Source organism: Coregonus lavaretus (assembly GCF_964263955.1).
Source record: "Coregonus lavaretus genome assembly, chromosome: 19".
NCBI lineage: Eukaryota > Metazoa > Chordata > Actinopteri > Salmoniformes > Salmonidae > Coregonus > Coregonus lavaretus.
The window spans coordinates 15839642-15979885 of record NC_140006.1 but is presented as its reverse complement, the minus strand read 5'-3'; the positions used below and the strand labels follow the sequence as shown (position 1 = coordinate 15979885).

At 44.4% G+C, this 140244-nt stretch overlaps 2 protein-coding genes, 1 long non-coding RNA gene and 1 pseudogene across 5 annotated transcripts; 1 reads left to right on the top strand and 3 right to left on the bottom strand.

The window, feature by feature from the left end:
• Positions 1-21709: 21709 nt before the first annotated feature.
• LOC311146170 (phospholipid phosphatase 3-like) lies at positions 21710-47512 on the bottom strand. The gene is made up of 6 exons (XM_084182662.1): positions 47037-47512; positions 30007-30164; positions 24344-24624; positions 24039-24096; positions 23706-23882; positions 21710-23457 (listed from the first exon to the last, which is right to left on the bottom strand). The coding sequence occupies exons 1-6, from the start codon at positions 47176-47178 to the stop codon at positions 23329-23331; spliced, it is 945 nt and encodes a 314-aa protein (XP_084038788.1). The 5' UTR covers positions 47179-47512; the 3' UTR covers positions 21710-23328.
• On the top strand, positions 39324-88138 carry LOC311146175. 2 transcript variants are annotated; one of them, XR_014614655.1, is made up of 3 exons: positions 39324-39411; positions 39951-40010; positions 87945-88138. It is a non-coding gene; the product is annotated as an uncharacterized lncRNA (long non-coding RNA). The 2 variants fall into 2 exon arrangements; XR_014614656.1 differs by lacking the exon at positions 87945-88138 and adding an exon at positions 40765-42527.
• Positions 88139-88381: 243 nt separating this feature from the next.
• c8b (complement component 8, beta polypeptide) lies at positions 88382-97877 on the bottom strand. Its single transcript, XM_084182653.1, has 12 exons — positions 97693-97877; positions 96809-96956; positions 96260-96413; positions 95815-95956; positions 95587-95719; positions 93522-93719; positions 93023-93263; positions 92733-92861; positions 92451-92614; positions 88932-89085; positions 88715-88783; positions 88382-88579 (listed from the first exon to the last, which is right to left on the bottom strand). The coding sequence occupies exons 1-12, from the start codon at positions 97773-97775 to the stop codon at positions 88425-88427; spliced, it is 1770 nt and encodes a 589-aa protein (XP_084038779.1). The 5' UTR covers positions 97776-97877; the 3' UTR covers positions 88382-88424.
• A 3055-nt stretch (positions 97878-100932) lies between these two features.
• LOC311146165 (disabled homolog 1-like) lies at positions 100933-133828 on the bottom strand (annotated as a pseudogene). Its single transcript has 12 exons — positions 133738-133828; positions 119477-119616; positions 114550-114648; positions 111592-111723; positions 111163-111282; positions 108723-108761; positions 107456-107521; positions 106108-106176; positions 103486-103607; positions 102327-103158; positions 101859-101974; positions 100933-101025 (listed from the first exon to the last, which is right to left on the bottom strand). The product of its transcript is annotated as a disabled homolog 1-like (transcript).
• Between the last annotated feature and the right edge of the window lie 6416 nt (positions 133829-140244).

The window sequence follows — 140244 nt, the reverse complement described above, 5'->3', positions numbered from 1 at the left end:
TTCTCTACAGAGAACCTGAATCCCCACATTAATGCCCACCGCTCTACCTCATCAATTGCTTCCTGTACCTTCCTGACTATGTATGGCACATTTCTTCCCCTCTTCCAGAAGGCACCATCATCTGCAAATAACGACCTCCCTATATCCGGCTGTACCTGAGAGTAAACATCATCGATCATGATTGAGAACAACAGAGGACTAATCACGCTCCACTGCGGTGTACCATTATCCACCAAGTAGCTGCCTGATAAAGACTTCCCCACCCTCACCTGGATAGACCTTCCAAACAGGAAATCCTTTATCCAGTTGTACATTCTTCCTCCTACCCCCATAATATCAAGCTTGATTAACAACCCCTCCTTCCACATCATATCATACGCCTTCTCCACATCAAAAAAGAGAGCTACAACAGTCTCCTTGTTCACCTGAGCCTTCCTGACCTCTGCTTCTAAGCAGAGCACTGGATCCATAGTTATCCTGCCCTATCTCCATTTTGAAGTAGTCCATTTTCATCTTCACGATTGGCTGAACCATCCTGATGACCTGGTTGGACATGACTCCAACAGGGTCACCAGGAGGAATCAGCCAATGAAGTTGGAAGGCCCACCCAGTTGACTACATGAAAATGGTGGAAGCGCTCAATGATAGTCTGGGTACCAGTGTAGTGTATTAAGATTATGTCTTTGTTAAATGTTTTTCATGAAGAAATGGAATGTTGTTTATGTTAGTATCAAAAGGGAATGTTTTGTGTAACGCGACATACAACAGACAGGAAGTGTGTTGCAGACAGGGGATTGGACCGTAGAGGGAGCCACCCACATCTTGGGAATTTATATATACTAGGGGAAAACGAAGGAGAGGGCAGAACGAGCAGCCATTCTGAGGCGTCACTCTCCGGGTGTCATGTCACCTGTCACTCATGCTGAAGCTTGTGATCTGAATAAACCTTATGATCAACGTTCAGTATGAGCAGACTCCTTTTGTTCATCAGCAATAATTGCCACCACTCACTCGATACGACACCAGTCTTTTTGCTAACATCCTACTCCTGTCATTTGCCAAATACCAGTCTTTTTAGCTAACATCCCACTCCTGTCATTTGCCGAAGAGAATGGCCTTCATGCAATCTCAACGTTCAATATGCAGCTGGATTTACGGTGCAGTTGCTGATTGGTAGCTGGAAATAACATTCATATTTTCCATGACAGCGTTATGGAACATAGAGTGTAAACCAAATTTGTCGCAGTATAGAATTATAATTTTAAGAACGATAACAAACAATACCGTTACGTTACCTGCTGCTGTCATTCCCTTGTGAGAAGGCAGTGTCAATGCACGATCATGTTGTTCAAAGATGCAAGAGAGGAATCCATAACGAGAGAGAGAAATACTGATATGGAAAATATTAGCCTCCAACATTCAATCGAGCTACGATTGCTTCAGTTGCATCCCATTAATGAGAGGAAAGAAACGCAAAACTGCCATTCCTCGCGCGTATGCTGATCATCATCAAATTTGTTACATTTTGTTATGCTCATTTCAGTTATATTATTTGTCCTTCCCCTCTTATTAAGAGATGGAGTCCAAACAGGCTACTTTAGGAAACGTTATATGTAGCATATCAAATGAATTGACATATTTTTTGGGGGGAACTCAGTCGTCACCTCAACCAACAGTGTGCGACTGCATGCGGAACACCTGCCCTCGCCATCATTAACAGAACTGCGGGAAAACAGTGCCCGACAGGCAGGGGCGAAGGACACTACCGGTGTGTACTAGCTATTGTACACCTCTTAAAATATTTAAATTGAGAAAATGTGAACATAATCATTATTTTAGCGATCTACATTAGACGCCCCTCTTAGTGAAAAGGCCCCCCATCCTGCTGCTGACAGTGCACTTGCACATTTTATATGCGTTTATGGATGAGAAAGTGAATTTCCAAAAACGAGCTCAGTGGGGAATCGGGGATTCCCTGCTTTGCGATCTGTTGCCTATGTCAAAAGCCACTGTCAGCCAGGGTTTCAATAAAGGGTGACTGCACTTCATGATTTGGCCTAGTTTTAGATTTGGTTAATTAACAAATGCTAGCGGCCAGGACTGAATTCAAACGTGAGTTGGTTTCGGGGTGTAGTTTGATGTGGGGTGTCTCGTGTGTGTTCACAGGTGAGTGGCAAAGTTGGTTTGACTTTGGAAAGCCTATCTCTGGGGATAGTTAGGGACGTCAATAAATTATACAATGTAAATGGAACAAAATTGTCAGTCATTCCATTTTGGAGCTATTGACCTTTTAAAATATTGTCTCATATACATTGTGTAATTTACTGATGGTCCCTAACTAGCCCCATAGTGATATCAAATGTCAAACCAAATTGACAATGTGCATTATGATCTGGTCATGTACAGCTGAGCTCCAAATCGATGATTACTTGGGTGCTGAAAGATGTGGGCAGGATTAAAATAAACCCAACCCAAGGCAAACTGTTACGGTACCGTTCATTCCGTGACATACCATTTTTCCTACCATCTCGTAAATCTAAGTTTTGGACGAGACTGACTTTATTGCCAAAATTATCCTATTTACACTTAGGAGTACATTTTGACACTAGAATAAATGTTTCTGACACATATCGATGACACATGGGCCATTTTCTAAACGAGAAGTTGCTTTTTAGGGGCAGTCGCTTTAAACTTTGATGGCAGGGAGATGATAGCAACATATGATTCAGTGCTGTCTAATTTGAGTATAATGAAGCCTGTTTCTTTGTGAAGTTTTCTGTCCTCAGATATGGAAAGCTGTGAAATCTTGTTTGCAGATGAAGAGAGGTCTCAATGAATGTCCCAAGAGACTATGTGTATATCCTATATGCCATGGGTTATACAGTGTATTCTGAAAATATTCCGATGCCTTGACTTTTTCCACATTTTGTTACGTTACAGCCTTATTCTGTAACGTGTGCAAAGCTGTCATCAAGGCAAAGGGTGGCTACTTTGAAGAATATAAAATATTAAATATATTTTGATTTGTTTAACACTTTTTTGGTTACTACATGATTCCATATGTGTTATTTCATAGTTTTGATGTCTTCACTATTATTCTACAATGTAGAAAATAGTAAAAATAAAGCAAAACCCTTGAATGAGTATGTGTGTCCAAACTATTGACTGGTACTGTAAATATTCAGACCTTTGCTATGAGACTCGAAATAGAGCTCAGGTTTATCCTGTTTCCATTGATTATCCTTGAGATGTTTCTACAACTTGATTGGAGTCCACTTGTGGTAAATTCAATTGATTGGACATGATCTGGAAAGGCACACACCTGTCTATATAAGGTCCCACAGTTGACAGTGCATGTCAGAGCAAAAACCAAGCCATGAGGTCGAAGGAATTGTCCGTAGAGCTCCGAGACATAATTGTGTCGAGGCACAGATCTGGGGAAGGGTACCAAGAAATGTCTGCAGCATTGAAGGTCCCCAAGAACACAGTGGACTCCATCATTCTTAAATGGAAGAAGTTTGGAACCACCAAGACTCTTCCCCAATGGTAACTTTGACAGAGCACCAGAGTTCCTCTGTGGAGATGGGAGAACCTTCCAGAAGGACAACCATCTCTGCAGCACTCCACCAATCAGGTCTTTATGGTAGAGTGGCCAAACGGAAGCCACTCCTCAGTAAAAGGCACGTGACAGCTTTGCTTGGAGTTTGCCAAAAGGCACCTAAAGGACTCAGACCATGAGAAACAAGATTCTCTGGTCTGATGAAACCAAGATTGAACTCTTTGGTCTGAATGCCAAGCATTACGTTTGGAGGAAACTTGGCACCAGCCCTACGGTGAACCATGGTGGTGGTAGCATCATGCTGTGGGGATGTTTTTCAGCAGCAGGGACTGGGAGACTTGTCAGGATCGAGGCAAAGATGAACGGAGCAAAGTACAGAGAGATCCTTCATGAAAATCTCCTACAGAGCGCTCAGGACCTCAGACTGGGGCAAAGGTTCACCTTCCAACAGGACAACGACCCTAAGCACACAGCCAAGACAATGCAGGAGTGGCTTCAGGACAAGTCTCTGAATGTCATTGAGTGGCCCAGCCAGAGCCCAGACTTGAACCCGATCGAACATCTCTGGAGAGACCTGAAAACAGCTGTGCAGCAACACTCCCCATCCAACCTGACAGAGCTTGAGAGGATATGCAGAGAAGAATGGGAGAAACTCCCCAAATACAGGTGCGCTATGCTTGTAGCTTCATACTCAAGAAGACTCAAGGCTGTAATCGCTGCCAAAGGTGCTTCAACAAAGTACTGAGTAAAGGGTCTGAAAACTTATGTAAATGTGATATTTCAGTTGTTTTCTTTTTATAAATGTGTAAAAATGTCTAAAAAACTGTTTTTGTTTTGTCATTATGGGGTATTGTGTGTAGATTGATGAGGGAAAAAAACATTTTACAGAATTTTAGAACAAGGCTGTAACGTAACAAAATGTGGAAAAAGTCAAGGGGTCTACGTTGATGCTTCTGTAATGAGTGCAATGGTTTAAGGAGTTTTCAGCTCTCACTCCAGGCCAGTTTCAAGGCAAGTCATTTTGATTTTGCATGTCAATATAACTGTGTGAATTTAGTACTGCTGTACTGTACGTTACAATCAGTGGAATGTGGTATAAATCTGAACTGATTTGGCACAATAAGGCTGTGACTGGATGGTTCCATTGTAACTAATTATAAGCTGTTCCACAACCTAGAAAACCATGACTGGCCCAGGGAGGTATGACATCCAGGACTTCACTGAGCTCCGGGAGAAGAAGCCATGCACTGTAAGACGAGTGTGTGACAGCAGTAAGGTTTAAAGACTCCATGAAGGTACCGCAGCAACCTACCACTAGAGGAAGACACATACTCACATACAAGGCATTGTTTACCTCTGTAAAAGGAGGCATGTGATCATAGGGAATGGTCATCAAATGTTAAGAATTATTTAAATCAATCAACTCTTCAAATATTTACAGTTTTTAGTACCTTTTCATTAGAACATTTGTCAAGTGCTTTACTGTAACCCAGCCTAGACCCCAAAGGAGCGAGCAGTAGCACAGTGGCATGGAAAAATTCCCTAGAAGAAAGAAACCTTGAGAGGAACCAGTTTCCATTTGTGCCACCGGTTAGAAGATTATTGATTATTACAGTAATGCTATTATTGTAATTTCTCATGTGACAGAAGCAGACTACTCCAGGCCCAGGGGCTTATGGGAAGCGTGGCATCCCGTCTGGGCTGCTGGATGAGAGGAGGAGGAAGCCGATAGGCTCCTGTCCCACGATGGATTGAAACGCTTCCCAGAGCTCATAGTGGTCAGTTAGTAGTCCCAAATAACAATACTTATATGATTAGCTACACACAGGGGAGGCATAACATATGAATAAATTAATTAATGTTATTGATCCCTAGAGGGGGACCTGTGGTTGTTTGACTTTGCCCTGGTACTTACGACCTTCACTGAGGTGCTCCTCAGTCGCCACATCAGTAAACGAGGACCCTACGACCTCTTCACTGGCCGACGAGACAAGCCAATCACCTGTGGATATTTTGCTGCCCCGTAGCTGCACCATTAATTAAATTACCCTTACAAAAAAAGATTGCAGTCAGAGTGCATTTTAACTGCAGTACACTGCAGTGTAACTGCAGTTAGATTGCAGTATAACTGCAGTTCAACTGCAGTACACTGCAGTTATTCTGCAATTACTGTGTCCAAAATACCACAGTCGACTGCAGTTACTGCACTTTTACTGCAGTTTCAAAACTGCAATCTTTTTTTGTAAGGGGAGATTTTATGTAAATGAGAATAACCCCTTATAAAAAAAGGTTAAATTAAGAAATATAAATGAGATATTATAAGAACTGTCAGACGATTTGGATAATTTATATTTCATAGTGTCATCATGACCCACTGTGAAGATTGATAATTTATTTATTCCATCATGAAGGTTTACATGATCCTTTTTTGTGCTACATTATGTTCAACCATTTTCTTTCCTTCGTGATAAGCAGTTGAAAAGGAAATTGGATGATACACAATTAGCTATGCACTTTAAGGCATGTTTGATGTGTAATTCAACCTAACACCCTGCTTGCATCTGTGCCTTAAGGACATTCTTTCACATGCTATTTCTGAATAACTGGGTTATTTTGCTTCCATCCTGCCCTAGGAAAAATCTGAATCTGGGTATGTTCGTCAAGCCGGCTAAGGTCTTGTGTGAGGACATTCTGCGGCCAGAGAAAAGACACCACGGCACGATTGGCACCGTGGACCAGTACCCTTCCCTCCCTACCGAACGCATCTACCTGGGTTCCCTGCCCCAATACCCTCGCCCAGAGGTCAGTACTACGGTTTAATAGAGAGAACCGGGTTACTGAGATTTACAGAGATTTCCCGTACCCTGGGATAAATACAGTGCCTTTAGAAAGTATACATACCCATTGACTTATTCCACATTTTGTTGTGTTAAAGCCTGAATTCAAAATGGATGAAATATATTGTTTTTCTCACCCATCTACACACAATACCCCATAATGACAAAGTGAAAACAAGTTTTTAGAGATTTTTGCTAATTTATTGAAAATGAAATATAGAAATATATAATTTACATAAATATTCACACCCCTGAGTCAATACTTTGTAGAAGCACCTTTGGCAACGATTACAGCTTTCAGTCATTTTGGGTATGTCTGTATCAGCTTTGCACATCTGGATTTGGGGATTTTCTCCCATTCTTCCTTGCAGATATTCTCAAGCTCTGTTAAATCTAGTCTTTCCACAGATTTTCAATAGGATTCACATCTGGGGTTTGGCTGGGCCATTTAAGGACTTTCACATTCTTGTTCTGACGCCATTCCAGTGTTGCTTTGGCTGTATGCTTCGGGTCATTGTCCTGTTGGAACATAAATCTTCTCCCCATTTTAAGGTCGTTTGCAGTCTGAAATCGGTTCTCATCAAGGATTTGCCTGTATTTGGCTCCATTCATTGTCACCTCTATCGTTACGTCTCCCAGTCCCTGCCGCTGAAAAGCATCCTCATAGCATGATGCTGCCACCACCATGCTTCACAGTAGGGATAGTGTTACATTGGTGATTTTCTCCAGACTGGGAAACTGGTCACAATTGAAGGAATGATTGATGAAGCTAAATACAGGGAAATTCTTGAGGGAAACCTGTTTCAGTCTTCCAGAGATTTGAGACTGGGACGGAGGTTCACCTTCCAGCAGGATAATGACCCTAAGCATACTGCTAAAGCAACACTCGAGTGGTTTAAGGGGAAACATTTAAATGTCTTGGAATGGCCTAGTCAAAGCCCAGACTTCAATCCAATTGAGAATCTGTGGTATGACTTAAATATTGCTGTACTCAGTATGTAACAGAAATATGGATCTCTCTATCCCTCATAAAAATACTGTTACTTTTGATACCTATTTGTTGACCTGTTGTAAGTTCTTCATGGATTTTACCCCTCTCGACATCATCTGTAACCATTAGACCAATGCTGACACATGTTAAATCCCAATCTTGTTTGATCTTACAGGGAGAGTCTGAAATCCATCAATATTCCCTCATATAGGATGCCCTATTATCGGCCTCCAGGTGATGTTTTGGCCAGTGCAGCTCCACACTCCTCAGGTTGAGAATAAGGAAATATAGTTAGATGAATACTTGCAGTCGTACAGCAACGTGTTGACACAACATTCTTCAAAGATTGAGAGAAAAAGGAGGCTAGTCAGGAGTGGAGTTAGTGGATATAAAAATGAGGTTACTAATGCTACAGGGGGTAGTAAAATATTAGCCTCGCCTTACATGAGGTAGACGGTGTCCATTAAAATATTGCACACAGAAAATGTTATGTGGATTTTCTACGACTCCGGCAGCTGACTTTAACTTTAAGGGAAATCGTTAAGTTAAACAAACAGCAGAAATGCGGTCTAGATGTGGATGTCATTGAAAGGCCACCATTATATGCAGATAAGGTTTTACTACAGCTGTCAGTGCAATTGACTATGATTTATTATTTATGAATCATAAAATGGGTGTGTAGGTTATTTGGGGAGTAACCCTGGTTTTCTGCCAACCCAGTTGAGGCATGAAGCATTGAACTGCTCTGAGAAGTGGATATACAATAAAACCACAACCAGAGAGACTCATACCAGTAGGAAGATTAAGATCAGATCTGGTTGGCCTGGACCGGACTCTCTCTCTCTCTCACACACACACACACACACACACACACACACACACACACACACACACACACACACACACACACACACACACACACACACACACACACACACACACACACACACACACACACACACACACACACACACATGTTTGAATAGATAGAGGAAAAAATATTTCAATCCGTGTCCTGTTGAGTCCAAGATGATGATGTCAAAGCGTGGCGTTTAAGTGTATGTTTTTGCGTGTGGCGAGTCGGGGGTCAGAAAAACATTGTGTTACAAAAGAGGCCACTGGGCCAGGAAGGAAATCCTCCTGGGTCACAGGATTTGTGGAAGGGCCTCAGCTACTGAGGTCCTTTTATAGCACTGAATTAGGCAAGAAAACACTCAACAAACTCAATGGGCAGTTTAAGGAATTTGAGAATTGCTCAAATTCTCCTCAGGGGAAGTTTGGTACACAACTAACTGAGGCAGAATGGGGAAAGAGGGAAAAATAGACGGAAAAGTGGAGAAATTCAGAGGAGGTAATCAGCAATGAAAAACATTGTTTGTACATAGCTCTGCCTCATGGATATTTATTTGGATGACTCAGGCCAGGACCATACAGCTGGTTTCAGTTAGGAGCCTACAGAGAGATTAAGTGATAGTAAAAACTTAATGGATCACGTGTATAGAGAACCTCAATTGAGAGGAGAGGTGAGAATGAAAAAGAAGACATGCACATGTAAATATTTACAGTGGAGCATACCCAAGATATACCCAAGTCCTCCTGAATCTCTAACAAGACATGAGTGCAAGAGCAAAACAATAACCCAAAGATAACCCAAAAATGGTCATGCTATCATCTATTTGCAACAACATCAATGTTAGCCTGCCATCTATTCTAGAGCCTTTGATGATATCTGATGATGTTATGGACAAAGGCATACAACTATAATGACCATGCTCCTTTAAAACAACCATCATTCAGATAGACGACACCATAACAGATTCCTTTTGCGTCAATGTTGTTGGTTAAATAGAAGGACCCCAACCAGAGAGACGGTACTTCTAATCGGCTGCCTGATAGGAAAGCCCTAAGGAGCCCTCCTCCATGTCAGGGCCAGGGGCCACAATAAGGGCCATGCATGCAGATTCTAAGCACATTAACATTCCTGAATAAATAACCCCAGGGAATGTAATTCTGTATGATATATCTCCAGTCCAGTCCAAAGCCCCAGGTTAGGCGCTAGGACCAGGGGTGAATTCAGATTGCAGATAGACATTGCAGGTAGAAATGTAACAAATAGAATCAACTCAAAATGCCCTATTCATCTTCAGACAAGCATATCGGTTCCACACAATGCATTTCTATCTGAATGTTCTGTAACATTGGACTCTCCTGAACAGGCCCCAGGTCTCCCAGCACTGCATGCCACAGCCAGGACCAGGTTTATGGTTTTCTCTCTCTTGCATTTTGGACTCTGTGTCCCTGGATAAAAATCGTTAGCTAATCAGCATGATATAGCAGGACACAGAGGGTAAGAAGATCCCTATTTTCTCTGGGCCGTTAGACAATAGCATTAGCACACCCTTGCAATTTGAGATCTTTGTTTCTTCATTTTCTGATGGAGAAATGTTGTTATAACTCAACTCAGCCATGTTCAGTTTGAGATGCAGAGGGTGCAGAGGAGAGCATTGACAGAATTCTGCTGGATCAGATAGTGATTCTGAATTCTGATAGTACAGATTGGTGCTCCAGCTTAGTTCTCTCTAGATAGGAGGACTTCTCTCTTCTTTCAACGGCCAAATCCCCCCATCTCCCTGTGAATCACACATTCCTGGTGGTGCAAGTCAGTGCCATGGGACCACTCATGTTTCACAGAGGAGCTCCATGATGAATAGATGAAATATGGCCATAGATTATTGGTCTTTCCCCACGGCCCTATAAAGTTTGTGTGTGTGTGTGTGTTTGAGCTTTTTAATATTTGATAATACTCCAGGGGCTCATTGCCTAGGGAACGGTGTTACCGCTTGCTGAATGATGCTGCAGAGAAAAGGGAATGAGGTCAAATACCTCTGGGCGTTAGCCAAGAAAAAGCAATGTTTCAGTTGAGAATGAGAGTGGTACTTGAAACTAAAAGTAATCTAAACACTGGGGATTTTTTCCCTGTCTTTTCCTTTTTCTTCCCATTTGTCTGTCTCATGTCTCTTGTTTCACCCCCCTCTGTGCTCTGGTTTCGGGTTTAGGACATGACGGGCCCAACCAAGGGTCATGGTCTCCAAATGTTTAGGTTCTACCAGTCATCATTACATAGTCGAGGATGTTATTTCAATGTTTCTCAACCTATGGCGCAGACTTTTGTAACATTCAAACCTTGTTGTGTACTGAATTCTACATCTGTTGTTGTTTTACTCTCCCTTTGTTTTCTGCTTCTTTAAAGACATTGTACCCCCACAACATTCTAAAGAAACCCACACAGACATACCGAGCGATGTGTAACTTGAGTCACTGACAACACACACCAGCCTCTCTATCTTAGATGCTGTATGTCGGCTCAACCTGGTCTCAGAGCATTTTGTATTATTCTATACATACAGTGGCATGCGAAAGTATTCACCCCCCCTTGGCATTCTTCCTATTTTGTTGCCTTACAACCTGGAATAAAAATGGATTTTTGGGGGGTTTGTATCATTTGATTTACACAACATGCCTACCACTTTGAAGATGCAAAATACTTTTTATTGTGAATCAAACAAGAAATAAGACAAAAAAACAGAAAACTTGAGCGTGCATAACTATTCACCCCCCCCCCCCCCCCCCCCCCCAAAGTCAATAATTTGTAGAGCCACCTTCTGCAGCAATTACAGCTGCAAGTGTCTTGGGGTATGTTTCTACAAGTATTTCACATCTAGCCACTGGGATTTTTGCCCATTCTTCAAGGCAAAAGCTCAATTTTAGTGTCATCTGACCAGAGTACCTTCTTCCATATGTTTGGGGAGTCTCCCACATGCATTTTGGCAAACACCAAGCGTGTTTGCTTATTTTTTTCTTTAAGCAATGGCTTTTTTCTGGCCACTCTTCCGTAAAGCCCAGCTCTGTGGAGTGTACGGCTTAAAGTGGTCCTATGGACAGATACTCCAATCTCTGCTGTGGAGTTTTGGTGGGCGGCCCTCTCTTGGAAGGTTTGTTGTGGTGCCATATTCTTTCCATTTTTTAATAATGGATTTAATGCTGCTCCGTGGGATGTTCAAAGTTTCTGATATTTTTTTATAACCCAAGCCTGATCTGTACTTCTCCACAACTTTGTCCCTGACCTGTTTGGAGAGCTCCTTGGTCTTCATGGTGCCGCTTGCTTGGTGGTGCCCCTTGCTTAGTGGTGTTGCAGACTCTGGGGCCTTTCAGAACAGGTGTATATATACTGAGATCATGTGACAGATCATGTGACACTTAGATTGCACACAGGTGGACTTTATTTAACTAATTATGTGACTTCTGAAGGTAATTGGTTGCACCAGATCTTATTTAGGGGCTTCATAGCAAAGGGGGTGAATACATATGCACGCACCACTTTTCCATTATTTATTTTTTGAATTTTTTGAAACAAGTTATGTTTTTAATTTCACTTCACCAATTTTGACTATTTTTTTTGTCCATTACATGAAATCCAAATAAAAATCCATTTAAATTACAGGTTGTAATGCAACAAAATAGGAAAAATGCCAAGGGGGATGAAAACTTTTGCAAGGCACTGTAAATCCAAAACACTCCATTCAGTATGATATGTTAGGTTTTGTATGGTATGTATTAATTTGTGGGTGTCCATCAACCATTTCGTATGATGTGTTAAGAATTACAATTCGTATTATATGTTACAAAATTGCAAAACATACAATATGTTACGAATTCTAGCTTGGTGGCTAGGTGGATAATGTTAGCTAGCTGGCTAACGTTAGCTAGGCTAGGGGTTAGGGTTAGGGGTTAGGGTTAAGGTTAGCCTTAAGTTTAGGAGTTAGGTTAAAGGGCTAAGGTTAGGGTTAGGGGAAGGGTTAGCTAACATGGCTAAGTAGTTGCAAAGTAGCTAAAAAGTAGTAAGTAGTTTAAGATGCTAATTAGCTAAAATGCTAAAGTTGTCCATGATGAGATTTGAACTCCCAACATTTGTGTTGCTAGACATTCGCGTTATACGCCCACCCATCCACCCGGACCAACCACCCTACTTTCGTTTTTGCCTTAAGTTGCTAATTATCTGTCTTATGTAACCATACCAAACGTTACATATCATTCTAATTTGATTTTTCACTGATTTACGTTTACTATGTTACGTATAGTCTATGAGACCAGGCTAGTAGGCTATGTATGAGGGATGGATTACTGGGATGGTAAAATAGATAAACCCCTCAGTGAAGTGACCAACGTACGTAGAGGTCCCTTCTGTCAGTGTCTGCGAATGGTGGGCCAGTGTCAGGTGACCATATGGAGAACATCAGAGTTCGCTGTTTGATGAAGTCAATGTTTGTGTTCAGTCAGCAATATATTCTTCTTGGCTTCTTCTCTTGGGGCTTCTTCACACACATATGGAGGTAATTTGGGATTTGGGGTTGGAAGTCGCCTAGAGGGCTGGGGGAGATTTGTGTCTCTGGGAGGGGGAGGGGGGTACTGTGTGAAATAGTTTCAAATGGTTTAGAGCGAAATGTTACAGTATACATAATGAAAGCCTATATAGCTGTTACTGTATATGACTAGACTGCATCCTCCAATGAAGGGAAATGTATAACACTGACCAGCACTTATAGTAATATATCTACTGACATTTATACAGTCATGACTGTATAGAAACCAATGGTGGTCAGGATGGTGACAACCCACCAGGATACATCTGTAGCCAAGCTGTGACATGTGCTTAGTTGGTTTTAGTCACAGTGGTGATAGTGACAGACGAACCATATGGGGCAGATGGGAGGTACAGTGTACATTAAATTGGACCTATGGACAGTTCCCCTCCCAACATCCTCCAAGTACTGTAAACAGTGTAAAGAAAGTTTACCATTACAATCAAACCATCCTGTTCATGGTTATTCTTCTCATTGTACTTTTGGCTGTTTGGCTTTTGACTACTGGCCTGGGTAAACCATGGGCCTGGAGGGTTCAGATTTAAATGTATGGTGTAGAACAGATATGATTGTCTGTCATGTAGCCTTCGGAGTTAATGCCTAAACTTAACCCTAACCTTACAAATTCTGAGTTAATGCCTAAACTTAACCTTAAACACTTAGAAATGTGATGTTTGGAAGAACTTCAAAATGTGATGTATGAGAAAAATGGATGAACGTCTCATTCTGATATGAGACTGTGAGAGCTAGTTGGACTTACAGCTGTGGCCCTCAATCCACAAGTCGTCCTTGATTTAGAGCTTTAGGACAGCTCAAATGGATAAGCATGTTGTGCATGCGAGTGAGTGCATAGATAGAGAGGCAATCTGTGTGTGTTTGTACTGTATGTGTGTGTGCATGTGCGTGCGTAGATCTGTGAGGGACAGTAAAGATTCTAACATAACTATTTGATCCATGACTCTCCTCACCCAAATGTCCAGCGTGTGTTCCAAACCTTTCAAATAAAACATTAACGAGGAACAAATACTCTTGTTAAACAAGAAGGTTATGGAGATGGAAAGAAATGTAAAGTGTGTGTGTGTGTGTGTGCGCACGCGTGTGTGTGTGTGTGTCATGTGCGTGCATGCATGTGTGAGATAAGACACACTGACTATCCTCTCGTAGTCTGGTGATGGTTGGTGTCTCATGGGTGAAGGCCTGTGATTCGTGCCAAGTGAAGGACATGTTTAGTAAAGACCCATGTTGTAATGAGGTCCCTTATCAGCTGTGTGTGTGCGTGTATGCGCACGTGAGCGCACCGTTCCTGAGCGAGTGAGTGTGGGTGTGCCTAATTTCCTATCAACCCTTAATCTGTCAGGGAGAGGAGGGGTGAAAGGATGGAGGGATGGAAGGATGACTTCGCAGGTTGACGTTTATTGGGATGAGCGATTTCCCCTGCAAAGCCAAAAGTTTGTTATGCTCACTATCAGTGGAGATTAATATTACATGTTACTTCTAATGGTTGCCGTATGTTGTTCCACATTCCACATTTATAAGACCTCACAGCAAACACACAGCCAAAATAACAGCTCAAGCGTTGTAAAAAGCAGATCAGAGAATGTAGCAGAGCCCCCTCAGCAAATCTCCTAATTAGTTTGTGTGATAAAAAACAAGCTGCTTCAGTCATATTAATTGATAACATTTGTGCTTTGGTTCAATGTTTACGTTTCAAGAGCAGAGAAAAAGCAAATCTTCAAATGTGACTTAAGGGCGACCACAGCAGTTCCACAGAGCTAACTGCATGTGAAGGGCAACACACAACACAAAAATGCAACCCTACACATGGTAGGGGTTAAATTGCTGTGGGAAAACAAAAACAACAAAGGAAGATTTATGTTTAAAGACCACATCTAAGAGATTTCATTATTAGTATGCAGTACTGGTGATGAAAAAAAAACATGTCTCCAAATGAGAATTCCCAGACCAAATGAGAATTCCCAGAAATGGCATGTCTGTCGTGACAATATATACAGTAGGTCTAAAGAGCACTGTGTATACAACCTCAAAACAAAAATTTCCCAATCATTGCAACACATAAATCTTACAAGAAAACCTTCACCAACAAAATGCTTTTATTTACCCTTAACTGAAACAATAAAAAATTTGGTCAAAAAAAGGAAACCAAACATGATTTCAGAAGCATCTATAAAGGCCTTATGAAGTTAAAGTTTGAACCTCACAAGTTGTAGTTTGCTCAAAGTAGTGCTCGTACAAAACCTTTATCATCTGAGCACAACCAAAGGGTGCAAGAATGCTTTGTCACGATCGTCGAAGGAGGAGGACCAAGGCGCAGCGTGGAATGCAAACATACTTATTTATTAAATGCTTACACGAACAAAACAACAAAATCGATACGTGACGTCCAAAAGTGCAAACACAAACCTACACAGGAACACGGAACAAGATCCCACAACCACTGTGGGAAAACAGCCTGTCTAAATGTGGTTCCCAATCAGAGACAACCAGCAACAGCTGACACTCGTTGCCTCTGATTGAGAACCACTCTGGCCAACACAGAAATACAACAACTAGAATACCCAAAGGAAACTCACACCCTGGCTCAACATACAAGTGTCCCCAGAGCCAGGGCGTGACAGTACCCCCCCCTAAAGGCGCGGACTCCGGCCGCGCCAACCAAACACCACAGGGGAGGGACCGGGTGGGCACTCCGCCTTGGCGGCGGATCCGGCTCCGGGCCTGATCCCCACTCCCTCTCCAACCCCCCAAAGTACCCCTGGTCCGGTCTGGCCCCGCTGACCGGAGCTGGACTGCACACTGGTGGAGCGGATTGCTCTAGCTCCGGCGTGAAGCAGCTGACCGGTGCCGGACCAGGCACCGGTGGAACAGGCACGGGCCGTGCCGGACTGACAACGCACACCACTGGCTTGGTGTGGGGAGCAGGAACGGACCGGACCGGGCTGGCGACGCTCACCATAGGCTTGGTGCGGGGAGCAGGAGCGGGCCGGACCGGGCTGGCGACGCGCACCATTGGCTTGGTGCGGGGAGAAGGAGCAGGCCGGACCGGGCTGGCGACGCGCACCATTGGCCTGGTGCTGGGAGCAGGAACAGGCCGGGCCGGGCTGGCGACGCGCACCATAGGCTTGGTGCGGGGAGCAGGAACAGGCCGGGCCGGGCTGGCGACGCTCACCATAGGCTTGGTGCGGGGAGCAGGAGCGGGCCGGACCGGGCTGGCGACACGCACCATTGGCTTGGTGCGGGGAGCAGGAGCGGGCCGGACCGGGCTGGCGACGCGCACCATTGGCTTGGTGCGGGGAGCAGGAGCGGGCCGGACCGGGCTGACGAAGCGCACCACTGACTTGGTGCGGAGAGCAGGAATGGACCGGACTGGGCTGGCGACGCGCACCACAGGCTCGGTGCAAGGGACAGGAACAGACCGGACCGTACTGGGGACACACACCACTGGCCCTACGCAGGGATCAGGAACGGGCCGGACCGGACTGGTAACACACCCCAGTACCTCTCGCCGTGCCTCTACACCTTCCTTCCCCTTTTTGACCAGTGGCCCCCGTAACCTGGCGGCCTCCTCTGCCAACCCGCTCTATCGCGGTCTCCTGCTGCCCCGTCGTCCACGGCGTGAGCCCCCCCCTAAAAAATTTCTGGGCTTCTCTCCTTCCCGTGGACCAGGTCTCCATATCTCTCGCCAGCCTTTCGCCCTTCTGCTTCCAAGTCAAGCCCCTCTCTTGCTCACACGGCTTGACCCAGTCGAGGAGGCGCTGGATATCCGCTAGAGATTTCCCTGGCGATGGCTCCTGGACCCGCTGCTTGGTCCAGTTCTGGTGGGATCTTCTGTCACGATCGTCGAAGGAGGAGGACCAAGGCGCAGCGTGGAATGCAAACATACTTATTTATTAAATGCTTACACGAACAAAACAACAAAATCGATACGTGACGTCCAAAAGTGCAAACACAAACCTACACAGGAACACGGAACAAGATCCCACAACCACTGTGGGAAAACAGCCTGTCTAAATGTGGTTCCCAATCAGAGACAACCAGCAACAGCTGACACTCGTTGCCTCTGATTGAGAACCACTCTGGCCAACACAGAAATACAACAACTAGAATACCCAAAGGAAACTCACACCCTGGCTCAACATACAAGTGTCCCCAGAGCCAGGGCGTGACATGCTTCACATCACATTTCAGAAGATCTATTAGACTTGGCCACTGTCTTCATCAGACAATGACATTTTTGTCATGGAGAAATAGAGTCCAGACTTACTGTAAATGTCTTCGGAATCTTCCTCTAACTATTATGACTGCTATGGCAGTCCTTCAAAAATATAAGATAAACATATGGCCATGTTGTGCTTCAATAGTGTTTCACCTCTCAGAAGTAAAATGTTTGGTTTGTGAAACTTTCACCAGCGTTGTTTATTCAGACACTGTTAGTGCTCAGGCCTCGCCGTCCTCTGGTGTGCCAATTATCTACTCAGGAAGACGATGGGAGGGTAAATACCGTAACTGGCAAGAGGATAGAAAGCCCAAACCATGTATACACCACACTTCTTTAGGGAGTTCTCTCTTTTATACTGGCTTGCTAGACAATGGAAAAAGTCAGGAAATAGTTGTGACTGAGTCATAACTAGAGTAAGCACGCTTTCCAGCTTATAGCCATAATCACCTATAAGCTCCTTGCTGACAGACTGCCAAATCTACAGTTACAGATATTTTACTCAGACATATATATAAACTCAGCAAAAAAAGAAACGTCCTCTCACTGTCAACTGCGTTTATTTTCAGCAAACTTAACATGTGTAAATATTTGTATGAACATAACAAGATTCAACAACTGAGACATAAACTGAACAAGTTCCACAGACATAAATAGAATAATGTGTCCCTGAACAAAGAGGGGGTCAAAATCAAATGTAACAGTCAGTATCTGGTGGTGGCCACCAGCTGCATTAAGTACTGCAGTCCATCTCCTCCTCATGGACTGCACCAGATTTGCCAGATTTGCCACTCTTCCACCAAGGCACCTGCAAGTTCCCTGACATTTCTGGGGGGAATGGCCCTAGTCCTCACCCTCCGATCCAACAGGTCTCAGACGTGCTCAATGGTATTGAGATCCGGGCTCTTTGCTGGCCATGGCAGAACACTGACATTCCTGTCTTGCAGGAAATCACGCACAGAACGAGCAGTATGGCTGGTGGCATTGTCATGCTGGAGGGTCATGTCAGGATGAGCCTGCAGGAAGGGTACCACATGAGGGAGGAGGATGTCTTCTGTGTAACGCACAGCGTTGAGATTGCCTGCAATGACAACAAGCTCAGTCCGATGATGCTGTGACACACCGCCCCAGACCATGACGGACCCTCCACCTCCAAATCGATCCCGCTCCAGAGTACAGGCCTTGGTGTAACGCTCATTCCTTCGACGATAAATGCAAATCCGACCATCACCCCTGGTGAGCCAAAACCGCGACTTGTCAGTGAAGAGCACTTTTTGCCAGTCCTGTCTGGTCCAGCAACGGTGGGTTTGTGCCCATAGGCGACGTTGTTGCCGGTGATGTCTGGTGAGGACCTGCCTTACAACAGGCCTACAAGCCCTCAGTCCAGCCTCTCTCAGCCTATTGCGGACAGTCTGAGCACTGATGGAGGGATTGTGCGTTCCTGGTGTAACTCAGGCAGTTGTTGTTGCCATTCTGTACCTGTCCTGCAGGTGTGATGTTTGGATGTACCGATCCTGTGCAGGTGTTGTTACACGTGGTCTGCCACTGCGAGGACGATCAGCTGTCTTAAGCGTCTCACAGTACGGACATTGCAATTTATTGCCCTGGCCACATCTGCAGTCCTCATGCCTCCTTGCAGCATGCCTAAGGCACGTTCACGCAGATGAGCAGGGACCCTGGGCATCTTTCTTTTGGTGTTTTTCAGAGTCAAGCTGGTTGAGAGAATGCCAAGAGTGTGCAAAGCTGTCATAAAGGCAAAGGGTGGCTATTTGAAGAATCTCAAATCTAAAATATATTTTGATTTGTTTAACACTTACTTGGTTACTACATGATTCCATATGTGGTATTTCATAGTTTTGATGTCTTCACTATTATTCTACAATGTAGAAAATAGTAAAAATAAAGAAGAACCCTTGAATGAGTAGGTGTGTCCAAACCTTTGACTGGTACTGTATATATTATTTTTTTGTTTTACAGTGCCTTCAGAAAGTATTCACACCCCTTGACTTTTTCCACATTTTGTTGTGTTACAGCCTGAATTTGAAATTAATTAAATTGAGATTATGTGTCACTGGCCAACACACAATAAATACCCCATAATATCAAAGTGGAATTTTTAGAAATTTTACAAATGAATAAAAAATGGAAAGCTGAAATGTCTTGAGTCAATACGTATTCAACCCCTTTGTTATGGCAAGCCTAAATAAGTTCAGAGGTAAAAATGTGTTTAACATGTCACATAAAACAGTGTATTCCGACCCCTTGACTTTTTCCACATTTTGTTACATTACAGCCTTATTTTAAAATGGATTAAATGAATGTTTGTGTCCTCCATCATTCTTAAATGGAAGAAGTTTGGAACCACCAAGACTCTTCCTAGAGCTAGGCGCCAGGCCAAACTGAGCAATCAGGGGAGAAGGGCCTTTGTCAGGGAGGTGACCAAGAACCCGATGGTCACTCTGACAGAGCTCCAGAGTTCCTCTGTGGAGATGGGAGAACCTTCCAGAAGGACAACCATCTCTGCAGCACTCCACCAATCAGGCCTTTATGGTTGGGTGGCCAGACGGAATCCACTCCTCAGTAAAAGGCACACGACAGCCCGCTTGGAGTTTGCCAAAAGGCACCTAAAGGACTCTCAGACCATGAGAAACAAGATTATCTGGTCTGATGAAACCAAGATTTAGCTCTTTGGCCTGAATGCCAAGCATCACGTCTGGAGGAATCCTGGCACCATCCCTACGGTGAAGCATGGTGGTGGCAGCATCATTCTGTGGGGATGTTTTTCAGCGGCAGGGACTGGGAGACTAGTCAGGATTGAGGGAAAGATGAACGGAGCAAAGTACAGAGAGATCCTTGATGAAAACCTGCTCCAGAGCACTCAGGACCTCAGACTGGAGCGAAGGTTCACCTTCCAACAGGACAACAACCCTAAGCACACAGGCAAGACAACGCAGGAGTGGCTTCGGGACAAGTCTCTGAATGTCCTTGAGTGGCCCAACCAGAGCCCGGACTTGAACCCGATCGAACATCTCTGGAGAGACCTGAAAATAGCTGTGCAGCGACACTCCCCATCCAACCTGACAGAGCTTGAGAGGATCTGCAGAGACGAATAGGAGAAACTCCCCAAATACAGGTGTGCCAAGCTTGTAGCGTCATACCCATGAAGATTTGAGGCTGTAATCGCTGCCAAAGGTGCTTCAATAAAGTACTGAGTAGGGTCTGAGTACTTATGTAAATGTGATATTTCCGGTTTTTTTATTATTATTTTTTTCAAACATTTCAAGAAGCCTGTTTTTGCTTTGTCATTATGGGGTATTTTGTGTAGATTGATGGGGGGGAAAAAACTATTTAATCCAATTTATAATAAGGCTGTAACGTAACAAAATGTGGAAAAAGTCAAGGGGTCTGAATACTTTTCGAATACACTGTATGTTGCATGGACTCACTCTGTGTGCAATAATAGTGTTTAACATGATTTTTGAATGGCTACCTCATCACTCTACCCCACATATACAATTATTTGTATGGTCCCTCAGTTGAGCAGTGAATTTCAAATACAGATTCAACCACAAAGACCAGGGAGAAGGGCACCTATTGGTAGATAAGTAAAAAATACAAAATTGGGGGACTATGTACACAAAGTGCTGTAATTTCTAAACGGTTCACCCGATATGGATGGAAATACCCTCAAATGAAATCTGACAGTCTTCACTTCAACCTTATAGTCATTGTATCATTTCACTCACTGTCGCAGTACTTTTGGAACAAACTGTACATTATTAATCCATTTAACATACAGTGGGGTCCGAAATTGTCACCCTTGATAAAGATGAGCAAAAATGACTGCTCTATGTTCATGTCATTCAACAAATGTTTATGCCTGGAGTTTGCTAAATTGCATTGGCACTTGGATTGGAACCGGTGCATTGGTCAGATGAAATGAAAATAGAGCTCTTTGGCCATGCACACCAGTGATGGGTTTGGTGTCGAAATTAGAATGCATAATCACAAAAGAACCCCATACCTACTGTAAAATGTGGTGGTGGATCTTTGATATTATGGGGATATTTTGCTTCCTCTGGTCCTGGGTCCCTTGTTAAGGTCAACGGCATCATGAATTTTACCCAGTACCAGGACATTTAGCACAAAACCGGGTGAATGTTGTGATTTTTCAGCCACTCCGAACCTATGACCAGAAACACCTGAACCTGTTTCTCATTTGAGTATGGATTCTTGAAAGATTGAATACTAGCATATAGAACAATCTACAGATGATGAATTTTTTTCAATTAATAGGAATTGTAGTTGTAACATGGATCTCTATCAGCCCACCAAAGGGCTCTAGTCTTCCAAGAGTCACATTCTCATATGGGAATGTACTAATTTGCCACTGTGGCACACTCACCAGGCATGTTCTATATTATTCCAATGTGCCATTGGGGACATGGGTTAAAACCTGGAATGCACACTATTTCACCTTCAGGAAGTGAAGCACGGAACGGAACTCTACCATAGAGTTTAGAACCTACGCCCAGATCTCACCTTCGCACGTAAAGTCAGAGAGAGAGAGCTGCTCAGCTTCACTATCAACTGTCCTGTAATTATTTTATTGTATAGCTTTGTCTCAGTCCAAGTGAGGAAGGACACAAAAAAGAAGCACAAAAACTCTTAAAATAATGAGTTTTTATTATTACAAAGCACATAATCTATAATACATTTACAGTATATGGCTTATATTTTCATTGTACAATTTACAAAAAAAAGGGACAATACAAAAATATTTAAAGGTATTTTAATAAAAATGTACTGAAGCTGTCTTCTTGAAAAGCTATTTAACAAATGTTTGAATACTCACAACCCAAGTTGTCGTTTCACTGAATGACTTTTGTCAATCATTGCTTGTTGAAGCAGCACTTACACAATTACACAGGTATCGACACATCACAATTCATAGTGGATATTTCATGAAAATGTAGATAAATGATATTGTACATAATTCTCTGATACAAAATGTTTCTTTACATTACAAAAATAAAAAATATATTGCTGTTTGGTTGCAATGACATGGCAGGACAGAGCATACTATATTGTCACAGGGAAGTTTTTTTTTCTGCAGTTGGTACAGTTTATGTGAATCACTAGAAAATGTATCACAAAGCTACAGTCTATGAAAGTATAATTCCACAGTTTTCCTGTTTTTAATATAAATGTCTGTTGAAGCAGCCTTATGTTCCCGGTCTTTAACCTAAAGCGTTTATGAACACACACACGCACAAATACAGTATAGACATGACATTCAGATACTGGCACACTGACAGACACATACATACACACACACTCTGGCCTAATACTCTTGCCTAATACTCTGGCCTAATACTCTTGCCTAATACTCCGGCCTAATACTTGTGAGCAGTCGTCTGGCACACACACAGTCACTTCATTACAGGGCTCAGTGGGGGCTCGTCCCAACCAGCAGAAAGGCCCACATCCCTCTCTGTAGTCTCCATCTACTGTATATAATATGGCAACTCCTTTAGCTACAGTGCATATATTCCTATACAAACTACATTTCAGGAGACCTAAAAGCTGGTTTTAATACAAAGCTTTACAGAAAAGCTTCACTTCAGTTCATTCAAGTGGTGACAATTAAATCAAATATTGAGTTTGGATATAGTGCTATAGCTCAAACTTATAATGAAAGTTATTTATCAAATAAAAAACATCCTTCCTGTAATCAAGGAATTTGTTTCTGTTCATGAGTTTGTGTCTCGTAGGCACACAGTATGTGTGTGATGGTATTATTAGCCAGTCTCCATGGTTCCCGAAGCCAAGCAGACATTATCACGTTCCACGGCTGTTCCTTTCCTTCTCTCCTTCCTTCTGTCTGTGAAACGACCTTGTCTGCAGATCCAGATAAAGTTAATCTGCAAAGCACCAGGTTTGATATAGAGACCTTGGGTAATTAAAGCAAAATAGGAATTCTCTCCCTACACTCTTCCACATGCACGTCAGATGAGATGGTGAGAAACATGGGTGTTGCTGGCTGTTCAAACGGCGTGTGTGTGTTGTGTGTGTGTGTGTGTGTGTGTGTCTGAATGCTTCCAACTCTCCTCTTCTTTCCAAAGCGAGTTCTCCATAGTTCATTATTTCTCAGTGCCTTGTAGACATGTCAGTTGTCAGTCCTGCTGCTTTCGCTGGTTGTTTAACATATCCAGTATAGACCAGTAGGTGAAATAAGGGATCTTTAAAACCTAGAGCGGAAGGTAGCTGTACACTAGTGGTCTCTACTATGCCATGGTGAGGTGGTTGCTCCGCTCTCTGATGTCTGCCGTGGGGTTGTTGGGGTTCTTTACTGGGGTCGCTGGTAGAGCTGAACTTCTGCCTTTGGGCTTGAACAGGTCAGAAACGAAAAACACCTGAGGGATAGGAAAGAAGAAGAAAAAAAAGTATATATTGTCAATAATAAATGATATAGTAAAAGCAGGTCAGACATGTTAATGATACAGACTGCATAACTTCATTATGCATGTAGTACTATACCATGTTGTATATGCGGTACTATATCATCCTATGTAGTAAGCTATAGTACATACTATGAATTATATGCAGTACAGTACTATGTAGTTGTGGGGGCTCATAGTAAATACTAAGTCCAAGTACTCACTATGCTGTAGGCCACCAGGGCTCCCTGTGCGAAGCCACCCAGGACGTCAGTGGGGTGGTGCTTGTGGTCGGAGACGCGGGACAGGCCGGTGTAGAAGGACATCATGATAAGGGTGAACTGGGTCAGGGGGCGCAGAAGACGGGCTCCATGCCAGGTGAACCTGGACTGCAGGTAGAACTGGGAGAACGGGAGAGTTGGGTAATGAATCAACACAGGGCGACTGCTAGTGTGTGTGTGTGTATATGTGTGTGTGTTTGTGGGGGGGGGGGGGGGTTATGTGTGTGTGTGTGTGTGTGTGTGTGTGTGAGGTTAAGACACATAACAGTAACTCACCACTAAATACAGCATGGTGTACATGGAAAAGGACGCATGGCCAGAGAAGAACGACTTCCTGAAAAGGAGAAATACAATGTTGTTACTATAGTAATTACAAGATTAATGCACAGGTAAGACCAATGTAATGCCTTTCTCCTGGATATTGAACTAAGCATTCACTTTGTATGAAATCAAATATCCGGTACCACTTTAAACTAAACATAATTTATAGGCTACGTTTCTTTATAGAGCATTCATAAAGTCTTCATAAACATTACATAGATGCTTCACAATCACAATGGAGTAATCTCAGAGTAATGTACCTGGCCTCCTGGACTTTGCTCTCGTGCCCATTACACTGGTAGTCTGTGATGTAGCCCAAAGAACAGTTGATGGTGGACCAGTCGGGCTTACACACGTCCAGGAAGTGGGGTCGCATGCGGCCCACCGATACCTTGGCAATGTCTGTGAATGATTGGCTGACCGCGCAGCCGAAGATGAACACGCCCACCTGCTTATAGAGGGCGGAGATGTAGGGGTTCCCTACGAAGGACTTGGAGCCCTCGTTCAGGTAGTAGATCCTGTAGCTCTCACCAATGATGATCTGATGGGGGAAGGAACAAGGAGAGGATACAGTCATGTCATCTACAGTACAAAGATGGCCACTGTGGCAGTCAAATGGTGATTGGTGGACCCGGAGTCTACAGCGGCCATCTTTATAGATGACATGACTATATCTCTTAGAGATGATGATCTGGCAAGAGGGATAAAGGAGAGAATATAGTCATGCAGAACCAGAAATACACATCTCTATATGTACTGTATATATAGGTCAGCAGTCATGTCATCTACAAGGATGGCCACTGAAGTCAAATTGTTACTGTTATACAGTTCCTAATTACTGTCAGAGTAAATATAAGTAATGAATTGTTTCATTGTTGTTATTATGTCTTATTTAAACAAAAATGAACTGCTTATTTATTTCCTTAATGATAGAGTATGATAGAGTATCAGACATCTGGTTTTCCAATATACATTTGGAATTCAGTTAAACACAGCAGTAAAACTGCAGAGACTAATCAGAGAGTATAGAGCGACAATACTAGGAGTAATCAGAGTGTAATATTACAACGATACTGTGAGCTGAGGGGAAAAAATCATTGCATCAAAGAATTTCAAATATGTGACTCTATTTTGGAGGGAAAAGTCAATCAAAAACACTCCAGGCCTAACCCTTGGTTTGCACCATTAACATAAAAAACAAAATGCATTACGTTCAGTGTAGCTATGTGAGGGTGAATGAGTATGTGAGTTGTGGAAGGCACATGCAAAGGTTTTCAGTAAGTGGGTAAATAAACAAACGTATAAAACCGATGATTGACGTGCCGGACATACTTGGGGCCGGGGGACGTGGACTGGACTCCAATAACTCACTACAGCTGCTCAAGCTCAAATGCTTTTCCCTTCCCCACCCTCCTCTAGTCTACCTCCTGGCCACTGATAAATGGGAGAGAGGGAGTGAGTGGGGAGAGAAAGAGAAAGAGCTTGGGAATTATAGAGGGAGGGAGTGAGAAGAAGAGGGAGGGAGAGTGAAGAGAGGGATGGAGAAAGAGAGAGGGAGAGGAGGGAGAGAAGGAGGGAGGGAGGGACGGAGGGGCAGAGAAGAAGTAAGTGAGAGAGGGAGGAGGGAGAGAAGGAGTCAATGGGGAGAGACAAAGAGAGAGGGGGAGAGCAAGAGAGGGGGGAAAAGAGCAAGGGAGAAAAGGAGGGAGAAAATAGAGGGAATGAAAAGGGAGAGAGAAAGGGAGGGAGAAAGAGGGAGCGGGCAACACTTCTGGTTTCAACCAGGAGAAACGCTGAGCTAGGCGACATGTCTGATTTTTTGGTGGCCAGACTCTGCCAGAGCAGACACACATTGGGGCATGTTTGTTTTCCACCGCGCCGGCTCACTCGTTTTCGCAGGGCTCTGATTTCACAAGGGGATGTCTGGGTGTTTTCTTGTTAGCATATCGGTTTCATTGAGAAATTCCTGTCCGATGCGAAAAACATCTCATTTCGATAAAAACACGTTTGGGGGAAAGTCCTATTGGGAGATTTTACAAGCTGATAACATATATGTTTTTCTTTTTTCCTTTCTCTCTCTCCACCATGGAGCCCTTTAGAGCCTGGTTGATCCAACCCAGCTGCTTCATGGGAGGGAAAAGAACACATCTGGTTCTCATTGTGTGAGAACTGAGAATATATGAACTATGTGAATGAATGAAACGGCTTTGTAGTAACTTTGTGTAACTGTTACAGTTGTAACCTCAGAGATATTCAAAGGGGGGAAGAGGTTGTCTCGTGGCTTGTCTCATAAACGTCTAGTCGTCACACAAATTATACACTTATAAAAGGTTAACTTGAACACTCCCAGAGTCGTTTTTTTGTTGTTGCAGATATGTATTTTTCCGCAAGGGACAAAGCTTCTATGCTTTTATGCCAGGCAGCTTCTCTCTCCGCTTTATCTGAGGGGCAACTAAGTTTTACATAATTTAATGCTAAGAGTGTTTCAAGAGTTCAAAATAGACAAATGCCAGCCAAAAGCCCCTTGGTCTATGGGAACATGGAATTTAGTGTCACATTCAGAAGAATAAATATTGGCCTATTGCTCTTCTCCTGTGCCATCCACCACATTTCCAGCCCTGTGAATTACAGTGTTTGATTGAACAACCATTACGTCAACTATAATTACACAGGTCCAGGGAGATCCTTCTCACCATGCAAACCAACCCAATCACCTCAACCCCTGACTGGGTCTGTTCAGTGAGGTGCAACCTTACAGAACGTTGCAGAAAGAAACATCTTGAATAGGCATGATCACCTATTCTACAGGGCAGAGAAGCATTTCTGTTCTACATAATCTATTTCTATCTGAAAGTCCTGTAACGTTTCACTCCAATGAATGCAACCCTAAGAGCTCTTACTATTTAGGCCTATATAGCATTTGCGAAGTCATCAACAGCTATTGTTTCAGTTCAACCTAGGGTTCAACAAAAAATAAACAATTCATATAGGCCTAGGGTTTCAAGTTTTGGTTGATTTCAAATGTAATCGTCAAGTCAATAATTAATATATTGGACTCACGTCTCCATCTTAACCAAAAATCTAAGTTAAAGAATAGAACTAAATCAAATCAAATCACTTTATTTAAAGTGCATTTCAAGTTTGATTTGATTTGATTTAGTCCTATTCATTAACTTAGATTTTTGGTTGAGATGGAGACGTGAAGCCAACATATCAATTATTAATTTGTAGACAACCTGGAATTAAAGCCAGACTAAGTCAGTGGCACAAAAGATCCATCGCCTTCAAATGTTGATATTTGGTTGCGTTGCACACCAAACATAATTCAATACCACTTTTGCAATATAGTAAATTGCTTATTAACTTGTCGACACGTTAACAAATGACATGTTGGATTCACAGCTCCAACTAAACCAAAAATAAAAGTTAAAGAATAGGATTAAGCCAGTGGCTCAGATACAGCTCCTTTAACTGTTGAGATTTGGCTGCATTGTCAACCCAACACAATTCAATATTACTTTTGTAGTACAGTAAATCTTACAAACTAATGTAACAGTATTTATTCAACCTTAAAATGAGTAACACATCCATTGCCACATTTTGAGGGTTACTGTAACTATCCCTTTCTTATGTAATAGTAGAAAGCGTGCATGATCAAGACAGCATGCAAAGGTCGCAGGTCTGTGGAGATCTTCACAATTACTATAACAATCTGTGCTGAGTATCGAACAGCATGTTATTTTAATGGAATATCAACTGCAATCCAGGTCATTTGGTTGTGCTATTAGATGAAGCACAGTGATAACAAATTCAGTTGTTGTATAATTACAAAATTCCTGACATTGTATTCCCATTTAAACTTTGTTGTGCTTTTAAATGGTTGAAAGCGCGGTGATAAAACATTTAGATGACAACGAAATCAAAAATCAGGCATCATTTTTTTCATTGGAATTTGGTTGTGCTTTTATAAATGGTTAAAAGCATAGTGATAACACATTGGAAATTCAATAAACTTCTGGCTGTCTTTTTGAGTGGGTGAATAAAGGTTGAAATCTCATTGATCAACGTCTCAACCAAATATTACCCACATTTCCATGTTGAAATGATGTGGTGTGCCCAGTGGGAGGTGACTTGATCCTTGGTATAATTTAGTAGACACACAGTACAGTGAGTGGTGATGGTGCTGCACATTGCAGAAACAGTGAGGTGGAAAGTGAAGTGAACATAGACTGAGTCACAAATCTGTTTGTGCTGTCTTGCCAACTCCTATGGCAACTCATATACAGTTGAAGTCGGAAGTTTACATATACCTTAGCCAAATACATTTAAACTCAGTTTTTCACAATTCCTGACATTTAATCCTAGTAAAAATTCCCTGTCTTAGGTCAGTTAGGATCACCACTTTATTTTAAGAATGTGAAATGTCAGAATAATAGTAGAGAGAATGATTTATTTCTGTTTTTATTTCTTTCATCACATTCCCAGTGGGTCAGAAGTTTACATACACTCAATTAGTATTTGGTAGCATTGCCTTTAAATTGTTTAACTTGGGTCAAACGTTTCGGGTAGCCTTCCACAAGCTTCCCACAATAAGCTGGGTGAATTTTGGTCCATTCTTCCACACATTTTCTATAGGATTGAGGTCAGGGTTTTGTGATGGCCACTCCAATACCTTGACTTTGTTGTCCTTAAGCCATTTTGCCACAACTTTGGAAGCATGCTTGGGGTCAATGTCCATTTGGAAGACCCATTTGCGAGCAAGCTTTAACTTCCTGTATGTTGTCTTGAGATGTTGCTTCAATATATCCACATAATTTTCCTTCCTCATGATGCCATCTATTTTGTGAAGTGCACCACTCCCTCCTGCAGCAAAGCACCCCCACAGCATGATGCTGCCACCCCTGTGCTTCACGGTTGGGATGGTGTTCTTCGGCTTGCAAGGTACCCCCTTTTTCCTCCAAACATAACAATGGTCATTATGGCCAAACAGTTCTATTTTTGTTTCATCAGACCAGTGGACATTTCTCAAAAAAGTACAATATTTGTCCCCATGTGCAGTTGCAAACCGTAGTCTGGCTTTTTTATGGCGGTTTTGGAGCAGTGGCTTCTTTCTTGCTGAGCAGCATTTCAGGTTATGTTGATATAGGACTCGTTTTACTGTGGATATAGATACTTTTGTACCTGTTTCCTCCAGCATCTTCACAAGGTCCTTTGCTGTTGTTCTGGGATTGATTTGCACTTTTCGCACCAAAGTACGTTCATCTCTAGGAGACAGAACGCGTCTCCTTCCTGAGCGGTATGACGGCTGCGTGGTCCCATGGTGTTTATACTTGCGTACTATTGTTTGTACAGATGAACGTGGTACCTTCAGGCGTTTGGAAATTTCTCCCAAGGATGAACCAGACTTGTGGAGGTCTACAATTTATTTTCTGAGGACTTGGCTGATTTCTTTTGATTTTCCCATGATGTCAAGCAAAGAGGCACTGAGTTTGAAGGTAGGCCTTGAAATACATCCACAGGTACACCTCCAATTGACTCAAATGATGTCAATTAGCCTATCAGAAGCTTCTAAAGCCATGACATCATTTTCTGGAATTTTCCAAGCTGTTTAAAGGCACAGTCAACATAGTGTATGTAAACTTCTGACCCACTGGAATTGTGATACAGTGAATTATAAGTGAAATAATCTGTCTGTAAACAATTGTTGGAAAAATGACTTGTGTCATGCACAAAGTAGATGTCCTAACCGACTTGCCAAAACTATAGTTTGTTAACAAGAAATTTGTGGAGTGGTTGAAAAACAAGTTTTAATGACTCCAACCTAAGTGAATGTAAACTTCCGACTTCAACTGTACATATGAGTTAGCAAGACAGCACAAACTGATCTGGGACTCAGGCTAATTAGTGAGGTATAGTGACTTACAGAAAGGATGGTGATAAGAATGCCAGCAGCAGAAAGCACAGCATCGCTTATGGTGTCTCCGTGTTTTGCCGGGTACTTGATGGACTCATCGTTGCAGTAAAAGCCTCGGCGGTAGGGCTGTACAGCACTAGTCTCTATGATCAGGAAAGGCAGGCCGGCTATGTACACAGCAGTCGTGAGGCAGAGAGAGAAGAGAAGGAGAGGGATAGACAAAGAGAGATAGAGAAGAGAGAGAGAGAGAGAGAGAAGAGAGAGGGAGATAGAGAAGAGAGAGAGAGGGGATCAATAAGGGGCTCCAAAAGGAGTGTCCACAGGTACATGGCACAGCGATGGACGGACAGGGAACATGGGGGTCTCACTTTTCACTCCCATCTTTCCAGACTTGTTGTCTCCACTCAGATAGTTCTCAACCTAAAACCAATTACTAGGAAATAGTGGTTTAGGTCTGAATTCAGTATTGATGAGCCGAGTAGGTTTTGAACCAATAGGGTTTGTATACTAGCCTTGGTGCCTGTCTGTTTCTGCTTTCCCACAACTCCTTTGTGGTTGTTATGCCAACATGTTTGGAAAATGTTTATAGACAGACTGAAACCAAGGCTAATCCCATACCACTTCTAGGTTCATGGTTACAATCAATTGAAAGTAGATAATCAACTGCTAAATTTGTGAGGTGGCCTGGGCATATAGCCACATTCAGTGAATCTCTGGATGGAGTGAATCAGAGTCCCGTGGATGCGTTTCCTTTCCCTCCTGCTGCTGAACCATGCTAAAGATTTACAGAGGTGATGGGCACAGTGAACCCCACAACTACCAGGACAGTGGTGGGCAGCGTACTGTTCTTATAGAACAGGCTGATGCTGCTGTCACTGCAGAACAAGCACCTCCGGTGGGGCGTGATGGGAAACTTGTGCAGAATGACAGCAAGGAGCATCACTGCATGTAATCTGGCATACAAACACACACAACCTGTATTTCTGCAGTTAACCCACACTCAGCTCTGGCAAGCACAAACAAACACAGAAAGACACACTTACCTGGGGCAGCCTGGGCTCAGGAAGGTGACTGTTATGCAGTTCTCATCAGAACAACATTGATAAACGTTCTCTTTTTTTATATTTTATTTTTTTAGTCATTTAGCAGACACTCTTATCCAGAGCGACTTACAGTTAGTGAGTGCATACATTTTCATACTGGCCCCCCGTGGGAAACGAACCCACAACCCTGGCATTGCAAGCGCCATTATCGTATATGAAGATTATGTCTTTGTTAAATGTTTTTCATGAAGAAATGGAATGTTGTTTATGTTAGTATATGTTTTAGTGTAACGTCACGTACAACAGACAGGAAGTGTGTTGTAGACAGGGGAGACTGGTGATTGGCCAGAAGAGGGAGCATCATTGTTTATAAATAGGGGCTAGACTACAGAAAGGGCAGAACGGCCATGGCAATCTGAGGAGCCGTTCTCCGGACACCGCGGGTCTGTACTTATGCTGTAACCTCGTGATTTTAATAAAAGCCTCTAACACGATGCAGCTTGAACGGACTCTTTGTTGACAGCAATAATGGCCACCATTCACCCGATACGACATAATGGCGCCCAACGTGGGGCTGGTCTGCACCTCTTCTTTGTTTCGTAGCCGCCAAGCTAACTCGCTTTGAAGCATGGCCAGATAAGGGTGAGTTTTTCTTACCGCTTCGGAGTTTGTTAGATTGGATACGACTTGTGTACACTGGAGAGATGTACCATTACGACCTTGCCTCGGGTGGCGTTATTGCTGATGACTAGAGTCTGCTAAAATGTTATTCCATTGAAACGGCAGATAATTGGAATTTAGAGCATAAAACGGTAGGAATTAAGTATTGAAGGTGTACAATTAAAACGGATATGCGCATTCATTAGGGCACTGTACCGCTTTAAGACCCCGGGGGGGCCATTTTAGATGTTGGGCCGGCAAATCCGTTTGCACGATAGAATGGGCAGACGGTGGGTTTTTTAAGGGAAAACTCGGATTTAATGGGGTTTATCTGATTGTGATTATGATTCGACTCTCGTCCGACGGGGGGTTTGATTGGGTCTAATTTCTCGGTGTAATGGTCATTAAGCCACGGTAGCAAAAACGGTAGGATAAATATGTTTAAAAGGAATAAGGGCAGTGCAGGATATTTATTTGTATGGTAGGCCGCAGTTAGCTAAAGGCTAAGGCTAATGCTAAATGCTAAATGTGTTTTGTGTCACAGTATACCTAAGGCTAAGGCTAATGATAATGCTAATGCTAAATGCTAATTGTGTTGCGTGCTACATGCTAACGGATATCCTTAGAGACCCCATTGCGATGGATTAAAGTCTCTTAAATTTGTCTCTGTGTATGTAAGTCAGGTTATATGTTTTGTGAGCGCTGTTAAATGTTGTTTGACTATGAGGGGAAAATGGAGGTAAAGCGGGACTGTTATTCTGTCTGTTTGACTAGGAGGGAGTAGAGAATCTCACTTCCACGGTGAAAAAGTGTTTTTGAATGGATGTGCGCATGTGCATGATTTTACGGCGCTAAAACTACGACATGAGGTTATGTGCTAAGACTACAAAACTGCATTGTGGGTAAAGGTCATAGGTCCCATCTGGGGTTACCCTGCAGGGAGACGGAGAAACACACAGACAAAGAGATTTTAACACGAATCTTCTAGTTGTTACATCGGGGCTTGGTTAAAGATGAAACTTGTTTTGTGACCTATTGAATTGATAAATGAGAGAGATATGTTGACGGAGTATAATGAATTAAATTAAATGACGGATTAAAATAAAATAAAAATGTTTTTGAGCGATCTATTTAGTTCTGAGTTTAGTCTTAGAGTGAATAATGTAGAACGAATGAATATTGAATATGGTTGAAATAACTCAGTGATTGCATTAACTGCTGAAATCTTGTCTGTTTCTATGTTTTTTTGAAATATGAGAGGAACATGGAACGAGACGAGAGAGAGAGGAGATACAGGAAGTGCTGACGTGACATCACGTGACGCGGCAGACGATCGGATCAGATATCAGGCTAGTTCACAAAATCATCCCTAACAAAATATGTGATGTTATGACAATTTTACATAGGCTTGGCAAATACTATTTGAATAAAATTTGCATTTTGGAGTCTCTGTGCATCACTGGGCTGGATTACAGTTCGGTTGGAAATCAGGTACTGACATTATTCTGCAATTAAGATACTTGGGTGCATATTAAACAATGGAATTGATAAAAATCAAAGGGTTGTAAGGTTAGAAGGCTTTGTTTTTAAGATTGCTTTGAAGTTGACTAACTTACATTTACTTGCATTTGATGGGTTGTGGTAAGATAGCCAACACTAATTGATAAATTGGTGATATAGGAATAAAAATTGGTTTTAATTATTCATGATTTTTAATTGAGTTGTACAATAAGATTTTTAGGAGTTGTTAGGTTTATATTAATAATTACAGGGGGGAAGCCATAGGCTATACAGTCTAAAATAAAATAATTCACAATAAAGGAACATAAAAGGGTTGATATAGGGGAAAAAATAGTAATCCTTTAACTAAAGTAGTGTTAGAAAAACTAATGGCAGAAGTTAGTACACCTTTCTCACATACGGATTCAGTAAAAAGTACAGCTTAGGGATGTTTATCCTCAGCTTCCAGTGATCATCCAGGAGGGTGATTGTTGCATCAGAGATGAAGACGAATAATAGATAGAGGACAAGCAGAAATGACGATAAAGGTGAATCCAAAACTCCAGAAGGAAGAAAATGAGATGTCTGGAAGAGAAGAGTGAGGTTAAAGAAGACGAGGATGATGAAGATGAGAGTAATGATGAAGAGGTCATGGGTGGATATGACTCTGTGATCAGAAGGAAGTTGGCAAGAGAGGAAAGAAGAAGGATACTAGAGATTTGATCTCTGATGAAAGCAAAGATGAAGAAAGCGATGAAGATTTGGAGATTAAAGGTGCTTTATGTTCAAGAGGAGTTTGTCCTACAAGGACTGGCACAGAAGAAATAGAAGGAGATATAGACCGAGGCTTATCAGGCCTGGAGGAAGCGAGGACTTTGGGAGAGGTAAGAGAGCTAGAGGAACAGCTCGAGACGTTGAAGAGACAAGGAGAAAACCTGCTGAGAACATTTTTAATCCCAAGAATTGGAGGAGAAGAAGAATACATTGAGGCCAAGATGCTGAAGAAAAGTAAGAAGATGATGGAAGATGATATTTTGAGGACAGAACTTAGAATATAAGCTGTTGAAGAATCCTGATATGTCAACAACAAAGAACAGGACGAAGAAACTCTGAGAAAACTCAATCATACAACTGGTGGAGAAGAGAAGCTTTGGTTATGAAGAATCAGAGTGAACCAAATCAACAATCACTGTTACAGCTTCAACTGAACAATATCAAATGCAATTGTACCAGCCAAGGGGGGTACCAGATGTTCCATATCCACAGCCAGTTTCTGGACAGACACAGAATTGGAGAGGAAGAGGATGAGAAGAAATAGAAGGAGGAGGAAGATTTCAGCTACACTTCCAGCAACTTTCAGAAGACTGTTATAATTGTGGACAGATTGGGTACTTTACCTGTGATGGAAATGCGTCAGGAGAAAACAACAGAGGAAGATAAAGGAGCAAGTGAAGATCACCTGTTAGTGCCTAGAAGATCCGGAAGGGGGGTGTCAGCTGAGAGCATCGATTAGAGAAGAAGAGAAAATAGCTAACAATTGAAGTAAAAACCGACCATTAGAAGTGATGGTGAATAGTGGAAAAACTTATCTGGGTTCAGCCTAAAGAGGTTAAACATCTCACTAATTGATAACTAATTAGGATAGGGATTTGAGGTAGTAAAACAGTTAATTACTCTTAAGGTACTAATATTAGAAGATACTGTTATTGCAGTGTTGGGAAGAGATGCATTGTTTAAATTGAATTGTACAATAAGATGTACACTAGACGACTGTCTATTAGACAATCTGTCTGAAAAGTTAAAAGGGGTGACTGTTTATTCTGGGTTACATTCTTACACTAAGAGATTTCAGGCTAGGCTAAAAGGTGTTTAGTCGTTTGCCAAGTCTGTGTGTAAAGAAGTCAAAAACAGGTGGGGACTTTCCCAATCACATATTCTAAAAATTGGTGGTAAAGGGATTTTGTGAATAAATCAGTGGAAAAAGTTTAAAGGTTAGGAGGAAACGATTAGATTAAAATAAGTTAGGAGAACTAGGTTGAAGGAACTCTAAGACAGTAAGCTAAGTTTCAAAGTTAGTAGTAAGAGAGAGAGAACAATGGTGAATGACACTTTAGAGTAGGAAGATCAAGGTAATTATAGGTGTATTTTTTATAATCAAAAGTTTGAAAGTCAGGGATTAGAGAAAGGACTGAGAGTGGGGAAAAAGTGACACTAGTGGTGATAGATGGAAGTACAAGCAAAGACAACTTTTCTTTGGGGAAAACTAGAAGTAACTAAGGACATTGACACTTCAGTCTATTAAAACAACAGTGAGAAGCAATTTAACTCTTTCAACATTGATAGTTATTAAAGCCATAAATATATCGCATTTGATTATAAGGGAACCAATAGCTCCAGTGCCAATTTTAGGGTTAGGATGAGGACGTTTCTTCCACATGGAGAGATAATTATGGAGAAGAAGTATACTTATCTAGTGCAAGCATTAGAAATTTGTTCCGGTTAAGAATTATTGGTTAAAAGGCTATGTAATTCATAAAGTAACGCTTATGATGGAAGATTTGAAATCTGTTGAAGTTTCACAGTCACCAAGGGAGTTCAGGAAGAATAGGTTACAGTAGCCACTCCAACAGTAGATAATACACAGAGGATATTGGTAACTTTCGCACTAGAAGTAATTAAGGTTAATACATCAACTACTTTAATGGTAACTTTGGAAGGGATTAATGATACGATGGCAATAAGCAAATGTAGGAAGTATGACACCGACAACAACTTTTCTGAAATTAAAGGGGGTAGCAAGACGAATAGGGTTAAAATAGGAGAGCAGATAGTGGTAGAGACAATATAGATTCATCTGAAATAGTGAAGGATACTATCATGGAGGACAGGATGAGGTCTTTGATTTTAATGACAGACAAGGAGAGGTATCTGATCAGTACCGCTCGTTAGGGGAGAGAGAAACTAAAGGGAGTGGTTTGATTCTTCTGTTGTGAAAATTAGAGATAGATGGGCAGGTTCCAGCAGCTCATTCTGTAAGATCAGTGAGGAATCTTGAGGGTCCATGTCTGTTGAGAATTCCAGCAACAAACATGTTAGAGACGGTCGTTCGACCTTTATCAAGGGTGTGTCAGTATTATGCTTTGTCATGACTGTGGTATCAACAACAATTAGTAACAGATAAAATAATGTCGTTGTCAAAACATTTGTTTAAGCCTAGGGTTAGGTGGTATTGGGTTAAGTGAATTAACTTGTGTAAATTTGTTAGATGTTAAGTAAAATCAGGTAACAGCAAAAACTGAAGCATTTGAGGTGTAACCATTGAGGGCTAAAAGTTTTTGTTCTAATAAAACATATGAGGTAAGGGGTAGGTTTATGGGAATATCAGATTGTGATGTTATATGCATGACCTTAAGGGTAGTAATGAGAAATATGTTAATTTTTATGTACCAGGTAGTAGGAACAGCAGGACTTTGATGGTTAAAAGATTAGCTTTTGCCTGACAATGTGACTATGGGGAATTTTAGAGATATTTTGAGGGTTTGTGGTGATAAAGCATATATATTCTTACACTATGGATAGACAGGAGGTTGTTACATGTCAACGTTGAAGCTTCCATATGAGGTTTTTACCATTATAAGAGGGATAGCATCGGACACAGCTAAATCTAGGGTTAAAAGGGTGACATGGCTACATGTCATAGTCTTCAAGCCTATCATTGAAGGATGAATCTAAGGGAGAAGGGGGGACTTTTTCCATGGTATGGTGTAACATTTGGGAAGATCATATTGATAATATTAGGTATACTTTGAGTCCTGATAGTTCAGATAGTTCTATATGCATTGAAGAATATAAGGGATGCATTTGGGAGATCTGAGAAGACTTGGTTGCAAGATCAGTTAGGCCCAGTAGGGGCAGTGATGGGTCAGATTTTAGTTTCAGCTTTGATAACACTGTGTGATGTTTGTAATTTGTTACTGATCTTTGAGAAAGCTATGATATTGAGATAGGTTGGAGAGTGATGCCTGGAGACAACACTCAGATGCCGGTGTTGACTGTTCCTGATCTGGATAAAGATGGACAAGTGGAACTGATGGATAAATATCATTTTTGATTATTTGATCATTTTTTAAAAACATTTCAATATTAGGGTGATGTTGGTATGATTTATGAATCAAAGGGGGGAATGGGTTTATGTGATTCATACATCATTTATATATCATTTCTATATTCTTAGTTGATATTGATGTTCAATTTGAAAGTGTTTGTTTTGCAAAAGATACTGTTTGGTTTTTTCTTTTCTTCCAGAAGCATTTGGGGGAACATGTGGAGATTGAAATACTCAAAACAGGGACAATATGAAAGGACAATATGACTGGAGGAGATGAAACAAGGAGGGTGTGGCCGATTCCATCATCAACAAGTCCATTGGAAGAGGAGGCTACGGGGAGATGAAGTGTAGTGGACTACATTCCAGTGTTTGCAATGAAATATAGACATGTGTAATACATAATTTGTGTCATATTCTTAGGGATTAATTTTTGTAGAAGGATATTTGATGTTATTGGATACATGTGAGGATCTTAGATGTTTTTGTTTATTTCGGTGAATGATTAGGGACAGGGATTTAGGCAGGGAGAGGTTCACTGTAAGGTCCAATGGGTTGACCAGCCTTACAATGGATGTTTTTGGATAGGATTTTGTTTGCAGGGGCTTACATGTGTATTTAATTGCATCATACTTTCAAATGCATTTACATGGGTTATGAGTTTATCTGGAGTACCGAAGGTGGTTGCCTGGGGCAGAGGGACCGTGAGAGAATTTTACTGTCTTGATTGATGGATGGAAGGTTGCCGGACAGTTTTTCGCTCTTACACTCCATAGAGATTTGTTCATATTTCATAGTAATGTATTCACACTTCATAAAGATAGTAATGTATTCACACTTCATAAACAGTTATTCATATTTCATAGAAAGGTATTTACACTCTAGAGGAGAATGTTTTTGGTTTAATGTTAAACCTACTCAATAAGATAAATTGTTACTAGTCATAATCCTATTCTGTTTGTTTTCGAGACTGGTCGTCTCGAAGGGGGGAATATCGTATATGAAGATTATGTCTTTGTTAAATGTTTTTCATGAAGAAATGGAATGTTGTTTATGTTAGTATATGTTTTAGTGTAACGTCACGTACAACAGACAGGAAGTGTGTTGTAGACAGGGGAGACTGGTGATTGGCCAGAAGAGGGAGCATCATTGTTTATAAATAGGGGCTAGACTACAGAAAGGGCAGAACGGCCATGGCAATCTGAGGAGCCGTTCTCCGGACACCGCGGGTCTGTACTTATGCTGTAACCTCGTGATTTTAATAAAAGCCTCTAACACGATGCAGCTTGAACGGACTCTTTGTTGACAGCAATAATGGCCACCATTCACCCGATACGACACCATGCTCAACCAACTGAGCTACACGGGGCCTCTTCACACAAACCTCAGCTGATAACATGTTATATTCATGCAATATCATGATACAGTGCTCAGAATTGGCCATGGACCTATAGCATGTTCAGTTTGAGGAAAATATCAAGGGGACATGTAGGCTACAGCAAATAATCTACAGAATATCAATTGAAGTGATACAACCTCTCTTTTTTACTATCAGATAACACTGATGTCCATAATATATCTGCAGTAATAGTCGAATGATAGGGTTTCACAGTATTACTTACCCACCAGTGTTGTGATTGGCTGTCATATTCGCCTATTGATTTCTCCCGCCGGAGCGGCATCTGTTGTCAAAATGGGAACGCTGTTCTGACTTTGTGGCTGTGTGATCTAGTGGAAATAGCTCTGTCATTTCCTGGTTGCTAAAATGTTACACTTTTCAGTTTATGCATTGAATAGTGTAGGGAATCATTGTATCATCTAAATTGCTGAGAAATATTGTTTTTACAGCTGTTTGAAGCTGGTGGACCAAAACTGAAAGTAAAAAACTCAAGCGTGAGTCTCTGCCAATTGAATGCGGGGAAGGGGGAGATTTGTTTTCAATGCAGTTGTCACGAACGTTGAGAGACGGGTCAGACCAAGGTGCAGCGTGAAAAGCGTACATATTTATTCAACTCAATAAACAAACAAAACAAGAATCAGCGTAACGTGAGGTCCTCAGGCTATACACATACAAGCCTAAACACGGAACAAGATCCCACAACTACCGTAGGCAAACAGGCTACTTAAGTATGATCCCCAATCAGAGACAACGAGCGACAGCTGCCTCTGATTGGGAATCACACCCGGCCAAACCTACTAAAGACAACGGTTGGCTTTAGTTGGTTTGGTCAGGGCGTGAGGATCTATGTTAGAATTTCTATGTTTAGGATCTAGATGTGTATTTCTAGGTTTGGCCGGGTGTGATTCCCAATCAGAGGCAGCTGTCGCTCGTTGTCTCTGATTGGGGATCATACTTAAGTAGCCTGTTTGCCTACCGTAGTTGTGGGATCTTGTTCCGTGTTTAGGCTTGTATGTGTATAGCCTGAGGACCTCAGGGCGTGACAGCAGTCTAGTGCTAGAGAATTGCAAGATATTTCACATCGATTTAAATGGTACAATTATTCCCTACACTGTTCAGTGCTTGTGTTCTCACATAAACTGAAATTGAGCAAACAGTGTAGAATTTAACTACAGGATATGACAGAGCCATTTCCACTAGATAACACAGCGACAAAGTCAGAACAGCTTTCCCATTTTGACCACAGATGCCACCCTGGCGGGAGAAATCAATAGGCAAATATCACAATCAATCACAACACTGGCAGGTAAGTAATACTGTGAAACACTATCATTCCACTATTACTGTAGATATATTATGGACATTTTCTGAAATCACAATGCAAGAAAAAATCCTTTACAGGGAAAATTCAGTCTTTTTTTTCATTAGTCCACTGTTGATACAGTTCCAAAATGTTTTGCCTGTAAGCAGTCAAGTTTTCAAGATATTGGACTTTCAAGAAGCAAAGTGTCACTGGCCACATCATCATGATGATGCAAAATGACTTGACTGCTGACACCCAAACATTTTGGGACTGTATCAACAGTGTACTAATGAAAACAATACCAAAATATAGTTTTTTGGGTGGATTTTCCCTTTTATGACAGCAACTCCCGAAAAAATTTGAATAAACAATATGAAATTCACTGACTTGGCAGCCAAGAAAGGGACAAATCTGTCATTGTTAGAATCTGTATCGTCCATCATACTATGAATAACCAACATCAAACGGAGGCAGCTAGTACTAAAAGGGCTGAATGGTATCCATCGCAGATAACTGATGTGGAAAAACATGGCAACAGCCTTTCAAGTGCACTTTAAAGGCTGAGACTTAGATGTGCCTGAAGGGTGTTTTTGCCTTGTATGAATACAAAGAAAGACAAACATTTGTCTCTCTCTCTCTCTCTCTCTCTCTCTCTCTCTCTCTCTCTCTCTCTCTCTCTCTCTCTCTCTCTCTCTCTCTCTCTCTCTCTCTCTCTCTCTCATCCATTCATCCCTCCCCCCTTTTCTCTCTGGGTGAGGGTTGGGAGGAAGCGGTCAAACTGTGGGTGCAAGCCTGGGTCCTGGGTCCTGCAGAGCTGAGGCAGGGGGTTTGATGTCTTCAAAGCCAAATGTCAACACACACCTTAGTATGTTTGGCTCCCCTCGCCCTGCTCCCCTGCTCCAAGCTGCCTGGGCTTTGAAAGCCCAGCTGGGAGCGGCTCATGTTACAGCCCAGTCTCTCTGCCTGATGGGAACCCCAGACCTAACCACTCCTCCACTGGCCTCCCTCCCTCTCATCCAAGATTCAACAGTATTCACATTATTACTGTTACTGTTTTTACTATTACTATTCAAGCCATTTGAAGTTGGGGGTTTTCAGCGGTGTTAGAGCTCTAGTAGAGAGAAAACACACTTTAAGGACCACCTGATCTTAACTGTGTGATCTGTCAGGCTTTTTCATTGCCCTTATGATGGGAGGGAATCAACAGGCATTCCTCTCACAGCACAGTGCTTGGCTTGGCAGCTTTAGGGCTGCTGCTTGCTGATGTAGGGAAATGGAAAGAAAAGAGGGCCCTGGCCACTGGGCTCAACACTGCTATGAATGTGAAAAGCATTAACCCCGGTGTCTTGACCTCACTAACCGCCTATATACACATTAACAGATCGAAGACTCAGGCGGTCCGGAGAGTACAAAGGAGAGGAAGTTAAATACAAGTAAAGGGTGTCTCACTCTCTCTCTCTCTGAGCTCATTAAAAAACCGAAACGCCACGGTCGGGACCTGACCCCTAACAGGTGACAGAAACAAACATGGAGTGAGTAAATTAAGACATTACCAAGTCTGCTTTTCCCATGATTCAGCTGTGTTGTCTTGCCCCCGAGGCCCCCAAACACACCCCATGCCACCAGACAGTGCAGCATTCTTCAAGGCATCTTGGGATTTCCCATCTTCCTCCCTTCCCTTCCCGCTTCGCACAAGCGAGGGGAAAACTAGTGACCCGCTAGTTGCCAACAACAACATCAGCCGAGAGGCATACGTCTAATGCATTAGCTACACTGACGCAAAGAAAACAGAAAGCACTCCCTAATTCAAAATGGCATGAGTGAGCATGTAGGATTTTCTTTTACCAATATCAAAATGGTGGTTTATTTCCTATTTGGCTTTTCTATCATCATAGCGATCCCTTTAAAGCCCAAGTAAGGTAAAACCAAATATCTTCCTCGAAGTGATGAGTTAGTACTCAAACACCTGTCTGCTTTGCTTTCTCTCATGGAAAAATTGGAAGCAAGAAACAAATCACCTTGAGCTTATTGGATTATAAGAATTCTTAAGCATGCCCATATGACTAATTACAGAGTTTCAGTTTGGAGCTTCAATTCCACTATAGAAACTACAATCAATGTTTGGACAGGCAAATAGAAGCTTGCATTGAATTAATTAAATTCCACCATATTTTGCGGCATTTCTCATAACACCAGTTGCTGTAGCTAAAATAAACAGATACACATTTTCCACTTGCTGCCATTGCTCTCCCACTGCCCATGGCAGGCAGTAGCCCCCACACAAACTACTCCCTGTCTGTCTGTCTGGTCGTGGTGCGGTTGCCAAACCCTGTTCCTATGCTCTGACTGCTGGGAGAGAGGAGATGAGGGGAAAAGATTACATTTGCATTTAATGGTGGTTTGCCAAAAATATTTGTGAAATGCTTAAAGAATCTGAGCTCCATGTTACCGATTTAAATAAAACATTAAAAAGCCAAAATAGAAATCTCTGTAAAAGTGTTTGTTCCCATTTGTCTCATTGAACAGTTAGTGATGTTGAACAGTCACGATATAGCTGATTAAGCCCCCTTGAGCTTTCTGATGAGCTACAGCCAGCAGCAAATGGGGACATTATAAGGTGATTAGACAAAGTAAAACCCCATCTGCAACGACTTACTGTTCAACCATCCCCATTTAGCTATACACTTAACCCAGGGTTCAGCCTTGCACTGGGCCAGTGTTGGCCAAAACACTACTGATTCAGTTCAATCTACAGGGAATAAAGCTAAAGTTTGGTTACACTTTATAATAGCCAAGTACCTCAACTCCACAATGCTTTCATCCATGTATTTGAGCGCAGACTAGAGTTTTTTAAATTAACTTCTGACTCCTTTGAGTTGCTATGCAGTCGATACTTCAAAAATGTTAATTCTTAAATCCTTTCCGTGTACCTATGTTTGTCCTCTGTTGTTGTGTGCCTTTCTTTGTTTGCTGAAATCCATACTTTTCAATAAAACGTTAATCAAATACAACTACAGACTGTTTCCTCATTGCTGTTGCTCTAAGATGTGCCAATTGAATCTCAACAAGGAAACAGTCAGTGGTTGTATTTGATTTCCTTTTTTGTATGGATGACAGGCCGTCATTGTAAATAAGAATGTGTTCTTAATTGACTCGCCTGGATAAAAAAGGTTCATTAAAAAAATAGCGACTCGAAGGTCTAAAAAACTCTAGCCTGCACTCAACTCTGTGGATGAAATCATTGTGGAGTTGAGGCACTTGGCTAGCTTTATAACAACTTTTAATGAATAACCCATAATAAATACTTACAAATGCTTTATAAATTATACTTATTAATTAATAGGATTATAAAGTGTTACCTAAAGTCCTGCCTGTTTAAACTAATGCTATTTTGGCTATGATAGTCTTAAGGTATTCAAGCACTGAGAGCAGGCCTGGACTCTGGCCTGGTCCTATAGTGTCCGTATGTGCTGTAGCCAACTCTTTTATCGGTATGACAATAATATGACAACGATAGAAGTGTTGGTTACAGCACATACAGTATGGGACCAGGCCACAGCCTTATTGAGATATTGAGATCTAAATATAAAAATCTGGATAGGCTACTGAGAGTTGGGTCCATAATCATAAATTGTCTCAGAGTAGGAGTGCTGATCTAGGATCAGGTTCCTCCTGTCCATATAATCTTATTCATTATCACCTAAAAGGCAAAACGGATCTTATATCAGCACTTCTACTCTGAGACACCTTGTGAATACGGGCCCTGATTGTAAGCTAAGAGGAAAGTCCTTCTGGTCTGGAGATGCTGGAACTCCAGTCAGAGTCACAGTGAGAATGGAATCTGGCTTGGCCAGTAATTGCCAGTGTGCTTCCACCATTTCCTCCTTGCGGTCACTCCCCTCAAACCACATCTTTAGACAGCTAAACACTGTTGGTTTGTTGACAGGCGTTTTCTGTGGACAGGTACAAACACAGAGTGGGCAAAATTTACCCTCCTTCTCATAAGAAAAAAGATATGCAGTACCAGTCAAAAGTTTGGACACACCTACTCATTAAAGGGTTTTTCTTTATTTTTACTATTTTCTACATTGTAGAGTAATAGTGAAGACATCAAAACTATGAAATAACACATATGGAATCATGTAGTAACCAAAAAAAGTGTTAAATCAAAATATATTATGTTTGAGATTCTTCAAAGTAGCCACCCTTTGCCTTGATGACAGCTTTGCACACTCTTGGCATTCTCTCAACCAGCTTCATGGGGTAGTCACCTGGAATGCATTTCAATTAACAGGTGTGCCTTGTTAAAAGTTAATTTGTGGAATTTCTTTCCTTCTTAATGCGTTTGAACCAATCAGTTGTGTTGTGACAAGGTAGGGGTGGTATACAGAAGATAGCCCTATATAGTAAAATACCAAGTCCATATTATGCCAAGAACAGCTCAAATAAGCAAAGAGAAATGACAGTCCATCATTACTTTAAGACATGAAGGTCAGTCAATACGGAACATTTCAAGAACTTTGAAAGTTTCTTCAAGTGCAGTCGCAAAACCCATCAAGCGCTATGATGAAACTGGCTCTCATGAGGACCGCCACAGGAAAGGAAGACCAAGAGTTACCTCTGCTGCAGAGGATAAGTTCATTAGAGTTAACTGCACCTCAGATTGCAGCCCAAATAAATGCTTCACAGAGTTCAAGTAACAGACACATCTCAACATCAACTGTTCAGAGGAGACTGGTGTGAATCAGGCCTTCATGGTCGAATTGCTGCAAAGAAACCACTACTAAAGGACACAAATAATAAGAAGAGACCTGCTTGGGCCAAGAAACACGAGCAATGGACATTAGACCGGTGGAAATCTGTCCTTTGGTCTGATGATCCAAATTTGAGATTTCTGGTTCCAATCGCCGTGTCTTTGTGAGACGCAGAGTAGGTGAACAGATGATCTCCGCATGTGTGGTTCCCACTGTGAAGCATGGAGGAGGAGGTGTGAGTGTGTGGGGGTGCTTTGCTGGTGACACTGTCAGTGATTTATTTAGAATTCAAGGGACACTTAACCAGCATGGCTACCACAGCATTCTGCAGAAATACGCCATCCCATCTGGTTTGCGCTTAGTGGGACTATCATTTGTTTTTCAACAGGACAATGACCCAAAACACACCTCCAGGCTGTGTAAGGGCTATTTGACCAAGGAGAGTGATGGAGTGCTACATCAGATGACCTGGCCTCCACAATCACCCGACCTCAACCCAATTGAGATGGTTTGGGAGGAATCGGACCGCAGAGTGAAGGAAAAGCAGTCAACAAGTGCTCAGCATATGTGGGAACTCCTTCAAGACTGTTGGAAAAGCATTCCAGGTGAAGCTAGTTGAGAGAATGCCAAGAGTGTGCAAAGCTGTCATCGATGCAAAGGGTGGCTATTTGAAGAATCTCAAATATAAAATATATTTTGATTTGTTTAACACTTTTTTGGTTACTACATGATTCCATATGTGTTATTTCATAGCTTTGATGTCTTCACTATTATTCTACAAGGTAGAAAATAGTAAAAATGAAGAAAAACCCTTGAATGAGTGGGTGTGTCCAAACTTTTGACTGGTACTGTGTATTTCTGCATTTGCAAGGCAATAGAGAGACGGAGAAGTTTGTTGACAGAACCTCTACTGACCTGTGATAACATTATCAGAGACTATTTTAAACAAACAGTTGTGGGGTAAGAAGTGGCCATAGATGTCCCATGGGACACAGTCAACTCAGTTATTGACCCCGTAGAACTTGAATACATACGTCTTCAACCCAGACTAAAAAAATTCCACCTCTTTTCCACCTCCATGTATTATAAATTTCAACAGGTCAAAGGATTAATAATTTCAAACTGTCAAGGGATAGAAAAATGACTGGTCTCTGAAATGCATATAAAATCAAATCACATTTTATTTGTCACATACACAGTTTACAGCAGGTATAAAAGGTGCAGCAAAATGCTTGTGTACTAGCTCCCTCTACATTGCAGTACAATAATCAATATAAATAATAACACTATACTGTATATCATAACACTATATATTGTAGTCGTTATGTCAAGTCACCAGCAGACCACAGACTATTAGGCCTTGGACCAGAATACTTATTAGGGTCTTTGAGTATGAAGTCTTTCTTGGAATGACTGATTGATTCCCCTTTGAAACTATTTGACAGTTCACCGACCTAGTGTTTTTGAATCTGGTGAGGTATCACTCAGAGAGAGAGAGAGAGAGAGAGAGAGAGAGAGAGAGGCACTCAGTACATTAGCTGAACATATGGCTGACCTTCTCACAACTTTCCTTTAATTACACACACCACACTCACACATACTGAAATATAATATGCCAGATGTCACTTCAAAACAACTCCTGGCTTGATCGCCAGTGTGGGATGTGAGACATTACGGAAAATATTAAAACATGCCAAATGAGTGCAACATAAATGGGCGGACACCAAAGAAATATAGCCCTCTTGGAGCAATTGATCAATTGGCTTTTCCCCTTTGCCAGCAGAATATATTGTTGTGGTATTAAAAATCGACTAAGGGGAAATGGAAAAAGGAGTCAACCGAAAATGACAATAAAAAGAAGAAAACAAAGAAATGTAAAAGGAAATTAAACAAACCTTTGAATCATCTTTATGTTGACTGACATTGCTCTGATATTGGATTGCTTGGATTAATGATTATTATTAGACTGACATTTGCATGAGCAGTTTCTGCCCTTGACATAATGATAGGATAAACACTCTAGCTAGTCTATGATGACAATAAATAAACCAACATGTCATATAACATTATGGCGCTGTGTTAATCAACATGAATACAATAATCAATAAAAACACAATACAACAAACATTAATTTGCATAAACAGATTTTATGCAAATGTTAAAACGGTGGCCTATTTACATTAGAAAAATGAACTGCAATGTCAGACAATGTAACCTAATAATATAGCCTAATTTCTTGTCATATCTATAGAATGAAAAGTCCAGAAACACTCACCTAAAAACAAGCAGAAGAGATCCACACCGACCAGGAACTTTCTCCTGCTGTTGTCTTTACTGTTGTTGTTATTCACGGTAGAACTTCGTCCGTTCCTTGTCTCTGGTGCCATTGTCTTCTCATATATTAAACAACGTTGCATTTATAGGCCCCTGAATGATTTTCCAAATATACAAGTAAAGAGTGGCGAAGTTGCAGCTGCAGCCCCGTTAACTTCTCGTAAATTGAACTAGAAAGCGAAGCGGAGTGAGTTCTATAGTTAGTTTACCATCAGCTGAGAGATTATTCTGAATAGTTTTCTATATATTGGGCTGATAAATTCAATTGAGATGTGACGATTTTTCTGACAGAACGTTGCCTTTAAGTTAACTGCAAGGGTTTATTTCGTTCCCGTTTATTCTGCTCACCCGGTGACTTTCGTGGTTGACTGTTGAGCAATTTCTAAGTAACTTCTAATAATCCTTGAGGAGCACGGAAGATTAGTTGCGCTCCCACCTCCCGTGTCCGCCTCCTAAAGACCCTCCTCCCCTATAGATACAAGCATGAAATTTGGTAGAGATGCTCTTTGGGACGTTTTAATTGATATTAGAAGGGATGGCCAACAATTGGGGCATGGCACCCCTATTCTTTTATTTATTTTTACATAATCCAATATGGCCACCAATAAGGAATCAGATTTTGGAAAGGTGATATTACTGTTTAATTTTTGTTGCCATATATAATAAAAAATCTTGTGTATTTGTGAGTAGTAGACCAGCCTTTAACAATATGCCATTATATTTCATAAGCAACCAGTCTAAAGTGGCAGAAATGTCCTGGAAACACCAGAAATCAAATTGTAGGCTAAACCACTCAAATTTTGTTGAACTACTACATGAATTACCCCAACAAATGTCTTTAAAATATGAAAAACACCATGTTATCAAGTTTACAAATTTTCCACACACCCTAGGAGTTGCATTATGTAGCTCATTTATTGAGAACATGTGTAATTTACTCTGAATATGACCTACAATTTATGTAATATCACCTTGATATGAAACCATTACACAGCGGATTAAAGCATCACATTTGATAGAGATGCTCTTTAAAATGTATTAATTTATATTAGAAGGGGTGCCCAAAAATTGGGGCATGGCTCCAATTTTTTTTTACATTATCCAAAATGGCCGCAATACTGAATCAGATTTTGGAAAGGTGATATTACTGTTGAATTTTTGTTGCCATACATAATAAATATATAGTGTATTTGTGGTAGTGCACCAGTCTTCAACAATATGCCATGATATTTCATAAGTAACCTGCCTAAAGAGGCAGAAATGGCCTGCCTGAAGTGGCAGAAATGGCCGGGAAACACCAGAAATCGACCTGTAAACCACTCGAATGACCTTAAAAACATCAAGCTTAAAAATTGCCAACACACCCTAGGAGTTACATTATGTAGCTAATTTATGGAGACCACGGGCAACAACAGTCAACATATAATATTCATTCTAGCTAGCTACCCAGCTAACAAGAGGAAGTCCTGAGGGAAAATGTTAAGGGACCAACAGGGAACTTTGCGAACATCTGCTAGGATGTCCCCTATTAGCTGGGTAGCTAACTGGGAAATTCCAACCATTTTCTAAACACCAATACTAGCCTACATCACATAGCTAGCTATCTAGCTAGCAACTAACCAAACATTCACCCAATGGAAAATGTTGCTAGTTCTAACCTGTGGTTGTAATATGAGTGAAATAAGCTTTTAATACACAAAGTAGATCAACCAGTTGGGCTAGCTGGCAATCTAATCAATCATTTGCGGAGATCACAGAACATCACAATCTTGGCCAAAACCCTGTGATGGCTTTCAACAAACCACTGTTTGCTCTTGCAAAGTTTGTGCAGCAAAGCTTTCCTAAGGCTTATGGAGAGCAAATGTTTGTGGTAATGTTTGGTGGACTGCACATAGAGATGGGCCTAAGGCACACAATAGGAGAACTTGTGGATGGCTCAGGTTGGACAGCTGCGTTGTGTGATGCTGGGGTGTCAACGTCAGGGACAGCAGACTCATTCTTGAAGGCAGCACACTTGACTAAAACCAGGGAAGTCATCAAGTTACTTTGCCTTCATTGTCAAAACTCCTGAAAGATGCTTGGCTGTTGGAGTCTACTGCACTTCTTTTGAAACATGGAATGTTTAGAGTTTCAAGTTTTAATGTCGCATGCACAAGGACAGTGAAATGCCTTTCTTGCAAGCTATAAACCCAACAATGCAGTAATCAATAACAATGTAATACAAAAATAACATAAGGTAGAACAAAAAAATACGAAGAACACGAGAAAGTAAGTAAGCATGCCTTCGGAAAGTATTCCCCTTGACTTATTCCACATTTTGTTGTGTTACAGCCTGAATTTTAAATGGATTAAATATATTTTTTTATTACCCATCTACACACAATACCCCATAATGAAAACATGTTTTTAGAATTTTTTGAGTACATAAATATCTAGTTTACATACACTACAGTCAAATGTTTAGACACACCCACTCATTCAAGGGTTTTTCTTTATTTTTACAATTGTTTACATTGTAGAATAATAGTGAAGACATCAAAACTATGAAATAACACATATGGAATCATGTAGTAACCAAGAAAGTGTTAAACAAATCAAAATATATTTTATATTTGAGATTCTTCAAATAGCCACCCTTTGCATTGATGACAGCTTTGCATACTCTTGGCATTCTCTCAACTAGCTTCACCTGGAATGCTTTTCCAACAGTCTAGAAGGAGTTCCCACATATACTGAGCACTTGTTGGCTGCTTTTCCTTCACTCTGCGGTCTGAATCATCCCAAACCATCTCAATTGGGTTGAGGTCGGGGGATTGTGGAGGCCAGGTCATCTGATTCAGCACTTCATCACTCTCCTTCTTGGTCAAATAGCCCTTACACAGCCTGAAAAAAAATGATAGTCCCACTAAACCCAAACCAGACGGGATGGCGTATCGATGTAGAATGCTGTGGTAGCCATGCTGGTTAAGTGTCACAGACAGTGTCACCAGCAAAGCACCCCCACACCATAACACCTCCTCCTCCATGCAGAGATCATCCGTTCACCCACACCGCATCTCACAAACACACGGTAGTTGGAACCAAAAATCTCAAATTTGGACTCCAGACCAAAGGACACATTTCCACGGGTCTAATGTCCATTGCTCGTGTTTCTTGGCCCAAGCAGGTCTCTTCTTCTTATTGGTGTCCTTTAGTAGTGGTTTCTTTGTATCAATTCGACCATGAAGGCCTGATTCACACATTCCCCTCTGAACAGTTGATGTTGAGATGTGTCTGTTACTTGAACTCTGTGAAGCATTTATTTGGGCTGCAATTTCTGAGGCTGGTAACTCTAATGAACTTATCCTCTGCAGCAGAGGTAACTCTGGGTCTTCCATTCCTGTCGCGGTCCTCATGAGAGCCAGTTTCATCATAGCGTTTGATGTTTTTTTGCGACTGCACTTGAAGAAACTTTCTTGAAATGTTCCGTATTGACTGACATTCATGTCTTAAAGTAATGATGGACTGTCGTTTCTCTTTGCTATCTTCTGTATACAACCCCTACCTTGTCACAACACAACTGATTGGCTCAAACACATTGAGAAGGAAAGAAATTCCACAAAATAACTTTGAAGAAGGCACACCTGTTAATTGAAATGCATTCCAGGTGACTACCTCATGAAGCTGGTTGAGAAAATGCCAAGAGTGTGCAAAGCTGTCATCAAGGCAAAGGGTGGCTATTTTAAGAATCTGAAATATAACATATATTATGATTTGTTTAACACTTCTTTGGTTACTACATGATTCCATATGTGTTATTTCATAGTTTTGATGTCTACACTATTATTCTACAATGTAGAAAATAGTAAAAATAAAGAAAAACCCTTGAATGAGGAGGTGTGTCCAAACTTTTGACTGGTACTGTAAGTATTCACACCCCTGAGTCAATACATGTTAGAATCACCATTTGCAGCGATTACAGCTTTCTGTGAGTCTTTCTGGTAAGTCTCTAAGAGCTTTGCACACCTGAACTTTAAAAATTCTTCAAGCTTTGTCAAGTTGGTTGTTGATCATTGCTAGACAGCCATTTTCAAGTCTTGCCATAGATTATCAAGCCGATTTAACTCAAAACTGTAACTAGGCCACTCAGGAACAATAGATGTTGTCTTGGTAAGCAACTCCAGTGTATATTTGGCCTTGTTTTAGGTTATTGTCCTGCTGAAAGCTGAATTTGTCTCCCAGTGTCTGTTGGAAAGCAGACTGAACCATGTTTTCCTCTATGATTTTGCCTGTGCTTAGGTTTATTCTGTTTATTTTTATCCTAAAAAACTCCCTTGACCTTGCTTGTTACAGGAGGGGGTCACAGTTCCGGAGCGACCCACTATGTGTCCCCTTCCGACAACCTTAGGCACCTCCACACTCACAGTCGGGACTAGTCATCATCCTATTGGTGTCACCTGTGTCTATCGGTTCACCTGTGTATTTATGCCCTAACTTCCCTGTGTTCCCTTGCTCAGTTTTCTCTGCTAGTTTCTCTATGTCCAGCAGTACTACTCAGTGTCTGATCGGAGATCTATGTACTGGTACTTGAGAAGTGTTCTTCCTGTTTCGTTATTTGTTTCAGTCTTAGTGTCAGGAGGTGATGTGTACGCGGCGAGTGAAGTCAGACGCAGGACACAGAGAATCAGGTTGACTACTTTACTGAATGTAACACACAAAACAAACGTCTCCAACACTGGAGGGAAAAACACCATATGCGTAATCTGGAGAAGTAGCTAGGTCGAACATCAACTAGACATACAACAATAACACACAAAACCCAAACGTGAAAAAAGGGAAATTATAGGCTAAACAATCAAAACTAATAGGCAACAGGTGTGCTAATCTAGACAAAACAAGACAAACACCGAAAACATCGATCGGCAGTAGCTAGTACTCCGGGGACGACGAACGCCGAAGCCTACCCGAGCAAGGAGGAGGAGCAGCCTCGGCAGAATCCGTGACAGTACCCCCCCCCCCCCTTGACGCGCGGCTCCAGCCGTGCGCCGACCCCGGCCTCGGGGACGGCCAGGAGGACGCGGAGCAGGGCGAGTGGGATGACTCCGGTGGAACTCCGTCAAGAGGGAGGGATCTAAGATGTCCCTCCTAGGCACCCAGCACCGTTCCTCCGGACCGTACCCCTCCCACTCCATGAGATACTGCAGACCGGATGGACCGGACTGAGTACGCCGGAGCCCCCTCGATGTCCAGTGGGGGCGGAGGAGCCTCTCGTATCTCATTCTCCTGGAGTGGACCAGCTACCACCGGCCTGAGGAGAGACACATGGAACGAGGGGTTAATGCGATAATCATTGGGCAGTTGTAACCTGTAACATACCTCGTTCAATCTCCTCAGGACTTTAAATGGCCCCACAAACCGCCGACCCAGCTTCCGGCAGGGCAGGCGAAGGGGTAGGTTTCGAGTCGAGAGCCAGACTCGATCTCCAGGTGCATACACTGGACCCTCACTGCGGTGGCGATCGGCGCTCGCCTTATGCCTACGGATAGCCCGCTGCAGATGGACATGCGCAGCGTTCCATGTTTCCTCCGAGCGCCGAAACCATTCATCCACCGCAGGAGCCTCGATCTGGCTCTGATGCCAGGGTGCCAGTACCGGCTGATACCCCAACACACACTGAAAAGGAGTCAGATTAGTGGAGGAGTGGCGAAGTGAGTTCTGGGCAATCTCTGCCCAGGGGATATACCCCGACCACTCCTCCTGCCGGTCCTGGCAATAGGACCTCAGAAACCTACCCACATCCTGGTTTACTCTCTCCACCTGCCCATTAATCTCAGGGTGGAAACCCGAGGTAAGGCTAACCGAGACCCCCAAGCGTTCCATAAACGCCCTCCAGACTCTAGAGGTGAACTGGGGACCCTGATCAGACACTATATCCTCAGGTACCCCGTAGTGCCGGAAGACGTGTGTAAACAGGGCCTCAGCAGTTTGTAGCGCAGTAGGGAGACCCGGCATTGGAATGAGACGGCAGGCCTTAGAAAACCGATCCACAACGACCAAAATTGTGGTATTCCCCTGGGAGGGGGGAAGGTCCGTGACAAAGTCCACCGATAGGTTAGACCACGGCTGTTGTGGAACTGGTAGGGGTTGTAACTTCCCCCTGGGCAGGTGTCTAGGTGCCTTTCACTGAGCGCACACCGAGCAGGAGGAGACATAAACCCTCACGTCCTTTGCCAATGTTGGCCACCAGTACTTCTCACTAAGGCAGTGCACTGTCCGGCCAATACCAGGATGACCAGAGGAGGGTGACGTGTGAGCCCAATAAATCAGTCGATCATGGATCTCGAGCGGCACGTACTTCCGCCCCTCCGGACACTCTGGAGGAGTAGGGTCGGTACGTAATGCCCGCTCGATCTCCGCATCGACCTCCCACACCACCGGTGCCACCAGACAAGACTCCGGAAGTATGGTAGTGGGCTCAATGGACCTCTCCTCTGTGTCATATCGCCGGGACAGGGCGTCTGCCTTAACGTTCTGTGACCCTGGTATATACGTGAGCTTAAAGACAAACAGGGCCAGAAACATGGCCCACCTAGCCTGACGAGGGTTCAGTCTCCTAGCTGCCCGGATGTACTCCAGGTTACGATGGTCAGTCAGAATGAGAAAAGGGTGTTGAGCCCCCTCAAGCCAATGCCTCCACACCTTTAGGGCTTGAACAACAGCTAGCAGCTCCCTGTCTCCCACGTCATAATTACGTTCCGCCGGGCTGAGCTTCTTAGAGTAAAAGGCACAGGAACTGAGTTTAGGAGGCGTGCCCGCGCGTTGAGACAGTACAGCCCCAATTCCCGCCTCTGACGCGTCCACCTCCACTTGGAACGCCAAAGAGGGGTCCGGATGTGCCAGCACCGGAACCGAGGTGAACAGGTCCTTCAGATGTCTAAACGCCCTGTCCGCCTCAGCCGACCACTGCAAACGCACCGGGCCCCCCTTTAGCAGGGAGGTGATGGGAGCTGCTACCTGTCCAAAACCCCAGATAAACCTCCAGTAGTAATTGGCAAAACCCAAAAACCGCTGCACCTCCTTAACCGTGGTGGGAGTCTGCCAATTACGCACGGCTGAAACGCGGTCAATCTCCATCTCCACCCCTGACGCGGACAACCGATGAACAGGAAGGAGATGGACTCCTGGAAAAACAGGCATTTCTCCGCCTTCACATACAAGTCATGCTCCAACAGCCTACCCAACACCCGACGCACCAGGGCCACATGCTCGGCTCGTGTAGCAGAGTATATTAGAATGTCGTCAATATACACCACTACACCCTGCCCATGCAAATCCCGGAAAATCTCGTCCACAAATGATTGGAAGACTGAAGGAGCATTCATTAACCCGTATGGCATGACGAGATACTCATAGTGACCCGAGGTGGTACTAAATGCTGTTTTCCATTCATCTCCTTCCCTAATGCGCACCAGGTTGTAAGCGCTCCTGAGATCCAATTTTGTGAAGAATCGCGCTCCGTGTAATGACTCCGTCATACTCGCAATCAGAGGGAGAGGATAACTGTATTTAATAGTAATCTGATTGAGACTACGGTAATCAATACACGGGCGCAAACCTCCATCTTTCTTCTTCACAAAAAAGAAACTTGAGGACGCAGGAGAAGTGGAGGGCTGTATGTATCCCTGTCCCAGAGATTCGGCGATGTATGTCTCCATAGCCGCCGTCTCCTCTTGAGACAGAGGATACACATGACTACGCGGAAGTGCAGCGCCTGCCTGGAGGTCTATCGCACAATCCCCCTGTATATGAGGTGGTAATTGAGTCGCCCTCTTCTTACTGAAGACGAGTGCCAAATCATTATACTCAGGAGGAATGTGCAGTGCGGGCACTTGGTTCAGACTTTCCACCGTTGTCGCCCCTACGGAAACACCTATACACCGCCCGACACACTGATCAGACCACTCCCTGAGAGCCCTCTGTTGCCACGAAATGTTGGGGTCATGAGATATTAACCAAGGAAGCCCCAGCACCACGGGAAACGCAGGAGAGTCGATCAGATACAACTGTATAATTTCCTCATGACCCCCCTGCGTCTTCATCTTAAGGGCGCCGTGACCTCCCTAATCAATCCTGACCCCAAAGGACGGCTGTCTAGGGCATGGATAGGGAAAGGCACATCTACTGGTATGAGGGGAATCCCTAACTTATAACAGAAATTAGGATCAATAAAATTCCCAGCTGCGCCTGAATCGACTAGCGCCTTATGCTGGGAATGAGATGAAACCGGGGGAAACTCAACTTGGATACACAAGTGGACAACAGAGAGCTCTGGGTGAGTTGGGTGCTTACTCACCTGGAATGACTCATCAGCTCCATAGGGCTCGGCTCGGAGGTGCTGGGGGATGGAATGGACGGCCCCAGCTCCGGACATCCGCGGGTAGCCAGCAGGGTATCCAGACGGATCAACATGTCCACCAACTGATCAAAGCTTAAGTTGGTGTCTCTGCAGGCCAACTCTCGGCGAACGTCCTCCCGTAGGCTGCACCTATAGTGGTCGATGAGGGCCCTCTCATTCCATCCCGCATTGGCCGCCAGAGTCCGGAAATCCAGTGCGAAATCTTGCGCGCTCCTCTTCCCCTGTCTGAGGTGGAACAGACGCTCCCCCGCCGCTTTCCCCTCTGGGGGATGATCGAAAACCGCCCTGAAGCGGCGGGAGAACTCCGCATAACTGATGGTGGCGGCGTCTATTCCCCTCCATTCGGCATTGGCCCACTCCAATGCCTTGCCGGACAGACAGGAGATGAGGGCGGAAACACTCTCGTATCCCGAGGGCGCCGGGTGAATGGTTGCCAGGTAGAGTTCTACTTGAAGCAGGAAACCCTGACACCCGGCTGCGGTGCCATCATAAGCCCTCGGGAGCGAGAGCCAAATCCCACTGGACTCCGGAGATGGAACGATGGGTCTGGCTGATGGTGGTGGTATTGTAGGAGGAGGTGTGGGCAAACCTCCTCTTTCCCATCGGCTCAAAGTGTCCATTACATCCTGCATGGCGGTGCCGAGTCTTCGGATCATGGCGTCTTGGCTGCTGACGCGCTCCTCCAATGACTCCGTCGGTACCGCTGATCCTGCTGACTCCATGGTGGGTGTGTTATTCTGTCAGGAGGTGATGTGTACGCGGCGAGTGAAGTCAGACGCAGGACACAGAGAATCAGGTTGACTACTTTACTGAATGTAACGCACAAAACAAACGTCTCCAACAATGGAGGGAAAAACACTATATGCGTAATCTGGAGAAGTAGCTAGGCCGAACATCAACTAGACATACAACAATAACACACAAAACCCAAACGTGAAACAAGGGAAATTATAGGCTAAACAATCAAAACTAATAGGCAACAGGTGTACTAATTTAGACAAAACAAGACAAACACCGAAAACATCGATCGGCAGTAGCTAGTACTCCGGGGACGACGAACGCCGAAGCCTGCCTGAGCAAGGAGGAGGAGCAGCCTCGGCAGAATCCGTGACACTTAGGTAGTATTTCGTATTTTGGCTGTCAGCCAGTTTTTTGGAGACTTATTTGCTCCGCCTTTCCTTTATCGTGATAAGTCCATTATTTTGTATTCTGGCTTCGGGACCACCAGTAAAGATCCTTGTTTCACCATCTCTGCCTACTGTATATCCTGCACCGCACCTGGGTCACACCTCACCCCAACCCTTACACTTGCCATTGACAAGCATACCCATACCATAATGCAGCCACTACCATGCTTGAAAATATGAAGAGTGGTACTCAGTGATGTGTTGTGTTGGATTTGCCCCAAACATAACGCTTTGTATTCAGGACATTAAGTTCATTTCTTAGCCAATTGTTTTGCAGTTTTACTTTAGTGCCTTATTGCAAACATGATGCATGTTTTGGAATATTTGTATTCTGTACAGGCTTCCTTCTTTTCCCTCTGTCATTTATGTTAGTATTGTGGAGTAACTAGAATGTTGTTGATCCATCCTCAGTTTTTTTCTATCACAGCCATTAATTAAAATGTAAAGTCACCATTGGCCTCATGGCGAAATCCATGGTTTCCTTCTTCTCCGACAACTGAGTTAGGAATGGTGCCTGTATCTTTGTAGTGACTAGGTGTATTGTAACCAATAGGTTCCCTTCTTTGTGGTCTTTGTGGTTGAATCTGTGTTTGAAGTGCACTGCTTGACTGAGGGACCTTACAGATTGTCACGATCGTCATACACAGAGGACCAAGGCGCAGCGTGGAATGCGAACATACTTTTAATTTGAATGATCACACGAACAAAACAACAAAACGATACGTGACGTCCTTGGCAATAGACACTAACCAAACACGGAACAAGATCCCACAAACACTGTGGAAAAACAGGCTACCTAATATGGTTCCCAATCAGAGACAACAAGCAACAGCTGATTCACGTTGCCTCTGATTGAGAACCACACCGGCCAACATAGAAACAAATGAACTAGATAAACAACCTAGCACACAAAACACATAGAAACAACCCACCCTGGCTCAACATAACAGAGTCCCAGAGCCAGGGCGTGACAGTACCCCCCCCCCCAAAGGCGCGGACTGCGACCGCGCCAAACATAAACCGAACAGGGGAGGGCCGGGTGGGCATTCCTCCTCGGAGGCGGTTCCGGCTCCGGGCTTGACCCCCACCCTCCAACAAACCCCCCATAACGCCCCTGGTCCGGTCTGGCCCTGCTGGCTGGATCTGGACTGGACATCGGTGGAGCGGATCGCTCAGGCTCCGATGTGGAGCAGCTAACCGGTACCTGACCAGGCACCGGTGACCCAGGCACGGGCTGTGCCGGACTGACGACGCGCACTACAGGCTTGGTGCGGGGAGCAGGAACAGGCCGGACCGGGCTGACGACGCGCACCATTGGCTTGGTGCGGGGAGCAGGGACGGGCCGAACCGGGCTGACGAAGCGCACCACTGGCTTGGTGCGGGGAGCAGGAACAGGCCGGACCGGGCTGATGACGCGCACCACAGGCTTGGTGCAGGGACGGGCCGAACCGGGCTGACGAAGCGCACCACTGGCTTGGTGCGGGGAGCAGGGACGGGCCGAACCGGGCTGACGACGCGCACCACAGGCTTGGTGCGGGGAGCAGGGACGGGCCGAACCGGGCTGACGAAGCGCACCACTGGCTTGGTGCGGGGAGCAGGGACGGACCAAAACGGGCTGACGACGCGCACCACTGCCTTGGTGCGGGGAGCAGGAACAGGCCGGACCGGGCTGGCGACGCGCACCACTGGCTTGGTGCGAGGAGCAGGAACATGCCGGACCGGGCTGGCGACGCGCACCACAGGCTCAGTGCGAGGGACAGGAACAAGCCGGACCGTACTGGGGACACACACCACTGGCCCTACGCGGGGATCAGGAACGGGCCGGACCGGACTGGCAACACACCCCAGTACCTCTCGCCGTGCCTCTACATTCTCCTTCCCCCTGGTGACCAGTGACTCCCGTAACCTGGCGGCTCCTTTGCCAACCCGCTGAACCACTCTATCCCAGCCTCCTGCCGCCCCGTCGTCCACGGCGTGAGCCCCCCCCCCCTAAAAATGTTCTGGCCGTCTCTCCTCCCCGTGGGCCAGGCCTCCATGGCTCTCGCCAGACTCTCGCTCCTCTGCTCCCAAGTCCAGCCTCTCTCCTCCTCACGCTGCTTGACCCAGTCGAAGTGGACATCCATCAGAGTCACCTCTGGCGTTGGCTCCTGGACACGCTGCTTGGTCCAGTTATGGTGGGATCTTCTGTCACGATCGTCATACACAGAGGACCAAGGCGCAGCGTGGAATGCGAACATACTTTTAATTTGAATGATCACACGAACAAAACAACAAAACGATACGTGACGTCCTTGGCAATAGACACTAACCAAACACGGAACAAGATCCCACAAACACTGTGGAAAAACAGGCTACCTAAGTATGGTTCCCAGTCAGAGACAACAAGCAACAGCTGATTCACGTTGCCTCTGATTGAGAACCACACTGGCCAACATAGAAACAAATGAACTAGATAAACAACCTAGCACACAAAACGCATAGAAACAACCCACCCTGGCTCAACATAACAGAGTCCCAGAGCCAGGGCGTGACACAGATAATTGTATGTGTAGGGTACAGAGATGAGGTAGTCCATTCAACTTATTATTTGACTTGTTAAGCACATTTTTACTCCTGAAGTTATTTAGGCTTCCCATAACAAAGGAGTTGAATACTTATTGAATCAAGACATTTCAGCTTTTCATTTTTCATTGATAAAAATAAAAACATCATTCCACGTTGACATTATGGGGTATTGTGTGTAGGTCAGTGACACACAATCTCAATTCAATCCATATTAATTCAGGCTGTGTCACACCCTGATCTGTTTCACCTGTCTTTGTGATTGTCTCCACCCACTTGCAGGTGTCGCCCATCTTCCCCATTATCCCCAGTGTATTTATACCTGTGTTCTCTGTTTGTCTGTTGCCAGTCCCCTTGCTCCTGTCTTTCTCAAGTTCCTGTTTTCCTGGTTTTAACCATTCTGCCTGCCCTGACCCTGAGCCTGCCTGCCATTCTGTACCTTGTCACACCACCCTGGATTATTGACATCAGCCTGCCCTGACCCTGAGACTGCCTGCCGTTCTGTACCTTTTGGACTCTGATCTGGATTACTGACCTCTGCTTGCCCTCGACCTGTCGTTTGCCTGCCCCCTGTTTTTGTAATAAACTTTTGTTACTTCGACACTGTCTGCATCTGGGTCTTCTCCTGAAACGTGATAGGCTGTAACGCAACAAAATGTGGAAAAAGTCAAGGAGTGTGAATACAGGGTCAGTCAGCTCCAGTACCATATTTACAATGTGCAGGGATACTGGATTGACAGAGGTAGATACAGTATGTATAGGGGTAAGGTGACTAGGCTTCAGAATATATGATAAACAGAGTAGCAGCAAAAGCGTATATGATGATTGTATGCAAGTGGGTGTGCATGAGTTTAGAGTCTGTAAATGTATGTGCATATTATATGTGTGTGAGCAAATGATGAAGTGAGTGTTTGTGTGTGTGTTGAAATGTCAGTGTGGGCCGTGTGAGTGTGCATAAAGAGTGCAAAAACAAAAATAAAATACAACGGTCAAGTCAGATAGTCCCTGTAGCCATTTTGTTAGCTATTTAATTAGTAGTCTTATGCTTTGGGGATCGAAGCTGTTCGGGAGCCTGTTGGTGTCAGACTTGATGCACAGGTACCGCTTGCCATGCGGAAGCAGACAGAACAGTCTATGGCTTGGGTGGCTGGAGTCTTTAACAATTTTCCAGGTCTTCCTTTCACACCGCCTGATATAGAGGTCCTGGATGGCAGGGATCTCGGCCCCAGTGATGTACTGGGCTGTCCGCACCACCCTCTGTAGCGCCATGCGATTGAGGGCGATGCTATTGCCATACGAAGTGGTGATGCAGCCAGTCAAGATACTCTCAACGGTACAGCTGTAGAACGTTTTGAGGATTTGAGGGCCCATTTCAATGCTTTTCAACCTCCTGTCAAGCCTTCTTCACGACTGTGCGCATGTGGACCATTTTAAGTCCTTAGTGATTTGGACACCAAGGAACTTGACGCTCTCGACCAGCTCCACTGCTGCCCAGTTGATGTGGATGGGGGCGTACTCGCACTTGGAGGGGACAATGGTGTTGAACGCTGGCTGAGCTGTAGTCAATGAACAGCATTCTCACATACAGTGGGGGAAAAAAGTATTTAGTCAGCCACCAATTGTGCAAGTTTTCCCACTTAAAAAGATGAGAAAGGCCTGTAATTTTCATCATAGGTACACGTCAACTATGACAGACAAAATGAGAAAAAAAAATCCAGAAAATCACATTGTAGGATTTTTAATGAATTTATTTGCAAATTATGGTGGAAAATAAGTATTTGGTCAATAACAAAAGTTTCTCAATACTTTGTTATATACCCTTTGTTGGCAATGACACAGGTCAAACGTTTTCTGTAAGTCTTCAGAAGGTTTTCACACACTGTTGCTGGTATTTTGGCCCATTCCTCCATGCAGATCTCCTCTAGAGCAGTGATGTTTTGGGGCTGTCGCTGGGCAACACAGACTTTCAACTCCCTCCAAAGATTTTCTATGGGGTTGAGATCTGGAGACTGGCTAGGCCACTCCAGGACCTTGAAATGCTTCTTACGAAGCCACTCCTTCGTTGCCCGGGTGGTGTGTTTGGGATCATTGTCATGCTGAAAGACCCAGCCACATTTCATCTTCAATGCCCTTGCTGATGGAAGGAGGTTTTCACTCAAAATCTCACGATACATGGCCCCATTCATTCTTTCCTTTACACGGATCAGTCGTCCTGGTCCCTTTGCAGAAAAACAGCCCCAAAGCATGATGTTTCCACCCCCATGCTTCACAGTAGGTATGGTGTTCTTTGGATGCAACTCAGCATTCTTTGTCCTCCAAACACGACGAGTTGAGTTTTTACCAAAAAGTTCTATTTTGGTTTCATCTGACCATATGACATTCTCCCAATCCTCTTCTGGATCATCCAAATGCACTCTAGCAAACTTCAGACGGGCAGGGGGACACATCTGGCACTGCAGGATTTGAGTCCCTGGCGGCGTAGTGTGTTACTGATGGTAGGCTTTGTTACTTTGGTCCCAGCTCTCTGCAGGTCATTCACTAGGTCCCCCCGTGTGGTTCTGGGATTTTTGCTCACCGTTCTTGTGATCATTTTGACCCCACGGGGTGAGATTTGCGTGGAGACCCAGATCGAGGGAGATTATCAGTGGTCTTGTATGTCTTCCATTTCCTAATAATTGCTCCCACAGTTGATTTCTTCAAACCAAGCTGCTTACCTATTGCAGATTCAGTCTTCCCAGCTTGGTGCAGGTCTACAATTTTGTTTCTGGTGTCCTTTGACAGCTCTTTGGTCTTGGCCATAGTGGAGTTTGGAGTGTGACTGTTTGAGGTTGTGGACAGGTGTCTTTTATACTGATAACAAGTTCAAATAGGTGCCATTAATACAGGTAACGAGTGGAGGACAGAGGAGCCTCTTAAAGAAGAAGTTACAGGTCTGTGAGAGCCAGAAATCTTGCTTGTTTGTAGGTGACCAAATACTTATTTTCCACCATAATTTGCAAATTAATTCATTAAAAATCCTACATTGTGATTTTCTGGAATTTTTTTCCTCAATTTGTCTGTCATAGTTGACGTGTACCTATGATGAAAATTACAGGCCTCTCTCATCTTTTTAAGTGGGAGAACTTGCACAATTGGTGGCTGACTAAATACTTTTTTTTCCCCACTGTAGGTATTCCTCTTATCTAGGTGGGTGAGGGCAGTGTGGAGTGCAATTGAGATTGCGTTGTCTATGGATCTGTTGGGGCGGTATGCAAATTGGAGTGGGTCTAGGGTGTCTGGGATGATGGAGTTGATGTGTGCCATAACCAGCCTCTCAAAGCACTTCATGATTACAGATGTGAGTGCTAGAGTGTCATTGTGGCATGAAGCCTTAGAGTTCTTGGGAACAGGAAACATGTGGGTATTACAGACTCTGAGAGGTTGAATATGCCTGCCAGCTGTTCTGCACATACTCTGAGAACGTGCATCGGGCCCCCAGGCCTTGTGGGTGTTGACCTGATTAAAGACCTTACTCAAGTCTGCCTCGGAGCGCGAGATCACCCAGTCCTCTGGATCGGTGGTGGCCCTCACACCTGGCATGATGTTGTTATTGTCGAAGCATGCATAAAATGCAGATCACAGCTGGGTCTTCCTTTGTAATCGGTAATGGACTGTAGCCGCTGCTACATGAGGGGGTCATCAGAGCCTGTGTAATATGATTCAACCTTATTCCTATATTGTCCTTTTGCTCGTTTGATGACTCTATGGAGGTCATAGCAGGACTTCTTGTACTTGTTCCTGTCCTCGGCCGTAGCCTCAGGGTTGTCTGCGATAGCCCTATGTGTGTTAGCCCTGTCCTTAGTTTAGTACCAACCCCGGTGTTAATCCAGGGCTTTTAATTTGGGAATCAGCAAACCTTCACTCTGGGGACAACGTCGCCGATGCAGACATGATTCTGAGGTATCCAACTTTCTAGTTCTGGAATATTGTTCTTGAATTTGAGAGACTTGTGATGATTTTTGTCCGTGGACACAGACCTAGAGATTTTGGACTTTATGTTGAAACATAAGAGGCTTTGGCACCCTGGTTCATTTCACTGGACAGAACAAACTACATAAGGTGGATTCCTATACACATCCGAGACATGAAAGCTCTAGCAGCTAACATCAGAGAAGATCATCAGACAAGTTATCATGCATGCCACTTGACCAAGCCCATTAGCAAAATGAAGAGCTGGTAAAAGTTACAGGGGGAGTGATTGGTCTAACAGAGAACCTCACTGCCTTCCGGAGATGGATGGGAGCAGGACCTGAGCAGGCCAAACTACTGGTTGATTTTGAATCCCAGCATTCGAATGTAGAGTCCCCTTCAACACAAAATCTTTAACATGAGCAAAATACATCACACCAGCAAACATTAAAAAAACAAGTGGCCAGCTTGTGCAACACAATCCCAAGCATGGGGAATTGTGCAAGCAAAGGTGTCTAGGCACTTCTCAAACAATTTAAGAAAATGCAGCTGCGCTGCTGCCAGCAACGGTTTGGGTCTCACAGTGCATCCCTTTCAGATGGTTAAGCATTGCACCTGTACTACCATTACTGTACCTCGATTCCACCTCTCAAAGCTTGCATTTCCTTCTCATTTAACTTCTCAAAGTATTGCCATACAGGACTTTGCTGCTATCGCTTGGCTTTCTCTGCCATTTTTCCTAAGTTAATGATTCCTTGACTCCTTGCACGTCGACTCTCGGTGTCTACTCACATTTCTGAGTGTCAAGATTTCATTCCGCAAGGAATCGACTCCTAAGATTCAGTATTTTTGTAATGGAGGAGACTGATTATTTGCCTACTTCCGAGAACACAAACAATCATCTGTCATAGGGAGCTAGCGAGGGACGGAGAGAGAGGGGAGGGGCACAGTATAGGCAGGTCATCCACCAGGCAGACAGAGTCAGAATCGTGCACTGTATCTCGCAATGGAATGCTCTATCTTGCCATTTTTGGGCTTGCAATGTCTCGCAACTTCAGTAAAGCGGGGCCTATCATCAATGAATAGGCTAGGATATTCTACACGCAACAGACCGAAGACTGAACACACACTCACATCATTAGCGAAGAGCAAGAGCAGAAGAGCCAGCGTGAGGACGAGAGAGCAGTGGGCAGGCAGAAAGAATGTCTTTCTAATCTGTATCTCGCAGTGTCTTGTCTTGCATGCCTTTTAACAAGACACACCTGTTAATTGAAATGCATTCCAGGTGACTACCTCATGAAACTAGTTGAGAGAATACCAAGAGTGTGCAAAGCTGTCATCAAGGCAAAGGGTGGCTACTTTGAAGAATCTAATATATAAAATATATTTTGATTTGTTTAAAACTTTTTTTGGTTACTACATGATTCCATATGTGTTATTTCATAGTTTTTATGTCTTCACTATTATTCTACAATGTAGAGAATAGTAAAAATAAAGAAAAACCCTTGAATGAGTAGGTGTGTCCAAACTTTTAACTGGTACTGTATATGTGAAATTAGTTGCGGTATAGTTTAGGTTCAGTTTCAAGGCAATTATTGGGGTGATTATCAACTGGGCAAGAGACCTTCAACTATCATGAGAAGGAAGGGAGCAGGCCCTACTGTCGGGAGAAGGAGGGGCAACGGGGGAAAACCATTCAAAAAATGACATGCCCACCTAAAACTGGTTATAACTCCAGTTCTGTTTGTGATATTAAGATTCTAACAACGACAATGTGTTATATAGACTTATGTAGGAAAAGCATTACTTTACAAATGGTAGAGTAATATTTTTTTTACATTCATGAGCAGTCCAAATGACTGCTTTAGAGTTTTTTTGTGTTAAGATAAATAATGTACCACTGCTTTAAAATGCTAAAGCATTGATTGTACACTTTGTAGCCACCTTTACATTGCGAGCAAGTTCCGAGATGGAAATCTGGACTAGTTTTTGTCTCATGAGAGAAACCCATGTCAAATAACGGAATGCTTAACCTGCAAACCCACAAATCTGATCTGCTTGGCTTGATCACTTTAGATTCCTACCCACCTTTGTCCTCTTCTTTCGATGCCAAAATCATTGATGGAGCGGTCATTGTCAATTCCTTGCCTACCCACCAAGTTTCCACATTTGGCAAATATGGCAGTAGTCTTCCTGCCCTGGGTAGAGCACCAACTGAAAAACTGCAATATAATCGATATTGTGTGGGACACATACAAAGAAGATAGTCTAAAAGACTCAATGAGAAAGAAGCAAGGAAAAGGCATCCGAAAATAACGTTGAAGAGACAACCAAGCTTTCATTCAAGTTCTTTGACTTTCTCAGAAATCCTAATAACAAACAGGAGCTTTTCGAAATGTTGACACAGAAGGTGTGTGCTAATGAATTTGAAGATGGAAAAGAGATCTATGCTGCAATTGATGAGTCTGTGGTTTCAAAGGGCTCTTTGACATCAATGCCGGAATGTGACAACGAAGAGGCAGACACAAGAGTATGCCTTCATCTTAAAGGTGCCATTCAAAAGGGTGCACAAACCATTATAATTCGAACAGTGGATACAGACATCATTGTCCTCCTTGCTGGTCTGTTCATCCATCTTACCAAGGATTATTCACATTTACATTTTAGTCATTTAGCAGACGCTCTTATCCAGAGCGACTTACAGTTAGTGAGTGCATACATTTTCATACTGGCCCCCGTGGGAAACGAACTCACAACCCTGGCATTGCAAGCGCCATGCTCTACCAACTGAGCTACATGGGGCCATCAACCATAAAGCTGTGGGTTGCTTTTGGTATGGGTAAAAACTACCAGTTTTGCATCAACATCATCTACGAGAAGCTTTGAATGCACAAGAGTTTGACTTTGTCAGGCTTCCACGCATTCACAGGTTGTGAGACAACCTCACAGTTACATAGAAAGGGAAAAAAGACAGCTTAGAGTGCATGGAAGTCATTTCCAGAGGAAACTGATGCCTTTGTTTCCATGACAGCTGAACCATTTCAACCCCTTGATCTGGGTTCGTCCACTTACACATTGCTTGAGAGATACACCTATGTTCTCTATGGCAAGACAACCAGCCTAGATTGTGTTAATGGTCTAAGGAATTATCTCTTCTTCAAGAGGTCATTCTTGATGGAGAACATCTCCCCCAACACAGGCGTACTGCTGCAGCATTCAAACCGAGCAGTGTAAACAAGCATTTGGTCACCTTCACCAGAAAGATTTGGATGGGCAAAAATAGTTGATTCCTGGACACTCTTACCAGAGGCTGACAAAGTGAGGTGTTGCTGCAAAAGTGAGCCCCTTTGTTCTCGGAAGTGTCAATGCCAGGATGCTGGATTGTCATGCATTGCATTATTTACATTTAAATTTTTAGTCATTTAGCAGACACTCTTATCCAGAGCGACTTACAGTTAGTGAGTGCATACATTTTTCATACTGGCCCCCTGTGGGAATCGAACCCACAACCCTGGCGTTGCAAGCGCCATGCTCTACCAACTGATGGCACGTGAACGAGGGTCCTAAGTCTTTCATTTTCTTTACTAATCAGAACGTAAGGAATACATTTGATGTATTTTTGTTATGTAGAAAATGTATGAGGGCCCCAAGTCTTTCATTTTCTTCACTAATCAGAACATAAGGAATACATTTGATGTATTTTTTTATATGTAGAAAATGTACCTGTTGCATAAGGAAGCTGTTTTAAATATGACTATGGATTCATTACCATCTCCATTGGTGGCCATTTTGAATTCCGCTTCCTGGTTAATTTTGAGCACCCCTTTTAGGATGTTTTCATATCTGAGGAAAGTTTGTACCAAATTGCATGCTTTTATCTGTTGCATAACAGTTGTTATGGTCAAATACCGGCTATTATGGCAGCCATTTTAAACTTTGCAGTAACTGGGATGTTTTCATATCACCTGAGGAATGTTTGTACCAAATGTCATGCTTGTACCTGCTTCGTAAAGTTTTTTCTCTCTTTCACTAAGGCCCTGGACTACTACACCCTATAGCCCATTAACCCTGCCCCCTCAGAAACAACCCACTAGCCACTGTAGCTATCCAACAAAGTTTGTTTTCTCCAGCTGGCTGAAAGCAGATGCCCTAAACAATCATCTTTACATTCAGTAGAGCCATTGTTACCTTAACCGCATTGACAGATGCAAAATGTATTCCCATGGATACATTGGGAGAAGTCAGTCTTTAGGTTTCATATTTCATTTGGCAAGTTTTGCAATAGAGTAAAAGAGTAATAATGTTTGCATTTGAATGGTGGTGCCCTCTACTGAATAAAGTATGCTACTGCACTGTAATAGACTAGAAATACTGAAATATTTTAATTTTTTAATTTTTTTTATTTAACCAGGTAAGCCAGTTGAGAACAAGTTCTCAATTACAACTTACCATTTATTTAATGATATACAGAAACATATGTGATATAGTATTGAACATCAAAAAGAGGAACATAACAGATACTTTCAACAACAAAGACAAAACCAGTGTGAAGAGCAAAATAATTATTAACCATACTTGACCAAGGAAGGGGGGGGGGGGGCTTGCATTTCACCTTTATTTAACAAGGTAGGCCAGTTGAGAACAAGTTCTCATTTACAACTGCGACCTGGCCAAGTTAAAGCAAAGCAGTGCGATAAAAACAACAACAACACAGAGTTACATATGGAATAAACAAAACGTACAGTCAATAACACAATAGAAAATCTATACAGTGTGTGCAAATGTAGTAAGTTATGGAGGTAAGGCAATAAATAGGCCATAGTGCAAAATAATTACAATTTAGTATTAACACTGGAGTGATAGATGTGCAGAAGATGTGCAAATAGAGATACTGGGGTGCAAATGAGCAAAATAAATAACAACGTAAATAACAATATGGGGATGAGGTAGTTGGGTGGGCTAATTACAGATGGGCTGTGTACAGGTGCAGTGATCGGTAAGCTGCTCTGACAACTGATGCTTAAAGTTAGTGAGGGAGATAAGTGTCTCCAGCTTCAGAGATTTTTGCAGTTCGTTCCAGTCATTTGCAGCAGAGAACTGGAAGGAATGGCGGCAAAAGGAGGTGTTGGCTTTGGGGATGACCAGTGAGATATACCTGCAGGAACGCATACTACGGGTGGGTGTTGCTATGGTGACCAATGATCTAAGATAAGGCGGGGATTTGCCTAGAAGTGATTTATAGATGACCTTGAGCCAGTGGGTTTGGCAGCGAATATGTAGTGAGGGCCAGCCAACGAGAGCGCACAGGTCACAATGGTGGGTATTATATGGGGCTTTGGTGACAAAACGGATGGCACTGTGATAGACTACATCCAATTTGCTGAGTAGAGTGTTGGAAGCCATTTTGTAAATGACATCGCCGAAGTCAAGGATCGGTAGGATAGTCAGTTTTACGAGGGCATGTTTAGCAGCATGAGTGAAGGAGGCTTTTTTGCTAAATAGGAAGCCGATTCTAGATTTAACTTTGGATTGGAGATGCTTAATGTGAGTCTGGAAGGAGAGTTTACGGTCTAACCAGACACCTAGGTATTTGTAGTTGTCCACATATTCTAAGTCAGACCCGCCGAGAGTAGTGATTCTAGTCGGGCAGGCGGGTGCAAGCAGCGTTCGATTGAAGAGCATGCATTTAGTTTTACTAGCGTTTAAGAGCAGTTGGAGGTCACAGAAGGAGTGTTGTATGGCATTGAAGCTCGTTTGGAGGTTTGTTAACACAGTGTCCAGTGAAGGGCCAGATGTATACAAAATGGTGTCGTCTGCGTAGAGATGGATCTGAGAGTCACCAGCAGCAAGAGCGACATCATTGATATACACAGAGAATAGAGTCGGCCCGGGAATTGAACCCTGTGGCACCCCCATAGAGACTGCCAGAGGTCCAGACAACAGGCCCTCCGATTTGACACATTGAACTCTATCTGAGAAGTAGTTGGTGAACCAGGCGAGGCAGTCATTTGAGAAACCAAGGCTATTTAGTCTGCCAATAAGAATGCGGTGATTGACAGAGTCAAAAGCCTTGGCCAGGTCGATGAAGACGGCTGCACAGTACTCTCTTTTATCGATCGTGGTTATTATATCGTTTAGGACCTTGAGCGTGGCTGAGGTGCACCCATGACCAGCTCGGAAACCAGATTGCATAGCGGAGAAGGTACGGTGGGATTCGAAATGGTCGGTGATCTGTTTGTTAACTTGGCTTTCAAATACTTTCAAAAGGCAGGGCAGGATGGATATAGGTCTGTAACAGTTTGGATCTAAAGTGTCACCCCCCTTGAAGAGGGAGCTTTCCAATCTCTGGGGCAGCTTTCCAATCTCTGGGGCAGCTTTCCAGCTTTCCAATCTCTGGGGATCTCAGATGATACGAAAGAGAGGCTGAACAGGCTAGTAATAGGGGTTGCGACAATTTCATCGGCTAATTTTAGAAAGAAAGGGTCCAGATTGTCTAGCCCAGCTGATTTGTAGGGGTCCAGATTTAGCAGCTCTTTCAGGACATCAGCTATCTGAATTTGGGGGAAGGAGAAGCGTGGGGGGGGGGGCATGGGCAAGTTGCAGCAGAGGGTGCAGAGCTGGTGGCCGGGGTAGGGGTAGCCAGGTGGAAAGCATGGCCAGCCGTAGCAAAATGCTTATTGAAATTCTCGATTATCGTAGATTTATCGGTGGTGACAGTGTTTCCTAGCCTCAGTGCAGTGGGTAGCTGGGAGGAGGTGCTCTTATTCTCCATGGACTTTACAGTGTCCCAAAACTTTTTGGAGTTAGTGCTACAGGATGCAAATTTCTGTTTGAAAAAGCTAGCCTTTGCTTTCCTAACTGATTGTGTATATTGGTTCCTGACTTCCCTGAAAAATTGCATATCGCGGGGGCTGTCCGATGGTAATGCAGTACGCCACAGGATGTTTTTGTGCTGGTCAAGGGCAGTCAAGTCTGGGGTGAACCAGGGGCTATATCTGTTCTTAGTTCTGAATTTTTTGAAGCATGCTTATTTGAGATGGAGAGGAAAGCACTTTTGAAGAACATCCAGGCATCCTCTACTGACGGAATGAGGTCGATATCCATCCAGGATACCCGGGCCAGGTCAATTAGAAAGGCCTGCTCGCTGAAGTGTTTTAGGGAGTGTTTGACAGTGATGAGGGGTGGTCGTTTGATCGCTGAGATCCTGGTTGAAGACAGTGGAGGTGTATTTAGAGGGTAAATTAGTCAGGATGATATCTATGAGGGTGCCCATGTTTACTGATTTAGGGTTGTACCTGGTAAGTTCCTTGATGTGAGATTGAGGGCATCTAGTTTAGATTGTAGGACGGCCGGGGTGTTAAGCATATCCCAGTTTAGGTCACCAAGCAGTACGAACTCTGAGGATAGATGGGGGGCAAGCAATTCACATATGGTGTCCAGGGCACAACTGGGGGCTGAGGGGGGTATGTAGCAAGTGGCAACAGTGAGAGACTTATTTCTGGAAAGGTGGATTTTTAGAAGTAGAAGCTCAAACTGTTTGGGCACAGACCTGGATAGTATGATAGAGCTCTGCAGGCTATCTCTACAGTAGATTGCAACTCCGCCCCCTTTGGCAGTTCTATCTAGATGGAAAATTTTATATTTCAGAATGGAAATGTCTGAATTTTTGATGTCCTTCCTAAGCCAAGATTCAGACACTGCTAGAACATCAGGGTTGGCAGAGTGTGCTAACGCAGTGTATAACTCAAACTTGGGGAGGAGACTTCTGATGTTAACATGCAAGAAACCAAGGCTTTTACGGTTACAGAAGTCAATAAATGATAGCGCCTGGGTGGTAGGAGTGATACTGGGGGCTACAGGGCCTGGGTTAACCTCTACATCACCAGAGGAACAGAGGAGGAATATAATAAGGATACGGCTAAAGGCTTTAAGAACTGGTCTTCTAGTGCGTTGGGTACAGAGAATAAAAGGGGCAGATTTCCGGGCGTTGTAGAAAAGATTCAGGGCATTATGTACAGACAAGGATATGGAAGGATATGAGTACAGTGGGGGTACACCTAAGCATTGGGTAACTATGAAAGAGATAGCAACACTGGAGGTACCGATTGAGCTGGTCTCCGCGTGTATGGGGGGTGGGACAAAGGAGCTCTCTGAGGCTGGTTGAGCTGAACTTGGGGCTCTACAGTGAAATTGTACAATAAGAACTAACCCAAACAGCAATAGGCTAGGCATATTGACATGGGAGAAAGGCATAACGCAATCACAGGTGTTATTCGAGAGGACTAAGACAACAACTGGTAAAGGCAACGAAAGTTTGGGCTGAGGCTAAACAGATAAACGGGATGGGGTATCGTGTAAAGGAACAGTCCAGCAGGCATTAGCTGTGTAGCTGAGTGATCATAAGGTCCAGTGAACAGCACTAAGTAAGTCTGGGAGCAGATCGTAGGCTGCTAATGCACAGGCGAGCAGGAGGCACGGCTGTTGATTGCGCGTGCTAGCGGGCCGGGGCTAGCCGAAGGATCTTCGTGGTCGTCGCAACGGGAAGCCTGTTGAAACCACATCAGACGATTACGTCGGCAGACCAGTCGTGATGGATTGGTGGGGCTCTGTGTCAACACTAGGAGGTCCCGTCCGGTTGACAGAGAGGTAGATAGCCGGGAGATGGGCCTGGCTCGAGGCTAGCTCAAGGCTAACTGGGGCTAGCTTCGGACAGTAGTGATTAGCCAACAACAACAAAAGCCACTCGGTTGCAGCTAGCTAGTTGCGATGATCCAGTGTTAAGGTCCAGTGATTCCGGCAGAAAATCTGATATGCTCTGGCTCGATAGCGTGATGTGGAGAGTGTGCAGGCTGGCCGATAATTGTCCAGGCTAGAGCTTGCTGGTAGGTAGTGCAAGCCACGGACAATGGTGAAAACCGCTAATGGTGGCTAATAGCAAGTAGCTAGTTAGCTGGCTAGCTGGCTAGTTTCAGCCAGAGGTTCTGGATAAAAATAAATAATATAATCCGTTCCACATTGGGTGAGGCAGGTTGCAGGAAAGTATATTTAGTTAATGGAAAGTGAGATTGAGAAATATATACGAAAAAGACAACAACAAAAAAAAACAGGCTATTTACATGAGGACACTATAGAAAACACGAACGCACTGCTACGCCATCTTGGATCAATATTTCCAGGTGAATCCAGGTGAAAGCTATGATCCCTTATTGATGTCACTTTGAATCCACTTCAATCAGTGTAGATGAAGAGGAGGAGACAGGTTAAAGAAGGATTTTTAAGCCTTGAGACAATTGAGACATGGATTGTGTATGTGTACCATTCAGAGGGTGAATGGGCAAGACAAAATATTTAAGTGCCTTTGAACAGGGTATGGTAGTACAGTGCATTCGGAAAGTATTCAGACCCCTTGACTAATTCCACCTTTTGTTACGTTACAGCCTTATTCTAAAATTGAGTAAATCGTTTTTTTCCCTCATCAATCTACACACAATACCCCATAATGACAAAGCAAAAGCAGGTTTTTAGACATTTGTGTCCGGGCTCTGGCTGGGCCACTCAAGGACATTCAGAGACTTGTCCCGAAGCCACTCCTGCGTTGTCTTGGCTGTGTGCTTAGGTTCATTGTCCTGTTGGAAGGTGAACCTTTGCCCCAGTCTGAGGTCCTGAGCACTCTGGGGCAGGTTTGCTCTGTTAATCTTTCCCTCGATCCTGACTAGTCTCCCTCTCCCTGCTGCTGAAAAACATCCCCACAGCATGATGCTGCCACCACCATGCTTCCCTGTAGGGATGGTGCCAGGTTTCTTCCAGACGTGACACTAGGCATTCAGACCAAAGAGTTCAATCTAGGTTTCATCAGACCAGAGAATCTTGTGTCAGGTGGGTCAAGACCAACGGCCTGGGCTGGGCAGAAGGATTCTGACTAGGGGCCTGACACTGGGCTTGGTGAGGCAGATGGGGATCCAGGGGCGGCTCAGGTAAGTAGCGTTCCTGTGTCTCACAGGGCTTTGAGGGCTTGAAGAGTAAGGCACCCCTGGATCCCCATCAGGGTTGGAGGTCGAGGAGGTGCAGCTAAGTGTTCCACAGGCTCATTCCTTGCACACTGGGGCACAGGTGAGGTGTACGGCCTTAGGCTGTTGTAGTGGATCACTTGGGTCTTGGTAGTCTGGTCCAGCAGGTACCTGATCCTGTAAGTTACACCAGGATCCTCTTCTGTAGATCCAAGGCACTCCATTATCTCAAAGGGACCCTTCCAGTGTGGTGAAAGCTTGTGACGTGCTGTCATAGGGTTGTTAAGCCACACAAGGTCTCCTGGTTTGTAGGGGATGTGCCTGACATTTTTGTCGTAATTGTGTTTTTGTTGTAATAATAATATGCCATTTAGCAGACGCTTTTATCCAAAGCGACTTACAGTCGTGCGTGCATACATTTTTGTGTATGGGTGGTCCCGGGGATCGAACCCACTACCTTGGCGTTACAAGCGCCGTGCTCTACCAGCTGAGCTACAGAGGACCACAGTTGTAAGTGAGCATGATCTCTGTTCTGTGTAGGAGATCCAAGGACTGACTGGAGCTTGCGGGTAAATTGACCTGCATAATCTGCTGGTGATCTAGGTGTGGAGGCAGACTGCTGCGGTCTAGAGGTGATCAATAGGTTGCCTGGCATCCTCGCTTCTCGACCATGTGTCAGAAAGAAGTGTCTGAAACTAGTTGTAGAGTGAGTGCTGGTGTTGTAGGCCAGGGCAGCTTGGTTGAGGCACTCATCCCACTCAGCAGGCTGTTGGGGCAGTGTCTTGGCCAGCTGATTGATAAGTGTCCTATTAAATCATTCCACCATCCCATCACTTTGTGGATGTTAGGGGCTGGTCCTGGTCTTTTTAACTCCCAGCAACTGGCAAAGATCTCGGACGATGTCGGCCTTGAACTGACGTTCTTGGTCAGTGTGCAAGGTCTCTGGTATGCCGTGTTCCCTGACAAAATTCTCGAAGAGACACTTGGCCACAGTTGTAGAGCGCTGGTCTTTCATGGCGTAGAGGTTGATGTACTTAGAAAAGTAATCCTGCACCACAAGCACATATCTGTAGCCTCAGCTGGTGATCGGCAGTTCCAGAATGTCAGCCACCACTTTCTGTAATGGCTTGGTTGCTACCACTGTCTTTATAGGTGCTTTCAGATGTGGTGTAGGAGCCCTCCTGGTGCTTACACCATTCCCGTATGTAATGCAACATGAAAGGCCAGTAGCGGAGTTGGTGAGCACGTTGCAAGACCTTGTCAGCTGACAGATGGCCTGCCAAAGGGTTACCGTGAAGGAGTTGGAGTACATCTTCCAGCATGGACTGTGGCACAATGATAGATGACTGACTTTGAGGCAGGGTGTCAGATTTGTCAGCAAGGTAGACCATCGTTGAATATCAGTCTGTGGAATTTGTGTCAGAGTGTCTTCTCTGCTGGCCTGCGATGTTTCATCTGCCAATGAGGCGGTTTCTGACCTTTAGTTCTCCAACTGATATCTTCAGCCAGGATGGTGTCCTGCTGCTGCTCTTCCCATAGGTCCTGTCCCATATTGGAAAGTTGGTGGACAAAGATAGAGGAAGCTTCAGCCTGAGGTATATCCCTAGTAGCTGGGTGAGGGGTTTGTGGCTCAGGTGGAGTTCTGAAGTCTGCTGAAGGTCAGTGGTACACCGTAACTGTAGTAGTGTGGTTGACTGGTGAGGCTGACTTTAGCGACCACTGGAGAGCTTGACTTGTCAACAGGGGAACCAGTGGATTTGACTGCTGCTGGTGTGGCTCCTCTGGGTGACGTGACAAATCCTCTGCATTCTGATGTCTGTATCCAAAAGACCCAAGAAGGCCCAAGAAGGGTTTGTGGTCTGTGACAATGACAAATGGCTGTTTGTAGAGGTAGTGGCGAAAATGCCTAACAGACCAAACGATTGCCCAGAGTTCTCTGTCATATGTTGACCATTTTCTCTCTGCTCTGGTGAGAACATGGCTGGCGTAAGCAACAACAGTCTCATGCCTTTCCTGTTATTAGGCAAGCACAACACCGACCGCAGGACAAGAGGCGTCTTTGTAGAGGTAGGCTGCGTGATCTCCGGGATGGCAACTATAGGAGGCTCTGACAAGGTGTGTTTCAGGTAGGAGAAAGCGTCTTGGCATGCCGAAGTCCACTGGAATGGAACATTATTTTCTGTCAGCATATGTAGCGGTACAGTTTGGTGCACAAAGCTCTGGATGAACTTCCGGTAATATCCAGAGTCCCAGGAAGGCTCTCACTTCTGTGGGTGTGTGTGGAGTAGGCTAGTCCTTCACACTTTGCACATTACGTGGGTCTGTCTGAATTCCATCTTTGGACACAATGTGCCCTAGGAACAGTATCTGATCTTGGGCGAGACAACACTTGGCAGGGTTCAGCTTCAGGCGGCTGGCTTGGACTCTGGAGAGAATTTCTTCCAGGTGCTGTAGGTGTTCCTCGAAGGTGCGGCTGTAGATGAGGACATCATCCAAGTACACCAGGCACGTTTTCCATGGGAGGCCTCGCAGTACCATCTCCATTAGTCTCTGGAATGTCGCAGGAGCATTGGTAAGTCCCATTGGCGTCACTTTGAAGTGATACAGCCCACTTTCTGTTGTGAAAGCTGTCTTCACACAATCTTGCTAATTCAGCTCCACTTGCCAGTAACCATGCTGAAGGTCCATTGTTGAGAACCAGGCGGAACCAGTCAGCGCATCCATGGCATTGTCGGCTCTCGGCAGGGGGTGAGAGTCTTTGATGGTCACAGCATTTACCTTTCTGTAATCCAAACAGAAACTGCAGGATCTGTTCTTCTTGTGTACCAGAACTACTGGTGCTGCCCAAGGACTGAAACTTTCTTCAATGACATCTGCCTTCAAGAGTTTGTCAACTTGGTTCTGTATTTCCTGCTTTTGGTCTGGTATCACACAGTGATATTTGATGGGAGTTGCATCGCCTGTGCAGATACAATGTTTAAATATGCCTGTTCGATCTGGGTCTTCTGAACTCTTGCTGAAGACATCTGTGTACTTCTTGAGAAGCGATTTCAGTGACTGAGCTTGAGCAGGTGACAAGTTAGCCTCATCTATCTTCACAGGAGGTGCCGCAACATCCAAGGAAGGTGATGTGGCACAGCATTAGTCTTCCACAAATGAGGTTTCAAGAGATGAGGTGGCATGAAACTCACCCAGGTTTTGGCCAGGATGTAGCTCAATGTCATCCTCTGTTGAATTCAGCACCTGCACCACCGCCATGCCATTTTGAACTTCGCTGAGCGTGCAGGCTACAACGACATTACTAGTTGTGTTGGGCATGAGGACACCAACTAAGTCTGTTGGCACAGAAAATGCAGCCGTAGCTCCTGCCACACAAGCGGTGATGGTCTCAGTCCTAGCAGGAATCCGGATTGAAGTCAGCACTGAGACATTGCAGCATGCAGCAACTTCATGTCCTTTCGGGAGTAGAGGGAGCTCCATGTTCCACAAGGACAGCCGTCCATTGCTGATATCCAGTAGGACATGGTGCTGCTGCAGGAAATCCCATCCCAATATCACTAGATGGTGGACCCCTCTGACAACTTGAAATTCATGCTGGACTAGTTTGTTCCCTACTGACAAAGTACCAAGAATGTCCAAACATTGTCCATTGACAGAACGAACAAGTACAAATTATTTATTCTTCGGGCGCTTTTTCAGAGCTGGATGGGAAGTCCTGAAATCCTCACTGATGGTTGATCCTGTGTCAAGAAGAGCGGACACTTCAATTCCTTCAAAGATGGCAAGAATGCTAGCTGAAACACCCTCTGTGGAAGCCATCTTGTCACTTTCGATTTTGAATTGAGGGGTGTCAACAGGGAGCTCTGGTGGTATAGCTGATGTTTGCTCCCCAACAACAGCTAGTGATCATTTCCCTTCTGTGTGGAATCAGACACGCTTGACTGCCCATATCTGTAAGGGTACCGGAACCGTACACTGCGCCTGGCATGAGGGCTTACCTCGCTATCTCTCCTTGGAGGTGGACTCGGGCTGCTGTCTCGTCTGTCCCTTTCATCGAACTGGTGCCTGTAGTCTGGGTAGTGAGCTCTTGGTGGGTAGTCTGGAGAGTCCCAATCACATTGGCCTTGGCGGTACTGGCAGGACAGTACTGGCGGTGAGGCTCTGGACCACGGCCACGTCATTCAGGAGAGCTAGTGATGGATCAATCAATCAATCAATTTTATTTATAAAGCCCTTTTTACATCAGCAGATGTCACGAAGTGCTATACAGAAAACTCAGCCTAAAACCCCAAACAGCAAGCAATGCAGCTGTAGAAGCACGGTGTTGGATGTTGAGCTTGGTGGCTGGTGAGAAGCCACATGCTCCTCTTGCAGCATCATTGGATGGGATGGAGGTCCTGTTGGCCTAGAAGCCCAAACGCTCTGTGAGGTTCTGTTTTTTCCCCTGTAGCTGGCGTATCTCACTCTTCAGGCCATTCACAGTGAGCATCAGCTGTTCCACAGCATGAAGGAACTTCTCATTTGTGTCATTAGAACGAACCATAACAACCTGGTCTGGGGGCTGTGCCACTGGTGGGTACTCAGCATGTAGTTGGAGAGCTGCACATACTCTTTCACAGCGACTTGCGACGAGCAGGGCCTATGATCCATTTTCATGAATTTTCGCCTGCAAGGTAGGGTCCAATCCATCCACAAAGCAGCAAAACTTCTCCCTTTCTTGTGCTTTGTGGTCATACTCTGGGAAGGCCTCCAGAACCAGATGAGTGATGTCAGCACTGTACACATCCAAGCTCTCAGCAGGCTTCCTAGGGTGAGCATTCACATGTATCTGAAAGAATGGAAGAGAATGCCTGGGGCCAAAGACTTCCTTCCGTTTGGTCTTGACAACGGAGTAGGTCTTCTGAACGATTGGTGACAGGCTGTCCCAGTAAAGGAATGCTGCATCAGCTAAGTGTGTGGGTAATACTGATGCTAGCACAGGGTCCAACTCCACATCCGGCAGATTGTGCACAGCCACTTCAAAGTGACGAGAGCAGCTAGCAAAAGACTCAGTGCCATCTCCCTGAAAAGCTGGTGGTAGGTCAATTTTCAGGGACCCTGAGAAGTGTTGTGGGGCTACAGAGTCATTAGCATTGTTCAAAGGTCCAGCTCCATTAGCAATGGCCCGAGATTCAGGGTCATTGGTAGCATTGTTCAAAGATTCAGATTCAGAGTCAGACATGTTGTTCCAAGACATTAGTAAAAAGTTCCAAAAGTGATTTTGTTTGGGGGGTGGTTTTGTGTTTTTGCTGGTTATTTTTCCATGGACATTGTGGATACCTTCAACAGCTAGCACTAGGATAAAGGTCTCATCTGCACAGCTGGTAAGAGCTAGCTATTAGATTTTTCTGAGAGATTTTGAGGATTACTGCACTTTTTGTCACTTTTGCCACATTCCAATAAATATCGAGGGTCTTATTCTGGTGACAAGATGATCTATGCTTGACTGCCGTTTGACAAATAAAAATATCCATAATAATCTCATCATGTAGACTAGACAACCTGCACAGCATACCCGCACTGTATCTGTGAGCTGTTGGCTAGAGCGCAGGTGTCAAGACCAGAGTATGCACATTTGCTATTTATCGCAACAGTTTTTGTAACAAAACTATCGGTAGAGTTGAAAATGAATTGGAAACACATTGAACTTTAGATTTTTATTCGGTATATGAAAACTTAATTTTGTGTGCACTACCTCATCACACACTGATTTTTATCTGCAACAAGTCCATTCGGTGGAAACATACCACTGGTGGGAAAATGCACATAATTTCTCTTTATGCGGATTCTAGAATATTCTCTTGAAAACTCATCTTTGTATCTGCGCCATTATAGTGTCTGTGACAGCATGGGCAGCACCATTGAGGCTATCTCCATTTTAAAGTAGTATATTTTCTTTTTCACAATTGGCTGATCCCTCCCCTGATGACCCGATTGGACATGACTCCAACCGGGTCATCAGGAGGGATCAGCCAATGAAGTTGGAAGTCCCAGCCAGTTGAGTCCATTAAATGGGTTGACACTAGTTACCACAGCTAAAGATTCAAAATTTGCTATACCGTAAACATTTATGAAAACAAAAATGTGCTTTTTGGTCTTGAGTACATTACCTTGAAAACAACAATCGGACATCTTGGATGCAGTCTCCAGTTCTTATTATACCTGTGGTTCGCATACGCCATTTCGTGGTTACTGCAATCTTGCTAGTTACGGTTTTACTTGGACTACTCCGCCTGCGCACTAGTAATGGAGCAGCACGAGCATGAGCACAATCAGCAATGTCATTACAAGCATGAGCAGCAGGAGGCTTTTGGGCATTCTGCCAGTGTTGCAGGGGAAGTGGATCTGCATGGCTGCGACTAGTTGGTGGTGGTAAAAATCAGTTTTTGCACTACCACCAGTGGGGAGAGGATTTTTGCAGGCACCACAGTGACCACAACCACAAGAAACATTATAATAATAATAATAATAAAGTAATTTTGTGCATGCAGTTGTATGCAAGTAACTTCTTGAGGACCAGGGGTTGAATCCGGTTCAGGGAACAGAACTTAAAACATAAAAGAACAACATTTTTGAAGGAACAGAAACGGAACCTGGAAAGAAATTGATCCATACTGTTCCGGAAGATAACCATTATTTTAAAAGCATGGGAACCGGTTAATAACGTTATTTTACATTCCAGGCATTTATTTCTAGTCCCACAAATAAAACGCAACAAAGCGCCTATGCAAAGCCCTCACTCTGTCACTCAGAAACGTATTCCAGTGTTAGCCTGCAAGCTGAAAAGCTTTGCCTGTGCATGTTTAGGCTACCTGCCCCTCCCCCCTCCGAAGTTTAGGCTACTGTACTGACATTACAAGCGTGATTCAGAAGATCGGGAGAGACATTTTTTATTAGCTAGCGAAGAAAGGATTAACTTTTTTCAATGCTAGTTAAAGATCCTATAGGCCTAGTTATCACATTTCACGTTGGATGTATTAACTACAAAAATGTAAGACGTGTTTTTAATTCTGGTGCCGCTCTGTACACACAAGCTTGTTAGCTAGCTAGCTCAAGCTTGTTAGCGCAAAGGACATTCAAAGTTCCTCCATTGAAGCCGCTCCTCCTGTGGACCTAATTCAGATAATGCATGTCATAACAAGATGCCCAGCGCTTCAAGCCTCCTCCTCAACCCTCTCTTGCTCTCTCCCCACCCGCAAAATTTCAGTCGCATCTTGCGCCATAGGCTACACTAATCTGTCCATCACTCACGTAAACAACCAGCTTGCTTGCTCTATCCGAACTGATTGGTGAAGTAATTTAATGAGATAAATGTAAAAAACTGTTGATTTCACAGGTAAACAACAGGTGTAGACTAACAGTGAAATGCTTTTGAATTGTTAGATATACTGCACTGTTGGAGCTAGAAACACAAGCATTTCGCTACACCCGCAATAACAACATCTGCTGAACATGTGTATGTGACAAATACAATTAGATTTAATTTACTTACGGGCCCTTCCCAACAATGCAGAGATAAAGAAATAGAAAAGTAAAACACGACATAATAAAAGTAATAATAAATACACAATGAGTAATGATAACTTATAGTTTCTATATACATCACCAACCTCAAGCCAAGCATACAAGCTGTTGAGTCTTATGTCTCCAAATGTTTAATGTGGTTTTCATGTGGGCTTGTGTGTGTGTGTGTGTGTGTGTGACACTGCTTGTCCTTCTTGGCCGTCTCCATCTCTTCACGCTGCTTGATGTCATAGATGAGTGTGAAGAGGTCACGCACATCAATGATCAGGGTCTCTGCCTGCTAGGGAGGGGGGAGGGAGGGATGTGGAGGAAGAGGAGCACACACCTTCATCACCTTCCAGACAACACACACGTAGTTCACAAAAACTTCTGTCGCAATCCCAACTGTGGTGTCCCTCCTTCCCAGAGGCGTAGTCGAAGGCCAGGTGGTCCCGGGGATCCTTGACGATATAGGAGATCTCAGGCACCGAGTGGTGATGAAGCAGAATCTGAACACACAGGGAGGAAGTGACATAAGTTAGGGTTAGGAAGTGATGTAGTAGATCTGAGAAACAGGGAAGAGTAAGTGACAGGTCAGGACGAGGAAATAGACCATACAAAATGGAGGGGGTTTGGAGACCCATGTTGGATACTGTCACGATCGTTGAGAGACGGGTCAGACCAAGGTGCAGCGTGAAAAGCGTACATATTTATTCAACTCAATAAACATAAACAAAACAAGAAACAACGTAACGTGAAGTCCTCAGGCTATACACATACAAGCCTAGACACGGAACAAGATCCCACAACTAAGGTAGGCAAACAGGCTACTTAAGTATGATCCCCAATCAGAGACAACGAGCGACAGCTGTCTCTGATTGGGAATCACACCCGGCCAAACATAGAAATACATTTACATTTACATTTTTTTTACAATACCTAGAACATAAACATAGAATTTCTAGTATAGATTCCCACGCCCTGACCAAACCAACTAAAGACGACCGGCCTCTCATGGCCAGGGCGTGACAGTACCCCCCCCCCCCCCCCAAAGGTGCGTACTCCGGCCGCACCAACCTGACTCATTAGGGGAGGGTCCGGATGGGCATTCAGCCTCGGAGGCGGATCCGGCTCCGGGCGTGACGACCTCCCCGTTGCGCCCCTGGTCTGGTCTGGACCTCAGCACGATGCTTCCCCTCTCCTTCCCCCCACGATGCACCAAGCCCTGTCTGGACCCTGGTGTGGGAGACCCCGAACCTGGAGAGAGGCTGACGTCTGGACCTGGATCGGCAATCCTCCCGCGATGCACCAAGCCCCGTCTGGACCCTGGTGTGGGAGGCCCCGACCCTGGAGAGGGACTGACTTCTGGGTCTGAAGTGGAGCCGCTGACCGGAGCTGAACTGGGCCCCGGTGGAGCGGACTGCTCTGGCTCCGGAGCGGACCCGCTGACCGGAGCTGGACTAGGCACCGGTGGAGCGGACTGCTCTGGCTCCGGAATGAATCCGCTGACCGGAACTGGACTGGGCACCGGTGGAGCGGACTGCTCTGGCTCCGGAGTGGAGCCGCTGACCAGAGCTGGACTAGGCACCGGTGGAGCGGACTGCTCTGGCTCCGGAGTGGAGCCGCTGACCGGAACTGAACTGGACACCGGTGGAGCGGACTGCTCTGGCTCCGGAGTGGAGCAACCGACCGGAGCTGGATCAGGCACCGGTGGAGTGGATAGCTCTGGCTCCGGAGTGGAGCAACTGTCCGGAGCGGGATCAGGCACCGGTGGAGCAGGCCGGGCCGGACTGGGGGCACGCACCACTGGTCTGGTGCGAGGAGCAGGAATGGGCCGGGCCGGACAGGAGACACGCACCACAGGTCTGGTGCGAGGAGCAGGAATGGGCCGGGCCGGACTGGAGACATGCACCACAGGTCTGGTGCGAGGAGCAGGAACGGGCCGGGCCGGACTGGGGACACACACCACTAGTCTGATGCGAGGAGCAGGCACGGGCCTTACCGGACTGGGAACACGCACCACTGGCTTGGTGCGAGGTGCAGGCACGGGCCGGGCCGGACTGGGAACACGCACCGCTGGTTTGGTGCGAGGAGCAGGGACGGGCCGTACTGGACTGGGAACACGCACAACTGGCTTGTTGCGGGGAGCAGGTACGGGGCGTACCGGGCTGGCGACACGCACCACTGGTTTGGTGTGAGGAGCAGGCACGGGCCGTACCGGACTGGGACTAGTGGTGCGTGTTCCCAGTCCGGTACGGCCCGTGCCTGCTCCTCGCACCAAACCAGTGGTGCGTGTCGCCAGCCCTGTTCAGCTCCAGTTCAGCTCCGGAGACGCAGGCACGAGGTGTACCGGAATGGGAACTGTCGTTAGAGATCTCCGACTGTACCAGTCTTTTACTCTCCGCGCCTTGTCCTCCTCCAGTGAGGACTCCTCCTTGAGCCCCCACGAGTGCAGTGGTCCGGGGCTCTTCTCTATCGATCCCCGACCACCCTTTTAGCCCCCCCCCCCAAAACGTTCTTGGGGCCGTCTCTTCGGGCTTCCTCCTCAGCTGGCGCCTTCTGTGTTGCTCCTCTCTAACCCGGGCTTCCTCTGTCTATTCCCAAGGACGGCGATCCATCACAGCCTGGATCTCCTCCCATGTCCAAGATCCCTTACCATCCAGGATCTCCTCCCATTTCCAGGATGTCTGCTCCTGGCCACGCTGCTTGGTCCTCGTTTGGTGGGATCTTCTGTCACGATCGTTGAGAGACGGGTCAGATCAAGGTGCAGCGTGAAAAGCGTACATATTTATTCAACTCAATAAACAAAGACAAGACAAGACAAGACAAGACAAGACAAGACAAGACAAGACAAGACAAGACAAGACAAGACAAGACAAGACAAGACAAGACAAGACAAGACGTAACGTGAAGTCCTCAGGCTATACACATACAAGCCTAGACACGGAACAAGATCCCACAACTAAGGTAGGCAAACAGGCTACTTAAGTATGATCCCCAATCAGAGACAACGAGCGACAGCTGTCTCTGATTGGGAATCACACCCGGCCAAACATAGAAATACAATACCTAGAACATAAACATAGAATTTCTAGCATAGATTCTCACGCCCTGACCAAACCAACTAAAGACGACCGGCCTCTCAAGGCCAGGGCGTTACAGATACTGTAGGGCCAAGGTTCTGATTTTATAGTTTAGTTAGAGCCGGGAGATTTTTCAGACATGTGACCTGTCTAGGAAAACTCCTGGCTCTACTCTATACATTTCATGAATTCTTGAAATAATGTTTTGTTTTCAAAATGGAGTGAACTGGGAGTTCACAGTAAGTAGGCTACAATTTCTTACTAATTCTAATACTATGGCAATATGGTGTTTCTCTTCTCATTTCCAGCTCATTTCCATGTCTCAGTGGGATAGGAGACGCAGCACATTTACTGCATGAATAACAGCAGTTCAGTGTGTGTGTGTGTGTGTGTGTGTGTGTGTGTGTGTGTGTGTGTGTGTGTGCATGCGTGCCTGTAATGGGCATGTGCATGTGTGCACGTGTGTGTGTCTGTCTATCCGTTCTCAAATCAAATCAAATCAAATTTTATTGGCCACATGCGCCGAATACAACAGGTGAAATGCTTACTTACAGCCCTTAACCAACAGTGCATTTATTTTTAACAAAAAAGTAAAAATAAAACAACAACAAAAAAAGTGTTGAGAAAAAAAGAGCAGAAGTAAAATAAAATAACAGTAGGGAGGCTATATATACAGGGGGTACCGGTGCAGAGTCAATGTGCGGGGGCACCGGCTAGTTGAGGTAGTTGAAGTAATATGTACATGTGGGTAGAGTTAAAGTGACTATGCATAAATAATTAACAGAGTAGCAGCAGCGTAAAAGGATGGGGTGGGGGGGGCAGTGCAAATAGTCTGGGTAGCCATGATTAGCTGTTCAGGAGTCTTATGGCTTGGGGGTAGAAGCTGTTGAGAAGTCTTTTGGACCTAGACTTGGCACTCTGGTACCGCTTGCCGTGCGGTAGCAGAGAGAACAGTCTATGACTAGGGTGGCTGGAGTCTTTGACAATTTTGAGGGCCTTCCTCTGACACCGCCTGGTATAGAGGTCCTGGATGGCAGGAAGCTTGGCCCCAGTGATGTACTGGGCCGTACGCACTACCCTCTGTAGTGCCTTGCGGTCGGAGGCCAAGCAGTTGCCGTACCAGGCGGTGATGCAACCAGTCAGGATGCTCTCGATGGTGCAGCTGTAGAATTTTTTGAGGATCTGAGGACCCATGCCAAATCTTTTCAGTCTCCTGAGGGGGAATAGGCTTTGTCGTGCCCTCTTCACGACTGTCTTGGTGTGTTTGGACCATGATAGTTCGTTGGTGATGTGGACACCAAGGAACTTGAAGCTCTCAACCTGTTCCACTACAGCCCCGTCGATGAGAATGGGGGCGTGCTCAGTCCTCTTTTTTTTCCTGTAGTCCACAATCATCTCCTTTGTCTTGGTCACGTTGAGGGAGAGGTTGTTATCCTGGCACCACACGGCCAGGTCTCTGACCTCCTCCCTATAGGCTGTCTTATCGTTGTCTGTGATCAGGCCTACCACTGTTGTGTCGTCGGCAAACTTAATGATGGTGTTGGAGTCGTGCCTGGCCATGCAGTCATGGGTGAACAGGGAGTACAGGAGGGGACTGAGCACGCACCCCTGAGGGGCCCCCGTGTTGAGGATCAGTGTGGCGGATGTGTTGTTACCTACCCTTACCACCTGGGGGCGGCCCGTCAGGAAGTCCAGGATCCAGTTGCAGAGGGAGGTGTTTAGTCCCAGGATCCTTAGCTTAGTGATGAGCTTTGAGGGTACTATGGTGTTGAATGCTGAGCTGTAGTCAATGAATAGCATTCTCACGTAGGTGTTCCTCTTGTCCAGGTGGGAAAGGGCAGTGTGGAGTGCAATAGAGATTGCATCATCTGTGGATCTGTTGGGGCGGTATGCAAATTGGAGTGGGTCTAGGGTTTCTGGGATAATGGTGTTGATGTGAGCCATGACCAGCCTTTCAAAGCACTTAATGGCTACAGATGTCAGTGCTACGGGTCGGTAGTCATTTAGGCAGGTTATCTTAGAGTCCTTGGGCACGGGGACTATGGTGGTCTGCTTGAAACATGTTGGTATTACAGACTCAGTCAGGGACATGTTGAAAATGTCAGTGAAGACACTTGCCAGTTGGTCAGCACATGCTCGGAGTATACGTCCTGGTAATCCGTCTGGCCCTGCAGCCTTGTGAATGTTGACCTGCTTAAAAGTCTTACTCACATCGGCTACGGAGAGCGTGATCACATAGTCATCCGGAACAGCTGGTGCTCTCATGCATGCTTCAGTGTTGCTTGCCTCGAAGCGAGCATAGAAGTGGTTTAGCTCGTCTGGAAGTCTTGTGTCACTGGGCAGCTCGCGGCTGTGCTTCCCTTTGTAGTCTGTAATAGTTTTCAAGCCCTGCCACATCCGACGAGCATCAGAGCCAGTGTAGTACGATTCAATCTTAGTCCTGTATTGACCCTTTGCCTGTTTGATGGTTCGTCGGAGGGCATAGCGGGATTTCTTATAAGCGTCCGGGTTCCGCTCCTTGAAAGCGGCAGCTCTACCCTTTAGCTCAGTGCGGATGTTTCCTGTAATCCATGGCTTCTGGTTGGGGTATGTACGTATGGTCACTGTGGGGACGACATCATCGATGCACTTATTGATGAAGCCAGTGACTGATGTGGTATACTCCTCAATGCTATCTGAAGAATCCCGGAACATGTTCCAGTCTGTGCTAGTAAAACAGTCCTGTAGCTTAGGTTGTTGTTGTGAGCCAGGTGCTTCGCTGTAACGGTGAGGCAGACTTTGATGACCAGTCTAATGAGCTGGACTGTGAGCAGGTGGACTACAGACAGGACAAGTGTTCCACACTGCTTCCCATCCCTGGAGCTGTCCGCGGCACTCAGGGGTAAGCAGAGGTCAGGGGTCATCAACAGTCATGTTCAGTGGGAACAACAGGATGCATCTGACACACACAGACACACAAAATACATGTTTTTGTTTGTGCTGCACACACACACACACACACTGAGGAGAGCCTCAGGAAAGGTGGGTGTAACAGAGTGCTATTATTTGTAGTTACTTATATCCGCCATCAGATGACAGTAAGTGCCACACTTTACGACAGTAACTTTGCTTGGGTTAGTACACTACATTACCAAAAGTATGTGGACACCTGCTCGTCGAACATCTAATTCCAAAATCATGGGCATTAATATGGAGTTTGTCCCCCCTTTGCTACTATAACAGCGTCCACTCTTCTGGGAAGGCTTTCCACTAGATGTTGGAACATTGTTGAGGAGACTTGCTTCCATTCAGCCACAAAAGCATTAGTAAGGTTGGGCACTGATGTTGGGAGATTAGGCCTGGCTCGCAGTCGGAGTTCCAATTCATCCCAAAGGTGTTCGATGGGGTTGAGGTCAGGCATCCGCCAAACCCAGTTTCGTCCGTCGGCCTGCCAGATGGTGAAGCGTGATTCATCACTCCAGAGAACGCGTTTCCGCTGCTCCAGAGTCCAATGGCTGCGAGCTTTACACCACTCCAGCCGACACTTGGCATTGCGCATGGTGATCTTAGGCTTGTGTGCGGCTGTTCGGTCATGGAAACACATTTCATGAAGCTCCCGACGAACAGTTCTTGTGCTGACATTGCTTCCAGAGGCAGTTTGGAACTCAGTAGTGAGTGTTGCAACCAAGGACAGACAATTTTTACGGGCTACGCGCTTCAGCACTCGGTGATCCCGTTCTGTGTGCTTGTGTGGCCTACCACTTCGCGGCTGAGCCGTTGCTGCTCCTAGACGTTTCCACTTCACAATAACAGCACTTACAGTTTTACGGGCAGCTCTAGCAGGGCAGACATTTTGAGGAACTGACTTGTTGGAAAGGTGGTATTCTATAGCAGTGCCACATTGAAAGTCACTGAGCTCTTCAGTAAGGCCATTCGACTGCCAATGTTTGTCTATGGAGATTGCAAAGGCTGTGTGCTTGATTTTATACACCTGTCAGCAACGGGTGTGGCTGAAATAGCCAAATCCACTTATTTGAAGGGGTGTCCACATACTTTTGTATAAATAGTGTATGTGTAGAGACTGCGATGAGTGAAGAGCAATATCAGAGTGGGTGACACAGAGCCTGCCATACTGTCGTCTGATAGATTCCACGACGGACGGGCCTGGAGTTGCTGGGGCGCGTGGTCTTCCTGTCAGTCAGGAAGTAAGACACGCAGACGGTCATGTGACAACCCCAGACCAGACGGGGGCGCCGCCTGCCTTGGCTCCTCCTCCCAGAACCAATGATGTCACCAGGAAGACGGGACACACCACGGCAAGGGGCACAGATTTCAGCACTACACCAGGAAGTGGGAGTCAATACCAATGATGTATGTTTAATGAGTAAAGAATGATACCAAATCTGTCTTCTGATCTGATGAGAAAGATGATGGTCAAAATGTTTGTGTTTAGAAATAAAAACAAAATCATTCTCTGTTATGTTTGATCACCTCAGTTTTTCTCAGTTAGCTTATACGCGTGTGACATTTTTTGTCATAAAAGAGTCAAGAATGCAAACATATCACAGGCACATTTCCAAAGGTGACATGAATTATCTTTATTTCAATCAAGAGTCCAGGACAATATCAGAAACAGTCAGTAGCGTCCACCTGGAGTCCTCTGCAGGTCATGCCTCTGCTGCTAGGTGCAGGGTTGTTACACTGGCGGCTCCGTGTCTTAGTCCTCTCCTTGCAGGGCGACCACGAACCCCAGCAGCTCCAGCTGCCGTCTATGGCTATATCTGTTAGGGACAAAGCTCAAAAGGTTAAACCTCCCCAATAGCATGGAAATGGCAATATTGTGGAAATTAAATAGATGTTAAAGCTACAGGTGAAGGCTTTATTGTGTAGGTTTGTGTTTTTATTAAGAGGGTGACCTGGTCGTTGGGTGATCTCACAACCCAGTCCACTGTAGCCAGATGGACACACACACTCACACCTAGTGCCTGAGGGGGTAGAGAAAGACTTTGTTATCATTGTGATGATCTTCATCCTCAGCATCACTATCATCTTTCATAGTTTCATAAATCTACCAAGTAGAGATGGATCGGGGAGGGAGTCCTTTAAGCAGGGGGCTGGAGGGAGGGTGTTTACCTTTGAGAACAGCCAGTCCGTTGTTGTGGCAGGGGGCACAGCGGCAAGAGCTGCTCTCCTCCAGGTATTCAGCCAGGGCTCTCCTCAGGTTCTTCTTCAGGGAGTTAGCGTTGGAGAAGTCTCTGGAGGTCACCAGCTCATATAGTGGCCGCGTCTGTCACACAGACAACAACAACAATACTTTAACATCATCACAACCAGCTCAGGGCTGGAGTCTGACAGACTGGTAGAGGACACCTATAGAGAAACCTTTGGGAAATCTGAGAGAGAGAGAGAGAGAGGGGCATAAAGAGAGAGAGAGAGGCATAAAGAGAGAGAGAGAGGCATAAAGAGAGAGAGAGAGGCATAAAGAGAGAGAGAGAGGCATAAAGAGAGACAGAAGGGGATGAAGAGAGAGTGGGAGAGAGAGAGCACGACTCCAGAGCTGTGCTGCTCCACCCAGGGATTCATCCAGATGCAGCAGCAGAGAGAGAGGGGCATGAAGAGAGATAGAAAATAAAGAGTAAAACAGTGAGTGAGATAAACAGAAAGGACAAGAGTCCCAGCATGCTACAGATAAGTGAAAGAGAAGAGAAAAGGAGATGCCCACATGAAAAAATACTGAAGTGTACTATGGAATACTACAGTACTTTCTATAGAATTATGTAGTAAACTATAGTATATTGTAGAATACTATACTACACACTGTAGTATACCTCACTCATGTGTAGTACTTACTATATAATTTTGTAGTATACTATGCTAAATACTACATTATACTACAGATTGCAAAAACAAAACAGTAAATACTATAGTATTGTCCGCAAAAACACTACAGTATGCAAAAACAGTACAGTAAATACTACAGTAATGTCCTCAAAAACACTACAGTCCTCAAAAACACTACACTAATTACTATAGTATATACTACACTACAGTATTTAATTTGCATATACCCTGCCCATTCCCCTCCCCCAAATCCCAAATTGTGCCACCCATAAGTGAAAGTAGTGTCACGCCCTGGCTCTGGGGACTATGTTATGTTGAGCCAGGGTGTGTAAGTCTATGTTTGTATATCTATGTTGGCCTGAGTGACTCCCAATCAGAGGCAACGAGTGTCAGCTGGTTGTCTCTGATTGGGAGCCATATTTAACTATCGGTCTTTTCACTTTGTGTTGTGGTTTCTTGTTCCGTTAAGGTTTGTTCGTGTTGTAACCTTAGACGTCACGCATCGTTGGTTATTGTTTTGATCGTGTGATCAGTTAATAAATATATATTATGTTCACCTTCAACGCTGCGCATTGGTCCTCCCTCATTAGACGATCGTGACAGAAGAAACCACCTGAACTGGACCAAGCAGCCTAGTGAGGAGCAGAGTAGGTGGACTTGGCAACAGTGGAGGCAGAGCTTCGACTGGGTCAAGCCGAATGAGGAGCTGAATGACGGAGATTGGAAGCAGAGGAGCGAGAGGTGGGCGAGAATTATCGAGGCCTGGCCCACGGGGAAGAGAGACTCCCAGAAATTTTTTAGGGGGGGGCTCACGACGTCGGACCAGCAGGAGGCCGCGATAGAGCGGCCCAGTGGGTTGCCAGAGGAGGCCGCCAGGTTACGGGGGCCACTGGTCGAAGAGGGGATGGAGGATGTAGAGGCACGGCGAGAGGTACTGGCGTGTGTTGCCAGTCCGGTCCGGCCCGTTCCAGATCCCGGTGTAGGGCCAGTGGTGTGTGTCCCCAGTACGGTCCGGTCTATTCCTGCTCCCCGCACCAAGTCAGGGGTGCGCATCGTCAGCCCGGTCCGGCTCATTCCTGCTCTCCGCACCAAGTCTGTGGTGCGCGTCGCCAGCCCAGTCCGGCCCATCCAAGCTCCCCGCACCAAGCCAGTGGTGTGCGTCGTCAGTCCGGCACGGCCCGTGCCTGCTCTCCGCACCAGGTCTGTGGTGCGTTTCGTCAGCCCTGTCCGGCCCATCCAAGCTCCCCGCACCAAGCCAGTGGTGTGCGTCGTCAGTCCGGCACGGCCCGTGCCTGCTCTCCGCACCAGGTCTGTGGTGCGTTTCGTCAGCCCTGTCTGGCCCGTTCCTGCTCTCCGCACCAAGTCTGTGGTGCGCGTCGCCAGCCCAGTCCGGCCCATCCAAGCTCCCCGCACCAAGCCAGTGGTGTGCGTCGTTAGTCCGGCACGGCCCGTGCCTGCTCTCCGCACCAGGTCTGTGGTGCGTTTCGTCAGCCCTGTCCGGCTCGTTCCTGCTCTCCGCACCAAGTCTGTGGTGCGCGTCGCCAGCCCAGTCCGGCCCAGCCAAGCTCCCCGCACCAGGTCAGTGGTGCGCGTCGTCAGCCTGGTCCGGCTCATTCCTGCTCCCCGCACCAAGTCAGGGGTGCGCTTCGTCAGCCCGGTCCGGCCCGTTCCTGCTCCCCGCACCAAGTCAGGGGTGCGCTTCGTCAGCCCGGTCCGGCCCGTTCCTGCTCCCCGCACCAAGTCAGTGGTGTGCTTCGTCAGCCCAGTCCGGCCTGTCCCTGCTCCACGCACCAGGCCTACGGTGTGCGTCGTCAGCCTGGTAAGGCCCGTTCCTCCTCCACGCATCAAGCCAGGGGTGTGCGTCGTCAGTCCAGCACAACCCGTGCCTGGGTCATGTCCGGAGCCGGATCCGCCGCCGAGGCGGAGTGCCCACCCGGTCCCTCCCCTGTTGTGGTTGTTTGGCGCGGCCGGAGTCCGCGCCTTTGGGGGGGGGTACTGTCACGCCCTGGCTCTGGGGACTATGTTATGTTGAGCCAGGGTGTGTAAGTCTATGTTTGTATATCTATGTTGGCCTGAGTGACTCCCAATCAGAGGCAACGAGTGTCAGCTGGTTGTCTCTGATTGGGAGCCATATTTAACTATCGGTCTTTTCACTTTGTGTTGTGGTTTCTTGTTCCGTTAAGGTTTGTTTGTGTTGTAACCTTAGACGTCACGCATCGTTGGTTATTGTTTTGATCGTGTGATCAGTTAATAAATATATATTATGTTCACCTTCAACGCTGCGCATTGGTCCTCTCTCGTAGACGAGCGTGACAAGTAGATAAGTATTGACCATATATTGTGTTCCCTACAGGTTATAGAAAAGAACTGAAGCTCTGAACTATCCATTTAGACCTTAGTTCTACCTACCTACCTACTTACTTACCTACAGGTAATAGAACATTTGCTCTTTGAGTATTTTGTACAGTAGTTTTCTTTAAGGACAAAGCCCCCACAGTTTTGCCAAAGATAATAAAACGAAAACACTATAGTAAATACTACAGTAATGTCTGCAAAAACACTACAGTAAATACTACAGCGTAAACACTACAGTAAATACTATAGTATATACAACAACAACAAAAATTACTACAGTATTTACAATATACTATAGTAAACTGTAAATACTACAGTATACTACAGTCATGTTCGCAACACTGCAGTAAATACTACTGTATTCACTGTAGTGTTTATGCAGACTTTAGACTGTATACAAAAGAGACCGAGATAAATGGCGAGAAAAGAGAACGGAGAGAGAGACAGTATTCCCACCACGCTGCGGATGAAGTCAGGGTTGTAATGCACGGCTTCTCCCCACAGTCTCATCAGTTGTGGTGTGGGCAGCTTCTTTTCAGCCAGCGCGGTGATGGACTCACTGTCACCCCCTCTAACCACCGCGACAAAGTCTTCCACCATGCTGCCTTTCACTGTGTCCTCTAGAGGAGGGGGAGGGAGAGGGGAGATGAGAGAGAGGAGAGAAAATATATTTATTCTACAGTACGAGACAGAAAGAGAGAATGCCCGTGTTGCCAGTGATCTAGATCCACTCCTCACCTCCCATTTCGTTGAGCACACCATCACAACCACCTCCGTCGATCCCCACAGTCACATACACCCCCTTGATGTTGGCCCCCACCTTCAGACCTATCTGAACACAGTTCTTGTAGTCTTCCAGAGAATAATCTAAAATGGGAGTGGAGATATAGGAGAGCATTACTACTACCATTGTGATATAGTACTTTACTTCAATTGTCCATGGGTAGCTGCTGTGAAATGGAACGTAACCCTATGGCCCCGTAGTGCAGTAGCCTCTTTCCATGGAATAGCAAAGCATCATCAGTCACCTGACTTCTCCAGCTTCTTCTTGTCCAGGATGACGGTGTGTTCGTAGTCTCCTCCCAGGGTAGCCTCTGTGATGTAGTGGGTGCCATAGTCTCTGTAGATCTGTCTGTACTCCCCATAGTTGTAGGACTGGGGCAGGGCACGAAGACGCATGAAGAACTCCGGGTGCAGCATCAGATCCTCTGACTTCAGGATGTATCGGGCCAGTTCCAGCTCTGCCTTGGCCCGGACAAAGCTGTTTTCCTGGGGAGGGGTGGTGGGAAAAGGTGTGTGTCAGGAGGGCTTGGTTACTGAATGTGAATGACCCAAAACATTGATTTTGGGGTGAATTGTGCCTTTGTGTTGTTCAGAACGTTGCATATAGAAATGTGATAAATAGAGGGGACTCAGTTCTCTATTGTACATGACAGACAATCATGTCTGTTCTACACAATACACTTCTATCGGACCATTCTGTAACGATGCTCTCTTCTGAGCAGACCCCTGATGAACAACTCTCACCTTCCCAGAGGCGCGGCGTGTTCTTTTCTCTGACTTGGAGTATTTGGAGTCAGCGTAGTTGAAGCCGAACTCGGCCACGCCCGGCACAGCAAAGCCAATGGACACCGTGGTCTTGGAAGTGCGCTCCGTCATGGAGTAATCGACAAACTCAGAGTATGACGAGAAAGACTGCAGCTTGAAGTCGTATGTGCCTTTTGTCTGTGGAGGACAAACAAGAGAAAAGTAATGTTTACATTCACTACAGGTCACAGTCACACACGTACTGTAGCACCAACCCAGTTATTAATAAATGTTTCCTCTGTACTGCTCTTAAAACACCTGAAATTATTAAACATATTGCTGAGACAACATATCTGTATTGTCCAGTCATATTAATCATTGGAAATGTGGTACTGTAAAAGAAGGAACAATGCATTTTAAGAGTATTCGAATAGGGCCCTTATTACCTCCAGTGTGTACTGCTGCAGGTTATAAGGCTTCCTACCTCCATTGTGTACTGCTGTAGGTTATAAGGCTTCCTACCTCCAGTGTGTACTGCTGCAGGTTATACGGCTTCCTACCTCCAGTGTGTACTGCTGCAGGTTATAAGGCTTCCTACCTCCAGTGTGTACTGCTGCAGGTTATAAGGCTTCCTACCTCCAGTGTGTACTGCTGCAGGTTATAAGGCTTCCTACCTCCAGTGTGTACTGCTGCAGGTTATAAGGCTTCCTACCTCCAGTGTGTACTGCTGCAGGTTATAAGGCTTCCTACCTCCAGTGTGTACTGCTGTAGGTTATAAGGCTTCCTACCTCCAGTGTGTACTGCTGCAGGTTATACGGCTTCCTACCTCCAGTGTGTACTGCTGCAGGTTATAAGGCTTCCTACCTCCAGTGTGTACTGCTGCAGGTTATACGGCTTCCTACCTCCAGTGTGTACTGCTGCAGGTTATAAGGCTTCCTACCTCCAGTGTGTACTGCTGCAGGTTATAAGGCTTCCTACCTCCAGTGTGTACTGCTGTAGGTTATAAGGCTTCCTACCTCCAGTGTGTACTGCTGCAGGTTATAAGGCTTCCTACCTCCAGTGTGTACTGCTGCAGGTTATAAGGCTTCCTACCTCCAGTGTGTACTGCTGTAGGTTATAAGGCTTCCTACCTCCAGTGTGTACTGCTGTAGGTTATAAGGCTTCCTACCTCCAGTGTGTACTGCTGCAGGTTATACGGCTTCCTACCTGCAGGTTATAAGGCTTCCTACCTCCAGTGTGTACTGCTGCAGGTTATAAGGCTTCCTACCTCTATTGTGTACTGCTGCAGGTTATAAGGCTTCCTACCTCCAGTGTGTACTGCTGCAGGTTATAAGGCTTCCTACCTCCAGTGTGTACTGCTGCAGGTTATACGGCTTCCTACCTCCAGTGTGTACTGCTGTAGGTTATAAGGCTTCCTACCTCCAGTGTGTACTGCTGCAGGTTATAAGGCTTCCTACCTCCAGTGTGTACTGCTGCAGGTTATAAGGCTTCCTACCTCCAGTGTGTACTGCTGCAGGTTATAAGGCTTCCTACCTCTATTGTGTACTGCTGCAGGTTATAAGGCTTCCTACCTCTATTGTGTACTGCTGCAGGTTATAAGGCTTCCTACCTCCAGTGTGTACTTCTGCAGGTTATAAGGCTTCCTACCTCCAGTGTGTACTGCTGCAGGTTATAAGGCTTCCTACCTCCAGTGTGTACTGCTGTAGGTTATACGGCTTCCTACCTCCAGTGTGTACTGCTGCAGGTTATAAGGCTTCCTACCTCCAGTGTGTACTGCTGCAGGTTATAAGGCTTCCTACCTCCAGTGTGTACTGCTGTAGGTTATAAGGCTTCCTACCTCCAGTGTGTACTGCTGTAGGTTATATGGCTTCCTACCTCCAGTGTGTACTGCTGTAGGTTATAAGGCTTCCTACCTCCAGTGTGTACTGCTGCAGGTTATAAGGCTTCCTACCTCTATTGTGTACTGCTGCAGGTTATAAGGCTTCCTACCTCTATTGTGTACTGCTGCAGGTTATAAGGCTTCCTACCTCTATTGTGTACTGCTGCAGGTTATAAGGCTTCCTACCTCTATTGTGTACTGTTGCAGGTTATACGGCTTCCTGAACCTGACGTCCTGGATGTAGTGAGGCAAGCAACTGCCTGCGTAGTATCTGTTGTCAATAACCACTCCTTCTAAGTTACTGTTCAGTATGTTGATTCTACAAGAGAGAGAAAGGGATTAACTTTCATGTAATTCATGCACTGATGTCAATGGACGATTTGTGTAAAAAACTGGAATTTGTGTACGCCTCACCCTTTGGCCAGGTTCTCGATGCCATAGTACTCCTGTACCTCCTGCTTGCAGGCCTTGTTCACCTTCTGACAGCCCTTCTCATCTGACCGGTCCCCACAGTCATCATCCCCGTTACAGCGCAGGTCTATAGGCACACAGCGCCCTGGGAAGACATACAGGTCACATCTCAAATCACACCCTATTCCCTATGTAGTCCACTAGTTTTGTTCAGAGCCCTATACTGGCAGTGCACTATGTGGAGTAAAACTTTTCATTTAATATGCAGCCCTTTTTATTTATTTTTATTTACTTCTACACAGACATCTAGAAGACATGCATTGGACTAAGCAGTGTAGAAATAGCAGGCATATGGTTTTGAGATCAGCGGAGAGAATACCAGTGGTTAGGATTATTCAAATCAGGGTTAACGTTAGAGTTAAATTGGTGGATTGTGTGGAAAGAATACCTGTGTAAGTGCAGAGGAAGCCTTCACACAGAGGTGTTTCTTCAGGTCTACAGTCGTGGTGAGATGGAGGGCTACAGGTCTCCACCTCTTTGCCCTGGACATGACAGGGCTCTCCGCCAAACTGAGATGGCTGGACAAGTTTAGCATAACGATACTGGGGGGAGGGCGATGGAGAGGGGGAGGGTCGGGAGGGAGGGAGAGAGAGAATAAAAGACAATTGAAAACAATTTGAGTGCTACAGTACAACAAATCTTTACCTACTTACTGTGAAGCTATTTTGTCACAGAAGGCTGCATTACCCAATCTGAGCACAGAATGTGAAGTACATCCCATGTCCGTTATAATATTAGAAAGATCTTTGCACTCTCTTGTCAAGGTCAGCTACTCCCCTTGTCTTTCTCCATGTAAAGTGGATTACAAACAGCAACCTGTGCCACTTACAGTATCCTCTCCACTAACAGGTTTTATCTACATCCTCCTCCTCCTCCTCCTCCTCCTCGTAATCATCATCATCCATTTCCTCCTCTTCCTCCTCCTGCTAATATTCACCCTCTTCTTTCTGCAGACATCGCAGCGCGTCCAGGGGGTCCACTCTGATTGTACACAGTCCACTGGCTGCACGGCGACCTGAGTCCCCACAGAACGAGCCTCACGGACGCCACTGGGCTCCTCGCCACTGCCGGCTATGGCAACATCACTGAAACATAGGTCACCATAACTCACAGCTCACCGCAGTGCATCAGCCTCTTATATTAGTCAAGCAGGGTGAGACAGGGGAGGAATCATCTGTGTGTTGATGTGATAGAAAATCATTATGGTTTAAAAAAGCTGGACTTCTTTGAAGAAATATGCACACGCACACACACACACACATACATGCACACCTTGTGGGGACACACAATCCAGTTCCATTCAAAATCCTATTTTCCCTAACCCTAACCTTAACTCTTACCCTAACCTTAACCCGAAAACCTAACCTTAACCTTCAACCTAACCCTAGCTCCTAACCACAACCCTAAAACTAACCCTTGCTCCTAACCCTAATTCTAACCCTAACACTAATTCTAACCTTAACCCTAAACCCCCTAGAAATAGCATTTGACCTTGTGGGGACCAACAAAATGTCCCCAGTTGGTCACATTTTTGTTTGTTTACTAGTAATAGTTATTCACGTCAATGCGCGCACACACACACCATTTTCTATTCTCGATCGACTTTTGCATTGATTTAAACAGTCGACAATTTAAATTTCCTCCCATTGTACAAGGCTTCAATCAAAAACCTTAACCATCAGGAGTAAGTGTACTGCAATGAACCTCACACTAAATCATACATTGTCTGGCTACTGTATAGAGTATTGACGTTTGTAGAGGACAGCCATTGCCCTTGAATCTCTATCTTCCACACACACACAGACTGAATGAAGGTCTTACCAGAGTAGGAGCAAATACAGTGCAGCACAGAGGAGAAAGTAACATGGGCTGACTGTAGACTTCAAATTGGATACAGAGAGCATGGTAGTGGTGGTGGATCTGAAAAATCTCCAATAAGACGGAAACACAGACCGGACGAGACAACAGTGTGTTCAGCTGTGTGTGTGTGTGTGTGTGTGTGTGTGTACGTGTGTGTGTGTGTGTGTATGCGTGTGTGTGTGTGTGTGTGTGTGTGTGTGTAGGTCTGTGTGTAAACACACACTGATCAATACAAGAAGGGGCATGGACTCAATGTTAGGTTCAGACCGTGAGTCTCTTACGGGAATCTCCACTTTCATAAATCAGGTATTAGGAAACACAAAGCACACAGATCATGTTTGTTGTACGTTATGTTTGTTTGGAGATTTTCCGGACTGCTTGTTTACCTTCATTGACCTTCATCAAATTACCCTTTACAGAAACATCAGATCCACTCCACACAATATGGAGTGATTGCTTATAAATGTAAAAACAGAAAGCTATTTGAAATGTAGATTGAGGTCAACTTTAGTTAAAATGCTTGATTTAGGTTTATGTTGATGGATATACTGTATGCCATTAACAACACAAAATTACAGAGTCATGTACGGTTGGCAGAAACATGGTAGAAAACCTTTTGAAATTGAAGAAGTACTATCTCAACAGTGTTAAGAATTATCTAATTTCCATTCTCCATTTCAAACAGCTTTCTTCTGCATGTTTTGACTGGACAGGACCCAGGTAATTGAGTTGGAACAAAATACATGCAGCACTTATTTTAGGGTTGCTGAAATGCCCAGGTGTTTACATAGAAAGTACATGGTGAAATGGTAATTACACAGTAATATCCTATGAATGACCTTTTTTGTTGCAGTACCCATTGTTACAAATGGCTGATGCAACATACAAAGTTCAGGAGAAAACTGGGAATCACATTATATTTTATTTGTGACTGAACAGTGGGGATGAGTAGTACAGTAAATGGGAAGAAATATACGTACAAAAGTCCTTTTTCTCTTTTCATGACCGTTGGAATTCATAAATAAAATGGACCATTTCGTTTCGCTTTTTCTTATACGAGCAGGGTTACAGTTATTATCATCATAGTCTAGAAGAAAATAGCAATACAATTTCTATTATTTCATAGTCATATAAAGTCTCCACGTTTTGGCCATTTGCAGACAGACCTACAATATGCTCCAAACCTTTAGTTGCATCAATGAACTGTGTTACTGTAATATAGTGACAGGACGATGTAACAGTGACAGGGCAACAGAACCTGTACAACTGATATTAATAAGGCATAGTGATGCACTCTGGAGTCTGCAGCTGGCTCGGCCATCTCAACTAGCTTATTGGTTTGGTTCCTAGAAACCACCCAGATATGTCTAGCAGACCTGGGTTCAAATACTATTTGAAATTATTTCAAATATTTTTGCTGTGTGTGATTGAGCTTGCCTGTTGCAATGGGACCAATAGAAAATTCCCAAAATGCAAACCCCGCCCACCTGGCACTAGAGGCAGGCGAAAGCAAATGCTCAAAGTATTTAAATAGTATTTGAACCCAGGTCTGGAAGCAGTAGAGTAGGTCAACATAGAGTTTGAAAGCAAATATTGAAGTATGGGTAGTACACCTGTTTGGAAGTCTAAAACAGCTAAAAATAAGGTTATGCAGGAGATTGTCCCTGTCCCTCCCCTCCCTCCCTTCCTCCCCCTCCCTCCCTGTCCCTCCCCTCCCTCCCTGCCTCCCCCTCCCTCCCCCAGGTAAAAGTGACAGTGACTTTATTAAGAAATTAGCCAGAGTGTCAGAGAGGCAGATGACAGACCTATCTTATGGCACAGAGATTCAGGCGTACAGTAGGGGCCTTGAGGAAATCTTATTTACAAAATAGAAGTTTGGCAAACAGGATTTTATTTCGGACGATGCCTCAAAGATTATTTCGTTATCCTAAAGACTCTCATAAGCGTCAACTCAGAAGTCGCAGCTTACAAATTTCTAATTATATTTGTATCTTTCAGCATTGAAAAGGAAGCTACGGAGCTACAGAGAACAGTTGTCTTGCAGTCACTGCTGCGTTTCGTTGGATCCACAATACAAAGTCTGTTCATGCAAATGGAACAAGTCAGTTCTTTGAAAACATTTGGCAAATCCATTTGTTCTGCACAATGAGTCCTTGCAGGGTATAACCCCATAGGACACCATTCCTCATCAAAATACCTAAAAAAGAATCTGAATCCATAGAACCCATTAGAATCCTCTTTCTGACCTTGCAGTTCGATTGGTTCTTCCAGGTCACATGATAGATTGGGAGTCTCCACCCACTGACCTGTGGCAGAACGTTGTCATGGCAACGACCTGCCGCTACAGTTTTGTCAAAGGTCAAAGGTTACTTCCTGGGAGAAAAACCTTACAATTGGCCAAGGGAAAAAATACAAAGTGTATCCATTGTGAGGAGTGTGTTGTGTTGTCCGTCTCAGGAGAGAAGCCAATCCTATGGTACTGCTACTTTAGGCTGCCAATATTAATAGTCCCCAGAACAAAACAGTGATCAGTGTAATCCAGCTATGTGGAGGGACACAGGAGTCCAGAGTCTCTCCTCTCCTCCTCTCCCTCTCTCAGTCCGCTGTCCTCCTCCTCCTCTCCTCTCTTCTCATCTCCTCCTGTTGGTCATATCTCTGGGCATAGAGAGGATTCTTCTCCTGGAGAGGGAGGGAGCAGCATTAGAACACATACACTGAATTTTCAGATATACTTGTGTGAAATATGTGCAATTATGAGCCTATGGACAGCAGGTGGCAGTATTGTTCCTTACTTTGCTCATACTGAATCAACGCAGCAATGTTCCATTTCACAACATACTACAGAGCCATAATAAAATAAACCTTAAACGAAAACCACGGCTCTTCCATAATTGGCTGAGGACCATTTAGCTGCAAGGACACAGAGAGAGAGACTAAAAGATAAAACAAGAGATCTGTGCCTCTGAAAAGACACCAGACAGACAGACAATGTGAGCTGAGCGGTAGAGGGTTGTTAGACCAATCAATAAAACACAGATGTTTTAAGCAGCCTTAAGGGGATACAAAAGGTTAGAGAATAGAACAGGAGAGGAGTGAAGAGAGAGGTAGAAGGGTGGGATGAGGAGATGAGAGGGAAGGGGAGGAGAGAAATGGGTGATAGAGGAGAGTAGAGAAGAGACCCACCCAGACACCCAGTGTTCTCTAGCTGTCTTGCTGTGGACAGGTCTGGACCTGTGGAGGGTCAGCTGGAGCATCACTGGAAGAGCGGGAAGACAGAGCCCTGGTGCATGAGCCCTAGGTGGAAAGATAGAGAAAAAACAGAAAGAGGGAGAGATACAGAGAGAAAGAGAGAGTGAGAAAAGGGTTAATATCACACAGAGTTGTATAAATCACAGATACAAGTAAATGCAGTTTCTTCCCATGAATTCAACCATTAACACAAGTGCTGAGGCAGTCATGTTGACCTCATGTGAATGTAACATTTATATATCTCTGCCATTTTTAAAGTCATGCCCCCTTCCGTCCTTGACTTTTCCTAAATAAGTTTATTTAACACATGTATGTTGTGAGAATTTCGATATCACTAACAGAATTTGTGTTATAAGCAGTTTTAAGAGGACATGCAATTTTTTCTCAGAAGCGCCAGAAAGTGACTTTTTCCTCCTACAGAGTCACATACAGGTAAGATGTTTTGATTTCTATATTGTATCTGAGATTTCCAAAGCACTTACCTTTGACAAATAACTCTCAAAATTGAAGAGATTAGCTCTATTTCAAAATATCACTTTTTCCAAGAATAACTGTTATTCCATGCGCTCCACATGTGAGTACGTTGCAGCAGATAGCCTACAATAACATAAAGTAATGAAAATGCTATTGTGTTCTTTTAAATATATATTTTGGAATTATAATGTTACCCAAGACCTTCATAAACACAACCAAATGATTTTTTCCCCCCATCACATATATGAAATGTCTTTATTAGACTGTTAGAACGTTGCAGTCAAAATGGCTGCTCATTGACGTAGTAAGAAGGGTAGCAAGGCCCGGCAGTTTAAGTGATAAAACAACTATCTACCAACCGTTTGATAGCTCATATCATTATGACCAGATTAGCTGAGACTCACCGAGTCATCCTCACTGGTGCTAGGGGGTGTGGCCTCTGTTTCGATGGGGGAGTGGTCTGTGGGGGGATCACTGGTCTGGGACGGGGCGGAGTCTGAGGACGAGCCAGGTTGGGGGGCTGTGGTGGAGACAGAGTTGGTTGTTGGGTGTACTGCATTCCCTTTTTCACTTTCACCGGGTCTTAAAGCATTGTACATTATCCAGGTGGGTAGAGTTAGGTTTGGTTAAAGAGAAACTTGACACTTTTCATACATTCCCAAAATGTTTTGCATGTCAGTGGTGAAGTTTTCAAGATATTGGACTTTCAAGAAGCAAAGTGCCACCGACCATATTATCATGACGTGCAAAATGATGATGTGGCCGGTGGATTTTCCCTTTCAGGTTCGGGTTGGGTAACTTATTTGTGCTGTATGAGTATGTGCAACTATCTAGTGTGAATGTAGGAGAAACTGGCTATAGGTAGAGTTTACCTGAGTCAGTGGAGGGCGAGGTGGACGTGCCTGGACTCAAGGTCATCCGAGAGAGGTCAAGGTCACTACAGCTGCCTTCCTCTTCCTGGGTTGCGGCCGATGATGACCCCAGGCCCAGCTGGCTACAGACCAGGGTGTCAGGGGGCACGTTCACTGGACCAGGGCCGGGCGTCTCACACCTCGCCATCATGACAAGACCAACGGGCGTCTCACACCTGCCCACAGCACCAAGACCCATTGAAGTGGGGCTCATCGGCCTGGGTGTGCCACACCTGCTGCCCACCATGACAAGGCCCAGCGAAGAGGGGCCTTCGCCTGTGTCAGAGTCCCCACCGATGCTATGCTGCTGCTGGAGCTGCTGGAGCAGGATTGGGTCCATCGCCTGATGCTGGGGGCTGGTGATGGCCGAGGAGGGGCTGGAGGAGAGGTCACAGTGGGGCCCCTGGGGGCCGGGGCATACGGTGGTGATGGGCACCATCATGGGGATGTGGTGGCCCCCCACGCCCACAGCCTGGGCAGGCATGTAGGCAGCCATGGCAGCCCACTGCTGCTGGGTGGCAGGGAAGATGTTGGCCTGGCTCCAGATGACAGGCTGGCCCCCAGGGAGGACCTGGGTCACCTGGAGGGGCCCCTGCACCCCGAAGGCCAGGGTCTGGGCCTGGCCAGCAAAGGGTCCCTGCTGGGCCCACTGGGCTGCCTGGACTGGCCCCATGGTCATGTACCCTGAGGGGACAGAGGTGGGGCTGAAGGGGCCGGTGAACATCTCTGGGGGGTGCTGGGGCTGGCGGTGGCTCCTGCTGGGGTCCAGAGTGTTGGCCGGGGATGGTGGAATCTGGGGGGACATCATCCACACACATGTCTAAACCAGGCACCTATCCTTTCACTGGGATCTTTGTGATTATTTGTTTATTTGCTTTTTCTATTTGGGGGTCAATTGAACCATCTGAGAAATCTGACAGAAATCAGAATTCAAAATGTCTTACAATGTCTTACTGTTCTTTAACGGTTGTCTTGACTGTAAGTTCCTCTATTATTCACAGAATATTTTGACTGCATAATAATGCATTAAAATGTTGACGCATAATATTTCAGCACCATCATTGCAGACATGGTTAAAGGTCTGAGTCTGTCTAAGCGATAGGGAAGGTCAGTTACTCACCGAGGGTGGAGTGGACATGTCTCCGAAAAGATCAAAGTGGTTGATGTTCTGGGGAGGGGCAGAGGGACAGGGACAGAGAGAGAGAACAGTGACATTTCACGACAAAAACAAAGCCAGACTTTCTAAATCATAGCACATCCTTTTAATCTAATAGGGTGTGTGTGTGTGCATGCGTGCGTGCGTGCTTGCGTGTGAAGAGAATTGCACTGACGATGCCTAGAAACAGCTAGCTCTCCTCTCATTTCATTATCAGAAAATGGATCTAAAATGAATCTCTCATGGTGCTCTATAATTGGCTATTCAGTCCAATCAAACGAACACTGATTAGATATTATTATGTCCGTCTCTGCCTATACAATCAGCCCCTGTAGTCCCACAATGCATTACCATTGTGATTCCTCTCAAACACAAGATAATATTATATGATTAGGTAGTATACAGGTAACTGCCAAAATAAAGGAAACACCAACATAAAATGTTTTAGGGCATTGGGCCACCACAAGCTGCCAGAGCAGCTTCAATGTGCCTTGGCATACATTCTACAAGTGTCTGGAACTCTATTGGAGGGATGCGACACCATTCTGCCACAAGAAATTCCATCATGTGGTGTTTTGTTGATGGTGGTGAAAAATGCTGTCTCAGGCGCCGCTCCAGAATCTCCGATAAGTGTTCAATTGGGTTGAGATCTGGTGACTGAGAGACACACACACCCTTTAAACCTCCTTTGAAACCCCTCTTTCAAAGTCACTGAGATCTCTTCTTCTAGCTATGGTAGCCAAAATAATGGGCAACTGGGACATTTTAATACATGATCCCTTGCATGATGGGATGTTGGTTGATGGGATGTTAATTGCTTAATTATCTCACCTGCTTTCAAAATACTTTGTATCACTCATTTACTCAAGTGTTTCCTTTATTTTGGCAGTTACCTATACATTCACCACTTTGTTTCTTGAACCCAATGAATATACATACTTCTATATATTTACCCACCGAGACACTATAACCACCTGATATTGCAGATGTGACCGTTCCTACTTCTACTCTCATGTCTCATCCCCCCAAGTCCAGCGCTCTAACAGTACAATTACAATTCAGAGGAGGTAGGAAGGAAGGACATAGGTTCTACAATTAGACTATGAAATGGGTAAGTCGCATGAAATGTATATCCTAGACTGCAGGGGCCATGCACAAGCAGATGATGTATTACCACGGGAACACACACAGGATTTGCATGCTATAAATAAAGACACACACACACGCGCAGACACGAAAAGAAGAGCGAAAATGAGGGGAAAACAGCAATCAGTGTTGGTGAAGGGAGGAGGAGGGGGTAACATAACATTGTCTATGTCCTGTTTGAAGTGTGTGGGGGAATCTGATCATATATATTGTTGTTAGACATTATGCCTTGATCTTACAGTCCCATTCATCCATAAGGAGCAGGAGGGAGGTACAGTAGTTTGTAAGAGGTGGGCAGACATAGGTTATAGTATAGGCCTTCCCCTCAGGCAGACAGGCAGGCAGAGTGACACACACATCAGGCTATGGGGGATCTCTCAGTAAAGCTCCAACTGAATGCACAGACAAGCAGTAACTCTTAGAGATATGGAAGCAGTGTCGGCAGCTATTCATACAACACCAGCTAGCATGATGTGTTTTGGGGAGAGATAGCAGGGGGACAGTATAGATATCATATCTAGTTGATATGCTGCTGAACTATCAGCACAGAGAGAAAGAGAGGAGAGAAAGAAAGCTTTCTTCTAGGGTTTGTTTCAGAAGTCATATGGACGTTTTATTCTCTCTCCATGTAAATGTCTTGATGAATAGGCTTGAATAAACATTTGGATGATGGTTCGGAGAATGACTAACTATTGCATCTGACATGGTGAAAGGATGGAAATAAATATATTTTCAGTTTTGCTCAACCAAAAATTTCAGTTTTGCTCAACCAAAAAGTTAATCCATGATCTGTCTATTTGTTGTGGTCAAAAATGAATCTGCTGTAGAAAATATATTGATAAAACTGGAAATGCAAACCATTTTGTCTTTATTTAAGAAATGACGCCTCTTCGATGTCTAATAGTCCTCTATATTTTAAATTCTGTGGAGGACCAAATTCTGTGGAGGATATTTTAAAGTCTGTGAAGACTTCATCTCCACTGGATTTATCTTAACAACTGGTGTCACATCTAAGCTAGATGGGCCAATCATTTATATGTTGGGGCAGGCTATGCATAACAATACAATATACAACATATACATACCAATATATATTGCAATATACAATATCATTGCATCTTTATAACCTTAGATACTGTAAAAATATACTTAGGCCTGACGCTTGATCATTCCTTGCCCAGGAAAATTGATATCAGACTGCACAGGCAGGCAACCACTACCTGGAAACACACTGCTAATAACCAGTCTGTGGGTGTATATGACCATGTCTATGTGTGTCGGCGAGGTGGTTATGGGTCCAATAATTCCACAAGGTCACACAGACAGGGGTTCATAAATGGACACTAAAGAAGAGGGGAGGACTCCTTAGTGAGGGAATGAGAGGTTTGCCAGTGGAGGGAGTGGACGAACAAAAAACTAAACAAAAACAAAAGCACCTACAGTCATGAAATGGCGTTTTGGGACATCATAGATCCCTTCTCCCTTCTGCTGACTGGTAGCGGTAGGGACCTGTGTTGGAGGTCGAGTCAAAGTAAAAGAATAAAGTGAGCTTGAGCAACACCATTTTACCAAGGCTGAGTAAGAAAAAAATATTATTTATTACTAAATGAATCCTTTCTACTGCTACAGCTGAAACACTCTCATCATTTCAGAATGGGTCTCTGGTCTACAAATGTTTGGCAATATTTTGAACTGTTTAAAAGCAATGTTATGCAAATTCTACAGTTGCACAGCTCTTGAATCAACTCTATTTAAATCAATATTGATTGAAAGCAATGTTGTAAGATTGTGTGTGCTACTTCTTTGTTTTGATATTAAGATTATACAATTGTTTTTCTCTATTTGTATCACGTTCAACTAGAGGTTTAAATCTATGGAAACTGACAACGCTGGAGCGCTTGCCCTCTCCTCTCTTTTGTATATTTTTCTCACATTAATCTATTAACCATAGTGAACAATATGGCCTCTCTAGCTCTTTCGGCTGGCTGACTTGGAGTTGGGCGGAATTTTCTTCTCGCCTATTGATCTTGTTTCATTTGGAGTTCAAATGGCATGGCAAATAATTAATTTCGACTCATCTTTCATCTTCAGAAAGGCGAGGGAGAGGAGGAGGAGGGAGGAGGGAGGAGGGAGGAGGAGGGAGGGCAGCGAGGAGGGAGGAGTTGGAAGGAGGAGGGGGACGAGAGTGGAGGGAGTGAGGGGGAGGTGGAAGGAGAAAGGAGGAGGGGTGAGGGAGGAGGGGTAAGGGAGGAGGGGTTAGGGAGGTGGGGTGAGGGGGTGAGGGGGTGGGGTGAGGGAGGTGGGGTTAGGGAGGTGGGGGAAGGGGGGTGGGGTGGGGTGGGGTGAGGGAGGTGGGGGGAGGGAGGTGGGGTAAGGGAGGAGGGGTGACGGGGTGGGGTGAGGGGGTGGGGTGAGGGAGGTGGGGTGAGGGGGGTGGGGGGAGGGAGGAGGGGGGCCAGATTAAATCAAACTCTAGGTCCCTAAAGGCTCTTGTTGGTCCCTTGAACTGAGCTGGAAGGTCAAACCTCTGGATGTCTGCAGGGAGCCACATAGACTCTAGAGAAGCCTGGATGAATTGGTCTGCCAAAATAACTGGCCATGACTGCACTTCACTGAACTGTAGATTTGAGATGTTATTCTAATTAACATTAGGAACATTGTGAGTATACTATTTTATCCAAAGTGTACTGCTCTGCTCTCTAACAAACATAAATATTATAATGTAACACAAAGCTCTGGGATGACTACTCTACAAAAGGTAAGGAAGGGGTAGGGCTTGGTATTGTACCTGGTAAACGCTCTCCTCTGATTGGTGGCCACGGAGGGGCTCATGTCCAGCCTCAAACACAATGTACTACAACAGAGGTAGTGGGCGTGGCCAAGAGGGATGGAGCATGACGAGATGAATGGAAAGAGAGAAAGAGAGAGAGAAAGAGATCGAGAGAGAAGGAGAGAGAGAGAAGGAGAGAGAGAGAGAGAGAGAGAGAGAGAGAGAGAGAGAGAGAGAGAGAGAGAGATAGAGAGAGAGAGAAAGAAAGAAAGAAAGAAAGAAAGAAAGAAAGAGAGAGAGAAAGAGATCGAAAGAAAGAGATCGAGAGAGAGAGAGAGAGAGAGAGAGAGAGAGACAGAGAGAGACAGAGAGAGATAGAAAGAGACAAAATATGGAGAAAGAGAGAGAAAGGAAAAAAAGAGTGTGAGAGAGACAAAAAAGGAAAGAAAGAGAGAGAGAAGATAGAGTGAAGAAGGAAGAGGAGAGAGCACAGTAATTGGTCAGGCAGTAGTTCCAGGTACTGAAGAGGTCTAGAGTTCTGCTCTCCCTTCACCAACTTCAGCAGAATACTGCTGCACCTCTCCACTAACACCTAGACACAGAGGGGGCAATCCTGACTTGAGATCCGCGTCTGAGTTAGTTACACGCACGGATCTCAAGTTTGGATTCTGCCAATAGTCATTTGACTCTTGTATTCGAAACAAAACAAACGAACAGTCACTACTACTACTACAGAATTGCAAATTACAACTTTTTTGGGGGGGGGCGGGGGGTGGGGGGGGGGTATACAGTAGTAAAAGCTAAAGGGGCAAACAATAGACATTTTGGAAGGGGTATGGCATAACAACTGAACATAAGCATTCAGAGTAAGGGTTTGTGTTGTCTGTATTCAGTGTGAGCAACAGAGTAGAGTATCAGGTTCAGCCAAAAGCAAGAGGGGAGAACAACCAGTCAGGATCAGATAGGTCTTTAGAAGAAAATCAGAACATATACACAGATCAACTGAAAATATATGGTTTAACAACACTGCAATGGGAGAGTCGAATGGTTGAACAAAACCGTCTACTATGATGGTTGGTCTACTGCGTATTACTGGGATGGTTTGGATATCATGAATCATTAATTCAAGCAGATCAGTGGCAGATATTTACATTAAGGATTAATTGTTTCTTATTTCATGGAATTAATCACATGAACACCCTGTCGTCAGTAGAAGCTAGAGCGTAAAGGTCACATGGGGTTTCATCGCTAGTTCTCATTGGCTGTGTGTTGTGTGGCGACGTACCTGGTAAACGGGATCGTCCACCTCGTCCTCCAGAATGGTCTGCGGGATGGTTGAAGAGAAGGAACGTTTTACATAACAAGAAGAAGACGGATAGGTAGAAGAATAGAGCAAGAACAACAGAGCATGCAAGTACATCAGGTGTGAGCAATCAGCCATTGACTTAGGGGAAAACAGGCGTATCCTATTAGGAACTCAGACGAGAGTGCCTAGTCTTAACCTATTTGGATCAGCTTATGTCGGAGTTCCTGTATATATTTTCCAACATAATAATACATACCATTGTGGACACAGTTATACAGTGAGGGAAAAAAGTATTTGATCCCCTACTGATTTTGTACGTTTGCCCACTGACAAAGAAATTATCAGTCTATAATTTTTATGGTAGGTTTATTTGTGAGTGAGAGACAGAATAACAACAACAAAATCCAGAAAAATTCATGTCAAAAATGTTATAAATTGATTTGCATTTTAATGAGGGAAATAAGTATTTGACCCCTCTGCAAAACATGACTTAGTACTTGGTGGCAAAACCCTTGTTGGCAATCACAGAGGTCAGACGTTTTTTGTAGTTGGCCACCAGGTTTGCACACATCTCAGGAAGGATTTTGTCCCACTCCTCTTTGCAGATCTTCTCCAAGTCATTAAGGTTTCGAGGCTGACGTTTGGCAACTCGAACCTTCAGCTCCCTCCACAGATTTTCTATGGGATTAAGGTCTGGAGACTGGCTAGGCCACTCCAGGACCTTAATGTGCTTCTTCTTGAGCCACTCCTTTGTTGCCTTGGCCGTGTGTTTTGGGTCATTGTCATGCTGGAATACCCATCCACGACCCCTTTTCAATGCCATGGCTGAGGGAAGGAGGTTCTCAACCAAGATTTGACGGTACATGGCCCCGTCCATCGTCCCTTTGATGCGGTGAAGTTGTCCTGTCCCCTTGGCAGAAAAACACCCCCAAAGCATAATGTTTCCACCTCCATGTTTGATGGTGGGGATGGTGTTCTTGGGGTCATAGGCAGCATTCCTCCTCCTCCAAACACGGCGAGTTGAGTTGATGCCAAAGAGCTCCATTTTGGTCTCATCTGACCCCAACACTTTCACCCAGTTCTCCTCTGAATCATTCAGATGTTCATTGGCAAACTTCAGACGGGCATGTATATGTGCTTTCTTGAGCAGGGTGACCTTGCGGGCGCTGCAGGATTTCAGTCCTTCATCTGCGTAGTGTGTTACCAATTGTTTTCTTTGTGACTATGGTCCCAGCTGCCTTGAGATCATTGACAAGATCCTCCCGTGTAGTTCTGGGCTGATTCCTCACCGTTCTCATGATCATTGCACTCCATGAGGTGAGATCGTGCATGGAGCCCCAGGCCGAGGGAGATTGACAGGTCTTTTGTGTTTCTTCCATTTGCGAATAATCGCACCAACTGTTGTCACCTTCTCACCAAGCTGCTTGGCGATGGTCTTGTAGCCCATTCCAGCCTTGTGTAGGTCTACAATCTTGTCCCTGACATCCTTGGAGAGCTCTTTGGTCTTGGCCATGGGGAGAGTTTGGAATCTGATTGATTGATTGCTTCTGTGGACAGGTATCTTTTATACAGGTAACAAGCTGAGATTAGGAGCACTCCCTTTAAGAGTGTGCTCCTAATCTCAGCTCGTACCTGTATAAAAGACACCTGGGAGCCAGAAATCTTTCTGATTGAGAGGGGGTCAAATACTTATTTCCCTCATTAAAATGCAAATCAATTTAAACATTTTTGACATGTGTTTTTCTGGACTTTTTTGTTGTTATTCTGTCTCTCACTGTTCAAATAAACCTACCATCAAAATTATAGACTGATCATTTCTTTGTCAGTGGGCAAACGTACAAAATCAGCAGGGGATCAAATACTTTTTTTCCTCACTGTACATTACATTAGGTATTTTACATTGACACGCATCTTTCGATGCATGAAAGTCAGTATAATATCGTCCCTCAAAACACTGTAAATAATTTGCATTGCAGTCAGAGGCCAACCCGAGGTCTGTACTAGTTCTCAAAGCGTGTGAAGCAGTCATCTCTGCCTGCTGGTCGCTAGGCTACGCGAGAAAGCATGCTCACGCAAGAGCATGCCCACTTTGACAGACATGAACCATTTTTTTCAATGGGAAAATGTGGATACGCGTCATCTCCCTTCCTCTAATATCTCTCACTATACTCATGGGTACACTCAATATGGCCAACATGTTATAATAATAATAATATGCCATTTAGCAGACGCTTTTATCCAAAGCGACTTACAGTCATGCGTGCATACATTTTTGTGTATGGGTGGTCCCGGGGATCGAACCCACTACCTTGGCGTTACAAGCGCCGTGCTCTGCCAGCTGAGCTACAGAGGACCACTGTTATTGTGATGCATAACGATCATGGTAACAGTTCTGTTGTTGTTTGTTGTTGTTATTTACCTGGTAGACGGCATGCTCACACTGCTTGTCCTTCTGGGCCTTCTTCTCCATCTCCTCGCGCTGCTTGATGTCGTAGATGAGTGTGAAGAGGTCACGCAGGTCAATGATCAGCGGCTCTGCCTACCAGGGAGCGAGGCAGGGAGGGGTAGGAAGAGGAGCACACACCTTCATCATCTTCCAGACGACACACATGTTGTTCACACAAACTTACGTCACAATCCCAACTATACAGTGCTGCAAATATCTAAAAGCATAAAAGCAGAGTCCTTCCTATTGGAGATGGGACAATCTTTCGACTTTGTTATAAATTGTTGCTTCCTTGTTGCAACACTAGGTATTGTATTTGGAATGTGTTGATTGATTATAACATGAGCTTTAACGTTATTTCTGACTACTGCACCTCATTAGGATCTCAGGTACGCTACTCACCGACTGGCCAGACTTGATGGCCACGAACCTGTGGTGTCCCTCCTTCCCACAGACGTAGCCGAAGGCCCGGTGGTCCCGGGTATCCTTGGCGATATAGGAGATCTCATGCACTGAGTGGTGATGCAGCAGAACCTGAACACACAGGGAGGAAGTGGCATAAGTTAAGGGCAGGAAATTATGTAGTAGATCTGGGAAACAAGGAAGAGGAAGTGACAGGTCAGGATGAGGAAATGGACCATACAAAATGGAGGGGGCTTGGAGACCCATGTTGGATACTGTAGGCCCAATGTCATGATTTTATAGTTTAGTTAGATCCGGGAGTTTTTTCAGACATGTGACCTGTCTAGGAAAACTCCTGGCTCTACTCTATACATTTCTATGAATTTCATGAATTCTTGAAATAATGATTTGTTTCAAAATGAGGAAGTGAACTGAGAGTTCACGGTAAGTAGGCTACAGTTTCTTACTAATTCTAATACTATGGCAATATGGTGCTCCAGATTCACCGCAGCAGGGAACGAGGGAAAGCAAATGTAAAGGCATTATTCTTTCTTTGTCTTACTGTTGACAGGGAATAGTCTTGACAAGAATAACTGCCACTTGCCATCCTTCCTTTTCTCTCCTCATTTCCACTCTCACATGTCTCAGTGGGATAGGAGATGCAGCACATTTACTGCATGAACAACAGCAGATCAGGGTGTGTGTGTGTCTGTTTGTGCGTGTATCAGACAACCCTTTTTCACATATTTGGAAGATTTTTCTAACCTGGGGAGAATGTTGATGTTGTGTATTGTGCAATATGCAATATGCAAAAAGATGCGTCGTCAACAGAGCGTGGTTCATCCACAGGGCAGCCCTGAACACCCAGTTTAAAAGTACAACTAACACACACACACATATATTCATACACGCAGGTCAATGATCATACACACACACACACACACACACAAGTGTGTCGACACACGTACACGTGCACATACACACTCACAGTAGTTGGGCTGTCACTCATCTACTCCCACCTGCTGCTCCACTAATAGCGTTGATAAGCTTTGAGCAATGGGAATGAGCTACTAAGAAATAAACTAGGGCTTATTCAGTGGGGTGCAATGACAAGAACGTTGCAGAGAGAAATAGAACATACTAGAGCTGACAATATTCTATAGTCTAGTTGACAGTAAATGGTGTCTTTTCTGCATTACACATTTCTATCTGAATGTTCTGCAATGCCTCGTCCTGCTGAAAAAGCCCCATATTTTACCATAATGATTGTTGGTTAAATTAAGTGCTGTTGGGGAAATCAGTTTATAAAATGAAAGAGCATTAGGGGGACGATGATTCTCAAACAAAATTACAGAAGCCACATGTGGTGATGAGCGTCAGGGGGTGGGGTTTTCACACACACACACACACACACACACACACACACACACACACACACACACACACACACACACACACACACACACACACACACACACACACACTACATGGCTCTATGAGGGGTATTATCTAGTTGTTGTTGATAAATGACAGGGCTGGTGGCGAATAACGGGTGGCGCCACTATCCAACGAAAATAAAAATGGAAGTCATCAAAGATCAAACTATGAGGAGTCTTGTGGGGCGGGTCTATATACAGTATTGCGTAATTATCTTTTTTCAATTTAATGACAGTTGAAGTGGAGCTATGGGACAATTAGGCTAGCAGTTAGCAATGATGATGATTAGGGGTGGAACTGTGGGCTAATTAGCCTAGTGGATAGCGGTGAAGAACGGGGGGGGGGACAGCAGGCCTCTGGGCCCCCAGGGGAGGGGAGGAGGGGGAAGGGGATAACATCACATCACTCATATACACACTGTCATTATAACAGACAGGTCTTTATCATCAGACAGTAGCCATCATACAGCAGGCCAGGCCAGACCAGGCCCAGGTTAAGTCAAAGCAGTTAACTCATTCTACATTTCAAATCAACCCCTAGCCCCTACTCCCTAGACACTGATGTTGCTATATCTACACAGGAGAATAGATCTAAGGATTATATGGGTGGAAGCAATATTGCGACATTTCCACCTAGCCAATTAGAAGGCTTGATGAAACTTTTACCATAATGTAGAGTATCCATCCACTCTGCCCAGCGTGGGTGAAAAAGCGCCTTGGTGATGAAATGTCAATTTTACCAAGACAAATATGATTCTTCATGTTCTGAATCATTCAGTGGGGTCTTTCTCTAACATGTCATTAACATTGTATCCAAAAAGTCGGATTTCGTAATCTAATACATCCGATAATAAGCACCGAGCTCTGTTGACAGAGCAGTGTCGCTCGCTCGTAGCAACTTGAGGATTGTACATGTTGTGGTGCTCCGTTGACATTTCACAGATATAGGCTAAACTTGTTTTTGTAAGAAATCTTTGAAAAAGAACATGCATTTCACATTTATATGAAAGCGTATACTAAAGTATGAAAATATTACATGTCATGTGTCAAAATCGATATTAATCTTACCTTTATATTGTTTTATGTCCTCCGGATTAGAGAAGAAATATGACGAATTCAACGGTGAGCCTGTCAGGTAGCCTATTTTCCAGATTTTTTACAACTTTTTTCCACCGGCCTCCATTTGGAGGTTTGATTTTCTTAGAGGAGTATCTACACAATTAACATATTATTTTACCCATTGGTCAAAAGATGCGTTTTTGATTGGACACCCTACATAATGTTTATATCTATCTGCTTTTGTTGTGTTCCCTGGCATGTCAACTGCACCATATGCCAGGTAGGCGCACAAGATGGCTGCCCTTCTTCTACATGACTGTGATTGAACTTGTATGAGCCTCTGCCCTCTGAATGTCCTATAAAGTTCACAGCAGCTGGAGCTGGGCCTGGCTACGCTTCTCAGCTCAGCCATAGTGCATGCCTGGCTGCGCAGCTACGCTGTGGAGCCTCATCACTCACTCACCCCTGATCTCTCGTCGTAAATCTTGATCCCTCCGAAGGAGATGGTGAGGAAGACTCTCTGCTTGTGCTCTCCTTTGGAGCGCGCCGACGAAGCCATTCCCTGTAGGAGAAGAAGAGATACAGGGAGATGAAGGGAAATACGCTCAGCATGAAAGACAGCAGTGTACCATCGACTTAGGTAAGTATGACAGGGGGGAGAAGGAGAGGAGGAGGAGAGGGGGATGAGGGGAGGGAAGAGGGTGGCAGCTTTTACATAAGGTGCAATAGGACAGAACGTTCTTTCATGTTGCTCTTTTTAAACCTTTATTCTCTCAACACTTCACTGTTTCTCTTTTTCATCACAGAGTCTTTTATTGTTTAGTATTTGAGAGGCTGGTTTTTTAAGTAGGCTGCTGCTGCCTGCACCTCGTGACACAAGCCGCCAAACTTCAATGTAGCGAGTTTGAGTTGCGCTGACTGAATGTATTCTGCTGACCGACCGTAGCCTAACCTACACCTCGCTGGAACACTGCCGTCACGTCTTGCTGACTGAACAACCACGGAGCCTTTGAAGTAGATGTTCCCATGCATCTCAGCTCCTTTTTCCCCTTACAAAAACAATTAACATTTCCTGCATGTTCCTCAGACTTATATCGAGGCAGGACCCTCCCTCGCTAACGCACGCCTGACATGTCTTTCATGTAAAGAAGCTGTGTGAGAAGAGAAAGAAGGCAGAACCTCATTGTGAACGCTGATCATGTCTGACAACCCTGGAACCCCAGTCACGTCGAGGAGGGTTGAGCGAGCGACCCCGTACACTACCAGCACACTATATCCCCCCTCTCTCCTCTTTTCAACCTCAGCACAAGCTCGGAATCTCAGCCATTAATACAGAGACGCTTTGAAAACATCAACCATCAAACTCCCTCCCTCCCTTCATTCATTCTCCAGAGTGGGAAACAAAGAGTGATCGAATGAATAGAGGAGAGGGGTGTCTATGGCTGTCGTCAATTGACAATCGGCTTCTCCATTTGGTGGATTAAGTCCTCAAGCTTAGAGAGGCAGCTCGATAGAGACCCTTTCCCCTCCTCTATTCCACCCCTCCATCCCATTCCTCTGCCTGTCTAGATAATAGCATGCCTGTATTGACATAAGAGCATTGACTGTAACTGGCGGTGACTGCTGGATATGGGAGTCATAGGCAGGTCACTGTTCAAATGTCACAGCGTGGATCTAAAAAACTCCTGCTTGTTGTGTTATTGGACATGTGGAGCAACTCATACTACATCTGACATGAGAGGATCAGAGCAGGAGATGGCTTTGCCTGTTGGCTGTGCGGTAATGCTACTATGTCTCCAGCATGGTTTAAATCGTCCAGAAGAGACATAATATAACTGGGCACAAACTGGTTGAATCAACGTTGTTTCAATGTAATTTGTCAACGTATTGTGACGTGGAATCTATGTGGAAAATACATTGGATTCGGAAAAAGTAATCTGTTTGGAGGGTGAACATTTCGTATTATTCTGTACGTAAATCAGAGACACTCCATTTAGTATGATATGTTACATTTCGTATGGTATGTATTAATTTGTGGATGTTATGAAATTACCATTTGTACAATATGTTACGAATTAGAAAAATGCGAATTCTAGCTAGGTGGCTAACGTTAGCTAGGTTAGAGGTTAGGATTAGGGGTTAGGATTAAGGTTGGGGTTAAGTTTAGGAGTTAGGTTATAAATAATAAAAATAATTAGTCATTTAGCAGACGCTCTTATCCAGAGCGACTTACAGGAGCAATTAGGGTTAAGCGCCTTGCTCAAGGGCACATCGACAGATTTTTCACCTAGTCGGCTCGGGGATTAGAACCAGCGACCTTTCGGTTACTGGCACAACGCTCTTAACCACTAAGCTACCTGCCGCCCCGGTTAAAGGGTTAAGGTTAGGATTAGGGGAAGGGTTAGCTAAAATGGTTAAGGTTAGAGTTAGGGGAAGGGTTAGCTAACATGCTAAGTAGTTGCAAAGTAGCTAAAAAGTAGTAAGTAGATGAACAGTTGCTAATTAGCTAAAATGCTAAAGTTGTCTGTAATAAGATTCAAACTCGCAACCTTTGGGTTGCTATACATTCATGTTATATGCCTACCCATCCACCCGACCAAACACCCTACTTTCGTTTTTGCCTTAAGTAACCATACCAAATGTAACATTATGTACTAATTTCAGTGTTCTCGGATTTACATTTACTATGTTACGTCTAGTCTATGAGACCAGGCTGGTCATCATTGTAACCAATTTTAAACATAGACAAACCTTGTATAAAATATGTTGAATTTGTACCTTTGAAACAACATCAGATCTTCACCTTTACACTGAGTATACAAAACCTTAAGAACACCTGCTCATTCCATGACAGACTGACCAGGTTAATCCAGGTGAAAGCTATGATCCCTAATTAAGACTTGAGACAATTCAGACATGGATTGTGTATGTGTGCCATTCAGAGGGTGAATGGGCAAGACAAAACATTGAAGTGCCTTTGAACGGGGTATGGTTTTAGATACCAGGCGTACCAGTGTCAAGAACTGCAATGCTCAACAGTTGCCCGTGTGTATCAATTATGGTCCACCACCCAAAGGACATCCAGCCAACTTGACACAATTGTGGGAAGGATTGGAGTCAATGTGGGAAGCAATGGAATCAACGCTCAATATTAGGAAGGTGTTCCTAATGTTTGGTATACTCAATGTATTTCCACTATTAAAAAAATGAAATTGGCTAAGCAGCACCTCCTACTGGAGAGATGATCTACAGCTATTCATTTGGTCTCCAATCCAGGGTTTTAACCAAGCCCTGCTTAGCTTTTATACTTGTCACTGACTACTACCAATGTGCTATCATGAGAGTGATTATTGAGAGACTTCTTAAAACCTTTTACTGCAGTGGGCTAAATCAGGGTCACAGAGTGTTTCTTCGTCGTCTTAAACAAATTTACTTTGAAACCAAAGTATACACCTCACACACATAGTTATGGGCTTAAAAAAAGCCAGATATGTGGAGTTGAAATGTATTACATTTTGAGTTTGCAACCCAATATTACACTTTATATACATCATAGAAGACTGAAATATATCAAAACTGTTTGACATAGAAACACCAGATTTTTTCATCTGGTAAAAAAAAAAAGTTTATTAATAACATTCCACCCATGAGGCCATGAGTCATTTGACTGCAGGTAAGGGCTACTAACTAAATATATTCACTGTTGGCATTGAATTCAATCCAAAGGGTAGGTTTAACAAAGCAAATGAAATGTGACCAAGTCATATATCATCAATAATACTATTTAGGCCTATATAGCATTTGTAGTCATCAACAGCTATTGTTTCAATTCAACCCAGGGTTCAACTAAAAATAGACATACATATAGACCTCAAATTGAATCTTCAACTTAATCATTAATATGTTGGATTCACGTCTCCATCTCAACCAAAAATCAAAGTTAAAGAATAACACTAAATCAAATCAAGCTTTAACTAAAGTCCATTTAAAGTGGGATTATATTAGATTTAGTCCTATTCTTTAACTTTTATTTTTGGTTGAGATGGAGACGTGAGTCCAACATATCAATTATACATTTGTAGCCAAACTGGATATTGAATTGTGTTTGGTTGTCAACGTAACCAAATATCAACATTTGAAGGAGATGTATTTTGTGCTTGGATAGTTCCATCTGTGCCACTGACTTAGTCTGGCTTTAATTACAGTTTGTTTACAAATTATTAATTGATATGTTGGATTCACGTCTCCATCTCCACCAAAAGTGTAAGCTAAAGAATAGGACTAAATCAAATCAAAGTCAACTTGAAATGCACTTTAAACAAAGTTTGATTTGATTTAGTCCTATTCTTTAACTTTGATTATTACTTTGTAGACAAACTGGAATTTGTTTGCAACCAAACACAATTCAATATCACTTTTGCAATACAGTAAATAGGCTATTAACTTGTCGGCAAGTTAACAAATTATATGTTGGATTCACATCTCTAACTAAACCCAAAATAGAATTTAGACAATAGGATTAAGCCAGTGGCTCAGATGAAACTATCCAATCATTAGATATCCTTCAAATGTTGATATTTGGTTGCGTTTTCAACCAAACACAATTCAATAATATTTTTGCAATACAGTAAATAGCCTTAACTTATCTTACAAACTAATGTAACAGTATTTATTCAACCTTGAGTAACACATCCATGGCCACATTTCGAGGTTAGCCTACTGTAACTATAAATGTCTTCTTATTTAATCATAGAAAGCGTGCATGTTCAAGATAGCATGCAAAGTTCGCAGGTAAGTGGAGATCTTCACAATTGCTGTAATAATCTGTGCAGAATCTCGAACAGCCTTGATCACTTGCACTATGTAATCTCAACTGCAATCCAGATCATTATTTTGTGCTATTAGATGACACACAGTGATAACACATTAAGTTGTATAAATGCAAAATATCTGACAATGTATTCCCATTTGAACTTTGTTGTGCTTTTAAATGGTTGAAACCGCAGTGATAACACATTTAGATGACAAATACACCAAAAATCAGACATTGTTTGTCCATTGGAATTTGGTTGCGCTTTTAGATTATTGAAAGCATAGTGATAACACAATGGGAGTTCAACAAACTTCTGGCTGTCTTTTTGAGTGGGTGAATAAAGGTTAAAATCTCATTGATCAAAGTCTCAACCAAATATTGTCAACATTTCCCCGTTGAAATGACATGGTGTGCCCAGTGGGTATTCTCTCTTCTGTAGATGGATTTGTAACTAAATCTGGGTCCTGCAAAGACGCATCAATAGAGATGTCGGAATTCACTTCCTCTTTTACACCTGAATACCTCCACCCTCTTCAAAGCACTGTCCTCGTTATCAGACACTCACGCACACACACACCTTGAGCTTCATCATGGAGTCCTGGCACAGCTTGTCCCCGCGCGCTGCTGTCACCTCATCAATCCCAATCAGCTTGGCCTTGTAGCGCACGCCATCACCACGGAAACGCTTAATCAGCCCCGCCTCACTGCGGTCCTGACCTGCAGAGAGAGAGAGAGAGAGAAGGAGAGAGAGATGGGGGGGGGGGGGGGGGGTACAAAGAAAGGGAGAGCAAGTGAGAGAGGAGGAAGGAGAACAATTATATTAGACAGGTACTGTAGGAGGGACATGTCAGTTCAGCTGATTTCAGTAGCTCAGAGGTGTGTGTGTGTGTCTGTGTCTATGTCTGTGCGTGCGGAGGTAGAGGGGTGCTGTAGGTGGGAAAATAAATATTTATGGAATATTAAGATGAAAGGTCTCAGGAGAAAATGTCTCCCTGATGAAGGCTATGACGGCGAAACACATCAGGGGATTTTTAGAATATGTTCTACTGAACAACATGCCACTGCAATAAAGGACTTTTTATACCGAGAAGAGTGTCTTGGTCCTCCTTGTTTTCTGACTTAAAATTGGAGCAGTGAAAAAAAGAAAATTGAAAATCGAAAAATGAAATCTATTCTGCAATGGACTAATATGCCAAAATATAAATAGCCCACTGTAGGAGTAAACCAAATCAGATAACAACTTGACAATTGAACAATCCAGAACCACCTATCCCTGCAGGACATTCCGGGAGCTAGGGTGTGGGCTGACCGGGGGGTAGGGGGTCAGAGGGTGGTCACTGCACCCCCCTCTCTGTTCCCATGGGAGCTGTTGGCTGGTGATAAACATCATGAAAGGCTGCTATTGAGAGGAATCATCTCGGTCCAGCGCACGCCCACAATCCCATAAGCCCCCTATAGGTGATGGATGGATGAGAAAAGAGGAAGGAGGGAGAGAGGGAAGAGAGAGGCAGAGGGGGAGAGAGGCAGTGGGAGTGAGGTGTGGGAGATGGAGGAAAGATCTTTGTCTGGCTAGCTACAAGCTCTTTTGATACAAACAAAAAGTATGTGGACACCCCTTGAAATTAGTGGATTCGGCTATTTCAGCCACACCCGTTGCTGACAGGTGTATAAAATCGAGCACCTAGCCATGCAATCTCCATAGACAAACATTGGCAGTGGAATGGCCTTACGGAAGAGCTCAGTGACTTTCAATGCGGCACCGTCATAGGATGCCACCTTTACAACAAGTCAGTTCGTCAAATTTCTGCCCTGCTAGAGCTGCCCCGGTCAACTGTATGTGCTGTTATTGTGAAGCGGAAACGTCTAGGAGCAACAACGGCTCAGCCATGAAGTGGTAAGCGTTCTCTGGAGTGATGAATCACGCTTCACCATCTGGCAGTCAGATGGACGAATCTGGGTTTGGCGGATGCCAGGAGAACGGCTAGGCTCCTTAGTTCCAGTGAAGGGAAATCTTATCGAAAAGCATACAATGACAATCTGATTGATTCTGTGCTTCCAACTTTGTGTCAACAGTTTGGGGAAGGCCCTTTCCTGTTTTAGCATGACAATGCCCCCGTGCACATAGCGAGGTCCATACAGAAATTGTTTGTCGAGATCGGTGTGGAAGAACTTGACTGGCCTGCACAGAGCCCTGACCTCAACCCCATCGAACACCTTTGGGATGAATTGGAACGCCGACTGCGAGCCAGGCCTAATCGCCCAACATCAGTGCTCAACTCTTGTGGCTGAATGGAAGCAAGTCCCCGCAGCAATGTTCCAACATCTAGTGGAAAGCCTTCCCAGAAGAGTGGAGGCTGTTATAGCAGCAAAGGGGGGACCAACTCCATATTAATGCCCATGATTTTGGAATGAGAGCAGGTGTCCACATACTTTTGGACATGTAGTGTACGTCCGGCCTCTCGGTCGGTCTCTCCTGTCATCGTCCTCCCCCACCTAACCATCGCCTTGACACTGACATTTTTCTCATTTTGTTTTCCCCTCCGCTGTTTTGATTATGTTGGCCCAAACCCTCCACTTGTCTTTGTCTGTGAGTAACCTGTCTCTACATAACCTGTAGGTGGTTTGTCTGTGTTAACCGTCTGCTGCTGCTGACACACACACACCGCTGACACACAGGGATAGTGGTATTTCAATTCAAGGTCGACGGCACCTTGGAGAGTTTAGACTATTTCAGGCCCCGCTCTGCCTCACTATTATAGGTCAAGAGACTGTATTGTATATCACATCAGTTAGCGGAGCATTTTAAACAGGTTGCATGGCTAAGGTCTGTGCAATAGAAGCAGGACAGCCTTTAATATCCCTAACAAAAAACATCAAGCCATATTACACCAAATGAGCTTATTCCACCACTGAAAACATATGCCATCCACATGCCACATCTTACAGAAATGTAATTTGAGTTTCCCCCTCACTGAATATTTCAGTGAAATAGTATGTCAGTGTTTATATTCCCCGGGAAGTAGAAATAGGAAGTGAAAAAAAGGCCAAATTAAGTGGCCCTGCGAATGAAGTTGAAACGTGGAGAGCCTGTCGTCATCTTGGGGACGGCAGGCTCATAGTAATGGCTGGAACGGAATTCATGGAATGGTATCGACGACATCAAACACATGGTTTCCGTGTGTTTGATGGAATTCCATTTACTACATTCCAGCCATTACTATGAGCCGTCCTCCCCTCAGCAGCCTCCTGTGGTACACACTCGCTCACTAATTCATGAGGGCTCAACTCTCTAAAGGGGGGAGAGGGCTTGAAGATGCTTAAGTCATTAAACTCTCCAAGTAGGTGAATGTCAAATCTGGGGTCTAATTCATGCTTGTTTCTCTGCTAGAGGATAGGCCTAGAAAATGAGGCTCATATAGTCACCGAGCGTTGGAGACCAGTCTAATGCATTATCAGCTGGCATGCATGATCTATAACTATAAGGGTGAAACTACATTACACATATTTTTTGTGCTGTTCATTTGAAAGATCATCCCTTCCCTATATTCATTCTTTACAAAATGTGTTTTACTGTACCACATCATCATCTCAAATCTATCCACATTTCCCATACTGTGTGTCATATTGAATTTGTATTATAGCGTGCATCTTGATGTATTGCATCATACACTTCAACATACAGAATGCTGCATCATAAAACAGCTTATAAAGTGCATCATATCATATATCATCTATCATCAAGTCTTATCTAAATATATTGTACTACTACAGTACTGTATCATCCAGTGCTTCCCCCCCCTATCTGAGTCCCCTAAGCAGATTGCTGCTTTGCACTGTACTGAATGCCAACTGTGTAATCACACTTGAGGAGAGATTTAGTAGATTTATGCAAAGATCTACAAAAACCCCAAGCAGCCCTCCCTGCATAGGAAATTCTAGCATGGTAACCCCTGCAGTATATGCCCAGGGTTCACATCACGGTGAGTGCACAACCGCTGCAGGGAATGAGGATGTTGCTTGCATGATGTTTCCAGCTTTGGGAAGAAGCACAATATGACACACACTCTCTTGGCCCCTGGAAGTGCTTACAAAAAGGGTGCGCAAGTCCCTACTCCTTATTCTGTGATTTTGAAGTCTCAGAGAGTCAACATATGCAGAGTAGCTTGCTAGGCTAGCCACATGAAAGTATAGCAGGCACTGCTAGAACCCTGTTTTTGTAATAGAGCGTGGGTATAGTAGTGGAACTGTAAACATAGGTTTCTGGAGCAATTCAGACTAAAGCGCTCCAGTTACCCACCTGAGGCGAAAATACCTCAACCTACTGAGAGGACAATTACCGCTATCCCTGCTCCATACCAGTTTGGAAGTAGAGTCAGTGGACTAGCTGGCTGTGAGAAGATAGTGGCTGCGCCCCCCGCTTCAGTAAAATGGGGACGAGGAAAGGACAGATGGCATGATGGCACCAGATGGAGAGTCATAAGTGGCCCTCCAGATACGAGATGTTGGCAACAAGAACTTTGGTTCGGGAGCCCAGCCTCTAAGGAAGCTTAACCTTTGAACTTTACAGAGGCTGTTACCCATCTATCCATGCATCAGTGTCTATTTATGATATGAATGTATACATGTGCAATATGAATGTATGTATTGCTACAATATATTTGTATGTATGTATGCATCCATATTTGCATCCATTCATCCATTCATCTGTCTTTTTGTCTGTCTGTTCATTCACAACTCAGCTTTAGACAGTCTTACAGAATGTTCTCCTGTCATGTCTCTGCTTCTAGTCTTCTGAGGCTGAGTGTGAAGGCCTGACTAGAGTAGATTAGGGCAAATCTGTCTGCACCATCTGCCACCCCTTCCCTTTACCTTCCCTTCCTTTCCATCCCCTGTGTGTGGATGAAGTAACGTTCACAAGCCTCATCACACACACACACACACACACACACACACACACGTTTACTAAACATTATACACACATTCCCTGACCCCATGCACACAGACTTGGAATTAGAATATAACAGTAAGGCAGAGTCCCGATTCTCCACTTTCTCGCATAGATTTAACAAAGGTGGAACCTCAATCCAGCCAATGCAACACCAATCCTTTTAAATCCATGAGGGGGAATGTGCAAGTGCAGACCTCTGGAAAAGGGTGGAGAATCGAGCCTAGGTCTACACTGTGTAGCAGTGAACACACTACAGACGAGATGATGGGGTGCCTTTTGAATGAATCGTTAAACCAATTAGTGAGTTAACGAAGGGTATTTTGCACATCATCAATGCAGTGGATAATACATTGATCACATCAGTTACACAAACGTATTGATGTGCTTTGGCTGGGTAGTTATGGTCAGGTGACTCTTTAGCAGGGGGCAAATGACAGAATCATTACAGCAATGATTACAACAGTATGATCATGTGCCCCCCAATTTGATGCTTTTTCAGGATAAATATACAGAATATAGATTATATTCTTGACAGAATGAATACAAATACACTATATATACAAAAGTATGTGGACACCCCTTCAAATTAGTGGATCTGGCTATTTCAGCAACACCCGTTGCTGACAGGTGTATAAAATCGAGCAGAGTCATGCAATCTCCATAGACAAACATTGGTAGTAGAATGGCCTTACTGAAGAGCTCAGTGACTTTCAACGTGGAACCATCATAGGATGCCACCTTTCCAACAAGTCAGTTCTTCAAATTTCTGCCCTGCTAGAAGTGTAAGTGCTGTTATTGTGAAGTGGAAACGTCTAGGAGCAACAACGGCTCAGCCGCGAAGTGGTAGGCCACACAAGCTCACAGAACGGGACCACCGAGTGCTGAAGTGCGTAGTGCGTAAAAATCATCTGTCCTCGGTTGCAACACTCACTACTGAGTGGTCCTCTGTAGCTCAGCTGGTAGAGCATGGCGCTTGTAACGGCAAGGTAGTGGATTCGATCCCCGGGACCACCCATACACCCAAAAAAATATATATGCACGCATGACTGTAAGTCGCTTTGGATAAAAGCGTCTGCTAAATGGCATATTATTATATTATTATTAAAAACTGCTTCTGGAAGCAACGTCAGTACAATAACTGTTCAACGGGAGCTTCATGAAATGGGTTTCCATGGCCGAGCAGCCACACACAAGCCTAAGATCACCATGCGCAGTGCCAAGCGTCTGCTAGAGTGGTGTAAAGCTCGCCTTCATTGGACTATGGAGCAGTGGAAGCGCGTTCTCTGGATTGATGAATCACGCTTCACAATCTGTCAGTCCGACAGACAAATCTGGGTTTGGCGGATGCCAGGAGAATGCTACCTGCCCCAATGCATAGTGCCAACTGTAAAGTTTGGTGGAGGAGGAATAATGGTCTGGGGCTGTTTTTCATGATTCGGGCTAGGCCCCTTAGTTCCAGTGAAGGGAAATCTTAACGCTACAGCATACAATGACATTCTAGGTAATTCTATTCTTCCAACTTTGTGGCAACAGTTTGGGGAAGGCCCTTTCCTGTTTCAGCATTACAATACCCCAGTGCACAAAGCGAGGTCCATACAGAAATGGTTTGTCGAAATCGGTGTGGAAGAACTTGACTGGCCTGCACAGATCCCTGACCTCAACCCCATCGAACACCTTTGGGATGAATTGGAATGGCTACTGCGAGCCAGGCCTAATCGCCCAACATCAGTGCCCGACCTCACTAATGCTCTTGTGGCTGAACGCAAGCAAGTCCCCTCAGCAATGTTCCAACATCTTCCCAGAAGAGTGGAGGCTGTTGTAGCAGCAAAGGGGGGACTATCTCCATATTAATGCCCATGATTTTGGAATGTTCGACAAGCAGGTGTCCACATACTTCTGGACATGTTGTGTATATTGAGTTTGATGGCCTCTCAAAAAACATGTCGGTGCATGATCCCTCTGAGTAGCCGATGATGGCATAGTCAGACTTCTGATGATAAATTGGTTAACTAGAGGGAGTTTGAGGAGGCACCATTACCTAATAGTGATTGGAATAGAAGATACAGTGGAGCTGAAATTCATGGGACCATGATGGTAATTTCTAGGGCATCTCAACCCTGCCAGCTCAATAGACATAATAGAGGTTACTGACTGTAGATTTTAGTTTTTTTAGTTTTTAAGTGAGCCATTTTTTTTGCACAGATCACAGTTAGCGAGCAACAGTTGCTATGGAGATTGAGTGAAGTGATTCCATCGATGGGCAGAGGGGATACTTGCTTTTACCATCACAGGCAAATACACACACACACACACACACACACTGCAGCAAGGGTTTGATTTTTTAAATGTCTGGTCTGGCTATGGAGAACACCATGGATCGAAATCGCTCAAACAAAAGGGCTCAAATCTAACAGGCTAAAATGATTTGTCCTCTATTGTACGTGGGTTGTACCTCTTTTCATTCATACGATTTATGGCTTATTAAATTTTTTTAACAAATAAAATAATTGGGAGAAATCACAGGAATGCACAATGAGAGAAATAACCAAATTGCCACTGAAAACACACTTACATTAACCTACTCTATAATCCACCCAACCACCTAGACAAACAAACACAGGCTTTGTCTAAAACTCTGCCATCCATCCATCCATCTAGGCCCTGCCAATACACCTTGAAAGGGTCCTTCACCCAGCCCCAGTGAGTCACCTCTCTGAGCCCAGTGCTGTATGACAGTGTGTATCAATCTCCATGCTAACCCCATTTCCATTTCTATGAATCTAAATGGCATATCCAGTGATAGCTACAACTCCCCTGCAGCAGCAGCACAGCTGATTAACATGCTAAAGCCTGCGCTGATAACCTTCTCTGATAGCCTCTCCAGTCTCTCTCCGCCAGTGGCCCTGCACGTCGCATGGCCACATGCGTAATAGGCCTCCTTCTCTCTCCCCTCATCCACTTAACTCAAATCCTCCAGCCCGGCCATTTATCTGGTGTGATCTGACAGACGGACCCAGTGAAACGGCCACAGAGGACCTGGCCCCAGAGTCCTGCTACTGACGCTTCTGTTCTAGGAGAAGCCAGATTTACTGTACCACTGAAGTGGCTTTATTCATGGACGCAGAGATGGGAGGGAGGGATGAAAGGAGAGAAGGAGAGGGACAGAGAGAGACAAACATGAGCCATTTCTCTTACTTTCTTTCTCTCCTTCTCTCCCTCACTCCCTCTCTCTCTCAACTCTCTCTTTACTCTCCCTCTCCCTTTCAGCCAATTCAATCCCATTTCAATCTCGCTGTGATTTTTCAGAGGCTGCCTCGGCCTATTACATCACTTATGCTGTTGATCAAAGCGACAGGGTGTGAACTCCCCCGAACATGACACCTAAATCATGACACTACCAACCCCCGGGCTACAGCCAATAGCTGCTCTAGAACTGCTGCTGCATCTGGATGAATCCCTGGGTGGAGCAGCACAGCTCTGGAGTCGTGCTCTCTCAATTCAATTCAATTCAATTTAAGGGCTTTATTGGCATGGGAAACGTATGTTAACATTGCCAAAGCAAGTGAAGTAGATAGTAAACAAAAGTGAAATAAAAAATAAATATTAACAGTAAACATTACACTCAGAAGTTTCAAAAGAATAAAGACATTTCAAATGTCATATTATGTATATATACAGTGTTGTAACAATGTGCAAATAGTTAAAGTACAAATGGGAAAATAAATAAACATAAATATGGGTTGTATTTACAATGGTGTTTGTTCTTCACTGGTTGCCCTTTTCTTGTGGCAACAGGTCACAAATCTTGCAGCTGTGATGGCACACTGTGGTTTTTCACCAAGTAGATAAGGGAATTTATCAAAATTGGGTTTGTTTTCGAATTCTTTGTGGATCGCTGTAATCTGAGGGAAATTTGTGTCTCTAATATGGTCATACATTTGGCAGGAGGTTAGGAAGTGCAGCTCAGTTTCCACCTCATTTTGTGGGCAGTGTGCACACAGCATGTCTTCTCTTGAGAGCCAGGTCTGCCTACGGCGGCCTTTCTCAATAGCAAGGCTATGCTCACTGAGTCTGTACATAGTCAAAGCTTTCCTTAAGTTTGGGTCAGTCACAGTGGTCAGGTATTCTGCCACTGTGTACTCTCTGTTTAGGGCCAAATAGCATTCTAGTTTGCTCAGTTTTTTTGTTTGTTCTTTCCAATGTGTCAAGTAATTCTCTTTTTGTTTTCTCATGATTTGGTTGGGTCTAATTGTGTTGTTGTTGTTGTTGTTGTTGTTGTTGTTGTTGTTGTTGTTGTTGTTGTTCTGGGGCTGTGTGGGGTCTGTTTGTGTTTGTGAACAGAGCCCCGGGACAAGCTTACTTAGGGGACTCTTCCCCAAGTTCATCTCTCTGTAGGTGATGGCTTTGTTATGGAAGGTTTGGGAACCGCTTCCTTTTAAGTGGTTATAGAATTTAACGGCTCTTTTCTGGATTTTGATAATTAGCGGGTATTGGCCTAATTCTGCTCTGCATGCATTATTTGGTGTTTTACGTTGTACACGGAGGATGTTTTTGCAGAATTCTGCATGCAGAGTCTCAATTTGGTGTTTGTACCATTTTGTGAATTCTTGGTTGGTGAGCGGACCCCAGACCTCAGAACCATAAAGGGCAATGGGTTCTATAACTGATTCAAGTATTTTTAGCCAGATCCTAATTGGTATGTCAAATGTTATGTTCCTTTTGATGGCATAGAAGGCCCTTCTTGCCTTGTCTCTCAGATCGTTCACAGCTTTGTGGAAGTTACCTGTGGCGCTGATGTTTAGGCCGAGGTATGTATAGTTTTTTGTGTGTCTAGATGGAATTTGTATTTGTGGTCCTGGCAACTGGACCTTTTTTGGAACACCATTATTTTTGTCTTACTGAGATTTACTGTCAGGGCCCAGGTCTGACAGAATCTGTGCAGAAGATCTAAGTGCTGCTGTAGGCCCTCCTTGGTTGGTGACAGAAGCACCAGATCATCAGAAAACAGAAGACATTTGACTTCAGATTCTAGTAGGGTGAGGCCGGGTGCTGCAGACTGTTCTAGTGCCCTCGCCAATACGTTGATATATATGTTGAAGAGGGTGGGGCTTAAACTGCATCCCTGTCTCACCCCACGGCCCTGTGGAAAGAAATGTGTGTGTTTTTTGCCAATTTTAACCGCACACTTGTTGTTTGTGTACATGGATTTTATAATGTCGTATGTTTTTCCCCCAACCCCACTTTCCATCAATTTGTATAGCAGACCCTCATGCCAAATTGAGTCAAAAGCTTTTTTGAAATCAACAAAGCATGAGAAGACTTTGCATTTGCTTTGGTTTGTTTGTTTGTCAATTAGGGTGTGCAGGGTGAATACGTGGTCTGTTGTACGGTAATTTGGTAAAAAGCCAATTTGACATTTGCTCAGTACATTGTTTTCACTGAGGAAATGAACTAGTCTGCTGTTAATGATAATGCAGAGGATTTTCCCAAGGTTGCTGTTGACGCATATCCCACGGTAGTTATTGGGGTCAAAATTATCTCCACTTTTGTGGATTGGGGTGATCAGTCCTTGGTTCCAAATATTGGGGAAGATGCCAGAGCTAAGGATGATGTTAAAGAGTTTAAGTATAGCTAATTGAAATTTGTGGTCTGTATATTTTATCATTTCATTGAGGATACCATCAACACCACAGGACTTTTTGGGTTGGAGGGTTTGTATTTTGTCCTGTAGTTCATTCAATGTAATTGGAGAATCCAGTGGGTTCTGGTAGTCTTTAATAGTTGATTCTAAGATTTGCATTTGATCATGTATATTTGTTTGCTGTTTGTTCTCTGTTATAGGGCCAAAACGATTGGAGAAGTGGTTTACCCATACATCTCCATTTTGGATAGATAGCGCTTCGTGTTGTTGTTTGTTTAGTGTTTTCCAATTTTCCCAGAAGTGGTTAGAGTCTATGGATTCTTCAATTACATTGAGCTGATTTCTGACATGCTGTTCCTTCTTTTTCAGTAGTGTATTTCTGTATTGTTTTAGTGATTCACAATAGTGAAGGCGCAGGCTCAGGTTTTCTGGGTCTCTATGTTTTTGGTTGGATAGGTTTCTCAATTTCTTTCTTAGGTTTTTGCATTCTTCATCAAACCATTTATCACTGTTATTACTTTTCTTTGGTTTTCTGTTAGAGATTTTTAGATTTGATAGGGAAGCTGAGAGGTCAAATATACTGTTTAGGTTTTCTACTGCCAAGTTTACACCTTCACTATTACAGTGGAACGTTTTGTCCAGGAAGGATTGAATTTGTTGTTTCCTAATTGTTTTTTGGTAGGTTTCAACACTACTTTCCTTCCATCTATAGCATTTCTTAATATTATTCAGTTCCTTTGGCTTTGATGCCTCATGATTGAGTATTGCTCTGGTCAAGTAGACTGTGATTTTGCTGTGGTCTGATAGGGGTGTCAGTGGGCTGACTGTGAACGCTCTGAGAGACTCTGGGTTGAGGTCAGTGATAAAGTAGTCTACAGTACTACTGCCAAGAGATGAGCTATAGGTGTACCTACCATAGGAGTCCCCTCGAAGCCTACCATTGACTATGTACATACCCAGTGTGCGACAGAGCTGCAGTAGTCGTGACCCATTTTTGTTGGTTATGTTGTCGTAGTTGTGCCTAGGGGGGCATATGGGGGAGGGAATGCTGTCACCTCCAGGTAGGTGTTTGTCCCCCTGTGTGCTGAGGGTGTCAGGTTCTTGTCCAGTTCTGGCATTTAGGTCACCACAGACTAGTACATGTCCCTGGGTCTGGAAATGATTGATTTCCCTCTCCAGGATGGAGAAACTGTCTTCATTAAAGTATGGGGATTCTAGTGGGGGGATATAGGTAGCACACAGGAGGACATTTTTCTCAGTTGAGATAATTTCCTTTTGAATTTCTAACCAAATGTAAAATGTTCCTGTTTTGATTAATTTAATAGAGTGAGTTAGGTCTGCTCTATACCAAATTAGCATACCCCCGGAGTCCCTTCCCTGTTTCACACCTGGTAGTTTGGTGGATGGGACTACCAGCTCTCTGTAACCTAGAGGGCAACCAGTGGGTCCGTCTCCTCTATACCATGTTTCTTATAGGATGACAATGTCTGTATTTCCGATTTCTTTGGTGAAGTCCAGATTCCTGCTCTTTAGGCCAAAGGCAGATGACCTCAGGCCTTGGATATTCCAGGATGAAATAGTGAAGGCTTTGTGTTCCATAAAGTGTCTAATGTTGTTGGTTGTGTGGTTTGGCCTCAGGCCAGTAATTGTGAGCAGAGCCTGCTGAGCATCTGGTACATGCCATTGGCTTGGGCTAGTGTAAGAGTGGGTGTTGGGCCTGTTTGCCTGCTCACGGCCTGGGCGTATGTGTGACTTTCATGTTGAGGCCCTCTTTGTGGGAGTGGGGGGCTTGGGGTGGGTAGGAGGGGCATAGGTCTGATCTGAGGGGGCCTAAATGGGGTGTGGGCATGGTTGACTTGGGGGGGAGTTAATTGGTGGGGGTGGGGGTGTAGATGTGGTTGATGGTGCTGTGGTCTGGATGTAGGTCCTCTCTGCGGGGGTCCTCTATGTGTAGGTCCTGGGGGGGGGGTCCCGCAGGTCTGGGAGAGTGTCTCGCTGGTCTGGGCGAGGTGTCTGTTGATCTGTTGCTCCTGTGTGAGGTGTTGGGTCTGCGGTTGAGGGCGATATCCTTTAGGGTCCGGGCGAAGTTGGGCACTGCTGCCTTGTATAGGTGGACCTGGTCATAAAGGCTGTTCACGTCCAGGGTGGAGTGGTGGGCCAGGTAGACATTTGGTTTTGATGCACAGTGACGGGAAATACTTGCGTTTACCCGCTGTATGGTAGCAGGGTGGAAGTCTTTTCGTGGTAACAGGGTTGAGATAACCACTTGTGCATTGGGGAAAGTAGAAGAAGCTTTTTCTATCACTCCCTTGAGTGATGTGGCCACCCTTTCCTGCTGTGTTCTCAGGTCGTTTGTGCCTGTGTATCTCTCTCTCTCTCCCTCTCTCTCCCTCTCTCTCTCTCTCCTCTCTCTCTCTCTCTCTCTCTCTCTCTCTCTCTCTCTCTCTCTCTCTCTCTCTTCTCTCTCTCTCCCTCTCCCGCTCTCTCTCTCTCTCTCTCTCTCTCTCTCGCACTCTCTCTTTCTGTCGCTCTCTCTGTTTCTATCTCTCTTTCTCTGTCTCTCTCCCTTCCTCTATGTATCTCTCTGTCTCTCTTTCTCTCTCTCCCTCTCTCTCTCTGGCTGTCTCTCTCCCTCTGTCTCTCTTTATCTCACGTCTTTTCTGTAACTGAAGGCTGCCTGAAGGTTTCTCTGATAGGGGGAATGATATTTATCTACAATGACTACAATTACAGTTTTTCTAAGACACTTTTAATGAAACTGGGGTCCACTTGATCTCCATCATAACCTAATGAGCCCTACATTATTAATTTTTGTGAAACTGTAAGTCCTTTCTCATTGCTTTCACACACAATGCAAATGCTAAGCACATTTTTGCATAACAGTAAACACAACTCTACAAAAGACGCAAAACTAATTTGAGTAAATCATGACAACAAAATTAAAACATTTGGTTACAGCTGACACAAATTACGCTCATGAATGTGAACCTCTTTTGCACGTGTGCAAACGTCTTCGCACAATTGTTCAATCAGCAATCAGTCCCTGTTCATGCATAAAAGAGGTCAGCTTCAAATCAAATCAAATCAAATGTTATTTGTATAAATATAAAATATTACGAAATAAAAGTAACAAATAATTAAAGAGCAGCAGTAAAAATAACAAAAGCGAGGCTATATACAGGGGGTACCGGTACCGAGTCAATGTGCGGGGGCACCGGTTAGTCGAGGTAATTGAGGTAATATGTACATGTAGGTAGAGTTATTAAAGTGACTATGCAAATAGATAATAAACAGAGAGTAGCAGCAGCGTAAAAGAGGTAGAAGAGAACCTCTGAGTTGCTGTTTGCAAGAACGGACCGAGTAAGAGGCAGAGGGCAAGGACAAAGGAGAGGTAGAGAGGCCCACAGAGGAATATAGTTCAGCTCTCAGTTAAAATGGGAAAAGGTCAAATAAAACCTTTTGTTTCTGGATATTCATGCTCTTGAGTGACATTCTTTCTGAATTGGTCATCTTTGGTAAAACCATTTTAGGAAAAAAGAACACAGCCCATGCTGTGATCATATGTTTTCTTGCCTTTTATGGTGCATACTATAATCATAGTATCAACAAATGGCACAGACATATAAAAGAGGGTTAACCATGTCAGGGTATATTGATAGTTGTAGTTAGTATTTATTGGGCCATTGTGTAACAATTGATTGAAATAACTTTTCATTAGATAACAAGTTGTATGTTTTGATGGAGGTAGTTGGTTTTGTGTCATGTATTTAATGTTTTGAGAGTCTTAGTGCGATTTGCAAATGAAATGTGTCCTTTTGACCAACGTGTTTCAGTTTGGGGCTACGTGTTAATTGTTTAGAAAAAGTGAATTCTGTTTGGACAAATGTGCTCAAGCAATGGAGAAAAACTGTAATACAGACAGAAGTTTGTCACTGCTCACTGTCAAACATACAAGCGTCTATCTTTTCATTTCGTCTATAAATGTGTGTGTAGGTGATTGGGATGTGGTGTGTATTCTGTGAGAATACAGTGTACATTTCTCTGTGTACTTTGTCTGGGTTGGTGAAACGTGTAATGCATGTACAGTACCATACCTTCCCTGTGTATGTTCCCGTTTGTGTGGGTGGGTTAGAATTGAATCAAATATAATAACTTTATTTGTGTGTTCACATGAGTGTGGGCATGTGCATAGCATACATTACATTACATTACATCCATGTATTTCTGTGTTTGTATCTAGAATGTTTACCTTTAGTCCTCCTGGACTCCCGTCTCAGTGTGCTGGTTTTGACACCTGCTTGGAGCTCCGAGCTGGCTGACTCTCCTCCGGCTGATGACATCCTCCCGGGTCCTTCCTGTACTCAGTGCTCCTCACAGCAGATCCACCATGGGGTTATCACTCCTCGGCTACCTCCTATGGACTAGTCTCCTATCCCCCTACTCCAGGTCTAGGATGGAGCACACTATCCCTATACCTCCTATGGACTAGTCTCCTATCCCCCTACTCCAGGTCTAGGATGGAGCACACTATCCCTATACCTCCTATGGACTAGTCTCCTATCCCCCTACTCCAGGTCTAGGATGGAGCACACTATCCCTATACCTCCTATGGACTAGTCCCCTATCCCCTACTCCAGGATGGTTATCACACACCCGTATCTCCTATGGACTGGCTCACTACCTCACTGCCCCCTACCCACTGTCCCCAGGTCTAAGATGGAGCCCACTATTCCCTATACTCCAGGTCTAGGACGGAGCTCTCCTCCATGTCCATTGTGAGAAGTCTGGTGGTATTTAGTGAAGAAAGCCATGGGTTCTGATCTCATTCAGTGTAGGCACATCCTGGGAGTGTCTGAGTGTTCTCTCAGAGCTGATGAAGGGTAGATCTTGGAGTGGCCCTCTTGAATGCTTTAGACTAGTTCTAACATGGTGGCTAAATGTTCCTCAAAGAAGGTAAAGTATTACATGGTCCCTCTATTGCTCTTTAGTGCAGTTCCCACCTAGTGATTGGTGAATACTTCCTCCCAAAGGGAACGCATGGGTTGTTGTTGTACTGTATTATTCTTTAGTCCAGGTTGAGTAGGGGTATGCCTCTTTGGTAGGATACTTCAGAGATTGTCCTCCTGTTGTACATCTCTGTCCCTCCTTCGAGTAGCACTGGAAGTCAAAGAGACAGTGTAGACATTTAGCATTAGCTAATAATATATAATATGCCATTTAGCAGACGCTTTTATCCAAAGCGACTTACAGTGTGTGTGTGTGTGTGTGTGTGTGTGTGTGTGTGTGTGTGTGTGTGTGTGTGTGTGTGTGTATGTGTGTGTGTGTGTGTGTGTGTGTGTGTGTGCGTGTGTGTAATTAGCCACTGGTAAGTAACATGACAAACACATTCCAGCATTAGTCTTTATTATATTAATTAAAATATGAAAACGGCTGATACCAATTTATCACTAAACTAGGTAGTCATTATCTCATCTAGCTATCACATTTTTTTTTCTGTTTAGATCACCAAGGTTATTTCCATTCTTAAAGGTACAATCTGGGATTACCCTGAAAAACTAATCCCAGATTGAAGCTGAAAGCAAACAATACTGTATTACAAACGTATACACTCCATATATGGTCAGTGCCAGTGGAGGCTGGTGGGAGGAGCTATAGGAGAACGGACTCATTGTAATGGCTGGAATGGAATCAATGGAACGGTATCATTTTTTAAAATTTTTTTTACATTTTTTTGTCATTTAGCAGACGCTCTTATCCAGAGCGACTTACAGTTAGTGAGTGCATACTTTTTTCATACACATCAAAGATATGAAAAACACATGTTTGACTCCATTCTTTAGACTAGTTCTAACATGGTGGCTAAATGTTCCTCAAAGGAGGTAAAGTATTACATGGTCCCTCTATTGCTCTTTAGTGCAGTTCCCACCTAGTGATTGGTGAATACTTCCTCCCAAAGGGAACGCATGGGTTGTTGTTGTACTGTATTATTCTTTAGTCCATTTATTCCATTCCAGCTTTTACAATGAGTCCGTCTTCCAATAGCTCCTCCCACCAGCCTCCACTGGTCCGTGCTTTTTATAATTTGCTCTTTATTATAGAAGAAAGGACAGGAAGCTGCAAACAGAGCAGATTAATTTCTAGGGCAGAACAGTGGAGAGAGAGGATCTTGGCATTGGGAGCGTGAATTGGAACACAAAAACACACGCAAACACATACACACACACACTCACACAAACATACACAAACAGTTTGAATTGGAAGCCCCAGCGCACTTAATGCCCTTGAATGATCCACTTCTAACATAGGGGCAGTGCCAAGGCAAAAGCTGGCACAGAGAACAGCAATGTGGTTGGCATGGTGATGGTTCATTGTTGGAAGACTAGACCTCTACTCCACTGTGTCTGTCCTCAAAAAGAGCAGCTCTGCTCAGTTGCTCATATGGCATTGTGCACATGTGTGTGCTGTGACATTGTGTGACATTGTACTGTTGTATGTGTGGGTGTGTGCAAAAGAGAGTGTGTGTGTCATAGAGATATAGAGAGAAAGAGAGACAGAGAGAGAGACAGAGAGAGCGAGACAGAGAGAGAGACAGAGAGAGCGAGACAGAGAGAGAGAGACAGAGAGAGACAAACCGAGAGAGACAGAGAGAGAGACAGAGCGAGAGACAGCAAGAGATAACCTGAGAGAAACAGAGAGAGAGATAGATAGAGTGACAGAGAGAGACAGGGAGAGAGAGAGACAGAGATAAACTGAGAGAGACAGAGAGAGAGAGAGAGAGAGAGAGAGAGAGACAGAGAGACAGAGAGAGAGACAGAGAGAGAGACAGAGAGAGATAAACCAAGAGAGACAGAGAGAGAAACAGAGAGAGATAAACTGAGACAGAGAGAGAGAGACAGAGACAGAGACAGAGAGAGCGAGACAGACAGACAGAGAGAGAGAGACAGAGAGAGATAAACTTCCTATCCAGACTAGAGCAATAGCTCCTTTTTTGCACTAACTCTATGCACACACTCACACAGACTTACACTGACACCCCAACACACACATACATACACATACACATACACATATACACACACACATAACATGCGCACACATGCATACTAACGCCACTCACACACACACACACACACACACACACACACACACACACACACTTTCACACTCACCACATACGCTGCTGCTACTGTCTATTATCTATCCTGTTGCCTAGTCAATTTACCCCTTCCTATATGTACAGTACATAGCTACCTCAATTACCTCGTACCCCTGCACATCGACTCGGTACTGGTACTTCCTGTAAATACCCATGTTATTTTTTACTCGTTATTGTTATTCGTTATTCAGTGTGTATTTACTCCTCGTGTCACTATTTCTATCTCTTGTTTTAGTTATTTTATATATGTTTAACCCTGCATTGTTGGAAAAGGACCCGTAAGTAAGCATTCCACTGTTAGTCTACACCTGTTGCTTACGAAGCAAGTGACAAATAAGATTTGATTTGATTAGCTCCTCTCCTCCATCTCTACAGGTGAGTCTTCAGCCCTGCTACTACTCAGAGATGAGCCCAAACACAAGAGACACATCACATTACATTTCCCAGAACAACAGGTTATTGCAATCCGCCTAGTCATTACCGTTTCTCTGCGTGAGTACGTAAATGTCTGGCCCTGTGTGTCGCCCTGCCTGCAAGCATTTCACTGTCGCCCTGCGAGCATTTCACTGTCGCCCTGCGAGCATTTCACTGTCGCCCTGCGAGCATTTCACTGTCGCCCTGCGAGCATTTCACTGTCGCCCTGCGAGCATTTCACTGTCGCCCTGCGAGCATTTCACTGTCGCCCTGCGAGCATTTCACTGTCGCCCTGCGAGCATTTCACTGTCGCCCTGCGAGCATTTCACTGTCGCCCTGCGAGCATTTCACTGTCGCCCTGCGAGCATTTCACTGTCGCCCTGCGAGCATTTCACTGTCGCCCTGCGAGCATTTCACCAGGGGAATGATTCAAGTGCGCTTATAATGTCACGGCAGATAATGTCACATCGCCTGATCCGAGTGGGAGGCCAATTTACATATAAGTCCTTCTCTGACAAAACCCTCTGAGTGTCAGAGAAGATAAGGGAAGGCAATTTCCCTCCCCGTCACAAAGACCCTTATTGTAATGTAATTTTCAATGTATTAGTTAGACGACGAAGAGCAATTTAATGTGATGTATGACTGCTTTTCTAAACCAGTGGTATGTAGGTCACACACACACAAAGGCACGCACACACGCACACACTCACCCACACACTCACAAACGCACACGTACGCGCACATACACAAGCGCACATACATCCCCCCCCCCGACACACACACAATCTGCTCTGTGTTTTAACAGCTTCCAGTCTTGTGATTTGGGTCAGAGTTAACGAGCGATGGAGCTTCATGCATTGGTGTGTGTGTTCATCACAGCTTCTCCTCTCACTCTGAGCTGTTAAGAATCAGTCTGTCAAAGCCTGGAGACAAAAGTCCTGACTTTATTTATTCATTTGGCTCATTACATTTCTCGTGTTTCTCATGAGGGATTGAGGGAACACTTCCTTATGGAAGTAAGTCTATTTTATTTCCATGTCTATTCTACACTTCCTGCTCCTGTCTTTACTCAGTTTAGAGAGGGCTAATTAAAGCAAAACATATTTTTTAGAAGTTAAATTATTCTCAGGGGATAGCCCCCACCAACCCCTCTCTTGCGCCCGTCAGAAAATCTGCCGCTGCCGTCATAAAGGGATTAGCTAACAAATACAGCCTCTTGCCGCGTGGGGAAGGAAGCCTGATGAAATATGACAACTCTTTCCTCTTAACACTGAGAACATCAATCACTGAGTAAGCCATTGATTTTTGGGGAGGGAGTCAGAGCACACACCTTCGCATGGCAAAGCCAGCACTTTGGGTATCAGGTATATATAACCTGTGATGCAGCATAAATGGAATACAATGTGATGTGCTCAGAATATTTTTTATCAAAGAGAGGAAAACAATTTGTTTTTTTGTTCTACAGATATTCAGTATGACACACAGTATTACAATTTTTCCAATTAACATTGGAACTGATTTAACATTCTTTTGATAGCATTTTTAGATGATGTTGCCAATATGTTGCCAAATGGTGAAATATTAATGTATCTTTAACCAGCTCCCTGGACATACTGAGGATTGATTCCACTTTAGATTTGGATGTTTATTTGTAACTGACTGTATCCCCCTGATACTGAATACTGAGACATTTCAAACACCAGTTGTGTTTGAAATGTCTCAGTTCTGAATTTCACAAAAGGAAAAACTCAAATCCCATCAAAAAACTCATTTAGAAATAAATATTTTCAATATTAAATATTAAATTCAACTTTAAGTTAAATCTCCATCATTAAATTAAAGCTTCCTTTATGTGTAGTCATTCATGTTAACAAGCATCACTAGTCACACTAAGCACAAAACAATTTAGAGGTCTGAGTGAAGGCCAACATCACATAATTCTATTTCCTATTTATCTGTAATTGAATCTCCTAATAGAGGCAGCATTAAAACACAATCTTAATGTACCATTAGGCTCAGATGGTAAGATTAGTCTCTAGCTAACTTACAGATGGGTAACAGAGGTTGAACGGTCATCCATCACCGGCTACGGCCTATTACATCTGTATTCATACCAGCCTCAGCAGACACTCCAGCATGTGTGTGTGTGTCCGTGTGAGCGTGTGTGTGTGGCTGACATGTCTGTCGACTAGCAGGCCAGGCCTGTCCCTAGATTATCTGTGTATGTTGCTGTGGTGCCAATGCTGGCGTGGCCTGGGGGTGGTGGGGCCATTTGTTCGACAGACTGGCTTTGGCACCTAGTGCTGGTCATCTTTGTTACAAAATGCCCCCCAGCTTATGGATGGGGACAGGACTGTCACAACCTGCCTGAGCTAGCTGCAGCCTCAGCCCGGCGCCCGCGAGACTCACCCTGCTGTTTTTACCTTGTGTCACCTAGGATAGTCCCAGCCAACATGTCCTCTCTACAGTACTTCAAGGCTTAACATTGTTTTGTTTTTATGTATCAAACAATATCAGTGTTTTTACAGAGTTTGTTCTTCGGGCTTGAAAGAGAATTTTACTCATTTCAGGAGTAGTCTCCATGGATTCATCAATTGCTATCAAGCTCTCACAATCAATGATAATCTCTCATCTCTGGTGGCCTAACAAGCGCCTGATAGCCCTCCAATATGAGATGACACATCATTTGCTGCTGGTGGATAGCTAATTAGCTACTTGTAATTGGTTAACAGCTCTATTTGTTAAAAAGAGATGCACTGTTGGTTAAGGGCTGTAAGTAAGCGTTTCACTGTAATGTCTGCACCTGTTGTATTCGGCGCATGTGGCCAATAAAATTTGATTTGATTTGATTATATGAGCCACACAGCAGTCTTTAGGGTTACACTTCAATGTATTACTGTTTCCAGGCTACCAATTAATTGTGTTATTACATCTGTGTGCCCAAACAACAAGGTTTTACAGTGCCAGGTCTGGGTGGAAATAGTATTTGGTGTTTTGTGGTGGCCTAATTAGGCCGACTTGAAATTATTAATGAATAAAATTGGCTTATAATTACTTACTCTGTTACCATGTAGTTTCCATGTAAATACCAGATCATTATGGTCCCATAAATTAAATTGTTACTTTTGTTTTCTCTCAAATATTAGGTGTGCTCACTGCTTTGATTGGCTTGCCTGGCATTATAAA

Coding starts and splice junctions, on each gene's coding strand:
- c8b (XM_084182653.1), bottom strand. CDS start 97,775: ATGCTCTCTGTATCCAATTTGAAGTCTACAGTCAGCCCATGTTACTTT. Junction 96,414..96,808: donor ATGTCTGCAGAAAGAAGAGG/GTGAATATTAGC, acceptor CCCTCCCCCCAG/TATCGTTATGCTAAACTTGT. Junction 95,720..95,814: donor ATCGAGAACCTGGCCAAAGG/GTGAGGCGTACA, acceptor TCTCTCTTGTAG/AATCAACATACTGAACAGTA.
- LOC311146170 (XM_084182662.1), bottom strand. CDS start 47,178: ATGCAACGTTGTTTAATATATGAGAAGACAATGGCACCAGAGACAAGG. Junction 24,625..30,006: donor TTCTTATCACCATCCTTTCT/GTAAGTCACTAT, acceptor TTCCCCCATCAG/ATCATCATTGGTGAGAGCTA. Junction 23,883..24,038: donor ACACCATGCTGTATTTAGTG/GTGAGTTACTGT, acceptor CCGTTCTCCCAG/TTCTACCTGCAGTCCAGGTT.